Source organism: Sorghum bicolor, chromosome 6 (assembly GCF_000003195.3).
Source record: "Sorghum bicolor cultivar BTx623 chromosome 6, Sorghum_bicolor_NCBIv3, whole genome shotgun sequence".
In the NCBI taxonomy this organism is placed as follows: domain Eukaryota; kingdom Viridiplantae; phylum Streptophyta; class Magnoliopsida; order Poales; family Poaceae; genus Sorghum; species Sorghum bicolor.
The window spans coordinates 58,721,949-58,854,718 of NC_012875.2; the positions used below are offsets into that span (position 1 = coordinate 58,721,949).

A 132,770-nucleotide genomic window follows, 5' to 3' on the forward strand; every position below is an offset into this window, starting at 1 on the left:
TTCATGGAACCCTAGACGAAAAGTACCCTTGCTCTCCATCTCCCTCTCGTTCTCCCCACCCCCACGGCCGGCCGGCCCCGGCCCGCTAGCAGCAAAAGAGATCCCGTCCGAGAAGGGCGCTGCCGGCCGGCGCTAGCGCATATATCTGTGTCATCGCCATCACCCACACCATGGCCAGGGCAACACCACCATACTAGTGTCTGTCGTCGCGCGTCCACCTGCGACGACTGTGAGCTATAGCAGCCATCGATCTCGGCGAGCTGTGTGCCTGTCCTTGCCGCCGTCCTCCCCTCCCCCTCCGTCCCCTACGAATCCATTTCCGTGTGTGCTTGTGCTTGTGCTCCTGCTCCCTCCCCTCCCAGCTAGCTAGCCGCGACCTGCACCTGCACCACAGATCGGCCGGCCGATCGATCGATCGATCATAAATTAAGCAGCTAGCTAGCAGCGAGAGGAGAAGATGATGAACTTATCGGCTGCCGCCAACGCCGCCTGCGATGAGTTCCCCTACGTGCCGTCCAACGCGGGCGCCGCTCCCCCTTCTCTGCTCCCAATCATGGACCAGGAGAACAGCATCCAGAGGGAGCATCATCATCAGCTGGGCTACAACCTCGAGGCCAACTCCCTGGCTCTGCTCCCCCCGTCCAACGCCGCCGCCGCCCACCACCACCACCACCACGCCACCACCATCGCCGGCCACAGCCCCCACGACATCCTTCAGTTCTACCCTGCCTCCGCCTCGCACTACCTTGCTAGCGGCGGCGGCGGCGGCAACCCCTACAGCCACTTCGGCTCCGCCGGGACCGGGAGCACCTTCCACCAGTCGTCGTACTACCCGCCGGCAGCGCCCGAGTACTACTTCCCCACCCTCGTCAGCTCCGCCGAGGAGAACATGGCCAGCTTCGCCGCCACGCAGCTGGGGCTCAACCTCAACTACCGGACCTACTTCCCGCCGAGAGGCGGGTACACGTACGGCCACCACCCGCCGCGCTGCCAGGCCGAGGGATGCAAGGCCGATCTCTCCAGCGCCAAGCGCTACCACCGCCGACACAAGGTGTGCGAGCACCACTCCAAGGCGCCCGTCGTCGTCACCGCCGGTGGACTGCATCAGAGGTTCTGCCAGCAGTGCAGCAGGTCAGTCAGTCTGTGAGTGGATTTTCGATTCGGTTCAATTCAATTCATCGATGATAGATGCACTTCGATCTCTGGCCTGGTTCTCAACTTAATTCGAGGGGTAAAAAAGCTAAGCTACCTTTTACGGTCGGGTTGGGTAATTAATACTTCAGATATCTATATGTAGATCTTGTCTACACATACATCTCTGAAACCATCACGAGTTGCATTAAGTGATCTCAAAATCCCCTTCAGTTTATTGGCCAGCTTGATCGAAACTGATTTCATGCATGCTTGCTCTCACGCGTTTTGTTTGGCTCTCTTCCAAGCTAGAATTTTGTCAGAGAAATCTTTTGGGAAGATAGATTACCTTGTTTCGTCTTATGATATAGAGTTTTTGCGATAATTATTTTACCTTCTTTAATTTAGTTGTAAAAGTCAAATTGAACAAAGGGTGAAAGCTATTGCTTTTATTTTCCATGATATCATCCTTGCCCTTGTTTCTCTCTGACTTCGTCTCTTCAGCTGCATTTTAAGCAAATCCCAGTTAGACCTACACTTCGTTATATATGTTTCCATTTCATGAGCTTTCCCCCAAAAACTCATATTTCTTTAGATGAATATCACTAGCTTATCATCCCAAAATGGTTGTAGTCCTACTCATCAACTACTACTTCTCGATCTTAACACAAAATATGCAACAACAAAGCCAACATGCTTATTATTATTATTATATGAAAATTAAATCCAACAACAAAGCCAACATGCTGAATTGACAAAATCCAGTTAACACAAAATGCAAAATACTTACTGGCTGCAAAGCTAAAGATCTGTAAGCTAGCCATGTTCTCTCTTCAGCATATTCCCCTTTGCCCTTGAAATTAGTCTTCAATAACAAGGCATTTTTCTGTTCGCCATTTGCAGAAGTTTGTCCTTGATCTTTTGTCTCTTCTCCTCTTCCAGTAGTTTATTTCTTCCTTGGCAATATTTACTCCTTTCCACTTATTTCTTCCTTGGCATTACTCGTTTCCATTTATTTCCTTGACTTCTCCTTCGCATTTTCGATCGAGTAGTTATTGCTTGAAACAGTGAGCTGGCTGTACAAGTATTGGCCTCTCAAAAGTCAGAAGCAAGGCTCTACTTTCTTCCAAGTATCGCAAGACTTTGTACAGCCAGCGTACGTACGTACGAGCAAAAATTGCAAATGCAAGCAACAACGTACGCCTTAATTCTCTCTACCCTCTCGCGCTCTCTCTCGCTCGCTCGTATACTGTTTCTCCTCCAGCAACTGGCTGGTATATAGTAGCAATCCGTTGGCCAGAGAGAAGACATATACAGACGTCTCTTACCGGCCCATCCATATGGACCGGCCGGACCTGCAAATAGATCTCGTCTGAAGAGCATGCACGTGTGAAGTAATTACCGGCAATGCATTTAAGGGTAAACAGGATCTCTCCCAGAATGATTCACCACATTGAGACACATCATATGAGTCAGTTGCAAAACTCCAAGCTGTCTGCAGGGAAGAACAGTGTACATATATGTTTTCTCATGTTCTGGACCATCATTAGTAACATGCCATTGGTCCCCGGAACGAATGTTCCTTTTTTTCTTCAGTTCTGGATGTTTTTACTTGAGGAAATGGACTCCTGGACTGAAATCTCCCATCATGTACGAGGCATCGATCATCAGCTCATCATGCATTGGTATTGCTATATATATATGTAGGTGGTACTAGTTAGCCACATATATATAGTCCTACTACAATATATGAATGATATATATACTGCATATATGACTTTGCTGTGGTTCGTTGGTATTTCATGTGTATGCATGTTTTCATATTGCCCTTGCTTCAATTCTTTTTCTCTTTTTCATCGTCCATCTTTGTCACTCAGATTCCATCTCCTGGATGAGTTCGATGATGCCAAGAAGAGCTGCAGGAAACGCCTAGCGGACCACAACCGTCGTCGCCGCAAGTCAAAGCCATCGGATGCTGATGCCGGGGACAAGAAAAGGGCACATGGGAACAAAGCAGCTGCTGCTAAAGACAGTACGTGATATATCTCGATCTCTACACTAATTTTTCTTTTGTTATCACTGCTGTGTCTCCAAAATGTTTTCTCTTTTATTGAGAGACTGAACACACACAAGGGGCTCAGTTGTGCACTACACACATGCAGATGCTTATAATTGAACTATAGACATACTTTTTAGTAACATCGACACCATCTCCTTTGGAATCAAAATCTCAACAGAAGCAGGAAGCAGCAGCAAGAACATGGACATTGGAGATGGGTTGGGTACACAGATACTGGGAAGTGCACTCTTGTCCAAAGAACAAGATCAAGCCATGGATCTTGGAGAGGTGGTGAAAGAAGCAGTGGATCCCAAGGGGAAGGCATCAATGCAACAGCATCACGGCATCCATCAACAGCATCACGGCTTCCCCTTCCATTCATCATCAGCAGGCTCTTGCTTCCCCCAGACCCAAGCCGTCTCGAGTGATACCACATCAAATATAGCTCAAGTGCAAGAGCCAAGCTTAGGGTTCCACCATCAGCACCACCACCAACACAGCAACATCTTGCAGCTCGGCCAGGCTATGTTTGATCTCGACTTCGATCACTAGTCAATATGTGTGATGCACTCTCTCGTTCTCACCCACCCACCCACCCTCTCGATCTTTCCCCTCTCTCTCTCTATCTCTCTCTCTCTCTCTCTCTCTCTCTCTCTCTCTCTCTCGGTCTCTTGTTTGTGCGCGTAATCCGAATATTTTTTTTCCTTTTTTTAAATTATCTGTGTTAATTTCTGTAATGTGGACATAATAATGATAGTCTATGCTTGCCATGCAATCATCTATATTATAATTAATCATTCCATTGCTCATTATATATAGTACTAGTACTTCTTGCTGCACATGTGTACTTGCAATCATGCATGATCTATTATATATAGCTAACCATTTTAGTGCTCATCTATGGGCCGGGTAAGAGTAAGCAGGTTAGTTACCGCATCAAAATATTAACTTGTTTGTGATGAAACAAACATGTCTACTATGTTTCCTGTTTAAGCTGTAATACAGACCTGTGGACACATTTTTGTTAAATAACTATTCATGCAAAGGACAGATATGAGTCTCCATCTTATGAGTGAGTGGTTAAGTCTTACTTTCAAAGTACAGTTAATAAGGTAAATATCCTGCAATGACAAACAATATTAGTTGAGAGGAATTTAGGACAATACACATAAACATGACAAGCTATATCTTTTCGCGCTTTGTTATATATGCATGGTACGGGACCCTTTTTTTAATACTCGTGGATGCGTGCATGTGAAACTCAACTCAATTCATTACACAATGTGTACAATAAACATGTTTTTCATTCGTTCCAGTGGCATCAATGCTAACTAAATTCTGGAACAATTAAATGAACAAGAGTATATAGTAGAAGTTGCAGAGCAAATTTATGGTGCGATATCTGACTAGTAGAAAACTATACTCAACTTCCAACCAAACTGATTTAGTCTTCTCTGAACTTTACCTTTCAATGAGATCAGTTGAAATCTGTGCTTCAGCTAGCTATATATATGTTGCTATGCAACTTTTGGTTAAACAGCATCTAATTTGACCAGATGTTGTTTTTCATACTCCCTCCATACCCATAAAACAAGTCATTTCGGACAAGGTTTAGGTCAAACATTGGGAATATAAATCATGAATAACTTTTAAGTTCTTGAGTTTGAAAATATAAAAAACCATATGAATAGATTTGTCTTCAAAAATACTTTCATAAAAATATATCTATACCTCTTTTTGATAAATATTTTTATAAAAAACAAGAAGTCAAAGTTAGACTTTAGAGACCGTGTCATTGTTTAAAACGACTTATTTTATGGGTATGGAGGGAGTACATACTAGACTAGTATTATATGTTCAGCTAATACACTACCACAATATATCCAATAACTGGCCAGAAAAGCCAATATCTAATAACTTGTAAATGTATATCCAATAATAGTCTAGTATATAGACTAGTAGTATATATAGGTTGCTTGAATTTAATTTGATAGTTGGCCAGAAAAGCAATTATCCAATAACTTGTAAATATATGTCAACGCAGCATCATTATATATGGATACAATATTCCTTCTATGATTAGGATTTACCGGTCGTAAACGTCCAATTAGCTATCATTAGTTTCAAGTACATATATACAGTAACAAATAGGCATATAGGATGGAGATTGTCCTGGTCAATCACACTAGGCATGCATGCATGCACTCTTTGACGTACGTGTGGATATCCTGGCAAATTTTTAATGGTGTCCATCCTGATTGTAAACTGGAATTGTCACAAAGGATGGATGAACCCAATGCAAGAACAAGAACGGATAAGATCAAATGATCATTGAACATGCAATGCTTCTCACAATCCTATTAAATTGACAGGTAGCTTTGATATTGTTTTCTAGTTAGGAAAATTAACCCTGGATAGTTGGACAAAAGCTACAGTTTGGCACATCAACCTAATGGTGGAAATATATATCGGACCGGATCAATAAGAACTAAGAGCATAACAAGTTACGGCAGCGGTGGTTGAAAGTTGACTTGTGCATGCAACTAACCCCGGGCGTCTTAATGCTGATCGATCAGCTCGATCGATCGGACAGCTTGTTTCTCAAGTGACACATCATATCCATCAATGGTGGACAGCAATGCAATACCTCGCTCTCCGTTTGCATTGTGTACAACACTTGCTATATTCTCTAGTGGAATTGCATGCATATGCACCGCCACGCGCCACACATATAATAATTATATGGTACATATGCATGTATTAAAGAGTGTACGTGGTGTTACGGTTACATATGTGTATGTACAGGCCGGGGTACGGCGCCCTTGCAGGTAGCGAACGAAACATTGTGCGTGGTTAGCTCCAAACTAATGAGCACACGCATGTCTAAACCTGCATACTCGAGCACTTAATTGTTCTAGTTTGTTCAGTGGGAGACGTTACTGGACCTGCAAGCTAAGGAAGGTTTCCATCTTAACCTTGGAATGAAGCTATCCAATATCAAGGACATGCATGTCGGCGGTACGTACCACGTACGACGTAATTTGGCAACTACTGCCAGCATGTCACTGTTCAGTGGAAGTGCCACTCACTCCCTGGTACACATGCATGTCATATTAACCATATCATATAGTAATAAGATCCATCCACGGTGGACGCATCCCAGCTGTCCACTAGTGCCTTGCTGCCTTCATCCTAGCCATACATACATCCGTGTCTACCTCCAGAAACGTCCTTAACCAACCCACTTGGTTGGCCTTATCCCAGCCCTGGCACGCTAACCCTCTCCACACGTACGCTTCGCATGGACAGAGCGTTCTTGCCTTCGTGCCTTTCACATGGCTGGGCCAACATCAGCGCCAGGATACGCGATGTTGCCCCGATCGAGCAGTCCCCCACCGGTACGTGCCTGGCTCCTGGCATGGTCGTCCCCCTCTACAAGGTCGGTGCGTCTACCCACCTCTCGTCCTTGCCTTAGCGGCTAAGGTAGTAGTAGGAAATGGTCGAGGGCACCTCGTGGTGTGTGGTCAAGAGGTGGGAGAGGCGTGCGTATGGCTTAATTGGGGGGATGAGGAGGTCGAGGCGGGCCGTGTTTTAGCTAGCTATGCAGTTTTTTATTTGGGTCATCCCTGACGACTCTATATCCATATCTTGGGGTACCCTGCTTTCATACCCTGACAGCCTTGCCACCAGCTTTTTGGACGTGTTTGGTTCAACAAGTGAAAAATTGTCTGGCCCGGACAAACATTCCCAAGCGTTAGATGCCTGGACCAGAGTGCACCCTTCATGTATGATTCATCCACTATGCGTGGTATAATCTTTTGAGCATAGACGTGTGAAAAGACACGGGAACTCCATTCAAAATCAAAGTACCAATTTAAGTACGTAGGGTTTTAAATAATGAGCTTTGGACCCGGCCAAGTGCTGGAGTGCATATATAAGACGGTCATCGTTCACTTCGACAGCTGTAAGTGACATTAGAGAGTGGGTGAAAGGTAATGTTGGCATGCATGGATCGAGTTCGGAGAGGAATATCCAATCTGATATCACATACATTGCAAACTAGAAACTACTATCGTCTCCGTCAAGGAATACATATATTCCATATGAATGTAAAGAGAGGGAAGATAAGACAGACTAAGAGCATATGAAAGAGTCTTTTTGAACTCACTTTTTAAAGAGGGAGAATGGTCTTTTTTCCTTGCTCCAACGTTCTCCAATTGCTCTCTCTATTTTTTTTATCGTTTGGTTGCACATATATGGGTTTTTTAAAATATATTTAGTAAACCTTACCTCATGTTAATATTGGCCTTTGTTGCATCTTTTTTTTTCATATAATGAATCTATATTTTTTTGAACTTTTGACTTGTGGCAGAACCTCCTGAATTAAGTGGCCCACATGCACACATCATTGTCCCAAAGACTTCTGATCGACGTGCACGAGTTCCAAATGACTCAAGAAGTCTGTCGGGTGTCCTCGGGAAACCCGAATCATCCACGTAACAATCTTTTCAGGAATTCCCTCATCAAGCATCACAGTATTACAACATTTCATAGATAAGAGAAATCAGAGTAAAAGCGGAAAGGTTACATAACATAGATTGAAACTTAAGTTCATAGTTTACAAACCATAAGTATTTGATACATAAAAGCTTCGGAACTTTATATTACATAAACCATGGATCACACAACAAGTTTTACTTGCCCAAAGTCACTCATCAGATTCATCATCATCATTACTCTCCTCCACAAGAGTAAAGTAACCATGACCAACAAAAGGATTCTCAAGAGGTTCACCTGCAACAGGGGTTAATAAACCCTGAGTACAAAAGTACTCAACAAGACTTAACCGACTATAAAAGAGGTGAAGACTCAGGTATGCAGGCTATAGAGATTCAAGGTAAAGCTTTAGCAAGATCAAAGCATTTCTTTTGCATAAAAGCTTACTAAGAGTAAAGCCTACTTTCAAGTTTTAACTCAAAATTATCACTTATAACTAGCCAAGATCATTATCCAACTTTCATAAGCAAACCACCTCTTTCTTATACCAAAGATTCACTTATTACTACGATGATGGGGTGAGGATTGAGGCTCCATATCCGAGGAAACACGACGATTCGAATCGATTAAACCCAGCTGGGGATTCAGTACCACACGACATATGTAGAACTTAATCTTGCATATGTCAACCTGTTTCTATAGATCCTCCCATACAAGAACGGGTCCAGCGTCACCCGAGAGTACAGTACACCACCATCCTACAGCCAATCTAGATGTTTCCCGGTCATCTCAGATCCGTAAGGTGGGTACACGCTACTCTCGCCATCTTTCCACTCCCAGTACGCAGTTAGCCGTTCTCAAGTATCGGAATAGCTATAGGTAAGGCTTACCGCCGCATGTGGGTTGTACTCAAAGTTCTCAATCACAACAGGCCAACAACGGTACGGTCCTTAATCGACACAATTGGAGACACTACTTTAAGACTCCATTCTTAAAGCAAGTCCACCGACCGGTCTCAAGTTGAAACATTATTGACCATAAAAGTATTCCACAACAACCCTTCAAACTTTCTCATTTGAAAACCTATCTAATAAGCAGGACTAAGCATACTAAGCATTTTCATAAAGCAAGTATCAAGGTTAATATTGAAATCATCAAGGTAGATAATGCAGCAAATAGGATTCACTCAACTCCTATTCACCTAATGCATCATATTAACTCAAGTGATATAAATAACTTTATGAAAATACAAGGATAGGGTTTAATGTCTGGGGCTTGCCTTGACCGGAAGGGAAGTTCGGCAACTCAACAACACTCGAAGGATTCACAAACTCGGAAGCAACCCACTGAGGATCAGATTCTTCCGGAGCGTATTCTATACGTAAAAGTGCATATGCATGATTATGATATACTCATGGCATGATAAAGACAGGTTACATGTTCTTGGATGACAACCATAAGCATGACTATCTCGAGTACAATTTACCTTCATGGTAAAGAAACAAACTAATCTAGCTATCAAAGCATGGATTATTACTAAATCAATTTTATCATCTTTATTAAGCAATGTTGTGGACCTATCATATCACAAGGATCATTTACATGAATTAAACCATAACCAGGGAGCATATCATGCTAAGTAACCACTGGTTGCCAATCAATCCAAAATATCACACAAAGCCTAAAGGAATAATTATTTCTATTTCTTTTATAAACATTTTAAATAACTTTATTAAGAGACAGAGCATACTTTATCAAACAGAGCTGAAATTATTCTTGAAGCTAGATAACAGTAACATAAGATCACATATTAAATTTCATGATTTTTGGATATACCCATAAATTATTAATATTCATGGAAGATTTATTTATTATTAAATAGAGGCAATTTTTACATACATGCAAACTACCAGAAAATAAAGTCTAACATTTTTCCTGTGTTCTAACATATTTATGTAACTTACACAAAAATTTTCATCATTTTTGGACCAGCAAAAGATTTATTATACAAAATCAAACATATACATCATAAATTGCATAAAAGAAAAAGAAAACAACACTGCAGAGTGGACGACCCGGAAACTGGGCCGCAGGCCGGCCCATTCCAACTCGGCCCGCATCCACGCTGCGCGCGCCCGCGCCCTCTCTCACACAGCCGCTGACGGGGTAGCCCCACCCGTCAGATCTCTCTCTCTCACGCACGGCGGCTCTGCCGCGACTCCGGCCGCCGCTGGCAAGGGTTTCAGCCCACGCGCGCATGCGCATCGGCCTCGCCTTGACTACGCGACTCCGTTGACATCCCCTACTCACTCTCTTCCCTCTCTCTCCCACCTCGACCGCGCGAAAGGCGAGCGGCTGCCATGGCCGGCCGCGAACCGGCCGCTAGGGCTCGGTAGAGCGTAAACAAGTGTGACAGGGAGGTCCAAGGAGGTTTAGAGAACACGATGCTCACGTCACCACAGCGGGAGAAGCAGTAGAAAGCTCTGGCGACGGTGGCCGTGCGGTCGGGCGGGCGCTCCTGCTCCGGTGAGCTCGTTCCGGCGATTCTGTTCGTGCCCAAAGCGAAAGAGCGAGCGCATGAGCTACTAGAACACAAGTAGAACTTGAAACAGCTGTCGGAGAAGCATGATACCGATTAGAATACCGTGTCCACGGGAAAAGACCCAAGGCGGCAGTTTGGCCGGAGTTGGAGAGGATGGAGGTGTCCCGGTGATTGAGAAGGTTATGGAGTGAGCTTGGTGGTGCTCTAGGTTCTCAAGGAAGTGGCGGACATAGCGGACAGCTCAATTTGGTGTGAGAGGTGTTGAGCACGGCGAATTTGAGGGCGAGGCTCGTCGGAGTTGGGTGAGGAGAAGAAAACAAAACGGCCGCTCAGGGGAAACATCGAGGAGAAAGGATGAGTACGTCGGGGTCGTGTCCACTTCACGGCGGCTCCGCGCAGCCAAGCAGCTGCGTGGCCGGTGCGTGGCAGCGCGCGCGAGAGCGGCGCCTGCCCGCCCTGCAACCGCGGTGGACGAGCTCGTGATCCCCATTGGATCACTGTAGCTCTCCCTTATCTTCTCTCTTTTGTTTGTTTGCAAAATTTCGACCAAAAGATGAACTGAAGCCAAATTTTCACCAAAAAGAAACTTGTGCAAAATTTTGTGAGCTACAAAACATATTTAGGTGTCCCAAGCTGATTCTGAGTGGAAACTAGTGATTTTGCCAAAACAGTTTTGAAATTCAACTCAACTCAAAGAAATTCCAAATTTTTGAATTGGGGCAAATTAGAAATTCCAAAATTACTTTTGATTTTCCAAAACAACTTGAAAAACTTCCAACATGAAAGTTGTTCAACTTTTCAAGCCCTACAACTCTCATGTTGACCATTTTTCAAAATTCCAAACAGATTTTGAATTGGAGATTTAAGTTTGAAAAGGGGACACTTTCCGGAAATATGTAATTTCAAAATTACTTTGAATTTTGTACTGAAACTTTAAAAACTCAAAACACCAAAGTTGTACATCTTGACAAGATCTTCAACTTTGCTTTTGAACTTAACTTCAAATTTTGCTTGGTTTTTGAATTGCACAAAAGGGGACAAATCTAGGGTTTTGAAAACTAGGGTTTTCCCCCCCTTAAGCCTTTCGGAAAAAAAAACTTTCACCCAAGGTTTTTAAACTCCAAAATAAGCATCCATACATAAATTAAACACACTTTAAATTCTTAAGCACATTCAACCAAATTTAAACTTATTTTAAGTTAATGCATCAGGGTTTACTTAACAAATAAACTATGCAATGCTCATGATGACATGTCATGTTTTAATTCGCTTAACACCAGAGTGTTACATGACTTTATTATTTGTTACAACTTATTATTTATTACAACTTTTTACGTTTGATACAGCTACTTTTCTCCTAGAGAAGATAAAAAGTAAAGCGAGCCAAACAAATTTCAGCCTATATAGTGCTGTAGAATTAGGAGATATGTTTAGACAAGCATCTGCCCGACCTCCAATTTTTCTGCTAGACGCTTTGTTGGCCCACTTTACGCACTTCCTTTGCAGGCCCACGGAGCCTCATGCTTCAGTGAATTATTTTATATATTTCTCCTGGGCCGAAAAAAAAAAAGTATATTCTAGCTTTATGAACTATCGCCGAGTCCAGCTTAGGCGGAGGCAAGATTTAACCATAGAGGTGGCTATTTTGGTAATAACAACAATAACCACACATGATGAAAAATGAACACGTGCATATACATATATGTATATTATAAGTTTGCAAGAGTATAGATAATAACCAAATTAATATTTATTTTGTGATACAAAGAAAAGTTAGAAGTCTAAAATGGTACCGAAAATAATTATAGAGAAAGGAAAAAATAATTAGCTCTAAGTCTCTAATCTCCACTCAACTAACCAAATTCATAAGCAAAAAAAACACTGTAACAACAGGAATAAAAGAGAGGTGGAAGGTAAAGAAAGATAATCTGAAAGCATATAGCTAGATGCCATTAGAGATTAATAGGGAGAGAGAAATGACAAGACACGCACTAATTAACATCATAACTAGCTAACTGGAGGTGTACTATGTACTAGAATGCATATATAGATAAGTAGAAAGAAATATATCTAGAAAAGTTAGAGCGGATTATAATTTAAAACTTATGGAGTAATAGTAGATATACATATATGGTGGGTGGCTGTTGTGGGAAACACCATGTCCTGCGTGACGAGGGCGGGTTGTCGACGGTGACCATGAGGCGAGAGGACTAGCTTGAGAAGAGAGTGCAGCAGCCGGTGGTTTGAGGATGGGGAAGTGTCATACAATACGAAACAGCCTTGCACTGATTGATTTTGCCTGAGGTTGAGGAACAAGGGAATAGCAAGCTTCAGCGCGTACAGAGTTAAATCATGCGCCACGCTACTTCTGCTAGTCGTAAAAAAATGCTGCATTTGCTAGTGATGCCTGCTTCTGTTAGTGGATCACAACCAAGTATACTAGTGAAAGCACGTGTGTAATGTTCAGTTAATCCTGTTCCTAAGATGATTGGGGGGGGGGGGAATGAACGGGACTTAATTTCTTTTAATCCCACTCCAATAGTTTAATCCCATGAAACCGAACGAACTGATTCGATTGGAGTATCATAGAAAGGATTAGACTTAATTAGACATGCATCTGCGCGCGTAGGCATAACCATGTCAATGGAAACATCATCCATTGGAATCAGAATTTGGAACATCTGCATCAATTTCTATCATCCATCGGGCAGCTAGCTAGCTAGATCAGAAGAAGAATCTCATCTCATTGCTAACAAAATCCATCCCACAACGCCAAACGTACGTATATAAACAAAAGAAGGAATCAACCCCACGCACGCTTCTACGCCAACGAATGGAAGGAATTGGACCCCCAATGCAAGCTACAGTACCAGCAACCAGCCAGCCTACACTACTGATGATGATGATGATGATGATCAACTGATGTGATGACTGATGAGCGGCTAGTTGACGGCGGTGCAGACGCGGCGTATCTCGCCGTCGCCGCCGGTCTTGACCCCGATCCTGCCGAGCTTGGCCATGGCGGCGATGAAGGCCTCGTAGAAGGCGGTGCTGTTGGCGGCGAAGACGTTGACGGTGGGTCTGGATCGGCGGTCGGTGAAGAGCACCTGGTCGGACGCCAGCAGGCCCTTGTTGTAGCGGAGGTTGTTGAAGTAGGCGTTGTCGAAGACCTTGGGCGTGGTCACGTCCAGCATGGCGAACGCCGTGGGGCTGTAGTTGATGGGACACACCCGCCGCAGCGACCGCAGGAAGTCGAGGTTCATCGGCGGGTTCCACGCCAGCCGCTGCTTGAACGTGTAGATCCGCCGAACGAACTTGTCGCAGTGCGTCACCCCGATCGTGTGCGCGCCTGCAGTGTGTAGTGCATTGCTAGCTTGGGTTAGATTAACATGCCTCACAATGCATGGGTGGGTGGCAAAAACAGACTATCACAGTTCACAGTTCTGAATTTCTGATCCGTATTTTGTGTTCAAAAATGAAAGCCTGTGAAATTGAAGTCCTGAGCTAGCTCTTTTGTTAGTCATCCATTCTTTCTAGTCTAGCAGTACTACTCCAACTTTGCATGGACAAAATTGGGTGGTTCAGTCAAAAGTAACTGCTGCTTGTTTGGATGGGAAAAGGCTTCATGTGTTCAAATCTGGATCAAGAGGTTATTTTACTACTGCTAACTAGTGGGATCTGACAGGAACCAAGAACATTCAGACAAAGGTAAAGGTGTCCCCTGTTCTCATGTACTATAAACGTCGTTTTTTATCATTCCCAACACCGAATCAAAGATAAAAACAAAACAAAACATGAGAGCCTAAATAATGTAAACCCCAACGGTCAGTAAACAACACACCTAAAACCCCTCAAAAGTTCACCAGGAATAATCTTTGTTTATACGAACCAAATCAACCTCCCTAGAAATGAACCAGAAGCCAGCAGGGTTTAACCTTTTCGCAAAGCTGTAGGCCGGCGTCTGTTATTGCGTGATTACTTTACCACTTTATGTCGGTTTCTCACCTCTTTCTTTTAATCTTTCTTGCAACACAGAGTACTCTGCGCTCGTGTTTTTCTATTGTGTAGTACGTACGTGATGGTTTTCCCAAATCACACAAGACGGGAGAAGGTTTTCCGGCTTTTTTCGAAAAGAACAGAGGGGTTGCAGCATAGAACAGCGAACCACTTTGTCTTTGGCGCCGCAAACAGAGGATAAAGTCACGTGAGCCACAGAGAGCACGAGAAAGATGCTTTGTACTGCGATCAACCCTAGCTTGTCACAGTAGTTCTTGCTAAACAGTATCGAGGAGGCATTGTTTAATTCATTCCAACAATTAATCTAATATAGCTGTTATCTAATTGACAGGCTAGCTAGGTTGTCGTGTGACCTCATGATTCGTAGACGCCCAATAGTCTTGACAGTGCTGTGGAGAGGAATACCAGTTACAGGACAGGGTGAGCAGAGGAGAGGAGAGCACGGACGAACCTGAGAGGGCGATCATGTCCGTCTGCGTGAGGCCGTTCTGGGCGAAGAGGGAGTTGAGCTGGTCCAGGTTGAAGCCAGGGCCCGGGAGGACGTGCTTCACGATGGCCCTGTTGAACGTCTTGCCGTCCAGCCGCCCCAGCTCCACCGCGTAGTTCGGCCCGCCCAACTGCAGGGAAAAAAAAATGCATGTGAAATGCAGGGTGAAATTCTCTCGTTTGGCAGGAAAAAGGTAGCGTCTGTATTCCATGGCAGCTCTGTAGTGTGTGGTAGGAGTAGTGTGCATGCATGCATGGTCGACAGTACTTGGGCTCTTTTGACTGTAAAGTGGTAGAGGAGTAGTCGATCAGTAGTAGTAGTAGTAGCTTGTACTGCTACTACTAATAAGCTATACAATTGTCCGCACCCCGGCTACAGTCTACGGAGTGGAAACTTTGTCCCCTGCCGGCCTCTCACAGTCGAGACGCTTGCAAGAGCGGACATCGTCGCGTCTCGGCCGTGGTCAGTGCGTCACGGACACCTAGCTTAGCTACGTGACGGAAACTCACTATACGCTAGCTCGGCCACAGCACCGGGCGTCACGGGCAGGCAACACCCTACTACACCGGTGCTAGTGCTAGTGCTACCGTACTAGTAGGAGCACAGAGGTTTTGCTGTTACAACTCCAGTATGGTCCTTGATAGTATCCTACTGTGATGTCATGTCAGTGTCTCAACAACTCGCGCCCGCTGCTGGTCTGTCTCTGTCCGAACCGAGCCAGCCAAGCCGTTGCCCGTCGTCTCGACAGCAGGGGCCAAGCCCAAAGCCCCGGTCGGTGCCCGCGCATGCTAGCAACGGCGCCGTGCAAGGCGCGGCACCGGCAGCAGGCGGCACCACCGCGCAGGAACACGGCAGCGCGGGGCGCGGGTGCCTTTCGCCCTTTGGCGACGCGAGGCGTCCGCGGCCGCGCGGGCCAGCGGCGGCTGACACGCAGCACATGTCCCTCCGGGCGAATCCGGGTGGTGCCGTGCAGTGCAGCCGTGGTGCGCCGCGCTGTGCAGGGCAGGGCCCGGCCCCGCCCCGCGCGACTGGACCGCGAGTCCGCTGCGGCTGCAGCCGTCGAGGAAAAAAAAAGTCACTGGCACGCAGGCTTGGAACAGTACCGGTGCCCCGGGACCCGCCTGCCATCAGAGTGACGGAACGGCGTGGTGGGTCTGGGTGGGATACAAACAACATACTGTATGCTAGTACAAAACACGGGGACGGGGGATGGTGAACTTGAACCGACCGTGGTCCCGTGCGTGCCTGGCCGCTGACACTGACACCGGCGTGCCCTACGTGTACGTGACGCGGTGAAACCGGTAGGATGGCTGGCTTGGTGGAGGACAGGAGGAGCAACAAGAGAGAGAGAGAGAGCAGGAATGAAGGTTACCATACATACCAGGGAGACGACGTCACGTGCGGCCATGGCGAGGATGTCCGCGCACGAGACCTTGCCGGCGCACCCGGGGAGCGCCTCCACGGCCGCCTTCGCCTTGTTGATGGCGTCCACGGCGTCCGGCGACAGCGTCGCGTCCGCGCCGCTGTGGCTCTCGTCGTCCCCGTTGGGCGCCATCAGCATCACCGACGCGTCGCATCCCTGCAAATGCAATGCCCCCCAAAAGCTAGCTCCGTCAGGGCTGAGATCGAGGAGGAACGAACGAACAGGCACGGACGGCAATGCCCGCCCCCGAGCTGCCTTACTCTGACGAAGCAGTCGTGGAAGAAGAGGCGGAGCGTTCCGGGCCCGACGGCGAAGCTCTGCTGGAGGCGCTGCGAGATGACGGAGCGGACCGTGGACTCCGCGCTGGGGCACGAGCTGCCGTAGTAGTTCTGCCGCAGCTGCGCCGCCCTCGCCGCGCCCACCAGCAGCACGGCCGCCACCGTCACCAGCGCCGCGCCGCGCAGGAGGAAGACGAGGAGACCACCGCCGCCGGCTCTCGCCATTGCCGCCTGCCGCTGGGCCTAGAGCCTCGCTAGCTCGCCTGTCGCCTGGCCGGAGCCCTCGGTGCGCGCAGCTGCGTGACACTGACACTAGCTTGCGTTGCGTGGCTCTCTGGCGCGATCGAGGAGAAAAGTGCGGGAGGCTGTCGTGGATATATAGGCGAGGACGGTCACTGCTGGTGGTGGTGGTTACATTACAAACGACGCGCGCGCGCGCGCGCAGGTCAGGGGAAAGGGGGCCAAAAGAGAAAAGAAAAAAAGGAAGCAGGAGTGGCGCCGGGCGCGGCGCTATGGGCTGCGGCGGCGGCCTGCGGCAGTGCGTCGTGGGGGAGGGAGGGGGAGGGCCTCGTCACGGCGGAGATCGAGATACACAAACAATCTCGGCGCGGATGGGACGGAATGCCTTTTTTCCTTTTCCGGTTACCGATGCCCATTTTTATATATAGTGGTTCTTTATTTACGCAGGGATCCATCAGACCAGACATGGCACAAAGACGGTTCATCATCATCAGCTTAGCTCATGTACTACTACTACTAAACTCATGGTGATGGTCTGATGGAGGAGGTTTTCTCTGGGAGTTTTTAGCCTCGGTGTTGTGTCGAACAGAACAGGAGTGCACAGAACCAGGACCAGCTACTACAAGAACCTCAGAACCTCAGTGCGTGGATGGTGACATGGTGCGCATGCAACACACAGCGCCACGCACTGTGTCTGTGCGCGCAGCTAGCTAGCCGCGTCGTCCCCTCTGCGCAGAGCTCGGCATGCACGCATAGGCATAGCCGCCCACAGTCTCCAGTAGTGCCCAGCAGCTAGCCTAGCTAGTAGCTACCATCCAAAGCTCCTTCACATGGGCTCGTTGCGTCCAGCTCGTGGCCAGCGGCACCACCCATGGCCATGGGCATGGTGGCGACTGGCGACGCAGGCAGGCAGGCAGGCAGCGCTCCGCTTCCGTGTGTCCTCTACCCAAGGCCGCAAGGCGCCAGGGCCGACCCGGGGACACAACAAGATTCACGGACGGACATGGTGCAGAGGAACACTTGGGCGCTTTCCGTTGAGAGCCTGTCAGGATCAGGATCACCCCACCTGCGAGCGAGCCTGTGTGTGACCGAACCGAACCGAGGTGCATGCCTCGGCACGGCTGCGTGCCATCCATGCCATGGCATCCATGGTCCCTCTTGCGCTTCATTCCCTTTGGATCGAGCCTTTTCTTGTTGTCATGGTAAATGGATTGTACTACCATATACATACTACTACTAGCTGTTAGCCCATCCATCAATCATTTGTAGCCGATGATTGTTTCAGAGAGGCATGAGAATGAGACCGGCAAAAACACCAGTATCTTTGGTTGGGACCAGGACTAGCAAAGCACACCATTCAGGCATTCATTCATCAGACCGCCATGAACATCTATCATTTTCACCAAAACTTCTTCACTCTCCTGCAGCCTTCCTTCCTGGTCCAGATATATAGGTAGTTAAAAGCTTAAAATGTTGTGCTAAATCGATCTGCTGCTCTTTGTGCTGGAAATATTCTACCGCTCCAACCAATCTGTGTCAGCTGTGGCCATTGGCCCAAGAGCAGATTAGTTTGCTGCAGCTAATCTTATTCTAACAATGGAAGTACAGGGCAGTTACACTAACCCACTAGTGCATTCATACATGCTACTTTTACCAGGCCGGTCATGCATCGGACGCAGGAAACAACTCCCCTACTCGCTCCGACCTCCGAGTGTTTCAGGCGACCAACATGCAGCAGCGCTAGTGCCTTGTTTTCTCGGGGAAAACACGGGTGTTTTCTGCAGGTTGCGTTGCGCGCCTACGTTGGATTGGCGAATGCTAAACCATGGAAGCAACTTGACAGCGTAGATTAATAATCCTGTGTTAACCCTGCTTCCAGAGCCGCATAGGGCGCTGTGTTTTGTAATGTCGTCCAGGGCAGGCGCATCTGCCTGCCGTTCTGATCGATCGTGACGAAAAGCGAAACAAATGCTTTTGTTTATTTCGGCCCATCAGAATTCAGAATACGAGGGATCTTGGCCATTTCTGCCTCAACTGTCTCGCGGCAGCTGGTGTGTGGTGTGGTGTCCATGCGCACCATGCGTCCATGCCCCCTGTGGTCAGTGCTATCCAGTATTTTACTGAAACTGTCGAGTTTTTGTTCACTCTTTGTTTGAAGCAAAATTACTGCAGCTGTGGAACCATTCGGTTTCAGTGTAGGATGCCAGAAGTAATACTCATCATCAGTATTGTAAGGCCCCGTTTGACACGGCTTCTCCAGCGGCTTTAGGAGCCGTTTGGAGCCATTTTCTACTAAACGGGGTAAAATAGAATGGCTCCACCAATAAAGCTTCTAATAACATGCTCTCACAAAGCTTTAGGGCATGAAGGAGTAAAAATAGTGGCTTCTCCGGGCTTCCTATCATCCTACAAGGCGTTCTATGAGAGCACATTTTAAAGAAGGGCTGTTTTGCCAAACGATTTATTGGCTCCAGCTCCACCGATATAGTTGTTCATGAAGCTGAAGCAAAAAAAAAACAGTTTCACTGATAAAGTGGAGCCGTGCTAAACGGGGCCTAATTTGTCTCACCAGCATACCAGTTTAACCAGCCATGCAAATGCAAGCAGAAGTAATGCTCGGTAATTTCCCTTAGACCGAGATTGTGCAAAATAGAGATTGTACCGGAGCCATACGTAACGGCCGCCCTATGCAGCCATGCAACTGCTCGGGTAACTGTGAAGTGTACCCAGAGCTGGATGCCTCTGTTTTGGCCTTGTATTAAAGATAAAAACATAATTAATTATACAAAAATTACGATACTAATATTTTGATCTTAGTTAGTTTATAATTAGAAAATAATTATGAAATACAAATGAAAGTACTATAATAGTCAAATCTAAAAATTCTACTGAATTAAACAAGGCCTTTATGTAAAAATTCTACTGAATTAAACAAGGCCTTTATGTAAAGGGTGCAAAGATTCAGCAAAAAGGAAGGAACATTCTTTGAATAGCTGTAGCTCTTCCCCGTATCGATGCCTTGAAACCAGGCGAAGATTGGCCCCTTCAATCACGGAGAAAATGTAGCACCTAGTTGGTCAGGAATTTGCAGGAACCATAGAGTGAGTTCTGAGAGAAAACAAGAAATGACTTCATACGGAAAGGAGACGTAGCTAGCACGGCCATTTCCAAAGATCAATAATTGTGGCACCCAACTCTATGCTACAGTCGCGCTCAGATGTTAGGACCCGTGATAGAGCTCAACCAAAACTATTTTCAGATGTGGTTTCTTTTTTTTCTCCTGTTTCTCTAATTAGAAAAACGTTTGATAAACGTTTTTTCTAATCTAATTGTTAAAACAGTGAAATGATTATAATATATTTTTTTAGTTTTTTATTTTGCTGAGTTAATAGTAGTTCATATGTCTGCCATGTTAATGAAAAACTACCTCCAACAGCTTTTATAAATGGTCATCCAAATATAGTCATTTTTATTTTAGATTTTTCTCTAACAAAAAATAGGAGACAAAAATGGCTCTCTAGAGTGTGCATGATATATATTGAAGAATGAAAAGATATAGAAAATAATTTTTATATAAATAATTCTCCAAATAATGATTTAGAAAGTAAGATTTAGAAAAACTCTAGAAGATGCTCTAAGGCTCTTTTATTTCTCTTTCTTTTCTTTTTTCTTCTTTTATCTCTTACATGTCTTCCCTTCTTTCACTCTTATTTAGTTCACCAAGCAATCCTTCACCTCGCTTGGCCTCTAGCTCTATCTTCGATCATTGGCCCTCTCCTTCACCACAACTCCTCTTCCATTACAACTCCTTCTCTGTCGCCCCATCTCCTACCATAGCACTGACTCCCATCGCTGCTCCTCCCTTCGTGTTGTACCTTCTCTGCCACCATCCCTACCACTAGCCTCGCGCTTGCGCGCCTATGTGGTCTGTGTCGCCGATGTTGCTGGCACATGAGGAAAGAGAACATAAGCATATATGTGGAGCTAGGGACATCGATGTCTGATCGAGCATCACAAGAGGAGACGGTAGAAGCTATATCTTTTCAGCTCCTCCAACTCCTGAGATAGCCTCTCTCAACATATGCTATTTTGTCATGTCTCCTTTCATAGCCCTGTGCGTTCAAGTACTCCGGAAGCCGCTGAATAAGCACAACTAAATGGTCCCTTGATATTTTTCTTTAATATAGATTGGTAAAGACCAATAAGGCAACAACTATACAATAGCTCCAACTTAGGCAAGGACATGTTCAGCATCGGCAACACTCTCGCCGCCTCCAATGTTGTCATCAACCTCTTCAGTGCTCTCGTCGCTGTCGCTGCCGCTGCCGTGGTAGTTTTTTTAAGCCAGTTTTAGTGGAAGTTTCATATCTTTGTTTTCAATTTATTTAATGCCCATAAAAACCCATAAATCTATACTATCAGTTTATTTAATGCCCATAAAACCCCAAAGAGATTGGCCATAACAAAAATCTAGGGCACCTTCGCGTTGATCTACAGAAAAATTGTAACACGTGTTATTCTATTGCCTGTGCTTACTAATGCTAATCCGTTGACGAAGGTGTCAAAAGAGGAGTTAGAGTTTTGTAATAATGCGATCCAAACTCTAAGGTCCAAGGACAAGCCTAATCATAGGCAAAGAATGGAGCACAGCACTACAACAGTAATCAATTGTGTAGATGTCAAAGATAAGGAACAGCCAGAAAATCCATCCATTTGGGGCGAGTGCTTGCCTTCATTCACGGAGGAAAATATGGACAAGCATACATCAGACAAGCTGTGAACCAACCATGGATGTCTGTATACAAGCTAGCTTTGTAACAAGCTGTATTGATTCTTAAGCGTGCCATCAGACAAGCAATCCGTAGAGAAGCACCTTGCAGCATCTTTGAAATAGGATGCCCCTTATTCGTCAAGTAGACCCAGCCTCGCCAGCCACCAAGCACAGGGTTCTTTTGAACTGTTAGACACATGGAATAGTGAAACGCTAGTGGAGTAATATGAGACCCCAAGAATTTGCCACAGCACCAGAAAAATTATCTCAACTGAGTCCAAACTTACTCATCATCAGGCAGATAGCACAAAAACTTAAACATCGCATAAGCATTTAATTCGGGTAACACATCAAGCATTCTGTGTGTTACTTGGGAAATTCACTGATGTGAGATGACAGTTATTATATCTTTGGCAACCATCAGCAAGACAGAGAGTCAGATCAGGCGTCCTGACAGGCTATGCGACAACCAGGCAGTTTTCCATTTTTAAATTTTCAAACTTGAAACTCAATATCAGCTATTGGATAACGCACTGCTGGTCAAACACTTATTCCGCAAAAAAGGGGGTCATCGAATGAGAACAACCATCCATACTCGTAACAGCCAGTACCCCGGCGATGATCACATTGCTGAATCCAGACACTGCCCTGCAAAATCATATAGCCCAACTAGTAGAGTAAGCACAATAAGGCAAGCTGCACCAAACTGAGAACAACTATTAAGCATAACATGGCAAGCTGCACCAAACAGAGCACGGAAACGAACAAGAAAGCTCAAATTTCAGCTGCAACATAAAATTTCAATAACCAAGCATGTATCATGTATGGGTGTATGTTGTAAGGGTTCTTGCTCCTTTTTCTTCTTAATGTAAAGATACACAGCTCTCCTACGTGTTTGAGGAAAGAAAAGACACAAAATTCCGTAGAACATAAAGAGAATAAAGTGCTCAGCAACTTTATAGATCATACACAAAGTGGCAGATAAAGTTTTGTGTTCACAGAGACTCTGGAATTTTCAAATCTATTAGGTAATTCGGAGTTTTGAACTGATCGATTGTCTTGCTAACTTGTGACTGTCTGACAGCTAGGCTAACTGGGGCATCAAATCTATTTGAAGAATTCCAACAGACCAACACATGGCTTCTCTATGTATCCAAAAGTTCAATCAGTGTACTTTTTTAAAAAGAATAAGGTTCTAATTTGACAGAAAGCTGGCAGGAGAGAATAAGGTTCTATGAAATGAAACTTAATAACATGTTAATAGCATTCTCAGTCCTAACCATTGGTTCTAAGGAAAAGTAACGGTGCACAGGAGGTTAAAGGTTCTACTAAAATTGATTTCATAGTGCCATAAACAGAAGCAGAAAGCAGTTAATTCGAGCAATACTAATTTACCTGCACTATGAACACCATTCCCTAGCATTCTGGAACATCCGCAGCCAAGGGCTGGGGCCACTCTTCTCAACCTGCCATTCCTTGGGATACCATGGGTATTGCCACATCATGAAGCAACGCTCTGGATGCGGCATCATAGCAAGGTGCCTCCCATCAGGGGAGCAAAGTGCTCCAATACCTAGTGGAGAACCATTAGGATTGAAGGGATAGGTCTCGGTTATGTTGTTAAAATCATCGCAATATCTCACAGGTGCCAGATTAGACTTCACAACAGTAGATAGAACATTTTCATCTGGGAAGAAAGCTCTTCCCTCGCCATGAGCACTCCAAACACCCAAGGTAGAACCTTCCATCCCTTTGAACATGATAGCAGGAGAATCCCCAATGGACACACTCGTAAACCGGCACTCGAAACGGCCGGATTCATTGTGAATAAACCTGGGCTGGGACATATCTCCACCTTTACCAAGAGAACCTCCAACATCAGATCCTGGCACCCAGCCAAGAAGAGCCATAAGCTGACAACCATTACATACTCCAAGGCTGAACGTATCTGGCCTGTGATAGAAATCCTGAAATTGCTGAATGAGGGGTTTGTTAAACCTGATTGATGCAGCCCAACCTTTCGCTGAATCTAGCACATCTGCATAGCTAAAACCACCAACAAACGCAATCCCACGGAACTCTGTTAGAGAAGACTTCCCAGCCAAGAGGTCTGACATTGTGATATCCCATGGTTCAAACCCAGCAGCATGGAATGCAGCAGCCATTTCCCTGTCCCCATTGCTCCCTTCTTCACGAATGATAGCGACCTTTGGTTTTGAGGAAGCAATCAACAGTTTCTCATCTGTAAATTTGGGAGTAAAAGACAGAGACCATGACGGCGATGTTCTGCATTTTAATCCTTCTTTCTCAAGTTTAACACAAGATTTCAGACGTTGTAACTCCTCAAGCTGGAAGCTCGTTTCCTCCCAGAGATCCCTGAGATCTGAAGTTTTTTCCTTGAGATGCAGATTGCCATCAACAAAAACTTCTATTTCTGGTGAGCAAGTAACTTCTCCAATTACATTAGCAGAAATGCCTGTTGCTTCAAGCTTTTGCTTCACGATATTGAGACATTTCGAGTGCACTTCAATAACAAGGCCGAGTTCCTCTGCAAAAAGTCCTTCAAGGAGGCTCCTATCTTCCAAGTCTATGTCAAGCTTAAAACCACAATTACCAGCAAATGCCATCTCAAGAACACTCACAATAAGGCCACCATCACTTATGTCATGGCCTGCTGAAATAAGACGTTGACTGAGCAATTCCTGAATGGCCTCAAATACCTTCTTCAGGTACAGAACATCATCAATGTCTGGGCAATCATTTCCAATTTGATCAAATGCTTGTGCAAGAGCAGAACCACCAAGACGGCGATTTCCTTTAGAGAGGTCAATATGCAGAAGGATTCCATCATTACCAAGCTTCAAATCAGGGGTTACTGTCAATGTTATATCAGGACATGTCACATAAGTACTGATGACAAGATTTCCAGGAGCCTTGACGACTTCACCATCACATTGGGCTGCCATGGAAAGGCTGTCTTTTCCCCCATCTATTGCAATACCAAGTTCAATCATGCAGTCAGCCAATGCGACAGCTGCATCATACATATCTGCACCTTCGCCATCAAGCTTTGCAGCATACATCCAATTCCCACTTGCTTTGACATCAGAAAGTGATGTAACCTTAGCCCAGACAAGATTAGTCAAGGCCTCCCCAACAGCAAGTCTGGCCATGGCCTTAGGATTAAGCAAACCCTTTATTGGTTGTTCTCCAATGCTGCAAGCACCACCTGTTAGGTCTGTGTATGTCTGTGCAATCACAGCCACATCAGCAAGAGGAAGTTGGAGAGGCCCAACTGTCTGCTGTTGTGCAACAAGGCCTGTCACACACCTATCAACCTTTGTGGTCAAGAAACGCTTTGAACACACAGATGGGAGCCTTAATACTCGCTTCAGAGCATCCAAAAGTGTTACCTCAGGAGCAATGTCTAAAGGCTCTGTGGCATGAGAAACACGCTTGAACTCAAAGGTCTTCTGAGGCATGTCTCCTAAAACTTTTTCAAGCTCAAGTTCTTCAACAGGGGGTGGAGGAGGGAGGCCATTCAACTTGGCATGCTCTACAGCAGCGCTATCAATCAACACAATTTTCCCACAGCCATCAATTTTCCCAATGACAGCCATTGGAACTCTTTCCCTATCACAAAGCGACTCTAACAGGCTTCTGCTCCCAGGTTGCACAAGTAGCGCATCCTGTTCCTGGTACTCAGCACCCCATATCTCCAAGACCGACAATGTATGATCACCAACAACAATTGAACGGATATCAATTTCAGCACCCTTTGGATATATTATTTCCTTAACGACATTACAGTTTCCTCCTGCGCCCTGATCATGGATGCTAATGATAGGGTTATTCTCTCCCATTTCTGCACATGCCCTGACCACACGATACAATTTCTGTGCCATCTCAGCATCTCCACGCTGTACAGCATTGAAATCAAGCTCTGCGTCGTTCTGGCCACTAACCATACTCGAGGCAGCACCACCGCCCATACCAATTCTGTATGCTGGACCACCAATCTTCACAACTAGCATGCCAATTTCTGGATCACACTTCGATATGTGTGCATGGTCAATTTGCCCAATAGCTCCACTGAACATTATAGGCTTCAACCATTCACGCCGCTCCCCATTTGGCAACCTCATCCCAAATGTTCTGGTATATCCCTGAATTAGAGGCTCACCAAACTTGTTACCATAGTCAGAGGCACCATCACTAGCATCGACAAGAATTTGCAATGGAGAGGCCAGATTCACTGGGTAAGAAAATGAAGGGTCCTCCCAGGGTGCATTTGAATTGTCAATTCGAAGATTACCAACACAGTAACCAGCAGTGGAAGCAACAACAAAAGAACCCTTTCCAGTGGCATGTGTGTCTCTTATACGGCCACCTGCACCTGTCTCGGCTCCCGGGTATGGTGCAACAGCACATGGAAAATTATGGGTTTCTGCTGTGAATAAAATATCAAGCTCACGCATCATGATGGATAATGGTGAAGTGGAACCTGGAATTGTTGGGCGTAGATGGTTTACTGGGAATCCTTTTATTGCACTTGAGTTATCCTTGAATCCGATGACAGAGTTATTGGGGTTGGCTTTCAGAGGCCTCTTCACTAACTGGAACAAAGTGGCAGGCATGGTCTGTCCATCTATAACAAGTTTTCCATTGAAAAACCAATGTCTACTATGTTCGCTATTGGATTGTGCAATATCAAAAAGTTCCACTGTAGTCGGATTGCGTTTAATATCATCTCTGAACAGGTGTGTATAATAGTCAATATCTTGTTTATCAAAAGCAAGCCCCATCTTCACATTTATTTCTTCCAATGCTTCTTCTCCTCTTTCAATGACTGGAACAACACGGACAGGTTCAGGAACTATATCTGACTGAAATGATGTGAGCTTTTTGGGATAAATGCACTCTGTCATTCTATCGTGAACCAATGCAGCAAATTCTTTGAGCTGACTTTCATCAAGTGGATCACTACCAGGCTCAAGGCGCAAAAGGTATCTTCTTGACCTCTCCAGTCTGCTCACTTCTACTAATGAGAGAGATTTACAAATTGAGACAGCATTGGTTGAGAATGCCGTTGAAAATGTCATCCGGGGACCAACCTCAACAATGACAGCATAGGAACTACTAGATTCTTCCTCCTCCAGAAAGCTCCTACTTTGCAACTTATCTGGTTCATAAGTTTCTGCTAAGAGCCAATGAAGCGTTGAAAGTTTCTCAGGGGTGAGTGGATTATCCAATTGAATATTGAAGCACTGCTCGGTCAGTATATCAACAATATTAGCAGAAACCTTCGCCTTCACTTTCTTGAGCAGCTCCATGGTTTCACTTTCTTGAAGAAATGGTACGCGGTACAAGTGAATAATTCCAACATCCAATGAAGTATCAGGTTTCTCAACTAATGGGCTGTCAAACCCCTTGGATACAACAGCCCCAGGAGATGATGATGATCGGATATTATGAACCACACCACTTTGTACATGTCGCCAACAAAGATGTTGTTGATGGAAGCAATGTTGAGTCATTCGCAACCTTCTTAATCCAAGACTTCTTGCAGCAATTAAACCATATCTTTGTCCCTATGTAGAGAAAAATAATAATAAACTAATGACAGCCAAAAAAAAAGTTATATTACTTCATAGATGATAGATTGCATACCATATTTCCAGAAAAGCCTTCTGTGCGTAATAGATTGCTTGCCATCATTTGGACAGGTGATGCCATCCCAAACCCACGGGTTTTTTATTTAAAAAAAAATGAATGGGAGATCTGCACATCAATCAGGAATCAGTGCTCTGTTAGGTCTACACTGGAATTTCAGAAGTGGTGCAATGGTATAATATAAATGTACAGAGAGATTGAGCATGGCGAAGCAAAGAAGATCAAACTATCGTGATAGAAGAGCATTTCTTTTCAATATTTCATCTATTTTATTTGTAATCTCATAATGGTGCCATTATAAAATGTAAGGAAGATAGTACTACTAATAAAATTATGCAAAACAGTTCTCAAGTGAAGTACAAACATGTTTTTTAAAGTGACTTTATCTACAAGTTCACTGTGTTAGTATGCTTTATAGCCTTATAGGTAAGATCAAACTTAAGAAAACGGAGGGGGAACATTGAGCACAAACATTGAAATTTCAAAATCCTTCTCCTGTTAGCTAAATATTGAACGCACAGTAAGTGCTACCAACGCAGCTACAAAGTTGATTGTTACTGCAATGACAATACAAACTATGCCTACTCAATCAAGACACTTGCCGCCCAGTAGTCCAATATTCATGTGATGTTAAAACTTGTCTTATAGACTTCTAAATCGCTGAAACACAGAACTGTTGTAGTAAACAGTGCTGTTAAGCCCAGAATCAGATTATAACTACGCTGTCTAAACACATGCTGCCAACCAATAGCTGTTCCAAGATATACTGCATATACTATTGACTTAGTAGCTAGCTGAACAGCACACGCAAATGACGAGTCTTGGTCTCACGACAGGAGCGGAACCAGTAGAGGACATGGGAGTATACGAGACATGTACACCCGATTTTTTTTTTTTTTTTTTTTTTGCAAAAGAAACTCGAAGTTAGTAGGAAGAATACATGTATACACTTGCGATTAGATCAGATCCGACTGCAAATAGACAAATAGCTTAAGTTATGGTTTGGGTGCTCGGTTTCGCACAGCAGCAGTGAGGGAAGCTGGGAAGGGGAGCGGCAGACATACCAGGTGGGAGCTCGCTGCTAGCGAAGAGCCGGATGAAGACCTGGGCCTCTGGCGTACGGCGGCGGCAGCTGCGGCGGTAGCGCAGTCGTCGGCTCGTCGCCGCGCGAGAGAGAGACCGGGAGAGAAAGAGAGCGCACGCGGCGGCGGCGGCGGCGGCGGCGGCACTACCGCAATAGCTGTTCGGCCGAGGGGGAGCGCAGCCGTACGGGCTTTTCTAGTGCGACATGGGCCGTTCCTTTTTCAAACAACAATTCTTTTGCAGTTTTTTTTTTGTTTCTTTCTTTCTCCTTTTGCACTTTTTTATATTCTTCCTGATTTGTGCTTATTCTTTTCGTGGAACACTGCCACTAACTTTCAAAAAGTACGGCTAAAATAATTCCAGGTAGTTTTATCGAAAACCAATTTCTAATTAAAGACGGTTTTTGTTTATGTAAATATTTCTAAGGTATTTTTTTTAAAGGGAACGGTTGTAAGTTTTCATGATATGTTGGTTTCAAGGCTCATCAATTTTAGGCAAGACAACTTGTCCAAATATAGTTTGAAAATAATATTGGTTTAGAGTAAGTGTTGATTCAAACAAATATCGGTTTATCGGCTGGCTGAAAATTTGGATGCTACTAATGTTAATTTGTTATGAGAAAAAAATTATTTTATGGTTGCAAAGTAGTGCTCATAAGTTCGAGCGAATAGAAAAAGTCCTTCTAGAGGTTTTGGTTTTGTCTACCCATTCTCGAAATTTGAAAATAAAACCTTGAGGTGGGTTTTTGAATTAAGGTAAGACAAGATGTTTGACTTGATCTACATGTAAACACATACAAGTAATACATAAAAAATGCTATCCAATAACTTTTACACAAAAATTTATATGTTACACATTGGACGATACTAAGCCCCAAGGAAGGTTCGCTACTATAGTGTCAATTTCATTCTGATGACGTTGTGGGGTAGTATTTGTGGGCCTTGTTTAGTTGGTGAAAAACTTTGTGTGCTACTGTAACACTTTTGTTTTTATTTTGGACTAACTAGTCTTAAAAGATTCGTTTCGTAAATTAGAGATAAATTATACAATTAGTTATATTTTTATCTATATTTAAATGCATGTGTCTAAAGTTTTGATGTGACGGAGAATCTGAAAAAAAAAATAAACTAAAAAAGACCTTAGTAGGCAAAGCTTAGTGTACAAAGTAGGGCATCAATGCAATGAACATCATTGCGGATCTGTAGTCGGTGGATGGGTTAGTCCATGTTATGTCTATTTGAGGTTGTTTAGGTTGAAGGCATATTTTTAAGGGACTTGTCTACCTGGCGTAAGGCTTTTCCACCTAATATATAAATTAAAAAAGGGCCAGTACCAAATAAAATGAAACCCTCAACAAAATATACTAATATGTTTTTTTACTTTCTCCTCATGTTCACCCTACTTTTCTAATTTCAATTGTGCTTTATCTGCTGATCTTCGACAATCAAAACCTAGGTTCGCTTCTGATATATGACAAACTAAAGTCGCTCATGCTCTAATGTGGTCCCTCTTATATATACATATTTTTTTATTTTTTTGCGAGACCTATATACAGATGCTCACAAACACGAGCCCACATTCACCCTTATGGACGCACACACGCATATTTTACCCCTATGAGCATCTTCAAAGAACTGAGTTGGACCAGCAAATCTCGAGATTGACGAAGTCACTACACTGCAGGCATCTCGCTGTCGACGAACACGTCGCCTACTACTAAAAGCATAGCGCCGTTAAATTCTGAAATAAATTCCAAAAAATGTAAGCACCCGTCAAGTCAAGGATTTGAACCCGGATGAGCAGGTTCCACTACCTAACCAACTGATCTATAATCAGTTCGCTTATATATGTACATTTTAACAGCCCTCACTAGCATGTTTGGACCTTGGAGATTATCATCCATTGCTACAGAAGCTAGTTTGTTAGGCAATTAGTCCTTTACCACAAAATCATAACGATTGCCATTTCGTCACATTCTATGCTACTGTGCATGTAGCTATGGGATGGCACTGTCGGTTGACACTGAAACTTCGGAGTTCTAGTTGGAACTCCCAATCTAGCGTCACACGCAAAGCCATAGGCGAAGCTAGCTAGGTGGATAGGTGGTCCATGGACCACCCTAAAAATTTATTTAAGATTAAACTATAGTAGATAAACTCTCTATAATTATGAAAATTACACATAGATCATCTATAGTTTGATTTTACATCTAAAATATGGACCACCCTTGCTTTAGATCTTAGCTACGCCACTGACAAAGCACACAGTGTTTGGTGCGTGGCACATAAGCTGCACTTGTTTGACATCAACCACAAGCTAGCTAATCAATCTGCTCTGAACATAGCGTGAATATAATTTTAGTAAATGGAAAAGGAAAATCACGCTGATAACATAGGTGCATGCAGTGGTGTTCCTAGTAGGTCCCTGGGAACTAGGCAATCTCCGTCATCTTCATCTACTTCTTCCGGCGGTGGATTTTCTTTAGGAAGGATTTGAGGATCTCCTGCACCGCGTGGTCATGTTGATCTTCAATAGAAGTGACCAAGTGTTTGTAAGCTCGATCTTCGAACTCAGAGAAGATGTCCTAAGACACGACAAAAGAGTCATGTTGAGGCAAATAAATGAGGTGACTCACATTAACATCGTTTCACATTGTTCCCAAACAAACATCACATTGCCTCACTACAAAAAATCTCAGAAAGGGAAACACGGGCGTTCCAAACCCGTTCGCGAAAAAAAAATCTCAGAAAGGCAAACGGTAGGAAATCATGTCAAATGTCAAGTGAACATGCTATAATAGAAATGTTGTATGAAAGTAATTTCAATATACGCCCCCCTCCCCCCCTCTCATGTCCTTTTTGTAGAGCATGCGGACGACCAATTTCTTACTAAAAGTTCAAACTTCAAATATCATAGCATGCTCATTATGACTTATAACTTATAAGCATAAAGTAAGTTGGACAACAACATCATGTGTTGAGGTGTGCAGGATCCTCAATCCAGTTACCTTCAAATCAAGAGTTGAATAAGTGTTTTTCACTTTGGAAACTGAAGTTGAATCCTTCTTTCCGTAGTTTTTCTGGAAATTAATGTATGATGTCATTTTTCACTATACTATCAGCTAAATGGTTATTAATAAATTACTTATCTATTATCTAGAAAACAAATTACCTACCAGCAATACTTCTATCTCGTTACTGTTGGCATGGCTAAGAGCTTGCACAATTAGCCAGGAACACTTGTGATCTTCAATATCAGTTCCAATCTACAATGAAGAGCACAACATGAACATACATGTCCCATAAAAAATGTCTTTCTGGTAAAACGTCTATTTTACCTTCCCTATTGTATTAGGATCTGCAAAGCAATCCAAGTAATCATCCTGAAAACGTTGGGAACTGTCAAGGGAAATGTAAACTAGTAGCAGTTGTAAAATGTACAGAAATTGACATACCTGTGCCTGAAAATATATGCCCATTTCAATAAGCACATCCCTTAGCCCACTGATGTTTTCAAGTTTTGTGCCACACAACAGCAATGCGCAAGCTACCTAAAGCCATTTTAGATGACAGAATGTGAGTATCTTAATTCAGAAGAGAATATGTAACGTAGTACTTAAATTTAATTCATAATAGAATATGTAACATAGTACTTAAAATTATATTATCAAGTAGTATCATCATTGTAAAAGGATTGGTGTAGAAACTGGGAATTGGTATGAAATTCAGAATGCAAAAGGTAAATCAGTTGAGCAATTGGTAGGTGTGCCAACGATGTTTAATTGGGCATGCCTTGGACAAGGGGGTTTGTGTTCAAATCATTAGGATTCAGTCCACACTCAAATTTCATATTAAAAATGTCCCAATAAATCCAACTGATGAAAACGTCTTTTTATTGGCAAGTCTACTAATAATATGTACTGACATAGCTTTTAGACAACATTTATATAGCTTAGCACATGACTTTTGATTAGAGTATAAAAGATAATGTTTTCATATGCATGAGCTGGCTGAGAATAGGTAATTATTCTAAACTTCAGACTCACGGGAAGATAAAAAGAGTAGTAAGATGTCTTGTACTTGACAATACGACGGTACCTATGTAGCAAAAGAAAATTGCATTAGCGCAATGGAATATTTAATTTAATTAGTCAAATGAATCACATACCCTTCAATATTGTATTTTGCGACGTCATTCGCCACATTATGTGTGCTGATAAGATCAAGCATCTGTCCGAGAGAAGTCTGCAAAGCTATCTAAACAAGAGACCCAAATAGTAGCATTGACTTGTGTTGTTACAAAATTTGCCAATTTCAGTATTGGTTTTATCCGAAGGAGACTGACCTCGTTCCATAATTCACAGATGTCTATGTAGTAAGGCTTTTCTCTAAAGTATTTTTTTATCAAACGTGCGATGTGACATTTTAGTAGAATACCGTCGTTTATGCCGTGAAGACCAACCTATATAAAAAAAAGAAGAACATGAATATACTTTGTAGCTTAACTGAATAGAAAAATTCTGGACTCAAATGATAAAGATTGATACATAGAGAAGAGAAAGTGAGATGTCATTTGAAGGACCTCAGGCCGTCGGTACCAACAAATCTGATCTCTCCTTGTATGAGAATCATCCATGATATCGTCAAGTAGCAGTGCACATGCTTGAAACTGCATGTATTTCATTGCAACAAAATAATCAAATATATCGTTCTTTTAAGCAGAACAATCATAGTGAGAAGGGTCATTAGCAACATTACCCACTCGACACACCAACCAAGAACACAGGCAAGGAAGAATTCATCTTCAGCAACCTCGCTTCCTTGTTTCAACAGCAAGTAACTATCGATCACTGACAGACCTCGATTCAGTTTCCCTTCAAAAGAAAAGGTTAGCATGTTAGAAGATCTTTTATGTCTGCTGCAGATTCACTCTGAATTTTTCTTGACCTTTTGTTTTGAACTATATTTTATCATCTGTTTCTGCTTTGAATATGTCCAAATATGAACTGAAAAGCTTTGCTCTGTTATGTTACAATACAAAACGAGGTTCTCCTGCTAGGTATTGGTCTGATGGATCATGCCTCCTCACCTCCAGGCACGTTGTAGTCGATCATCTGAAAGAATACAACAGAGAATGGATATATGAGACTCGGAATGGTGCATGTACAACGACTTAACTCATCTCAAGTCCATGGAGCAAACAAATTCTATTTATACCGCATCAAACGTTCGGTTTCTGCAGGTTTTACAAACACTGTGTGGTGTGTACGTATGCTACTCTTTTCTAAAAAGAAGAAGAAGAGATGAACACATCAGCGATTAATGTTTTTTTTTTGAGATATAAGTGATCAATGGTGGTTAAACATGGTTTGCCACTCTTTGTCCTAGCCTCCTAGGGCGTTGTTTGTACATAGAGGCCTAAATGGAACGAAAACGTGACAGGGTCACTGGGTCAGGCTCTTAAATGGGGCCAAATTTGCCGTGCGCGCCAAAATGGTAGAAGGCTCCAGAAGTGTGTGCGCTTCTTAAGTGGGCCAAAACGTCAAAGAGTTGAGAACTTATGTGTGTGGTTTAAACTTTAAAGCAAGTTCCGATTGATCTTTCGATTTGTGGTTTAAACTTTTAAAGCATGCATGTTCCGGTTGATCTAATGATCTTTCGATTTGTGCTAAAATAAATACGTTAACGCGTGACGCTGCAATGCATGCACGTGCAAGGCGGTACGTCCATATGCATGCATGCACCGAGGAACATTTTGGAGACGTATATGATCGAATACCTGCGCGACCCAGCGCGTGGCCTCATCGGTGAGCTCGCACGAGTCGTCGTCGAGGAGCTCGTCCCGGAGGCGATCGTATGCGCGGAGGAACCTCTCGCGGTGGTCACCGACGACGTCGGCGGCGCTGCCCTCACGACGAGGCTGCAGGCGCCGCTCCCCTCGCTTGATCTGTGGCGGTGCTGCCGGTGGCGGCGCGTTGTCGTCGTCGTCGTACAGGACGAGCTTCTCCTCGACCTCGGCTTCGAGGGCGGCAGGAGCTCCACCGGATGACGAGGACACAGCGTGCAGCAGCGACGACATCGCCGCTGCCGTACGTCTACGTCGCGCCTATCTCTCTTGCTGCTTCGATCGTTCGCGTGCTGCCAGGAGACTGGGGAGGCGCGTGGTACGTATAAATATGCGTGTGTGCAGCGCCGCGCGCGCGGTTAGAGGTCGGCGGGGTCCCGGCGGCGCGGCCACACGGTCCTGAAGCTGATTGACACGTCAGCCGTTGCGTTTCTATTTAAGTGCAGTGCAGGGAAGCTGTTCGTTGGTTGTTAGACAGAATTAAATTGATACCCAAAAAAAATTAAAGACAGAATTGAATCGGTGTTTTCGGTGTCTATATATATATATATATATATATATATCTTCAGCCCTTGACACCACAACTCCCAAGGCGTCCTCCTGCATCATCGATTATTCAGGCACTGAAGACTAGTGCAATGTGTAGAATACACTACTGAATGTACTCTTATTATATCCACTGACATCAGTCCAGTGACATGCGCGTAAAATATACTACTACTACTGCAACATATATGTAAAAAAAGAGGAAAATAATTGAAAATGGAACTCTCTCTCAGTTTGTCTGATGACGTGGTAGTACTAGTTTGCGCGCAGAACGTGCATCATGCATGACTGCCCTCCCTTAGCAAGCATGCATGCTTGTTTGTACAGTGAGAGCCACAACCACTGAAGGTCTAAAGCTAGCCCGGCCTGACCGATCCGCGTCGCCGCAAACTCGCAATGCAATCGCATATATAGCGAGCACTTGTCGATCGAACCCGCTTTCCGATGCTTCAGCAAAGATGAAATCGATCGCGGAAAAGGATCGATGTCAATCGATCGATCTAACCCCTGCACATTATGAGCGAGAACATGTGCGTGCGTGCACGCGCGCACCGGCCGGCCAATTCTTCTCGCTCGACGACGCATGCAGGCCAAGCACAGCAGGCGTGCATGGGGGCATCAGGGCATGGGCACATGGCGGTCAGCTGTGGACTGCAGTGGGGCAGCGCCGAGTTTGCCACGCCACGGTCATGAAAAGGAGACGAATGATCTAATTCTCTTGTTCCATATCTAGAAAGTAAAAAATGAAAGAATCAGAGATAGTCAGATGCCGTAATAAGCTAGCTAAAATTATTTTAGCTACTCTTGGATGACTAATAGTTTAATAAAACTAAACTATTTTAACTCCTTTTAGTCAATATATGTTTAGAAGTTTAACTACTAAAGTGATTAAAGTTTAGCTAGCTAAAATTTAGTTGGTGGAACCCAAACAGAGCCTATGTGTGTGCCCGTGAGAAGAAATGAAGCCGAATGCACCGAAGAAAAGTTTCAGTTGGCCTGCGCTAGCCGGCCAAGTTTTGCTTGTACCTGGGCTGCACCTTAGTAGGTCAGCATGCTGGCCCATCAGGCGCAGCGTAAATTTTATTTCATTTTCTATTTTTATATGGCCAAAATAATTCCAATCCCTTTTGAATTCGTGCAAGGTTCTTTTCCTGGTCGGTTCCTGTTCCTCTTCCTCGTCGAACTATAACATATACACATGCACGGATCGCTAAGGTATCGCTGCTGGACCAGTGAGTGTCTACTGTTTTTCTTCTAATTTTAAACATAAATGTATAAGATAAAGTAGAATATGATATATTTTATAAGTTTCATTCTTAATTGATGTTTTTAATATAAAATTATTTTAAACTATTATATTTTTTATTTTGAAGAGTTATAGTAGAAATAAGTGGATATAGCATTTTTGTTCAGCTCATCTTCATTTGTTTTCTGACTTCGTCCCTACATACGGAGTATACACTAACCCTCTCTGCCCCCCCCCCCCCCCCACACACACAAGTGCATTTGCCTGCGGTCTGCCACAAGCCCACAAGGACACGTCGTGGTCACAGCTAGCCACCAGTGCATTGCGCAGCATGAGCAAGCTCGATTACTGCTTCAGCAATGACTACATGGTGCTGCGGCCGGACAGGGCGGGCCCCGTGGAGCTCCTGCACCTCCTCTTCTCGCCCAAGGTCGGCCGGAACAGGGCCGTCGACTGCTTCACCAGCACCGAGGTCCGCAGCTTCGCGCGCCGGCTCGCCATCTTCCTCAACCTCATCCTGCAGGTCCTCCTCCTCTCGCTCGCCGGCCCGCTGGCCGCGCTCGGCGCCGCCGTCGAGCTCGTGCTCAACCTCGCCGACAGTGTCCTCCATGGTCAGTGCATGCATGTATAACTCGTTGCCAGCGTGGTTGCTCGCGACACGCGCGTGCACGCACTGCGTGCCATCAGAATCAGAGCAGGCAGTGCAAAGTACAGTAGAAGAGAACTCGGTGTGTGTTTGACGCAGTTCCCCGTTGTTCTACCGTGGCCGGCCGCGCATGCAGGGCGGATGGAGTATCCTGACAGGTCGTCGCCGGCGTACCGGTCGGTGACGGGGCTCATCGACCGGAGGGTCGATCTGGACCGGAGCATCAAACCGACGGACAGCCGGTTCGACGCCGCGCTCTGCGTCATGGCGTCCAAACTGGCGTACGAGAACGAGGCGTTCATCCGCGACGTGGTCACGAGGCACTGGCAGGTAACGTGCACTTAAGGGCATGCTCCCACCCTCTCCACCACTGGATTCGCATTGAGAAGTGTGCAAACACTGTCTCTTATACACATCTCAACCTGAAGTGCAAACACACATCTCAAAGCAGATTCGCATTGAGATGTGTGTTTGCACACTTCTCAATGCGAATCCAGTGGTAGAGAGAGTGGGAGCACATGCCTTAAGGGCAAAATTAACTTTCCCAAGCCCTCCTTTTTCATCCGGTCGAGTTTGAAAGAAGATCTGATCGAAACGGCCGCACGCACTGTGGCGCGTGCAGATGGAGTTCGTGCGTTTCTACAACTGCTGGAACGGTAAGATCGACGACGTTGCTGCTGCTGCTGTGTGTGTGTGTGTGTTCGCACTTGCATTGCAACAAGCCGACATTCTTGATTCTTCTCGGTGCCTTGCAGAGTTCCGGAACGCGTACACGGTGCAGGCGTTCGTGTTCTGCGACAAGCCGGCGCCGGACGCGGAGCTGCTGGTGGTGGCGTTCCGCGGGACGAGGCCGTTCGACGCGGCCGGGTGGTGCGCCGACCTGGACCCGTCGTGGTACAAGATCCCCCGCCTCGGCCGCGCGCACGCCGCCTACACCCACGCGCTCGGCGCGCAGCGCAACATCGGCTGGCCCAAGCCCAAGTGGGTCGAGCACATCAAGGGCAAGCCACAGAAGGTACTGGTCTTGGATCGCTTCGTCGTCGTCGTCGTCGTCATCACGCCGGCGACGCTGATCGATGAGCATGCACTGATTTCCGCATGCATGCCGGCCCGCAGGTGTACGCGTACTACACGATCCGGGACACGGTGAAGGAGCTGCTGGAGGCGAACACGAAGGCGCGGCTGCTGGTGACGGGGCACGGGTCGGGCGGCGCGCTGGCGGTGCTGTTCCCGGCGATCCTGGCATACCACAAGGAGAAGGCGGTGCTGGACCGGGTGGCGGGGGTGTACACGTTCGCGCAGCCGCGCGTCGGCGACGCCATGCTCGGCATGTTCGTGGAGAGGAACCTGGACCGCCCCCGGAAGCGCCACTTCCGGATCGCCTACGGCGACGACTCGCTGCCGCGGCTGCCCAACGAGAGCTCCGCCGTCCATTTCCTGCATTTCGGGCTTGGCCTCCACTTCGACAAATCTTACAAGCTCAAGGTGTGATTGGTTTGCCAATTTCTATTACTTTTTTTTTTCACTTTTTTCTCATTATCGAAGTTTTTTTTCAACAATATATATAATTTGCATGAAACCAGACCACTGACTGAGCTGCTAGCCTGCTACTGCTAGTTCCATTTGCATTCATTTTCATGTCCTTGCAATTGCAAATTTGCAATGCATGCATGCAGGTGTTGAGGGAGATCCCGGGAGAGGAGGCCTCCTCGTCGGTGGTGGACGCGGTGACGAGCCGCGTGAGCTCGGCGTGGGAGCTGGGCCGCTGCGTGTACCTGGGCTACCAGCACGGCGCCTACTTCCGGGAGGGGTGGTTGCTGCTGCTGATGCGGGTGCTGGCGGTGGCGCTGCCGGGCCTGCCGTTCCACAGGGTGCAGGACTACGTCAACGCCATGGTTCTGGGAGACTACATTCCCAAGGATAACTGATGGACGTCTCTGATGACTGATGAGTCGTCACACGTCAGTGCATGCATTTCAATCAACCTGAATCTGATCGCCCGTCCATGAATGAACAGTATGCAGTATGCAGAACTGCAACGACTACAGTGACATCACCTCCATCAGACCGATCACCGAAGCTATGGGATGTACAGTAATGTTTTAACGTACTATTAGTAGTAATTAAGTAAGCGGACTGCTACCGTATGCATGTGAGCATTTGCTATGTATCGAACTATGAACAAAGTAAGTGTAGAAGCCAATAAATAAATAAAGTATGTGCACAGTTAAGCGTAAATGAACTAAAGAGTTGTACGCTGTCTTTACAACAAACGTCACACAAACCTTTTGGGATGTTTTACAGCCTTATTACAGGTATAGTATATTGGATAACCCTTAGGGCCTGTTCAGTTATCAGAGATATTGGACACTGGAAACAAAAACTTGAAATGTTGTGCTAATTTCTACTAACTTTGATCACAGGGAATGATTCCCCGGAAGGAATTATGCCTAAACGAACGAGGCCTTAATGTGCCAGCCTTCAGGATTCTGGAACTGAGAGAATAAATGAACTGTGGTTGAAACGAACTGAAAGGTGGTACCGGAGTCTACCAGAGAGCCACCAAATCTCCCCCCTATAATAACATTGTTCTTTGATAAAGAAAAAGATTACTTACTACCAAAACAAATCTTCTGGGATACTTTTGTTTGTCATGGCGCATGAAACAGATCAATGACAATGCATAATATGATCGATTACCTCTGAATTTTAGCAATCTCCATGAAATCAGACCACTGTTCTGCAACCTCGACCTGCGTTCGCATGCAGGACAGTACTGTGACGACTGACGAGGCGCATCTGATCGATCAACTCGGCGCCACCGTCAGAGACCCCTGCTTTCAGTCTCAGTCATCAGCTGAGTGCTGGTCGTCGACGTCGATGCCTATACAATATGCAGAAAACAGTCGCAGTCTTACATGCTGAGGTCGTGCAGTGCAGGGGCCTTGCAACTGCGACTACATTGACGTTACCTTCATCGACCGATGCTACGCGAAATTGTTTACTACTGTACTGGTACGTAGTACGTAATTACGTAAGGCATGAGCATTATAGATACACATAACACTGCTTCCGTGTGATCATTTCCTGTGTGAGCAAGCAAGTGCACAAGGCCAGAAGCTAAATAAAAGTATGTGCTCATTAAGCATAAGTAAACCATTGTTATCTAAAAAAACTAAGCATAAGTAGACTAGAATCTCTAGTGTTTTATACTGCCATTGCCTGCCGGTATAGATTATGCAGTGGCGCTTTCCTTCTGTGACAAAAACTGTTCTATTGTGATCTGTCCACTGGCCTGGGGCTACATGGGCTTTCGAAAGCCCATCACCTGCCACGAGAAAGGCCGCACAAGAGGTACTGGGCTGTCCAGGCCAGTCCGTGCCTGCGTACGTCTGGGCCGGACCGCATGTGCTCCTGATCAATACGCAAATCTCCTGTTCTTAAAGGGGGCGAGTGCAAACCCACATAAAGCGAGATGGGTATCTGGATAGAGGCTTTGCCGCTCACAGTCACAGCCTCACAGGAGGTCGCTGCGGTGGTTCAGTACTTCAGTTCGCCATGGAAGGTGCAGTCGGCCAAATGGTCGTCCCGGTCCTCGGCATCGTTGCCGCGGCCGCCGTGACCTTCTACACCGTCAGCTTCATGGAGATGCGAGACGTACGCTTTGCTGTTCCCTCTCTCTATATCTCTGTCTGATGTGTTGGTTTCCCATTCCATTTCAACGCTGCGATTACGGTCACCATGCAACTTACGATTTGCAGAAATCTTTCGAGGAGCTCGACGAGAAGTACTCGGAGCTCGACGAGTCAGGCGGACGGCAGCGCCGGTCTCGCCGGAGGGCCGAGCGCGACAGGAAGAGAGCGAAATGATTGACCACCACACACACCGCCGATCTTATGAATTTGTTGATTTGGAGATATGCCGGTTAATTCATAGGGGTGAGTGTGCATGTACCTACTGAAGCAGCTAAAACGATGGATTTGTTTAAACGACTCCATATATAATGTACCCTCTGCTGTTCTTCGGTTCTATCAGGACTTGTAAAACAAATTTCCCCTAAATTGCTTCGATTCTAGATTGAGTGTTCTCAACGCCAAATTTCCATTAGCATACATGCGTTCGATATATTTCGGAAAAGTTGAAAACTAAAAAGCACTTCCGTGTAGATGGAGTTCGTGCGTTTCAATTAATAATACATGGAATAGTAAAACCCAAGAACACTACGCAAGAGAGCACATATTAATAAGGCCCCTTTTAGGTTGCAGGACTTCTACATGTTAGTGCTACGTTTTCCCTATAAAAATAAATTGATTCATGTGAAAATCTTACATGTAAAAAGTCGTCCTGCCTTCCAAATTAAAGGGGATACGAACGAACGAAGAAGAATGCTGAAGATGAAGAGACCCGCAGGATACCAAAGATGGCGTGAGGCATTTCAAGGAGGCTTTGGGATGAATATATATACGTACTCGCGAAGAGCTGGGGGCCATCGAGACCGAAGCGAGCGCATTTCCAAAAATCATCACCAGGATTCAGAATAGGGATGTAGTAGCAACAGAACGTCACTATGCCCTTTTTGTTTTGTAGAAATACCATGATATCGATAAAATTGTTTTTTCATAGACACCCAATCATTCCATCTGTTGGCACGGTGTCCTAAATTATAATTTGACCATTTTACATCTATATATGTATAATATTATTTATATTTATAAACTTAATTATAATAAATATATATGTTCAATTATATAAATTCAATTGTCTCAAGTCTATATTTTAATAAGGCAGAATAGCCATTTTAGTCTCTCAACTATTACTCAAGGCTCAATTTCGTTCCTCAACTTTCAAAACGTCCGTTTTAGTCCTCAAACTCTACTATTAGACTCAATTTCATCCTAGAACTATGAACATGATCGTTTTAATCCACAAACTTAGTATTTTGAGCTCAATTTCATTTAAAAACTATCAAAGTGTATTTTATTCTGTAAACTTTTATTTTTAACTCAACTTTGTCTATGCCGTACATAGAACGCTGCACTATTGCACATGATTAGCTTCAACACCACCAGCGATTGAAGATAGAAAAATAATATTTATCTAAAAACTCTTTCGTGGCCATTCATAATTCCAAGTTGTTATTTTTAGTATTACCTTATAATTGTACCATTTATATATATCCAACTAAATTGATATTTGTGGGAGCAACTATAGTTGCATCGAACACTATTTATTTTTCAAGAATACATGGATATATTGAAATAATAGCAGATCTATAATTTTGAAATTATGGATGAAATTGTGCCAAAATATAATGTTTTATTTTCGAACAGACAAAACTGAGTTCAAAATAGAGGTTAAATGCACTTTGATAGTTTATGGATGAAATTGAGCTTCAAATTCAAAATTTAAGGACTGAAACAATCATCTTCATAGTTGTAGGGTGAAATTGAGCCTAAAATTAAAGTTTGAGGAACTAAATGGCCGTTTTAAAAGTTTAGGGATGAAATTGAGTCCCGAGTAATAGTTGAGGGACTTATTGTGCCTTTTAATAATTAAAAATATTATCTAGATTATAAGTCAAAGATTTTAAAACGTCTCACACTCAACCATTTCTCGTATTTATTTATTTTGTGTGGTGGAGAATTTCACGCAAGCTAGCGCCGGTCTACAAACGCCAACTATTACGGCCAGTAGTCCACCTTATTATTCCGACGATGATACTCCACGAGTCCACATATCGTACACAGTTGGCTACGGCGGCGCTCCGCTCAAACGGTGATGCTGTTGGGTATGCCACGGAGCACCGGTCCAGGCTGTGCCGTCGGCTTGAGCAGCGTATAGGGCACCTCCACGGGCCCCGTCCGGTTCTTCAACGCAGGGTCAGCGTTCCGCCTCTCGATGTTCCCCGCGACCTCCTCCAACCTCGCCCGGAACACCGCCAGCGCCTCGGCCGCGCTCCGCTCGCTCGTCCACTGCTCCGTGTCCGGCCGCTGCCCCAGGTACACCTCCGTCCCCACCAGCCCCAGCGGGCCCGAGGAGATGGACATGAACCCGAGCGCCTCGGCCACCGGCGTGACGCTCTCCAGGAAGTCCGACTCCGCCACCGTCACCGTCACCTCCGGATCCGGCACCGGCCGCGTGGTGAGTGAGGGCCCGTTCGGGATGAAGCCCTGGTAGTCGTACTGCCCGAAGCTGATGGCCGCGTGGTACGCCGAGCCCAGCCAGACGATGGTGGTGCAGGTCTCCACGAGGTCCGCGAGGCAGTCCATCGCCGGCCACCACGGCGCGTCCGACAGGTCGCCGTGCCCCACGTTCCTCACCTCGCTCCACCACCCCTGCAGCTCGCTGTCCCTCGCCACGGCGCCGTCGTCGCCGTAGTAGATGGCGCAGTAGTCCGCCACCCAGTCCTTGATCGCCGCCCACATTTCGAGCCCGTCCGCCGCGTATGGGTAGTCGTCCTTTATCACCAGCTCCAGCGTCTCTGGCTTCTTCGCGTCCCCTTTTGCCACACCTCTGTACGTAGAGAATTCAGAGCAGCCATCGTGATGAACTGATGACATGCTGTTGCTATGACATGGACGAATTAATGCCTGTCATTTCGTATGGAGTACTAGTATTACTATTACCTGTTGATGAGATCATTGGGGAGAGCAAGGCCTGTGAAGTTCCAGGCCCTGTATGCCATGGAGGACATCTCCATGTTGTACCTGCTGGGGAAGTAGGTGACCTCGTGTATGCCACGGAAGACGCTGCCGTCCTTTCTTTGGTCGCCCGAGCCGACGACGATCTGGCGCGCGACGGCGTTGATGTGGAGCGTCTTCCGGAAGTGCGGCTTGAGGAGCCTGTGGATCGGGTGCAGCACGCTCAGCTGCCGGTTCGCCGCGATCACGATCGGCTCCATGGACGCGTGCGTGTTGAGCCTAAAGCACATGGACACACATTGTCACATTGACCTCGTCGATCTTGTTTGTGCCAGCGTCGTGTAGGAATCGATCGAGCCGTGGACATACCAGTGAGTGACGAAGTTGTTCTCGACGGTGTCGTTGGCGGCGGCGTGGGCCTTGGCCAGCTCCCAAACCGAGAACCTCCCGGCCGTGATGCCGTCGTCGTCGTCGTCCCTGCTGTCCGGTGGAGTGTACACCGTGCTCACCGCGCCGAGCTGCTCCTTCTCCGGGTGCGGCGAGCTGAGCTCGATCGCGAGCGGTTTGAGCGTCGAGTCCTCGCGATTCAGGAACAGAAGCGTTCTGGCGGCGTACACCTTCCTCTGCGACACCTCGGCCTTCTCCTCCTCGCCTGGGAGCTCGTTGATGCGCTTCAGGTATGGCATCACCCAGTCGTGGTGGTCCACGACGTACAGCCTTCCCTCCTCTACGGCCTGGCCATACAAACACGCATAACCCGACTATCTTTCAGACAAGAAAGAAAACAAAAACTGCATATTTTCCCCCAAAAAACATTTGTCTGAAAGATCTCCTAGGTCCTAGCTAGAAAAGTGCCAATTGTGCAGCACACCTGCTGCAGCGTCATGCCACCCATGTTCTTCTCAACATGGTCCTCGGTTATCTTGCTGTCCTGGTCGCCGAACACTCCGCGGTCAAGCTCGCTCGTCAGCGGGAACTTGGTGACGCGCTTGATGCACACCGGGTTCGCCCCGGCGATCATTTGCCGAGCGAACTCCTCGTCCTTCCGCCAGTGTGTCGGGTTCACTGCACCAAACAGAAGAAAAAAAACAGTTTTTCCTTCCCTTTGAGCATGCACATTCACCATGACACCTTGCATTGTTAGTTGCAACCGACGGTCGCAGTACCTGAGATGACCTGGGGAACAACGGGGAACGGCGCGCCGCTGTTGATGACCCCCTTGGCCTCCGGGAGCCGGCCGACGTCGTCGAGGCCGAAGAGACGGTAGACGTCCGCGAGCGAGCTGAAGTGCCCGCCCAGCGGCGGAAGCGTCGGCGCGGGGACGCTGCCGAAGCCGACGCGCTCGTCGCAGGGGACGTAGATCTCTTCGTCCAGCGGCGCTCTGCTCTCCGACTGAGGATCTGATGATGCACGTACGATGAGGTAGCAAAACAAAATTAATGAGAGCAAGCGAGATTGTCTTCTCCTATACTAGTGCTACAAGTACAATAGTTCCAGCATATTTCGGCTCATTTTTGGGAAACTGAGATCGTGAACACGGGCACGGGCCTGTTTTGGCGGCTGGCCGGCCGGTCTTGGTACGCCGAGGGTAGGGGTACTCTCGAGATCCTCCCAGCACGGGGCGCGCCAAGTCCCTTCGAAGGTCTGGGTTCCCCAGGTCGTTGTACAGCGCGTAGTCGTACACGCGGTCCCACGGCTGGAACGGCCGGTCTGCCGTCTCGCCGTCTCCCCGGAGCACGGCGAGCTCGTCCTCCCTGTACTTGAGCAGGGAGCTTGGCGTTTCTTCCTTGACACACGCCTGCAGAAGAAATATGTGATGGAAGTTTCGAGCGTGTGCATGCACTTGTTGTCAGGTTCGTTCGCTCGTCGGTGAGCAAGGGTTAGCAAGCTGCACTGCACGCACGTACATCGTTGGTGAAGAAGAGGCGGTACGGGTGCTTGTCGACGGGATAGACCCATCCGTTGCACGCGAAGTGGACGGCGGCGGTGGTGGCGGCCTTGTCGTCGGCGCCGAGGACTCTGGTCGGCATGCTCAGCAGCCTCAGGTACACGGGGAAGTCGGAGTGGTTCTTCACCACCACGGCGCCGGGCGCGCCCAGCGCCTCGTCCCAGGTCAGGTCCACGTCGAGCTCGGTGTCCCCGCTGCCAACGACGGCGTCCAGCACCGACGCCTCCGCCTTCACCCCGCGCCCATCGGGACCTGCACGTACGTACACATGCATAGATCCATGGCACAATGTTAGTTTCCGAACATGTGTGTGTGTACGTGGCCCACGTACTGGCAATAACCTCCCGAAACAGAGAGTTGTCTTGTGCTGTGCATGCATGGCCGGGTAGGCTCGGTCGCGTACCGGCGACGGTGGCGCTGACAAGCTGGATGGAGAGCCTGAGCTGCCGCTGGCTGTCGGAGCCGTCGTCGGCGAAGAAGTTCTGCAGCAGCAGCTTGCCTCTAACCTGCACGCTCGTCGACGAGGCTCCCAGCGCCGAGTCGGCGACGGCACGGGGACGGGGCTGGGCCGACGCGGCCGCGGCGTGGCAGGCGCTCAGTTGCACGGTTTCGGGCCGCGAACGGCGAGCTGCTGCCGCGCCGAGAGCGAGCATCGGGCGTGCCGGCAGCCCCGCGCCCGTGAAGCGCGAGCCGCGGAGATGACACGGGCTCGGCTGGCTGCGACGGAGCTGCTGCATCATCGTGGATCGACAGGGGAAATGTGTCGTCCGGCACGAGGTTGCTGCCGTGGTGGGTTAGAGGATGGAGGTCACGGGAGACTGATCGTCACTGATATATGCATGCGTGTCCAGAAATCATCCAGTGCATTGCACGTTAGTAGTCGCATGTGAAACACGAGCTCGCGAACGGGGCCCGATGGACCGACCGACCAACTGGGGTGATGAAGGACAAAGAGAGGAACAATATTGTCCACCACGCGCCCCACACCTAACAAGCTTTGCTTGGGACCCCGCGCGCGGACAGCCAGGCGTGGCGCGAGCCTGCAAGGATAAGAGAGCACACAATAATGAGCTTAGTTAGTTAGCATTTTTAATGATATAGAGGAGAGAAGACAAGACGGGAGAGAGAAAAGAGTTTGGCTTGTATTCTAGCATCAAGCTGGACACGAAAACATAAATATATGTAGACTCAAACAATAGTGTACGTGAGAAATTATAGTCAAATAGAAGACTATTGTATGACTTAGCTGACTCTATTATTAACCTTGCTCGGACGGTGAAACGTTTCATAACCCGATTGATAATAAAAAAAAACTTTTTATAGTCAAATAGGAGATAACTATCGTATGACTTAACTCTTATAGTTTGGTTTATAGTCAAACATTTAACTATATTATTAATCTTGCTAGGATAGGAAACCTTTCGTACCCCGATTGCGATTGGCTGCTTCAGCCTGCACAGAGCACAGCACTTTGCATTTGCACCTCCTAGCTAGCTAGCTAGCTATAGTGAGCCCAGTGTGTGCCTGATGGGAAAGGTGTGGTACGATGATAGAGCGAGTGGAAATCGCATTCGCATGATTCAGTGATCAGTAGCAGTACGTGTGCATTATAAAGTGCACGCAGCAAAGGTGGGTAAAAGTAAATCTAACTGTTCCTAAAGCCTGTGCTCTTGTGGTGGTTGGAGAGTCACTATTTTGCGGTCAGTCTGGAGGACATGCAATGTTGTATTATACTAGGTAGCGTGCCCGTGCGTTGCTACAGGATAGCTAACGTTATGTACTAAAAACTCACAAATCGCACGATAAAATAACAATATTATAAAAATTAAATATCAACATTAAAGTAATATTTAATCTAAAAAATAAAATTTGTGAAATCAACAGTCATAGAGAGCGTGATGTTATAGGCTCACAAACCTACTTTCTAAAACATGCTCGAAACTCTCCATGCCTAATTGGTTTGAGCATTGATTAGGAACTTTGCAAAAAAAGAAGAATGACACCAATAACATAACGCTTGAGATCACAATGGACTGATTAATATTAAAAAACAATGGGCTGATTGTGTTTTAGAAAATTACATACGTACCCATATCTGCTACTATATATAGCTTATATCACAGATAATACACAATTACCCATATGTCCTACTATATATAGCCTATATCACAGACAATACACAAATGAAGCAACACTCATAATCCATAATCCGGTAACACCAAAGTCAAGGGACTCCTTCATCATGCCGACCGACAACTATGGTGACTTCATCTGCGTAGTACGGCAAAACATGATCAAACCGTCCCTAGGTTGTGGTTCCACGTCGTCCTCCACAACCCGGCCAGCTCCCTCAAGCTCGCCGTGCACGTCGACAACCTGTATCTCATCGGCTTCAAGACCATGGCTAGGGTGTGTGATGGGAGTTCAACAAAGAGCACAACACACACCTCATCGACGGCTCCAGGTGGCTCGGCTTTAGCAGCCGGTACCAGGACCTCGTTGGCCAAAAAGGGGCTGTCAGGTAAAAACTCAGACTAAAACAACCAAAAGATGGTTTCCCCTGAACATATCACAATGCAAACCAATTGTATGATTTGCGGGAAATCCTTTTTAGTGACATTGATTTATAAGTATCTTAAAAACAAAAAAGAAGAATGTTATGCCTCGCTACAGAAAAAATGTATTTCACAAATGATACTCTCTCAAATTATATTATGATATTTCCCTTTTTGAGCAAAGTGCATGGTTGGCCTATCTATTTTATATTCAAGTTTTGGACTGTTGAACCATAGTTACTTCCTAACTAACAAACCAAAAGGGCATAATTCTTTCTTCAAAAATTGATTGCTGAACCGTAGTTCTTCCTAGATAGTTTCCTTTACTATTTAGTAGCCATGCACAAATATCATCTCCTAACTATAACAAACCAAAAAGGCAAATTTCTTTCTTCAAAATTTAGATTGTATACATGACGTCATACAAGAAGTCTATATATGAGCTTGTCAGGACATACAAACATGGAAACAACTCATAAGCACCAATTCAATTCAAAACAACCCAAGACCAAGTACTTGTGATGAACTTGCTCTAGAAGTTCATAATCTACCAAGGTTGAGAAATTTATTGGATCTGGTGAGTAAAAGCAAATGTATACATAGCTACAGCTAGCAGTCATGATGAAAATTAAAATCAGAAACCGGAAAGAGAGACCGAAAGAACATTATAAAAACAATTGCCTTCTTACTTTGTCAAAATCTTTTACAAGATTGGCTTTAATAGAAGAATTGTTTTCATAGTCTTCCCACAGCTCTTTAATCTCATCAGCTGCAAAACAAAAATGTTATATAGATAAATAGTTAGTCTTTTGGTGCAGTGACATTTGTACATTGATGTGACATTTAACATAAAAATTATGCACCCACCAATGGGCCTACCACCAAGAACTTCACACATTCATCTAGAGCTGCTTGTTCACGTCGGATTTTTTCAGCCTTGGGTCTACCATAGGATGGGGATAATGTCACAAAAAATAGTTGTTAAACAAAGAATTTTGAATATCTGAGTAAGTAATTTACTGAAGGTGGGTTTTGTGTATGAATTAGGTATTTAAGCTAATACAAAGTGCATTGGACAGGCAGGTGAAGTGTAGTTTTCGCGATCAGATAAGTGCATTGGACATACAACACACCAACAATTTGTGTTCTGCACGGCGGACATGATCTACCTTCAGCAATTTCGTGCCCAATAGCAATGTCATGACCTACATTCTCTGGTATGATCTTATGCATTACAGAGAAACCCAATATTATGCTCAAGCTCTTAAATGTGCCTCATCCCCTGTGCTCTTTTGACGTTACCACTGAATGCCAATGTGCAAGAAACCATGAGAAAACACAAATCAGAATTCTTAGTTCTAGGTAAGCGCTCCAACTTTACTCTTGTGTTTTCTATTTCAAAAGGTTTCCCTTTACAATTCTATTTTGCTGCTCTTGACCTTGCTGTACTAAACCTATAGATTAGAAAAACAAATGAATTTAATTTAGCACACTACTAAGTGCAACAAGATGTGCAATTCTCGGAGCAACTGATATTCATTTGTCGAACTAACTGCATATTTGTTAATGTCCAGTTGTCAGAGCAAGATTGCTAGTGGCTATTCCAAATAAGGCATAGGAACAAGATGAAGCAATAATAAAGCAGAGATTTGCTGAACAAATATGCAGAGACACAGGAAATTAGAGGGGACCAAGGGAATGACATTGACCAGTTCCAGAGGCCGTTGCGTACAGCTTGGAGAGGTCGTTCGGCAGTTCCTTAGCCTACATGAATTTATCAACATAGGCCATCACAAATTATAAAAGACCAAAAACCTTTTAATCAAAAATTTGGACACACAGAAATTTGAAGCAACAGTGGCGCAGCCTCCGGACAGAATAATTTCACAAATTTATTCAGTAAAAACATGTTATGAGGACTGAGAACCTAGCCAAGCTGCAGGCTACGGACACACAAATTTATTCAGTGCCATTCAGTTCATATTCTGATATTCAGTAAAAGTGTCATTCACACCAACATCACTGCTACTTTGCAAACTGAACTGCAATCAAACTAAGAAAAACTAAGCACACTGCACATTTATATGGAGATGCCAGGGCTGATTGTACCTTGATATTCAGGTTCCAGGTGGTCGTGACCGGCGCGACGGTGCTTGTTGCGGCCAAGAACAAAGCAGTCACGGGCGGCGCTCTAGGACGGGGCTCGCGCGGACGGTAACGAACGAGGACGACTCTGCCGCGGAGGGCGCTCAAGGACGGAGCTGTCGCGGTTGGAGATCGAGGACGACGCTCTCGAGGACAGTCTCGTGGCGGACGGCGCTCTCGCCGAGGCGTGGATCGACTGCGCTCGGGGCTCGTGGCGGACGACGACCTGCGCGAAGCGGCCGGTCTCGCGGCGGACGGCGCTCTCGCCTCACGGCGGACGTCGCTAGGCGGCCGGTCTCGAGGCGGCGGCGGGCGAGGCTCGCGGGGGCGGGATGCGAGGCGGCGCTCAGCGGGCGAGGTGGCGCTCGGTGGGCGAGGCGAGAGAGCGGCGGATGGCGGGCAAGGCAGCGCTCGGCGGGCGAGGCGAGGCGAGAGCGGCGGATGGCGCTCGGCGAGCAAGGTGAGGAGGAGAGGTGCGTGCGTTCGCAGGAAGAAGGAGGGGATCGAGGAGGGGATGACGGTCTCTGTCTGTTTCCAAGTACGGTCTCTGTTTGCGGACGCACGGCGGGGGTGGGAGGCAGGACGAAAGAAAATGTCGCACCAAAATAATGTCCATCTTTTAGTCTTTTTAGTTGTAGGATAGGATGTAGGATTATATTCTTCAAAACACAAGAACAAATGATGATGCCAATTGAACCCTAGTGATCGACGTGTTGGAGGCAATCAAAGGGTGAAACCGCCGTCACAAAAATGGATATAATTCTAGCATTAAAATTTTATCATAAATTCTCAGCTATGACTTTTTAGTCCAGCAATCAGACTCATTTAAAGATTTGTTAAGAGTGTTGTTTTTATGGTGATGACTGCGTTTATGGATTTTTTTGCATCTTCCATATCTAATCAGGATACCTCTAGTGTGAAACGATTTTTATCAGTACAAAACACTGGTGGGCTCACTATTTTTGTTTCTCTCTCTCCACCTGTCAGCTTTAGGTAGGCATGTGGATCTATCGCTCTCGGTTTGAGAAGTACTTTTCAACAAACTTATATATTTTTTTCATAAAAAATCAGTATAAGCCAAATTTCGACGAAGCGAACATAATTGATCTAGCTTGGTTCAACTTGTATGTAAGATCTGATTTCACGTATGACACTTCATGGTTTGGTGTGCTCGGGTCGATTTTCTACCGCCGTACCACCATGCATGTTTTGATTCTCACTATGCTGGAGCTGTCCGAGAAGATCTACCAAAGTTTATACGGTTCCACTCAGCGTACATCTCCACAGCTGGATATACAATGCAACTCTCGTCTGGCAAACGAACAGGAGTCCTCCGGCATGAGGTACGGTGTCTCGTTTTGGTTCTTGAGATATCAGGCTATGCAACTTAGGCCTCGTTTAGTTCACCTTAAAAACCTAAAACTTTTCAAGATTTTCCGTCACATCGAATCTTGCGGTATATACATGAAGCATTAAATATAGATGAAAACAAAAACTAATTGTACAGTTTGTCTGTAAATTACGAGACGAATTTTAGATAAAAACAAAAACTAATTGCACAGTTTATCTGTAAATCGCGAGACGAATCTTTTAAGCATAGTTACTTCTATGATTGGATAATATTTATCAAATAAAAATAAAATGCTACAGTGTAAGATTCAAAAACTTTTTGATCGAAATAATGCCTCAGCAAGAGTCTCACCGGTTCCGATATCCCCGTCCAAAATCAAAGGAAAAAAGCCTCACTGTTCGGCTAGAATTACTGTACACATCATGATATCGATGGGGACGTTCCATGAACTGCTTCGATGTGCATACTATCCACACGCCATGTGAGTCGACAGCTGAACACACAGGAAGAGAGAGAAGATCGATACTCTCCAAGTCTATTGGGTTCAATAAGTGAGGACGCACGATATGATTGATGAGTTTGCAAGTTGCAGCAATCGTAATGGATTGGAACACGACGAGAGTTCAGTTGTCGTATCTCACTTACTAATACTTAGGCCCTGTTTAGTTACACACTAAAATTTTTTTATCCATCCCATCGAATCTTTGGACACATGCATAGAATATTAAATATAGATAAAAAATAAACTAATTACATAGTTTGGTTGAAAATCACGAGACGAATCTTTTAAGCCTAGTTAGTCCATGATTAGCCTTAAATGCTACAGTAAACCACATGTGTTAATGACAGATTAATTATGCTTAATAGATTTGTCTTGCAGTTTCCAGACAAACTATGTAATTTATTATTTTTATTAGTTTCTAAAAATCCCTCCCGACATTCTTCCGACACATCCGATGTAACACCTAAAAAATTTTCATCTGCAATCTAAACAAGCCCTTATACCTATACTTATATCTAATATATAAAAAAAATCTCTCCTCTAAATTTGGAGCTCTCTTTTTTAGGCCTACTTTGTCTCCTTTTTCTAATTAGTAATTTCCTAACACTTTTTAAATATATTTTCCAGTAGTAAACGCCTTCTAAATTCTAAGCCTTTTAAAAAAAATCTTATCTCTCTCTCTCGCGTGCTCTCTCCCCTAGTCTGCCTATCATCTGCTCCTCTCAGAAGAAGCGAACGAGACCTTTGATTTTAAGTTTTGTTGGAACAGACAGCATAATCTATACGTTTCATTGTAACTCGAACGTCTTAAGATTTATTAGAATAGATTGCATAATTATACATTTCATTGCAACCCGGACATCATGATACGTGTATAACAAACAGGTTAATTCCCTTTCGATGTCATTTTCGTCCTACAAGTTGGCAGATGACACGATTAAGGCATTGTTTAAATCCATTTTTTTAGATTTTGGCACTATAGCATTTGTATTTGTTAATTATTATTTAACTATAAATTAACTAGACTTAAAAGATTTGTCTCGTAAATTATAAATAAATTATGTAATTAGTTATTTTTATCTATATTTAATATTTAAGTTTTTGGATTTCAGGAGCCTATAAGCAGCGCCCTGGTATCTATGGGCCGAGCTGAAATCTCTGCGGGCCTTGTGTTCCGTACTGTCAGCTATTACCTTTTCTCTCTGCTCGTGGGCTTGTCATCCATGCACAACTTTTTTTATTATTCTTTTGGCCCGTTTTCTCTTGGGCTGCTTCCTCATTTTTCGTTTTTATTATATTATTAAAATCATAAAGAATTTCCTCAAGGGAGTATATTATAGAATAAATAAGTAACCAGATTATAATTTGAGAGAGCATGACATATCTGACTGCGTTTTATAAACCGGATCAAAGGGAAATAAATAAGTATAATATAGAATTTCCTCAATGCACTTTTATGTGTGTGGTTGGGTGGGGTGGGGTGTCTATATTTGTGAAGATATTTTTCCCATGAAGCCATCCACAAAGTAAAAAAAAAAGTTATGTATGCGAAGTGATTATACATCAGCTGGTTGGGTTCTTTGTGGTGGAGCCTGTCTATTCGGATTTAAGTCCTCGACTTAGCACACGTGCTCGTATTTTTCTAGATTTATTTTATGATTTAACGACGCTATGCTTTCAGTGGTAGGCGACGTCCTGTCGATAGCGAGGTGCCTGTGGCGACTTCATGACTCTCGTGGTCTGTCGGCTTAGTCCTTCGGATGTACACACCAGGGATAAGGTTTACATATATATGTTTACTAGGTTAATGCCCGTACGTTGTTACGGGTTTTAAAATCCACATACTCTATGTTTCTTTATAGTTATTTTATTTTTTCTGTCTATATTCTTCCTTTTTCATATTTTTTCAGTTTTTGTTTTTCGATTTTATTTTATTTTATATTCTTTTCTTATTCTTTTCTTGTTTTAATTTTACCTTTTTATTTTCTTTTTCTTTTGGTTTTATTTTTATTGTTCTTCCTTGCTTCTATTTGGTTTTCTTTTTTCTTTTCAGATTTTCTATGTTTCTTCATTCTTATTTTATATTTTATTTCTTTGTAATCTTATTTTTATCCTTATTTAAATTATTCATTAATTTTATTTGCTCTATGCACTTTTTATCATTTGTTAATTATGTCTGTTTTTATATTCTTTTAGTAAATTTATTTTTTATTTTTATTTTCTATATATATGTAATATTTATGTAGTATATATTTAGTATTCTATATTGTGTTATGTCATGTTTACATAATATATATGTGATGTTCTATGATGTTTCTTACGGTGTTCACTTAGTATACATGTAATCTATAATAGATTTGATGCTCTATAATATATTTAATGATGTTCTATGATGTATTTAGTGATGTTAATGTTCTATAAATATATTTACGATATTTAAAAGTAACCCTTTGACATTATTTGAATTTTTTCTCCATTTTGTGTTTTTATTTTTTTTCTTATGCTTTTTACTCTAGATTTTTTTTATTTTTATCTATGTCATGTATTTATGTATTTTTATGTATATTGTAATATCAGTTTCATAAACCTAAAACCAAAATACTATTCTTCTAAATCGATAACATTTTTTTACAAAGACAGAACATTGTCTGTTGAACCTAGAACATTGTTTCTACTTAATAAAAGAAAATATTTTATCTTTAGAAGATAAATATTCATTAATAAAATTTTATCTAAATATATCCATGTATGATCTTGTTTTGAAGGATTTGTTATAAGAAATTTAATAGTAATATCAGAATTTAATTTATATCTCTAGTTTAGGAGTTATGACTTTTTTTAATTCGCTAAAACAATTTTGCATGCATAGGTGAGTGGGCCTAGGTTGATGGGATAGCGTGTCATCGCGCAGTAAAAAAGACCACCAAAGGGATGAAAATTGTGGATGAGTCCTCTCCATAATTTTTAGTCGTAGATATAAATATTAATTAATAAAATTGTATCTAAATATATCCATGTGTGATCTTGTTTTGAAGAATTTATTATAAGAAATTTAATGGTGGAATCGAAATTTAATTTATATCTTCGGTTTAAAAGTTATGACTTTTTTAAATTTGCTAAAACAATTTTGCATGCATGGGTGAGTGGGGCCTAGGTTGATGGGATAGCCTATCATGGCTAAAAATGATGGGAGTTGTTGCTTCACCATGGGTGTGGTAGATGGGTCCTTTTCATAATTTTTAGTTGTAGAGATAGGGGTGAGCGTCTATATTGTACTGTGTATTTTTTTTAAAAATATTCATGTATATTTGTATTGGGAAGGAATTAGGCTAGTTTATACTACTACCTCCGTTCAAAAAAGACTAGCATTTTATTTGTTTTAAGTCAAACTGTCTTGAATTTCATAGAGTTTACATAGAATAATATCTACATTTTGGCACTAGATATTGATATCTTAGCTTTGTTTTGAGTCAAATTGTCTCAGTTCATTCAAGATAGAGAAGAATATTAATGTTTATGGCACTAAATAGGTATAATATGAAAAGTTATTTCATGATAAATCTAATCATACTTATTTGATACTATAAGAGGAAAAAAGTCTTTATGTACCCCTATAACAACAACAATTGTGAGATGCACGGAAATGGCGGCAAAGGCAATGAAAATTTTAGGGACGATGAACAATGAGGAGCTAAATCGCTAAAACCTTTTTAATTGTTGTCTTAGGGTTTGTTTGGATTCTCAAGTCTCAAGTTTAATTTAGTTGACTAAAGTTGAGGACTAAAACTTGAGATCACCTTAGCCCGCTTATGTGGTCTCAAGTTTTGTAAGTTGGTCTAAACTTTAGTCAACACTAACTAGATCTTCTGTTTCGAACATCATGAGTTAAAAGTGATCTCAAGTTTAGTCAATAACCTTGTTAGACCATATGACCAAAACAGGATGTTAGTTTTCTCCCATGTCAAGTACCAAATTTTACCACTGGTACCACGATTGGTAACGAATTCGTGGATAATAATTCAAGGAGGTGAGAGTTTTTTTCCCCCTCCCAGTCCGCGGAGCATCTATGAGCTTTGGTGGGCTAGGGAAGTGCGACCATGCGTGTAACAGCCGGAGAGAATCAGAGCTTGGTCAACGTCGCCGCATATATATTTTTTTCTCCGTTTCATTAACGTCACGTAGGCTTCACGCTCACACAAAGGTGGGCGGCGGCGGGTGGGGAAGAGGCATCGGCGAGTGCCGATCGATCCATTGACACGGCTCTGAGCCTCTGACCGCGCACCAACGACGCGACGCGAGTCACCGGGCACCACACACCTCTGCAGATGCAGGCACCTGCGGCAAGCCAATCTCGACTCGAGTGCAGTGGGTGGGTCGGCGTCGCGCCGATCGGAATCTGATCCGGGGCGAGGGTGAGCACGGTTTCGGTCTCTCGGAGCATCCGGTCCGACGGCGTGATGCGTCTGAGGGCTACGTCAGCCAGCGCACACCTTGGCCGATGGCCGTCGCGTCGGCCTGGATCCTCTGATGGGACTCGAGATCTCAGCCCAAGCTCCCATCTTTAGGGTCTGTTTAGATTGGGAACGAAATTTTTTTGGGTGTCACATCGGATGTGTCGGAAGGATGTCGGGAGAGATTTTTAGAAACTAATAAAAAAAACAAATTACATAGCTCGTCAGAAAACTGCAAGACAAATTTATTAAGCATAATTAATATGTCATTAGCATATGTGGGTTACTGTAGCACTTAAGGCTAATCATGGAGTAACTAGGCTTAAAAGATTCGTCTCGCGATTCTCAACTAAACTGTGTAATTAATTTATTTTTTATCTACATTTAATGTTCCATGTATGTGTTCAAAAATTCGATGGGATGGATGAAAATTTTTTAAGTGGGGAACTAAACAGGGCCTTATCCAATAATTATCCAATTTTAGTATCCTGCTGCTTGATCGACTCGTCTGGAAACTGGAAAATACTAAGGCCCTGTTTAGTTTCCCATCTAAAAATTTTTCGTCCATCACATCGAATCTTTGGACACATGCATGAAACATTAAATATAGATAAAAAAAATAAACTAATTACACAGTTTGGTTGAAAATCACGAGACGAATCTTTTAAACCTAGTTAGTCCATGATTAGCCTTAAGTGCTACAGTAACCCACATGTGCTAATGATAGATTAATTATACTTAATAGATTTGTCTTGTAGTTTTTAGACGAGTTATGTAATTTGTTTTTTTATTAGTTTCTAAAAACCCCTCCCGACATTCTTCTTCTGACATATATGATGTGACACCCAAAAAATTTTTATCTCCAATCTAAACAGGGCTTAATGCTACAAAGGACCATCGGCTAACAATTAGCACAAGCCAGCTAGTAGGGGTACTGATTTGCTGGCGCGAGCTGACAGATTTGGGACTATAGTCGACAGTTTCCTCAGGATCATCGCCATCGACGGAGCAAGTCGGCGTCTGCAAGCGTACGTACACTTTTGTGGGTCAAAACTAGTGGCCTATTCAGTCTCTTTATCTATCCACTAGTATTCATTTATTTACAAAAGACACAGGAAAAATCAGTGGTCTTTGTCTTTCTTAGGCCTTGTTTAGTTTGTAAAAATTTTACTTTTTGGCTATTGTAGCACTTTCGTTTTTATTTGACAAACATTGTCCAATCATGGAGTAACTAGGCTCAGAAGATTTATCTCACAAATTACAGGTAAACTATGCAACTAGTTTTTATTTTTATCTTTATTTAATGCTCCATGCATGCGACCAAAGATTCGATATGATAGGGAATCTTGAAAAATTTTGCGAACTAAACAAGACCTTATAGTGGTACTTCCTTTCACAAGGTAACGGATGAGAAAGAGAGTTGCTGTTTGTATTTACCTTGTTTCTATCTGTCTTGTTCTCTTGTCAAAGCAAATCCAGTCCACATAGTGTGGCATCTTTTGTCACAGTCCAGGTCCATTATCTACTTTTTTCAGCATCCAATGGCGCTGCTCCCGTCCGTTAAAAACAATACAAAACTATCTCCAAATAGGTCTACGAAAACTCATTTTGTAATCAATCTAATGTTATGTATCTAGTAGTATCGTAGATATTTGTACTATATATAATTGAATAGAAATTTATTGACTACTAGTAGAAAGCAAGATGTGCATTTTTTTTGGATGAACACCTCCATGTAACTTTTTTTTAATACTCAGCGTCAACGAGTTCCTCACACTGACAAAACAGTGGAGTGTTTCCATTCCAATCCCAACGTTGGCGTGTCTCCACGTATATATGCCGGTACCTCAGAATATGCCCCTTAAGTAAGGCCTTGTTTAGTCCTAAAAAATTTGCAAATTTTTTAGATTTCTAGTCATATTGAATCTTTAAACGTATACATGGAGTATTAAATATATACAAAAATAAAAACTAATTGTATAGTTTGGTCGGAATTGACGAGACGAATCTTTTGAGCCTAGTTAGTCCATGATTGGACAATATTTGTCAAATACAAATGAAAGTGATACAGTGTCAATTTTTCAAAAAATTTTAAAAACAAAGCCTAAGAGTATAATCAAAAGTGTACAAACACCGAAGCAAGTGGAACGCTACCTTTTGGTTTTGGAATTTGGATGGAGCGCAATGACCTTTTTCACCAGTGATGAAAGCGAAGCACATCAGAACAGAACGTACCAGCAAAGGCATATCCACCATATTCCATGGGCTCATCCAGCCATCCGCCCGCCCGAGCTGAACGAAGCAGGGCCTTGTTTAGTTCCCTCAAAATTTTGCAAAATTTTTTACATTCTCCGTCACATCGAATCTTTAGACGCATGTATGGAGTATTAAATATAGACGAAAATAAAAACTAATTGCACAGTTTACTCGGAATTGACGAGACGAATCTTTTGAATCTAGTTAGTCTATGATTAGATAATATTTGTCAAATACAAACGAAAGTGCTACAGTGTCCATTTTTCAAAATTTTTCCGAACTTAACAAGGCCAAAGCAAAAGCAACGGGCAAGAACACGCACGCTGCCAGTGCCAGGAGCGCAGGACGCTCCGCCAGCAGCAGATCGCGATCGGAAAAAGGCGCCGCGAGATCGATGATTATGGCCTGTTTACTTCCAAAAAATTTTACAAAATAGGAATAGTAGCACTTTCGTTTGTATTTGACAAATATTATCTAATTATAGACTAACTAGGCTTAAAAGATTCGTCTCGTCAATTCCGACCAAACTGTGTAATTAGTTTTTATTTTCATCTATATTTAATACTTCATGCATACATGTAAAGATTCGATATGACAGGAAAATTGTTGTGAACTAAACAAGGCCTATTTAGGACCCCGCACACGCACACACGCACGCACAGGGGGGCGCTGTCCGGAAATTCCCCAAATCGACCTCGACCCAGCCCATCTACCTCTCTCCACTTGCGCTTCCTCTGCCTCTCCCTCCAGCTCCTCTGCTCCGCTCCGCTCCGCTCGGCCTCGGCGTGCGGTGCTCGGCTCGCTGCGGCTCGGTCCGGCGCGAAGGACACCATGTCGGCCTCGGCGTCGTCGCCGCCGGCGGGAGAGGAGAACAAGCAGGAGGCGGCGCCAGTCAGGCACTGCAAGGGCGTCAACGACCTCGACAAGGTCGTGCTCCGCGAGGTCCGGGGCAGCTCCGCAGAGGTACCCGTCTGCCACTCCTGGTCAGTTGATTGCGGTCGTGTTACTGTTGCGGCTGCCGGATCCCGGCGCAGATCCGTGGCGCTTGCCATGGTGCTGTTCGAAGCCGGATTTCTCGGTTGCTGCTCCTGTCGCGTACAGTCGGTAGTTGGTGCTTTGGTGCTAGTAAGTATACTCCGTCCGTCAGCGGGTTTACCATGCTAGATCAGATTGGCTTCGTCGTAGCAAGCTCTGCGGCTCCTGTGAGTGACAGGGTGTACCAGACTAGTGTACTGAATACTGATCCGGGTCCAAGTACGTCCCATGGATTCAGTTTTCATCCTTTGTCTTCCCACAAACAGTTGCTCAACAATGACGATCCGAGATTCACACAACAAGGGAAGCAGTGGCTAATGTGATCCGTCATGGTGTTTCTATAATTCCTGAACACGGGGGCCAGATTCCCTTGTACTGCAAGTAGCCAAGGACTCTGAATTACAGGGAGTCAGTCAGGGAGTGTTCTCCACTCAGGCTAAAAAGCCACTCTGAGTCTCTGACCAGTGACCCACCATTACCCGGCAATTGTTTCCACACAAATATACTACTACAAGGACAAACAAGGCATCCAGTCGTCCACAGCCTGAGATATTTTTCTGTTGCTCTATACTTGGGAGCTGGGGACGTGGCAGACATGGTTTTATTGATGATTGGATTAGGAGGCAGGCTCTAGGCTGTGTGACCTGTAAAGGATAAGAGGGTTGTTGATCTTTCGTCTAAGTGAGCTATGAAACATTTGTATTGGAGGGAATGTTGAAATGTGTCGTGCAATAGTGAGCAGCCATCACAGATGCCATTCCTTTATATGCTTGGGCTCATAGGAGTGGAGTGGTTTTCACAGTGACATAAAGTTTGGATATATCAAGGCAATTCCATGGAAAATTAAATTTGATTATTCGGGCAACTTACATATCATTTGAAATGTCAAGCTTCATGCTTCTTTTTTCTTGCTTTGGTATCTTTAGCTTGGCGTTGGTGAATAGCTGGGTGTTCATTTGGGCACTCTCTGCTGTGGCCTGTGACACAGTTTCTGCTTAAGCATATTGATGATTGTGGAATCAACGTGCAGAGCATTGGTGATGCCATAAGATAATTCAAACTGATGGGTAGAAGACAAGCTTGTTCAGGGTTCACTACGGCACTACCTATCTGTGATATTTGGTCTAAGAGCACCTCCAAGAGTCCTCCTAAACTTAATTCCCTATATCCTCATATAGGGTGCATCCTAACAAAAAATCCCGCCTCTCAGACAGTTCCCGAACTCAAATAACATAGAGGGTGGACAACAGTCACCCAAATTTAATTTGAGGGAGAGGGAGCGCAATTTAGGATACTACTAAATATAGGATGTTGGATAGGGGGACTATTGGAAGGTGATTTTTGTTGCATGAACCTTAGTTTTGACTCTAAGAGGTCGGGCAGGGGAGATTGCAGAGATGCTTGCCTATTTCAATTGTTGTCCAGCCACCCAGCCTTGCTGAAAATTGTCCTTAATTATTTCCATGCCAATTGTTGCACTTTTAATTACAAAGCTCACATAACTAGCTTTTACTCGCACCATCTGGTTGACTATATTAGCTTAAGCACATCCATTCTATATTTGGTGAGTTGAAATTTCAAATGAATAACAAGAAGGTATAGGGGCTAAGTAACCATAGGCTTATAATGTTATTGCATAAGGTTTTGCTATTAGAAACTCAATGCTAAGTCGATCATAATAATCTCATATGTTCCCTCAGAATTTGACACAGAGATTATATTGTACTCATATTTGAACTTGGGCTATCAAAAAAGTTGTTACCGTGGGCTCTATTATTTGTCTAAACAATTAGCAACATGGTTTTCAGTACATAGTCATGAGAAAGAACAGCACTGAAACAGAATTATACAAAGTTCACATGACATTATTTGTTTTTTTTGGGTATCCTATATATGCTCTTCTGCTCTATTTTATGAATTTTTTTCTTGAAACCTACTACAAACAGTTGATCTTTCAATAATAATATTATTCATTGCTTGTAGGTGTACTTGTACGGTGGGCATGTGACATCATGGAAAGATGAGCATGGAGACGAGTTACTTTTTGTTAGCAATAAGGTGCTAATATTTTTTTTTGCCTTTATAATCTTTCAGCTGTATATCAATTGTAGTGAACACTTTTTGAGGGGTTTGATTTATTGAACTGTTAGAATTAAAGTCTCATCTCTGCGTGACTGTATATGTCCTTCATTTGCTTGATTTGATCCGGTCTACAATCTGTCCTTTGCCTGAAATTCTTGCTCTGCAGCTGTTTTGTCCATCCAAAAGCAGTACAGTATCTTCCTTGTAATGAACTTTTTAGGATTGTTGCATGCATGCTAACAAAAACATAGACATTGTGAATGTAGTCTACCACATGTTTAGTTCATTTCTTGGTGAAATAAGTTCTGTAGCCATCAAGTTCTATCTTGAGTACACCTTTCTCTCTTTGTCATATTGGCAGATGTTGTGAAAATAATGTGAATGTTACTGGTGCTTCTCTGGTGCTCTTTTGTGCTTCTTGACATGCAATAATATTTGAATCTGGGAAAAAGCAGCTGGAGTATGAGTTGCATTTTGTCTTGATCGATTGATGTTGAGTGCTACTATTGCTATATCAGGCTATTTTCAAGCCTCCAAAAGCTATACGTGGAGGAATACCGATCTGCTTTCCACAGGTATGCCATTATCCTTCCAACAGTTTTTGGCTTCTCTATATCTTCTTCTATGGGAATCTTAATTCCACTTATGTAGTTTTCCAACTTTGGGAATCTGGAACAACATGGATTTGCAAGGAATAGAACATGGTGTGTTGATGATGATCCTCCACCATTTCCAGTGCCAACCTCCAATACAGCTTTTGTGGACTTGATCCTCAAACCTACTGAAGAGGATTTGAAGATCTGGCCTCATAGGTGAGCTTATTGTCACTTGCTCGTAATGATTTAATACTAAATTTTGTTGCATTAGAAGGCAAGCATGTCCATCTGTATATTTACAGATATATTATATTGCAGTTTTGAGTACCGCCTGAGGGTTGCACTTAGTCCTGGTGGTGATTTGATGCTAACTTCACGTATAAGAAACACTAATGCAGATGGGAAGTCATTCTCTTTCACTTTTGCATACCACACATACTTCAAGATTTCTGATATCAGGTACATTGGTTCAAATCATGGTCATCATCTTTGAAATATTCAATTTGCCAGCATAGGTTTTGAAGTAATATTGTAGCAGCATGTTTATCCCCAGTCCCAATTCGTTTGACTGAACTAATTTTGTAATTAAGTACAGAAGTGTTTACATGACTCCATGCTAATATTTCAGTGAGGTGCGAGTAGAAGGTTTGGAAACTCTGGATTACCTAGATAACTTACAAGATAGAGCCCGTTTCACTGAACAAGGCGATGCAATTGTTTTTGAATCCGAAGTGCGTCAATCAAGCATTTCATTTACCCTTTATCAACTCTCTTTCTCATTATTACTCAAGAAAGCATATGCAATTTTGCAGCTGGACAGAATATATCTGGGCACTCCGTCAAAAATTGCGATTATTGACCATGAGAAGAAAAGAACATTTGTTGTGAGGAAAGGAGGCCTTCCTGATGCTGGTCTTGTGAATGCTCATCTTTACTTTACTTGCTACTGCAATAGATTATTATCATTGAAACAATTCAAGAATAAAGTTCATGAGGTTTCATATATTCTTTGTTACAGTTGTTTGGAACCCCTGGGATAAAAAAGCGAAGGCTATGTCAGATTTTGGGGATGATGAATATAAACGAATGGTATGCGTGGAGGCGGCGGCTATAGAGAAGCCTGTCACTCTGAAGCCTGGTGAGGAGTGGACTGGAAAGTTGGAACTTTCTGCTGTGCCATCTAGTTATTACAGTGGTCAGCTAGATCCTGACCGTGTGATTCAGGATTCTACTGTCCCGGAGGACTCAATCAGCTAGTCCTTAAGTCTATTTTGCGCAGGTAACATTTCTAGAACTAGTGTATGCACTATATAAAGTACGAATTGAATCAAGTAAACATCAACCGTAGTACTATGCACACTTCATATTCTATTGGAGTCTTTTTTGTTAAAATATGATAGGTCAAATACATTTCTTGTACATGTACTGTGTCAAACATGTGTGAGCAACACAAATATGATCATTCTCAGTCACGTCCTAATATTTAAGGAAACCAAAATTTTCATATTTGTTGATCAACATATGAAGTAGATTGCCAAGAATTATAGTAGATAACGAGGTCATGGCATAAGGTCACTGTCGTGGGCCTAAATAGTCCTGTAGGCCACTGCCCAAGATGGGCCAACAGGACTGGGTTGAACAGTACCCGGTACTGTAGAGCAGTGCGCAACCTAGACAGTCAGGTCGAGTTAGGTTGGTTCCTCCCTATATATAATATAAAGGGAGATGTATCTATTGACATTAAACAAGAATAATCTAGGGAAAACCCTAATCCTCTCTCCCCTCTCCTCGCTTCCGGCCCCTGACAGCCATGCTGCCCACCCTGTGCCTAGATGGCCGCAGCACCTTGCTGTCGTCGCACCCTCCCTCAGCCATGCTGCCCACTCTGCACCTAGACGGCCGCAGCACCCTGCTGTTGCCTCCCCTTCCCTCTCTCTAGGTGCGACAGCCCTAGGGCAGCCGTTCCTCCCCTCTAATCCATCCCCTAATCCCTCAATTCTACCCCAAATCAAAGACCATCAATTCTACCCCAGATTCAAGGATCATCGCGGACACTTTACTTGCCATCATAGATGGTTAAAGTGTCAATCACATCGAGGAAGATTATCTAATGCGCAAATTATTCGGTTTATCTACAACTATCGATATCAAATATCATGAACCATATTTGTTGTAAAATATTAATTACTGTATTTGATTTACATGGATATATTTCCAACGATGCAGGTAGAGCATTACATCATATGCATAAGAGATGCTGGCAACAAGGATTGTCCACATGTTTCTTCCATTCTATTCAAATCTTTGGTGTTTTCTATTCGGAGTACATATCCGAACCAAGGAATGTGAAATTGGTTTTCATTTTTTAGGATCTATGCCGCATAATATTGGCATAGTGGACAAGTCGGTGTTCATACCCTGTATAGGGATGTTTAAAGGATGTTTCCATGTGTTGTAAAATAAAAGAAAATTCCTCTTTATATTTGATCGATTCTTTTTTCTTAATACATATAATAAGTTTTATACTGGATCTAGAAAATAGAGCTGGTGTAGAAATGGTGGACATATGTGGTTTCTGAATATTCCGGCTCTATAACTTCTTATAGATGCATTAAAAAAAATTATTCTAAAGGCTTCGCATACAAGTGCATTTACCTTCATATGGTTGTTAAAATTCCCAAGGTTTTCTCGTTGTTAATGTAACATATCATCAGAACACGTGTATTTACTTTCCTATGATTGTCAAGTAACTACATATCAAAGACTTGCTCGTTATTGATGTAACATATTATCTTTGATTCTGATGCTCCATGACTGTTTTGTGTACTGGACTGGGTGATGAGGTGCCGTTCATTTCAATCTTGGTGCTCCATGGTCGTTTTGTGTATCAGACTGGTGATGAGGTGCCGTTTGTTGGTCCTCCCGCTTATCGGACTGGTTTCTTCAAGTAACTACAATTTGTGCTGTTTGTTGGTCCTCCCCCGCTTATCGGACTGGTTTTTTCAACTATAATTTGTCACTGTAGTATCTAGCTATCAAAAGGTTAATTGTCTGACAACATATAGGGAGTATGTCAATTAGTTGGACAGATGGGGTTGTATGAGGTTAATTGTCTGACAACATATAGGGAGTATGTCAATTAGTTGGACAGATGGGGTTGTATGCAGAGCTTGTCTAAAAAATTAGCTAAAGTGGTTAATAATTTGCGAGTTCTTTGCTTAATGTGTGGCTAGCAATTTGCCGATTAGACATCGTTGGAAAAATATCAACTCAATGACAAGTGAGGTTTAGTGCAGAAAAATGTGACAATTTACGGGCTATGCTATAGGCAAATTTAGCAAAAAAATCAAACCTATGACAAGTGGAGGTTATAGCCAAAAAGTTGTGGCATGCCATAAGTACGGCATAAACCAAATAGTTGCGACAAAATGTGTACTAAGGTTTTAAAAAATGCTGGCAGCTAACTGAACATACCATACTAGTGAGCTTGTTCCACACTGAGTGAGAATGACTTAGAGCCCGTTCGGATTGAAACCAATCAGAGCGGGACAATATTAGCCATTGACCATCGGCGAGGCATCATTTTTATGGCTATCGCAATTTGTTAGGACACAATACAAGTAAGCCGATGTGTAGATCCTTTTTAGCTGATGGTTGGCCAATACGGCGGCTAATTATGTGTCAAAGTTTGTCCAACCAAACCTGTTTCGGCAAGATACGTATAGGCACCAATCAAACTTTCCTTTGATCTTGTTGGTTGATTCGTAAAATGGTTTATAAATTTTAAGATTAGACTTTTTTTTACATAAATTCGTAGGTAAATATAGAGTGATGGCATGACAAAGTCCATTCAGGCACGACACATATCAGTGAAGGTTCACACAGTTTAGGGGGTCGTTTAGATGACCACCTAGCTCGAGGGCACCCGCCCAGGCAGGCCAATCTAGTCCCAGGCGCTAGAAATCGATGGGCTAGGTGAGTTACTGAGGTGCCTGGGCTAGGAAGAATTTCCAGTTTTCAAAGCAAACAGTCCCTATATCTCTGCCTATAGATTTTACATGAACTGATAGTTAAATCCTAAAGTGGATATAATTGGTCACTCCTAAAGTGAACTTTTTTAAACCTAAGTTTGATCACTCGTTTTTTTCAAAAATAATTTGGGCAAATATAGTCAAATTGTACAAACTTGTGAATAAGACGAGTGATAAAATTTAGTGTTAAAAAGTCAAAGGTCTTATAAAGGATGGATTGAGTATTTGCTAGCAAGTATAGAGCCCGTTCTCTTATCTTATAAACTATACTTTTTCTGGTAATCAACAGTGTTTTTTTATAATAAATCAGCGAATAATATTTTCAACCCATAATTTTTCGTAGCCGGTTGACGCCGAGCAGATCCTCCAGCTTGCTTGGGTGCTGGCGCCTCCTCTCTCCTCTTCTGGGCACTCCTGCGCGATCAAATCCGATTCAACGGCCGAGAAAAAAAAAACCCTCGAAGAGGAAAACAAAAAAGAAAAAAGGAAAAAAAAAAGACAGGGAGAGCCCAAGCCTGAGACGAACACGAAGAAGCAAGGAGCAAAGTAGACACGAGAGAGCCCATCCCAACCCACGAAGCAGCAGCAGCAGGCAGCCGCCTCGCCACGCGCCCGAGCAACGCCGCCGAGAGAGCAGCCCGCCCGCCCGCCCGCCCGCCCGCCGGTGAGCAGCGAGGGCAATTCGTCTTCGGCTGGTCCCCGTCCCGCTCCCGCCCGCCAACCCCAATTACTCCCCTCCCGGAGGTCAGCTCAATTCCTGCTGTTTCTCGGATTCGATTCGGTTCCGCCGGGCGCGTCGTCTCCCTCGCCGGAGATCCAGCAGGTACGAGCTCGCCGGAGCTCGGCGGGGCCGAGGATCATGCCTCCATTGCTCTAGGGTTTGGGCGGGTAATCCAATTGGCTCGCCAGGCCCGCGGCCTCTATGCTTGATTCGGGCCTGCCGCGCCGCTCCCTGGGCGGCTCCTTGATCTTGCGGCGGTTGGTGCGGCGCCAGCGGAGATGAGATCCCCTCCATGGCCGGCGGCGAGCTGGGAATTGGGGTACGGGCTCGCGCTCTGCAGGAAGCGGCGCAAGCCCTAATGGTTTGATCCTAGCTGGGTGCGGCGTGCTATCCCCAATTCGTTGGTTTCTCTACTCCGGGTCTGATATTGGGGTTTGCTGGGGTGGTAACTGCATGGACACAGTAAGGGAGGAGGCATGGCCAGTGGCTGCACCGCAGCAGCGGCAGCAGCCATCAGCTCCCCAACCGCAGCAGCAGAATGGCCGTATCGATCTCAGGGAGCTCAAGGCTCAGATGGAGAAGCGGCTTGGTCCGGATCGCTCTAGGCGATATTTTGGCTACTTGAATGGCTACTTATCGGAGAGGCTCGGCAGGCAGGACTTTGAAAAGCTGTGCCTGCAGACCCTAGGTCGGGAGAACCTCCAGCTGCACAACCGGCTAATCCGTGCAATTCTCTACAATGCCTACCAGGGAAAGTGCCCACCTCCTCCTCCATTAGATGCAGGGAGGAGACCTGTAGGAGCATCAGTAAAGAAGGCTTCTCAGGCTGCTGAAGTGTTGAATGCTTGCAATGGTGATGCCAGGTTGTTACAGGTTCAGGGATTGAGGCCTGTGGCTACAGCACAGGATCATACTTTGAAAGACAGTATGAATAACATGGGCCCAAATTGTAGGGTGACGGCTGCTGTCAATCACAACCAAGTTACTCATGGTGCTTCTGGATCTCTGGAGAATGGTACTCTAAATCCACTTGAGTTGAAGAGATTGCATTTTCAACAATGTGAACCTGTAGAGCCACTGGCAAAGCATCCACGCGTGGAACAGTTGCCACCCAATAATATTGTTTTGCAGAGAAGAAGTATGAGCACCACTGCAGACCGGTCTGCAGAAATATTGAGAAGTCCTGTACGAGCTCCACTAGGAATTCCATTTTGTTCAGCAAGTGTGGGTGGTGCAAGGAAATTTCCACCACCACCAATTGTTGCAGGTGAGGATCACTTTAACAGCTGTCTTGAGCATGGTGGGCTGTTCAACACTGAGCTGCTGCACAGACGGATGGAGAAAACAGCAGAAACGCTGGGTTTAGCTGGTGTCACAATGGATAGTGCCGAGCTTCTGAATATTGCTCTGGATAAGTACATGAAAAACCTGATTAGGTCATCTGTTGAGTTAGTAGGAGGTAGTGTTCAGAGGGAGGCAAGGAAAGGGACACCACCATACAAACAGCAAGCTTATGGGAAGCAGATTAATAGTGTCTGGCTGCCAAACCATGTTCACATGCAATCAGGCAGCGGGCCATCAGGAGCCACAAATGAGATCAACCAATTGATCTCCATCAATGATTTTAAGGTAGCCATGCAGCTAAACCCTCAACTTCTCGGGGAGAACTGGCCAGTCCTTCTGGAGAAGATATGTCTATGTTCTTCAGAGGAAAATGACTGACAGATGGTGCCTTTTTACATCACATTGAAGTTTTGTACCAATGTGCTTCTTGGTGCCCATCCGATGTACATTTGAACTGGAAGTGGCAAGATTGCAGGCACAACACAGAATATGCACATGTGGGGTCAAGGCAGAATTCTGATTTCACGTTGAGCCGTCAGAGTTGTAGTGAAAGAAAGACATTCTTTTTTCCTGATAAATCATGCCCAAATAAAGGAAAACATCTTCTGGCCATGCAGCTTAGGCCTCATTAGCACTTACCAGGTGGATAGTGTTACATCCAAAAGTCCCAACTTCTATGTAACATCTTGCATAAGGGACTGGGGGCAGCAAAATACAAGTGCTGTCTTGTAACTTATAGGAAAATGTTCTGTAAGTTTCTAGGTCAGGATGTACATTATTGATTGCAAAATTTTTCTAGGTATCTTCAGTACTAATTTCAGGGATCTCGAATGTTAATTTCATTTAATTCTTTTGTAACTGTGCTATGAGAATTATATGTTAGATCTCTACCTTTGTACTTTGATGTGCATGAGTGTCTGTCTTCGGGATTAGGTTGTTTCCCCCATACACTTTTTGGTGTTTATTATACTCAAGACAAGGAAAAAAAAAGTAGATGCATTTGTGATCATACTGTGTTATGTGATCTCTTGTTGTCTGAAACAGATGGATCCCTGTTCGCAAATTTTGTTACTTTGGTTCTTTCTGTTGTCCAGCTTTTATTTTTCATTTTTGAACAATTTCAATATTTTGTTTCAGAGATAAGAAAAGATATCTGGTCTCGGGTGTCATTTTAAGGCTGTCAAAAGCATTTTCAGTTATTGATATACTGTTATATATCGTAAGTATGTTATATCTGAACTAGTGCACTTATTGATGTTGGAGAGGATCAGAGAACCCTGGATGCTGTCTGTCTGAATTGTTGGAGTATGACATGAATTCTGAATGTTCTCTGGATTTTATGTCTGCAGCAAAGAGGCTCGCTGGCAGTCCAATACATCCTGGTTCAGCAAGACAAACAGGATACTTTGATACTTTAAATATCTACTAATGCAAATCCATAGGTGTTTAAGATTGCTTTGCAAAATACTTTGTTTGCTGCTGGGACATTATTGGCTAATTTTTACCTGGAAGACCCTTCTTTTCTTTTTTTTTTCTCTCTGAGAAGTACCTGCCTTTGATGTACTTCTGTTACAGTACTGTATTAACTTTCTGCAGGATACTTGTGGCGTTTTCTTTCTTTTGAAACACCCTACATACAATTTCAAACTAAAAATAAACACTTCTTATTTACTAGCAGTGTTGTCTTTTCAGACAGGTAGCAGTTAGCCTCAAAGCTAAGGAACACACCTTGCTCATGTTAATGTCTGCCTTCAGCTACATATCTATATGATCATCAATTGTGGGAGTAGGGTATGTATGCCATGACCACCAAACCTAGTCATAAATCCATGGTGTGCAAAACCAGTAAGTTGGCCACTGTGTACTGTATTGTCATCAGGAGCTAGATAGAACTACAGGTGATTTGCTTGCAATTCTCTGTTGTCTATGGACGACTTTTTTTGAATGTGTAACTGTGTCATATGAGTAAACTTTACATGAGCCAAATTTGCTGGAATTTCTAGTGGTTTCAGTAAACTAACATCAGTAGAAAACATGCACCGAGCTGTTCCTTCCCACCACTAATGCAGTCAGGCACCCAGGCTCAGTCCAAGTTTGAACCAAAATTCAGATCATCTGCCTGAACTTGTGGTAGCAAGGACTTTTGTGTGTCAGTCAGGCACCCAGGCTAGCAGTCCAACTGTCCAAGTTTGAACCAAAAATTCAGATCTGGCTGACCTTCTAGTGGTAACACCTTGTTCATCCCTAAAATTCCTTGTTGTTTCATTAATGTGTAGCAGTTATGTGAATCATATTTGATTACTAAAGTTTGGCTTGTGCTTTGCAGGTTGAATGGCAGGTTCTTGTATGAAAGATGAGATGGGTTGTCAAGTGTCGCCCTGAACAAGGACATATTTTGGTATCGATGTTTCTCCGCTCTTGGGTCTGCTTGCTGGGATAGTTGGTTCTCTTGTAAGGCCCTGCTTGGTGCTTGGACATGAGAAGCTCTCAGCCTAAGGCCTCGTTTAGTTGGCAAAATTTTTCGTTTTTGGATACTGTAGCATTTTGTTTTTATTTGACAAACATTATCCAATCACGGAGTAACTAGGCTCAAAAGATTCATCTCACAAATTACAAGTAAACTGTGCAATTAGTTTTTATTTTCGTTTATATTTAATGCTCCATGCATGCGACCAAAGATTCGATGTGACGGGGAATCTTGAAAATTTTTGCGAACTAAACAAGGCCTAATTCCTTGAGAAATCGAACTGTTTCCCACAAGGTGATTGGCTGCGGCACCGAGCAAAGTACAAAACTGGTACTATGATCTCTCTCTTCTCCTTTTTTTCTTGAAAGATGAAACTGTGAATATTTACATCCGAGCAAAGCAAACGAAAGGCACAGCAGGGCTGTAGCCTGTATGTAATATATACACAGCAGCCAGAGTGACCCTCGCACACAGATCCATCACAGAGCAAGGCTGCACAGGAGGGGGTAGGGGCAGGCAAGCGAATGAAGCCGAAGGAAGGAGGAAGCATCAGGGTAGTCGGTCGTCCTCAGCAGCGCCCGCGCGGGTCCATCTTGTGGTGGCGGTGCAGCCAGACGAGCGCGCGGGCGCCCTTGGGCGAGGGCTCGCGCGCCAGTCTGCCCGTCTCGGCCCGCTGCAGCATCTCCCACATCACCTGCACGTCCTCGTACGCGCACGTCTGGACGTCGTCGTGGAGCTTCACCAGCACGCTGTGGCCGCCGCCGCCGCCGTCTGAATGCATGGCAAGCATAAGGGTTAGTTTCGTCAGCACAAAGCACATATCATCAGCTGTTTTCTTCCGAAGAGGAAAAATAGAAATAAGAAAAGTGTGTTACTCCTACTTCTTAAGAAAAAAAAATTATTTTCTTTAACAACTGAAGCTATGTTGTACACTAGCTAATCCTCGTTTGTGTGAGCGTGACAGGGGAACGAAAGATGCGATTCTTCTGGCAGTGGCAGGGAGGCAGGGCAGCCCATGCCCATGCGTTCCTGCGACCGCCTGAGAGATGGATGCCATGGCGCGGCTGCTGGGGCACGTGTTGTTCTTGGTTGCCTCCCGCTGTTTCGCTTCAGCCACTGCTCGTAGCATCACCAGCAACAGCAACAGCCTCGATGGGAGTCAGGGATAGGACTGGTCACTAGTCACGGGGGTGGGGGACAACAAGCGTTCAGAGTACTGGTCAGATTCTCTGTTTCAGTTTTCCGTTCCCCTGTTGCTGGCTTGTTGCTCGCTCTTTGTAAAAGCCATTGTTAGCTTGAGTTTATCAGAACTGCCAGTCATTTAGTAATGTTTTTTTCTCACGATAAATTAGCTAATAGTGCTTTCTATCATGGCTTATCAGCTAAACAAATAAGACGTACATGGCTTATCCTGTCAAAATAGTTAGGCTCTGTCGAGCAGGAAGATGGGTTGATGATGGAGTGCCATATACAATACACACCTGATGACCTGAATGTGTGTACATTATTTGGCGTAGGCGCCACGCAGCTCCACATGAGAAAGTGACCCACGTAGTGATTAAACTGTGCAAGACATGGGTGTGACGTTGATGCCAACTGATTGGGGGCTAATAGATGATCAATTGAATCAGTCGAGACCATCAGTCACTAAACTGCAGTGCCCAACATTGACATCTGTACGGTGTGTACAGCATCGTGACAAGTGCATGTGTCCACGTACCCCTGGTGTGTCATGAGCACGTACAAGAGTTGCTGACGAAGCCAGATTTGCTGTGATCTTAGTTACTGGAGAAATCCAGCCATCGATGCATGAATTAATAATGAATTGGTTATGCGTGGTTCAGTGAGTCAAATAAAAGATGCTAGTGTGATGCTACATCATGCCACGGCGGCATCGCTTCCAGAAGCTCTCTCTATGGGGGAGTGAGTTCGTCGGTCAGGAGCAGCCGGATGTCACCCTGCTCATCTCCTCTCCTCCCCCCCCCCCCCCCCCCCCCCCCCCCCCCCCCAAGGGCCGGCTCTAAGGGAGGGGCAGCCGGTGCGACCGCCGGGGGCCCATGAACCTTGGGGGCCCTTGATAATATAGGTAACTAGTACATATAATTTTTTATTTGGCATAATAAGCATTTGAAGATCTAAGACAAATTAGTCAAAGCCGTAAATTACCCTTCCTTCTGGTTCTATTCTACACAATGGTAGGAAAACATCAGATAGTACACATGCCATCACAGTAAGCAATACACCAACAACCTTGATGGATTAGTTTTTTTATATTTTTTTAAATTGTTTTGTGTATTTGCTATGCTCGTATAGTGCTAGGGCCTAGCATTATAAATTTATAATTCAATGTAGTTATCTGAATATATTAGATGTTGCCTAAGAAGCATTTGTCGGATACTCAAAAAAGAAAAGAAAAACAAAAAGAACAAAGTATTGTTATATTTTATGAATTATATATATATTGCAAAGTACTCCCTCCGTCCCAAAATAAATATCGTTTGCGCTTTCCGAGAAATAATTTTAATTAAATATATAGTAAAAAATATTTATATTTATAGTACATAATTAGTATCATTAGAAAGACATTTAAGTCTAGTTTTTTAACAAATTTATTTACAAATATAAATATTGCACATATTTTCTACAAATCGAGTCAAACTTGTGGCATTAAAATCTAAAACGACATTCTTTTTGGGACGGAGGGAGTAATTTTTATTATACGTACTATATACAGTAATTTTGATATAAAAGTTAGCTGAACGAGCCCTTATCTCTTTACCTGCCCAAAGGCCCTTAAAACTATAGAGCCGGCCCTGCCCCCCCTCTCCCCTCCCTCCTTTCCTACTGTACATGATGCATGCGCGGCTCTATATTTACTTGTATAATCGTTTCGAAAAGACGTTGTTGTTAACTTTCAGACATATTATTTAACCATCTATCTTATTATAACTTTTTATATAAATATCGTCTATTTTAATATGACTTATTTGATCATTAGAGATACTTTAATAATGATTTATCTATTTTAGAATTTACACAAAAATTATGGCACACTGTAAGAAAAGCTACGTTGGTCGTCAAACATGATTGGTCAAAGTTAAAAACATCGGTCTTTTTAAGACAGAGGGAGTATATATTATGGCAGAATGTAAGAAAAGCTCGGTTGGTCGTCTTAAATACTCACAATCTGTCACAATCAGATTTTCAAATTTCTTCTAGTGACGTAGGTTTCTCCTAGTGTTTTAGCATTTAAAATTTAGAATAAATTTTTCTAGTAAATGTCTTCTAGTGAGGCGGTGTTTTGGCTAGTGGTAGTGTTTTATTACTAATTAAAAACACTAGAAGAACTCTATCATTTTGGTGGTGTGCCATATATACACGCGTCAACAGTCTCATCTACACATACTCCCTCCATATACAAAAAGAAGGTCGTTTAGGACATGATTTAGCATACCAAGGAGTGATTAATTATGGTGAAGTTTTCCCTGTTTGCCCCTAATAAATACAGCTTCACGTGCAACTTTTTCGAAAAAGTTTCACAGACCAACTGGCTAGCACCTTGAGGTGGGAAGCTGGTGAGCAATGTTCGACTCCTCTGGACCCCAAATTTTTTGGCTGAATATTGCATGGCGACTTTTTGCATGGCACTGTTTCGCTGTGGAGCCTGAGCGCGTATACTTCGCGCGTATAGTTGGCGCCTTTTTTTTCGGCTGTAAGGTTCTGGCGCTTTTTTTTTTCTTTTTTTTCGGCTGGCAGTGCAGACGTTTGGGCTACCAAAGGAGTATTTATGCGCTTGCATACTGCTCCCGTCCGTGCATTTGCTTCTTGCATGCTCACCTTGCTGCTTTTCTTCTAATCCTTCCACTCCGCTAAACACAATGGCAACGGCGGCGTTTGATCTCAACGAAGAACCTCCGTTGGAGCATGACAACGGTACTACTATCTGTTCTTTTCTTGTCCATTTATTTGCTATACGGTGCTATCTCTTTCTCTCAATCGTTTCTCATATCAGAAGGACTATTGTCACAGGATTTGATTTAAACCTGCCGTTAGATGAATTTGGTGCAGTCGACTTTGATTATCTACAAAACCATGCTGGTACGCCGTTATTTATTCCATGTCTGTTTGTTTATCCATGATATTTCTTCTATGTTATTTAATTTTTTCCATGTATTTTGCTATATATAGAACATGCCTTGAGTAATAGAAGATTTATGTTTGTTTTTTTCACTATAAATAGATCCTGCTCCCGTGCAACCAAACCAACGAAGGAAAGACATGTCCGAAGAAGTCAGAAAGCAAGTTTATCAAACTTTGTTGTTAAGAAGCAAGAATGGGAAGCTAGGCAAGTCAGATACAAAAGTTGTGGCTGCTCAGTTTGGTGTACATCTTCGTCAAGTTCAGCGCCTGTGGAAGCAAGGTAAAACAGCACTTGCAAATAACATTCCGGTTGATGTTGGTAGTCGTAAGAAGGGAACAGTTGGCCGTAAGCCATCTATGTCTACTGCTGATTTGGAAGTTTTGCGTAGCATTCCTTACAAAGAAAGAATGACCATTGAAGATGTGTGTGCTAAACTTAACATGAGCAAATGGGCTATTCAAAGGTATTTGAAAAAAGGATTTCTTAGGCGCCACTCTAGTAGCATCAAACCGTATCTCACGCAAGCTAACAAGAAGGCTAGATTAAAGTGGTGTGTTGAAATGGTGAAGAGGGATTTGCTAGCCGACCCAAGGTTCAAAGATTTGTATGACTTTGTGTTCATTGATGAAAAGTGGTTCTATCTCTATCAAAAATCTGAAAAATATTATTTACTACCCGATGAAGATGAGCCCCATCGGACTTGTAAGAACAAGAACTACATCCCTAGGCTTATGTTCTTGTGTGTTGTTGCTCGGCCAAGGTTTAGGGATGGGAATTGTACATTTGATGGTAGGATTGGTTGTTTTCCACTTGTTCGGTCTGAACCGGCTATGAGAGGTAATGGGAGAACCGGACGTGTCCGTGGAGACTTGGTTATGAAGCCCATAACTTCGATCACAAGAGATGTGATTAGAGATTTCATGATCAACAAAGTGTTACCTGCCATCCGAGCCAAATGGCCAAGAGAAGATGTGGGCAAACCAATCTTCATTCAACAAGATAATGCACCTACGCATTTGAAATTGGATGACCCGGATTTTTGTGAGGCCGCTAAGCAAGAAGGATTTGATATTCGCCTAATTTGTCAACCACCAAATTCTCCAGATTTCAACATTCTTGACTTGGGTTTTTTTCGAGCTATTCAAGCAATTCAATACAAGAAGAATGCAAAATCAATAGAAGCTCTAGTTCCAACGGTGCAACAGGTAATTTGATCAAATCGTTCACACATGTTTCATTGTCTCATCAACTACAAAAGTGCTCATTCATTCATTTGTTCCACATTTGTTTTGTAGGCATTCATAGAGTACTCGGCACACAAAACTAATCGAATATTTGTAACACTGCAAAGTGTTTACATTGAAGCTATGAAGGTGAAAGGATGCAACAAGTTCAAAATTCCTCACATGAGTAAAAATACACTAGAAAGAGAAGACCGACTGCCAGATTCTCTCCCTTGTGAACCATCTTCACTTCATGAAGCCGAAGCTACTCTTGCTGCACCAAATAATTAGAGTAATGCTAGTTAGCTTAATTAGTAGAGATATCCTTGTAAAAGTTAATGAGAACTCAAGCTTTTTATCTTACTATTGGTTTGGCGTCGTCCTCCTTCGCGATGGCTGCGGCTTTGGCGTTGTCCTCCTTCACGGCTGCTGCAGCTTTGGCGTCGGCCTTCGCGGCTGCTAGCTCGTTGAGCATGTTGATCACGTGTTCAGGTAACACGATAGAATTTCCACGCATCACGAGATTGTTCAGATCGGGAATGAAAAGCTCGCAGTCGAACTCGTCTTGGTCGTACAGCCAGGCACCGATTCTATACTCTCTGTGGACGAGACCGCAGCGAGCACATGGCCAAAACAGCGAGTGCGCACGATCCCATGATTCGCGGTTCTCATGAACGCGATGACAGCGAGGGCATAGAAAAGCTCCCGGCGGCAAGGTTTCCGGCACCATCTCAGAGTCCGTCGCGACGAAGTCCGGCACCATCTCCGAGTCCAGCACGATGGAGTCCGGCACCTCTTGCGATGCGATGGAGTCTGGCACAGACTCGAACAGTGAATCTGGGGCGATCTCCCTGTCCGGCGAGCGGCGCGGCGAGCGTGAGCGTGAGCGGCTCGAGCGAGATGAAGCCATGCACGCGACGGACCGGCGAGCGCGAGTGGCGGCGCGGCGAGCACGCCGGCGAGCACGCGAGGTGGGAGCCTGGCGAGTTAGCGGCGAGTACTATCGATCGAGAGCGAGGACTGGTGAGTGGAGCTGTGATGCGAGCAGCGCTTCGAGCTGCGAGGCGAGCGGTACAACGGCATAGATGTCGAGTCCTTTTAACAAAGCCAACAGGCAACGACTGGGCAAGTGGGCGGCGTAGATGACAATCGAGGCCAGTAATTAACTGCGCATGCGATAATCGAAGAGGCCGAGGCAAAGAAGTCCAAATCACCAGCTATGGCTCCACGACGTCGTTTTTTCCGCAAACTGCCGAAGTGGCTAGAACGACGTTTATTTAGTATATGGAGGGAGTACAAATAGTCACGCGTCCACAGTCCACACAGTCTATGCAATGCACGAGCGCACGCGACGTATTCCCTCCGTCCTCAAAAAAATATGTATATACATAATTAATAAACTCTACAAATTCAAAGAGTACAAAACATAGGAGACCGCACGCACGCACGCACGCACCGATGTGGTGTGGACAATCCAATCCAACCGAGTTTGAGACAGCGGCAAGACACCGCATGCACCCTACATGCAGCCACGTGCCGCTCCAACGAAACAAAAATATCCTACGTGTACTGCTGTGCTCCTACTTGGTGCACGGAAAAACAAGGAGGAAAAAAAAAAGCTGCAAACTTCCATGCATGCCTTGTCCACTGCACTGAGAAAAGCTCGCGCTGCTTTAATTTGTCCTCTTGCATGGGAGCAAAACGACACGGCCACGCATGCATGCAGCATGCCATGATGGATGTGCATGCATATCCATCACCATTAATTCTATGCGGTGCGTGCACGCATGATAAGCGTCATCTGCTGCTAATGCAAATTGCACGCGCGACACGTGTTTAATCTGACAAATATCGATAAGCAGACCGGTGGCTAGCTAGCAGTTAGAACTGAGAAAACCGGTTACGACGATAGATGTATTTGTTCTAGATTGTTCCACATTGCAATGGTATATACGGTTACTCTAATCTTAGCTTATTGTTTTACTGAAAGTCTGAAACGATTCACCAGCTCTAAACTAAACGATGCTACTAGAAATCAAATGGGAAATATCTATGTCAGGGAGGGATTGTTCAGGACCAGGGACTGACTGTTCGCCAGACAAAAGAAATCGATCAGTAAACCAATCAAGGCATGCATCAGTAGATGGCCATATGCAGATTGAGAGATTATTACATTTACACACACACACACACACACACACACACACACAGAAAAAAAGCATTATTTGGATCCTTGCTGGGATGAACGAGTGAATGAATGAACGGATAATATATATAAACGGCAGCGGCGATGATGATCTTACCGTCTTTCTTACGGCGCGTCGTCAGCCGGGCGGCGACGACGATCCACGCGCGCTTCACCGGCACCACCACCGCCTTCTGCCACCACTCCATCGACACCGCCGCTGCCGTCCGCCGGTGATGAGCGACGCCGCCGACAACCCGTCGTCGTCGTCGTCGGCCGTCCGTGTTTGCCAGAGAGAGGGGACGGGGGGACAAGAAGGAATCGAAGGAGGAGGAGGAAAACAACACACATGGACTGTGAACAGAAGAAGCGGCGAGCTTAAGTACAAGGCCTTGTTTAGTTCTGAAAAGTGAAAACTTTTCGGAACTGTAGCAATTTCGTTTATTTGTGACAAATATTATCCAATTATGGACTAACTAGAATCAAAAGATTCATCTTGTAATTTACAGCTAAACTACGTAATTAGTTTTTGTTTTCGTTTATATTTAATATTTCATGCATGTGTCACAAGATTCGATGTGACGGAGAATCTTGAAAACTTTTTGATTTTCAGAGTGAACTAAACAAGGCCCAAGGCAGAAAGCAGGCGAGGAGACGCCGCAAGGCAGAAAGCAGGCGAGGAGACGCCGCCTGCCACCTAACCCCTGTTGGAAACCCTACACGTTGCCTCGGGCCCTGCGCCAGGCGCCCATTCCTAATACGCCCCTCGGGCTCGGCCATTGCGTTTGCATGCCCATGACTCATCGTCTCTGCCACGGAAGTATAAAAGGCTTCATCATTAAGCTAATTAAGCAAGCAATCCCGCGTGGTGGATAAACTAGATTAGTCGTCATGTATTTGTTGGATTGGTTTCCCACAAGCAAAGAAAAGCTTTTAATTCGGATCAAGGTCTCGTCTCATTTGCTATAACTAACCATATCCATCTTCACCAGATTAGTAGCAATTTAGTTTCCATGTATACATCTCTTAGAATTTGTTCGTTCCTGAATGTGGCAAAAAAAGAAAATCAGGTAGTATACGATTTCTGCGACTTTCTTATTGCAGTATACTACTATTAAAATGTGAACCTGCACACGTGTAGCAGCATGGCATGTTAAGAAATAATAATAGCAAGATATTATAGTCAGATATTATAGTCGTGTGAAATGGCATTGTATGACTCTTCCAATTCCATCAGATATTATAGTCAGAAGAAGAAGGATTGAATTGATGATGCTCTTTGGACGCTTCGGGCCACTTTGTGCCACAGCTCACAAGTCTTCCAAGTCAAACCGAAGACTTTTGACAATGCATGATGAGAATAAGGACAATGCCGATATCGATATGCATCCATCCTTTCAGCAGTTCATATCTCAACCCACGATTTCTGGGAGATTTTTGAAATCGAAGCAGCAGATCGACTCTGGTGGTTGGATGTTGGATCGGACACAAATTAAACAGTATAAGAGCGAGAACATGCATCTTTGGTTTCGATTTCAGATAGACTATTATGCACTTATCTGCATCTAAGATACATATACATACATAGAAAAAAATAGATATATCTTTCAGATGCTCTGTACACTGCTATTTATACATGCACATGCAACTAGAACAAACTGGATGGTGTATTGTTCCAAATAAACTGAAAACAAGAAGTTACCCTCTCGTGTATCAAACTATTCTAAGTTCTTCATATACTCTTTTGATAGTTTTGAGTTCATTATTAGTTCTTGCTCCTTCACCAGCGAGTACCCTGACTCAATCAATGCCTCCAGTGATGGCTGGTTGGGAGTAAAATAAAATGATATCAGGTTTCAGTTACGGTACTGGTTTCTCAAAATGGATGAAAAAAATAGAAGTCTAATCAGTTAACTCATCTACTCCCTCCAGTCAAAAAAGCATGACGTTTCAGACATGAGACATGCGACATGCTGGTCAAAAAAGCATGACGTTTCAGACATGAGACATGCTGGTCAGTTTGTTTTGTGAATGTCTGAACGTCTTGTTATCCTGACTGGAGTCTGGAGGTAGTAGTCTATATGCTTCAATACTGAATATACCTTTGGGGCTATAAATGTTGGAAGCTCCTCTCCTTTCTTTCGCTTAAGAAGCTTTGCCCTTAGCTGTTCATGTCCACCAATTTCTTCGACCCACTGCAGTGCAAGGGAAACAGTGATATGTTACTTCGGCAATGTCTGAATTTGAACAGCATTTTCAGAAGCTGCGCTGAAGGGAAAAAAACACCACTTTTCCACACTGAATACCCTGACACAGGCCCACATCTATATTTTCAGAATTTAGCTCTAATTATTACTGTAGTTATTACACGCCAAATATGACCCCAGATGCTATATATACTTCCATGGCAAACAATTTATCTGACAAACAGAAGTGCACAAGCATATATGTTACTCATCTGCAGAAACTAATAGGCATGGCCTAGATTGTTGCACAAGCACAGCCTAAAGCTACTTTTTCTACAACCAACCATATAAATTTTAAATAATATCTTTATAAAATTGAAAATTTACCTCCAAGATAGCCCGATCATATGTCCTGGATCTCAAAGCTCCATAGAAGTCCAGAGCTGCAGAATGTTCATTTAGTTCTTAAATAATTTTTTTTCGAACAATGAAGTGGACTGCTTATGAACTTGGCTATTATTTATATGCCCAATTCTTCAGCAGTACCAATATTTTATCTGGCTCTTAGATAACTAAATTATTATTGAACAGAAACAAAGCATTTGCTGATGAATAGACATTAATTCACTCAAATGTAAAGCTGAACCTAATAATTGTGGACACCAAATGATAGGGAATGCTAATGATTAATTGTATTCTAACAGCATAATACACAAGCGAAAAAACTGAAATCCAATTATGTTGTGCAAAAGGTACCTTGGTTTGGAAATGTGTCTACAACTCTTGCTACTTCTTCAGCAGATAATCCATCCTTTCTATACATGCCATGAACAATACTAATTATATCTTCACGGGTGGGCTGCCTGTTAAGCACAAAATGGTTGTAACTAGCTGTTGCAAGCAAGAAAAACAAAATTGTAGAATATTAAAGGAATAGAAAAAAAAAATGCCTCACGAAATCAACACCTATCTTCAGCTATCACATTTTGTTAAAATGCCAATGCCAAGAAGGCAAGCAAACACCTAATTATACACAAAGCTAAATGGAAATTAAAATACTCCAGTCCAGAAGTTTCAGTTGGTGATCCATCATTGTACAGAACTGCTCCAGATAGGACAACATACCAGTAGAATTTTTCCATTCTCCCATCACGAATTAAGGGTGCATATAGAGTTGAAAAATCATTTCCAGTAACTATTATTGGCACTCTGTGTGTAACATCAGATTCTCTCCATTTCTGGCCGATGCTCACCCTGTTAGGATTATCTGCCAAGTTCATCAAAGTTCCGACAGCTATTTGATTATTGACTGTCATCTGCGTGTTTCCTGGCAACAAGAGAAACACATAGCACTAAGCTGCTTTCTAATAATTATATTCTGGAACAACAAACTCAAAGAAGATTCAAGAACTGTATACATTCTTGACCCAAAATGAAATTATTCAAAAATATACAGATGAGAGGTTTCATCCTTGCAAACAATGCTTGCCAAATAGCATCTAACTGGTAAAATGGAACAACAAACTCAAAGAAGATTCAAGAACTGTATACATTCATGACCCAAAAGGAAATTATTCAAAAATATACAGAAGAGAGGTTTCATCCTTGCAAACAATGCTTGCCAAATAGCATCTAACTGGTAAAATGGACAAACCATTTTTCAAAGTCGTGAATCCCTTCACCACCAAGTACAGGAGATAAAGAGATGTTGATGGATGGAGTCAACGCTATGCTCAAGATTGCTGCAAAGATCCTTGCCAAGCCAAGTCAGGCAGCTAAAGACTTCAACTTGATTCAAGACGCGGAGCAGGAAGGAGGAGATGACCAAGAGCTACCAGGTGAAGCTGTTGCTAAACTGGATCCTGTGAAGTTCGGCCTTTTGTTCTGTGTTGGGTTCGCATGGTTACGTGGCTGGTTGTATGCTGGTTGTTAGTGTAAAGGCGGTAGGCGGTCTGGCTTTGGTAGTTAAGAAAGGACTGTTCTAGCATTGTCTGGCTTCTCTCTGTTTCTGCTTTCTGAAATGCTGGCTTCTCTGTTCTCTCTAAACTGGTGTATTTCTGTTGCTCTGGTAATGGAAATGGGGAAAGCCTCGGTTCGAAACAAACAAGTCACAATTGCATTAAAAAATAAACATGTACAGAAAATAACCCACCAAATCTTCCAACACCAGCATCTAGATCGTTGATCATCAAGCAACTCAGTTTCCCCTGTATTACCCAAAACCTTGTGAAAATCAAGTAGTTTCTTATGAAAAAGGTAAATGAAAAAAATTCACAGCATGTTTAGTCTGGTACAATCTCCAGACGCAAAAATGCTATGAATTAGCTGTCGTATTCAGAACACAATCCCTGAATATGGATTATGAAGACTAAAATAGCACCAACTTTTGGTAATTCGGGAACACTTTTACCATGTCAAAAGTTTGCTACAAATTCATATGGAAGTAAATAATAAACTAACATCCTGAAGCAACCAAAATGATAAGACAACTATACTTCTGTGATTAAACTTTGCAAGTTCGTAGAATATTAATATTCTTTCAAGCTCACTATTTAGAAAGAGAAACCTAAACACGAAATGCTCATATCTAAGATCGAGTAGCTGGAAACACCTCTTACTTGGTTTTGGATTACTTGGGAGGCAGTTCTGTATCGATCACGTATTAGCCTCCCTGGTTCACCTGCAAACAAAGCACGCTAATACCTGAGCCAGACCATGCAACTGATACAAAAAATGTGAAGAAAAAAAATTAATTTCTTCTAATCGCTGCATATTTTTGATCTGGTGAAACATAATGATTATTGATGACTGATTTTCATTCATAACTAATATGGAGAGTTTCTCCCTCATATTCCTAAAATTTATAGTTCTGAACAATACCAAATTTTGAAGCTGACGGTTCACTCTTAACCAGCTAATCAAAGACTAAACAAAGTATAATTTCTGAAGGAAAAGAAGACATGAAGCAAGTTTTTCAATGATTGGAATGAAGTTCATATTAGCATGGAAAAGTAACAAAGTGAGTAGCATCTAAACAGCAGTTTGGCAAATTATGACAAAGTGATAAGGCACATAGGGATATATAGTTCAAGTGATTCTTGACCTGCTTTTTCTGATTCTAGTTCCCCAGCAGACATAATAACAGGTTCAACACCCATTGCTTTAAATATAAGTTCAGTCTGAAATGTTTTCCCTTGACCTTTTCCACCCCAAACCCCTGCATAGTGCACTCAATTAGGGTCAATTACATTTATTGATATTAAGAATACACTGCTGAAACAAAGAACTAGACTCTACCAAGTATTAAGGGAATCTTGATATTATTTAGAAGATGTCCAATGTAGTTCTTTACAATGTGGCATGCTGCAAACAACAAACAGTTCTTTAGACTTTGGTATGTGTACCTGGGAAGAAGATCAAGAAATATGTTAAGCACACCAGAGATATCCATGTTCCTGAAGAATTAAGGTGTGTGTATGTACTATGCAACAGTTCACTCTCCAAATTCAGAAACATTATTAAAGGTGAGTTTAGCAGAAAAATCTTCCTTTTATATATGCATTATAGTCACTAACGTTTCATCTGCAGGCTGCCCTCACATTGTTTAAGTATCTTTTGACTAAAACATATCCAGTCTAATGATTTGGTTGTCTTATATTATTTTTTTGAGAATGGTGTCCTCATGCTAACCACTCCCATTTACAACATTTCTCAGCCACTCCCATTTAAAACCTTTCTTGACTATCTCCAACAATCGTCACCCAAAATACAAGACTCATTTGTCTTTTGGGTAGCGCTACAGTTAAAAGGTTTCATACCTATTTTTAGTCTTCTCCAACCACAAGACCTAAAAGGCAACACTCTCTGCAAATGGGTCTCGAAGAGAGAGGATACCTAAATTTGAGTTATGGCTCTCCTGATACCCAAAGTGGGTCTTCTGTATGGGTACTCTGTTGGAGGCTATGGGTATTGTGTTGGAGACCCATTTTAGGTTTGGGTTCCCAAATGGGTGTGGTGTTGGAGACAGCCTTATAGAAGCACATCCAATAATTACTGCACCAAGTGCAAGAGCAAAAGTAAAAGGCTGCAAATTGACCAATGCAAATCGAAAGAAGCCCTTATATATCAAGTTATTGACTGTTCAAATTTGATACCTTAATACAAGAATATCGGCCAAGTTCCTTTTACATTAATGTGCTTACCAACTTTATCCTGCAACCAAATGAATCTGCACTGTCAAATCTTAGCCACTCGGGTACTAAAAAGCAGCGTAATTGCACGTGATCCAAAAGTAACTCACGAGGAAGGCAGGTGCGATATAGTAATCCCCCTGCAGGTACTCGAATGTTCTTGTTGCCTTCTGCCGGTAATCGAACACAATATCAGCTGCAACCACATTGCACCCAGGCTATCAAAATCTTTTAACTCGTCCCTTTCATTTTTTCCAAGCACTCAGTATGTTTACCCAGCAGTCCAGCACACTGAACAAGCTGAGCAAGCATTGTTCTTATCAAATGTAAGGTATGTCAATTTAGTATAATTTGCTATTCACGGTGCTTCATTGAATCAGTGGACTGTAGAGCACGTACAGTCTTTCCCGAGGAAGTTTCCAACGAAGAGGTCGTCGACGATGCCGGCCCGTGCGCCGACGGTGACGTTCAGGTTGTCCGCCTCCTTCCCGAGGCGGTAGAGGTAGTCGTCCCCCTCCGCGTCCTTCGACTCCCACGACGACTGCTTTGACAGCCGCCGGGACCCCGACTCCCCTTCCTCGCCGCCGGTGGCCGGCGGCGGCGGCGAGGAGGCGGACGAGCACCGGATGGGCGGAAGCCGGCCCCGAATCGAGGCTCTGGAGGTGGAGGTGGTGCTGGGGTTCTGGCGGCGGGGGTGGGAGAGGTGGGGGTGGGGGGAGCGAGCGGCGACGGAGGTGGTGGCCATGGTGGGGAGTCGCGCGCCGCGCCGCGGGGTGCGCGTGGCTGTGTCTGTCAGCAGAGTGTGTGTGATCGGCGGCCGTTGGGAGGCTCGTACGGCACTTTCTGGCCTTATCTGTAACGGTCGTTCAGGAACACAGAAGAACCCAAAAAACATCAATTTTTAAATTGACAGTTCATAAATCAGGTGATTCTTTTTCGTACAGAAAAATGCCAGATTACAAGAATTACAGGACTGCTAATTTCTCCAAGTGCCCGAAATGTTTTCAACGGAGGAGTCACATTTGCAGAGGGTTTTTTTTCCTTAAATTCAATTCATCTTATCATCTACTAGTATATAAGATTATTCAGCGTGTCTGCTTGTTCCGAGAATGGATAAACCCCGGTGTTCCATCGCAAACCGTAACACTAGAGATTTCGTGGCCACAAAAAAACAAAAGAAAAAGGTTTGCAACTTTCTGATGTGGAACTTGATCATCCATAGCCCTGTTTGATTAACACCTGTTACATTGAATGTTTAGACACATATATGGAGTACTAAATATAAACTATTTACGATGTAAAATGATTTTTTAAGTTTAATTAGTTTATAATTAAACAATAATTGCTATAGTTATAAATATGTTATAGTATCTGTTAAACTTTAGCACTTTCAACCAAATACGTCTTTAGCACCTCCAACCACATACCTCCAAGTTGTCTACATTACTGGCTCACTGGCACATTGAGATTACTGTTTACAAGCATCTTCCAGTCTTCAGTTCAACCTACCATGCTATCACTGTACTACCGACGTGTCGCCAACTATGTACATGCACGCGATCGATTGATCGATCGGTGAACGAGCGTCAGCTACCTAGGATTCAGAAGCTCCATAGATCTCGGAGCAGCAGACGAGCGCAGCCAGCTAGCAGGACCGCGGCGTGACGGCGGCGCTGCGAGAGCTTCGGGACCCTTCGGCGGTGATCACCAGGACGCCGAGGTCGTCCCTCCGATGCCTGCCGGCCTCGAGGTACGCGACCCGGCCCACCAAGCCGTCGGTGGACCACCGCTGGTCCCACGCGCGGTGCACCACCACCTCCACCTGCACCTCTGCGTCGCCCGCCGATCGCCGGCCGGGCACCGTCGTCCTCGCCCCCGCCGCCGGGTCATCCGGTTCGGTGTCGTCCACGTGCCCCCTGGTGACGCGGCGGCGGCAGACGGGGCACGTGGAGTGCGCCAGCAGCCAGGTGTCGACGCACTCGGTGTGGAAGGCGTGGCGGCAGGCGGGAAGAACGCGGAGCAGCTCGGCGGCGTCGAAGTTGCCCAAGCACACCGCGCACTCGGTGGCGCGGCCGCTGTCGCCGTCGCCGAACCGGACCGCCGGGAGCGCGCCCACCGCGGAGCTGCTGAGCCCCGAGTGGCAGCGGTCGCACGAGGAGGGCGCGAACCCGAGGCCCAGGCCGCCGGCGCCCTCGCCGGGGCCGCGCTCCTTGCAGTGCTTGGCGTAGATGAGGAAGAGGAAGAGCGCCAGGAGCACGGCCGTGAGCATGCCCATGATGACGGCCACGTCGACGGCAAGTGGCGGCGGCGGCGGCAGCAGCGGTGGCGCCACCTTCGTCGTCGGAGACGGCGACTGCATGCCCTGACGTGCACGTGCCGGCAGCGGCGTCGGCGGGGACGTCATCCTGTCTCGATCATGGACGGCGCTCCGATGAATCGCTCGCGGTCGCGGGAGAGGAATTGCATGGCATGGGGTTGGAAGTGGCAATGGAAAGCAGGCGGCGTGCCGGGCTTCCCTCTGAGATCATTTGCACGGCTTAAAAATAGCGCAACTATCTTTGATGGGGCAGTTCTTGCTCAAGCTTCCAGTGAACCCAGTGATCCGTCAAACTCATAATGACGGTCAATTCCATCACGACCGTAGTAATTCACTGCTGATGTACGAGTGTATCACACTGAGTCAGCCACGCTTGTAACTCCGTGCCGTGGTGTTAGATGGAGGTGCTGGTGCCCATTACCCAACCACAAAAATTTCCAAAACGTGTCGCTCCAGGAAACTAAGAGCTACTATGCTACCAATCACAACATGCTTATGAATTAAAAAAATCACAGCATGCTTATCGTAAAGCACAGTACAGCACAAATCATTAACCAATCGATGAAATATGGATCAGCATTCAAACAGGGCAAGAATTAAAAAGTGATAAACCAGAGAATAAAAAAAGGTACAAACATATGACCATCATGCAGTGCAGGGCCTGACGTGTTTAGAGAAGTGGAGGACACAAAAGAAATAGTAACTAGTTTACTCTACTCAAACTGTTGAGTGTTGACGATTCTGAACAAAATTCTGGCTGCTTTGACATTCAGATACAGGCAGCACATGACCACGATGATCAGCAAACAGCATCACAAGTAAATTAACAATTAGCACAAAGCAACAGTTGTCAACATGATGCTGTTGTTAAATTGCACGGCAGATATAAATTCAGGAGCAATGGTAACCCAAAGCTTATTTACTGAAACTGAACAGCTTGGATATTGGCGCATCATGGGCTAGAAGAGCAGAACAAAATAACAGGTTTGAATGAACTTATAAATTGCCGTAAGTACTTTTGTCTACTAAACATTTCCAGAGCATAGATCAGAACAAGTTAAAAAAAAGCCTGCATCTTACTGAAAGTTTCTGAATTACAGGATGAAGTCAAATTTAATTTACCACAAATTGGACGCTTAAAAACATAATCAACATCATTAGAAATTTTACAGATTGTCTCTGTCCACAGTTCAGCAAATTTCATAAATAACCACAAAATCTAGAATAGCCATATCAAAACAGAACAATCTAAATAGAAACCACAATGGCTCAGCTGGCTGCATGCCTGAATTGATCTTCAACTTAAACAGAGTACCAACAGTAATATAACATGTCAAACATTATTCTAACCTGCAACCGTGGCTTCAAGATGGGCAGTTCAGAAAAGAAAGAGGCCTATCAGGAAACCAAGTACTGCCGGAAACATAAGAGGTACTACTACAGCATTACTGATGCAATCACCACATGATTATCATAAAAGCACAGTGACAACGCAAATCATTAGGCAATCCATCGAATATGACTGACAGCGAAGTTAACACAGTATAAAACTAACCTACAAAAAGGATAAGAATAAAGTAATGATAAACCAAAACAAAAAAGATACAAAGATATGACCATCATGGCGTCATATACCAAAAAACTCATGCTGAGAAACTCTGCAATTTGCGCAAGCGCTTCACAGCAGATGAAGGCTGCTTCTTCAAGACCTTCTTTGCAGATTTTGCCTTTGGCTTAGCCTTCTTCAATGGTGTCGGTGTTATGGGCCCTGGCAGAACGCCCTTTTTTAGTGCGCTTCCCCTTGGAGTAGCCGAAGGTGGCAGCCTCAAACACTGCGGTGGCAAAGGATTGTGAGGTTTCCAAACTAAATTATTCTTCATCGAGAACCTCACCCTCTTACCACTCTTCTCTCCATCCTGGGCAAGAATATTACCTTCGCTGCCATCATGCCCATCAGAAGCTTCAGACATCTTATCAGCAGATTTTGAGCGCTTCCTCTTTGTTGCCATTTTCCCACTAACTGGTGTCACTGGTAAAGCGCTTGAGCTGCTGCCCTCTTTGGCCATACCAGCTTCTACTGCCGCCATCTCAAACTGCTTCTGAAGATTGGACTTCAATGTCTCATCAAATGTAATGCCATCAGTACCATCACCCATCTGTTGGTCATCTACAGGAGCATCGGTACTCTTCTCAGTGGTGTTCCCTTCATCAACAACCTCCACCTTCCTCTTTTTCTTCTTCTCTTTCTTCTCCTTCTTGTCTTTCTTTACCTTCTTCTCACGCTTCAAATCCTTGGCCTCCTCCATCTCACCTGCAGCCAATGCAGCCTTCTTGGCCTTTTTCTTCTTCTTTTGTGCCTTTTCCTCACCTGCATTTGGCGGCACTGGCACCTCAGTAGCCTCAAACTTTGGCACAGTGATCCCAAGACCAGATAGCTGCAAACCCTTCTCAATCTTCACAAATGCATCCCTCAGCCCAAAGACCACCTTCCGGTTCGATTGCACCGTCTCTGCCTTTGCACCAATATCCAGGAACCTCTTGCTGAGTCCAAATAGCAATCCAATTTTCCCGAGCTTCTCCTCAGCGCTACCCTTCTCCACCTCCTCCCCTTTCTTCACCATCTCAAGCAACCGACTGCCGCTCTCCAGTAACCTCTCAAACACGCCAGCCTTCACCTTACTCACCATCACCCGATCCGTCGACTTCTCCAACACAGTGAAGAACGGAGCCAGCAGTGCGTCCACCGTCTCCAGGCTCACGGGGAGCACGGGCAAGAGCTCGTCAAGGAACGCCTCGGCGACATGGTATCCGAGGCCCCTGGAGGTGCCGGCAGCCACGTTATCGGCTTCCGGGAGCAGGGCCTTATCCGACAGGACGGACACGACCTGGGAGGTGACGTCGGGGGCGAAGGAATTGGCGCTGAGGAGCAGGAAGGCGTGGTGGAGGAACCGGCGGTTGAGGAGGTAGAACTTATCGAGGCGGTGGACGTCGATGTGGGCCCACTCGCGGCGGAGCGTGGTGAGGCAGGCGGCGAGGAAGGCGGCGCCGTCGGCGGGGGACGGCGGCGCGGAGACGGCGGACGCGAGGCGCGTGGCGACGGAGTTCTGGTAGAGCGGCTTGTCGGCGTGCCAGAAGCAGAAGAAGAGGCCCTTCCAGAGCTTGAGGAGGTCGGTGGCGGAGAGGCGCGCCGCGGAGGCGGGCAGGAAGTCGGAGAGGAGGTAGCGGACCGCGCGCTCCCGGGTGCCGGTGTTGCAGGACGCCAGGCGCCGCGCGATGGCGGTGGCCTCGGCGGCCGCGTCTGCGGTGGCGGCGGCGGCCATGGGTGGGCGGCGCGGGGGGGGGGGGGAGGAGGGGAAAGGCGGAGGTAACCCTAGGCAGAGCGTTCGATTCGATTTGATCCGTGGCGAGAGATTCGTTCGTTCGGGTGTTTGAAATGCGCTGGCGATTTTTTTGCGGGTTCTCCGGGCGGGCGGACCGGGCGTTTCGGTCTGGCGTGTGGGACCGTGTGGTGTCTCTAGACTTGTGTGGGGTGGCTATGGCCCATGGGAAAGGCGAGGCAGAGGCACCGTGCAGGGAGACGTTGCGTCCCGCCATGCGCCAGCGCCGCACAGCCGCACGCTGGTTTGGTTCGTGTTGGACTCCGGCGTGGGGAACTGGGCCGAATTCTACTGCGGCCTGCGGTGGTGACTGGTGTGTACTTTCACGAGCCCAACTGCCTTCCTCACACATCCGCCGGTGGCGGCTGCTGCTGCACGGTGCCGTGGCAAAAGCAGCCCATGACGGCCCCTGCTTTTTCGTCCATCCGCATGCGCGGCCGTCCCGTCCTTCCCGCGCACGGGCGCACGCCGGTCAACGGAACAGCCGCCGCCCGCCGGGCGCCGACTCCAGCGGAAGCGGCCTCTTCGCCGCCCGCTCCAGCTGCAAAATCCATCCATCCACACGGCTCCTGCTGATGTGTCCAGCGCCAAAATCCAGGGTTTTAGAAACGAGGCCGACCACGTCGCAGTCGCCAGGAATTGCCCGCCCGATTATTATCTATCTATTCGCAGCAAGGCTGGTTCCGGTTTGCGCTCATTTGGCTCTCTCTCGCGCTCGCGGCCGGCAGTGCCGCGTTGGCGGATCGGGCCGCACGCGAGCGGGGCTACAGCCTACGTTACAGCTCCCTCGGAGAAACCGATAACTATGCCGTCGTCTCGGCATTGGAAGCCTCCCCCTAGTCCCTGGCCCCCCGCGCTCTGTCCCCGTCGCTTGCTCTTGCTCGCTCACGACTCACGCCACACGGGTCGTCGGGCCGCGAGTTGCCCATCGACGCGACGCACGCCGGCGGATGCGCGCGCGGTAGTGGTCGCGAGTCCGGTGATCGTCGCCGCCGACGCTGACTGACCAGGTCGCCCTTCCGGTGGCCACTGCAATGTAAGCTAACACAGTTTTTGTTTGGTTTACGTCATTAATGAAACTTGAGTACGCATTAGCCATGGAGCTACGGAAACCCATAACCCCTTCATGGTGATAAGGTGATTCGATTTCATTCTCCCCTTTTTGCCGTATCACCATGAAAAAGGGGTTTCCGTAGCTCCATGGCTGTATAAGTTACTATATTTATACGGAACAGTTGAGAGGAATTTCGTTCATTCAGAAGGTAGATTTTCTTTTTTTTTTTCCCGGGTGGTTGAGAAACATATACTACATAAATACTGGTACGAAGTGTTAGTTATTTGATTACATCGTTGATTAAGTCTGAAGTGAAAAGGGAGATCAATTAAGTTTGTATCAGACGAAGAGTGGCCACAATGCATGACAAGGTCGTGCCGGCAAGCGCGTTGTAACAACTTTGGAGGGTTTTTTGTATCCTTCGATGATGCCTAACAAACTCTGCTTTGCAACTCGGTTTCCCATGTGTGTTGTGTGTTGTGTGTCATGTGTTCTATAAACAAATCTTCTCTCATTGGATTTGGTTAGATTCAATATTTCATTCAGTTCGGTATAGCTGGGTATCATTTGTGCCTGCCTATTTGTGTATTGTCACCAGTTGGCTTAGCCAAAAGAAAAGATATTTTGAACATGCATGTTGCTGCCGAAATTCTGAGCCTGCTGATTCCTGCATGTAATTTCGCTTTGGCAGAAGTAAGGAGGAGCAGCAATGGCATCTCCAGACCCTCGGACGGTCTTCCTCGTCTTCATCGTCATTCTCGCCATTGTCGTTATAATCCTGCTTGGTATCTGCTGGAAATTCCTCAAACCAGACATCATGAGGAAGCTGCTGCGGCCAAGAAGCCCTGGTTCAGGTGAACGAAATCATCGCCTTTCACTGTGGAACAACAACTTCTGCTTTTTCATAGCATCTTTGCTGGAGTAAGTACTAATACAGATGGGCAATTTCGATTGGTATATGAACCAGATGTTCCTGAGTACTTCAGCAGCAACATGAGCGGAAACCTCCGGACGATCACCTACTTCGACTATGCCACCCTGAAGAAGGCCACCAGGGATTTCAACCAGAAAAACCAGCTTGGCAGAGGAGGCTTTGGGCCTGTATATCTAGTAAGTTTCTTTGGCGAAAACATGAAACACAATACTGCATCTATACTGCTCGGCGACTTGTGATTCTATTTCTACATGGTTTCCTTATGTAATTCTGCTGTTGATCAGGGAAAACTAGACGACGGCAGGAAAGTTGCAGTGAAGCAGCTCAGCGTCGGCAAGTCTGGACAGGGCGAGTCAGAGTTCTTCGTCGAAGTTAACATGATCACAAGCATCCAGCACAAGAACCTCGTGCGCCTGGTGGGGTGCTGCTCCGAGGGGTCGCAGCGGCTGCTGGTGTACGAGTTCATGAAGAACAAGAGCTTGGACAAGATACTGTTTGGTAAGCATGGAGTCCATAGGGGAAGAAAAGACTGGTGCTTTGGCTTAGCTGCTCATGGACTCCTGACTGTCAACAACTTTGCAGGGGGTGATGACTCGCCGTTTCTGAACTGGAAAACCAGGCACCAGATCATCATCGGCATCGCTCGAGGCATGCAGTACCTTCACGAGGAGTCAAACCTGAGGATCGTTCACCGCGACATCAAGGCCAGCAACATCCTCCTGGACGACAAGTTCCAGCCCAAGATCGGCGACTTTGGCTTGGCCAGGTTCTTCCCCGAGGACCAGACATACCTCAGCACTGCGTTTGCCGGCACTTTGTAAGTCATCTGAAGTTCTGGACTCGTTTCACTTCTTCTTCTTTTTTTTATATTCACAGTAATGTGAACGATGCGGTAATGTATGATCTACTTTCATTCAGGGGTTACACTGCGCCTGAATACGCCATCAGAGGGGAGCTCACGGTAAAAGCCGATACCTACAGCTTCGGCGTGCTGGTGCTCGAGATCGTCAGCAGCAGGAAGAACACGGACCTAAATCTTCCAAACGAGATGCAGTACCTCCCAGAACACGTACTACGCTGCTCTCTGAATCCAGTTCTAGCCTAGTGCTAGTATGAGAGATTGGCATTCTGATGAGCCAACCATTCTGGGTCTCTGAAACACATTTCAGGCATGGCGGCTCTACGAGCAGTCCAAGATCCTGGAGCTCGTGGACCCGAAGGTGCAGGCCGAGGGGCTCGACGAGAAGGAGGTCCAGCAGGTGTGCCAGATCGCGCTGCTGTGCGTGCAGCCGTACCCGAACCTCCGGCCGGCCATGTCGGACGTCGTGCTGATGCTGACGATGAAGGGCGACCAGTCCATCCCGGCGCCCATGAAGCCGGCGTTCCTCGACCGGAAGAACCTCAAGGACAAGAACGTCGCGTCGGACACGGCGATGGAGATGAGGTCGGCGTCCTACTGGATGAACACGCCGTCGCCCATGGTGGACAAGCCGTACGACATGAGCTGTGGCATCTAGCAGGCGTTCGTTCTCGTGGATGCCCTACGAGCAGGACACTGCTGCGCATTCAAAGTCGCGTTGTGAGTGTAGTGTGTGATGTCCGGTAAGAACTGTTTCCATGCGATCCAGGGCTCTGGGAGCTCATGTTTCAGTAACAGATTAAGTGAGTGCTGTGAATCGGACACAGCACTGTAGGACACCTTTTTTTTGGGTACAAACTCGTGCAGCGCTATTGTAAAAAGAATAATGAGTGCTGTGTAGCAGCAGGAACAGCATGGGGCCGAGCCGACAGAATTGCAGTTTTCGTTAGTTGACACTCTTCATGGCTATAGACTGAATTTACAGTGACAATATCCACCGCTGTATTATGCAGGGGATCACTTGTCACAAGATCATCAGACTAAAGTGTGTGGTGTGTTTTTGTTTTCCACAGGCCACAGCCATCCAAAGTTTGGTGGGGATTTCATGTAATAATTCGATTGCACTAGTACTGTTTTATCTTGTGTTTACTCTAGTTGACAGTTGTGATTTGTGAACTAGTTATGCGTTAACTCTGAAATAAATAAGTTGATGAGCGCCTTCAGATTTTGTCGTAAATGTAAATCTGGCATGACCTGACATTCTTTTTACCAAAACTAGGTAGCGTGCCCGTGCGTTGCTACGGGATAACTAAACTTTTATACTTAAAAACACACGGATCGCATGATAAGATAATAGTAATCGCATGATAAGATAATAGTACCGTGAAAATAAATATCAATGTTAAAGTGACATTTAATCAAAAAAATCAAAGTTCGTGAAATTAATATAATCATGGAGAGCGCAGCATTGTAGGATCTCAAACTCTACTGTATAAACCTTTTCGGGATACGGCTAAAATAATGTTTTATAACGGCAGAAAGAAATCACCAATATCTATTTTTTTAGTGCGCCAATAAATCTATGAATAAGTGAAGTGATATCTCCAAATTTCTGCAAGAACAATTGGACAATCATTGTGTCATTGCATATAGTCCAGATGAACAAAATTTGTCATTCCAAATCATTACAGTGACACATTTTCAATGAACAAAATTTGTCATTCCAAATCATTACAGTGACACATTTTCAATGAACAAAATTTATCATCCCAAAATTGGCCAATCACAGTATTTTCAATTTGCTCTTACTCAACCTCTTAGCTTCCCAGATGTATGTATTTCCTTGAAGAGATCATCTAAGAATTCCTTACAATGTGTTGCTTAAATCAGGAGTGGTGAAAGGCAAATTATATCACAATAAAAAGCATGTAGCTTTACAGCATCTGAGAATCCATGACAATATAGGCCACACTGCTTGTCGTAGACCTTTCGACTTGTGAGGTCTCGCACACTGTCTCCATAGATGGCAGTCAACCACAAATCAGGGGCCCTGAACACTACGACCGAGTCGTCGTCTGCATCACCCTCCACATGGGACTGATCCCCTTCTGAAGTTCTGAGGCCACACATTACCAATCAATACTTGCTTGAATTTAAAAATAATAAACATAGATTATATATATCTAGAATAATGAACCATAAGAGTTGAATACGAAGCTCTTCAAACCATGCATTGCATTGAAGCAAGTAGGATAGGCAGAACTCAGAAACATACAAGATAATTCACATCATGAGTTATCTATATTTAATTGCAGCCATGTGAAATGCACTTAAATAGTAAGCTCAGAAATTAAAAGAAATGCAAATATTTCAACTGGTCGAGTCGACTGCAGGATTTAGCTTTTAGTAAATAGCAAGACTCATACCAACTATTAAATATGTCTAGAGATTCATGAAGTTTTTAGGCCAGTCTCAATGCATATTTCATGGGAATATCATGCACATTAAATAGGGTGCCACATAAGCAAAATTGCTGACTTGGCAGGGTCATTAAATGAAAGAGATTCATCAGATGAGAGAGGAGTTTCATCCCCATAAAACTTATGTGGCTCGGTTAGCTAGTTTATAGTCTTGGTAACTGTGTCATGAAACTATGCATTGAGAATGACCTTATTCACCTCATTAACATGACTTAAGATACATCCCCAAGGCGTAATTCGCCTAACCAAAGGATGGTTAATTCTCTATCAATAATCAAGATAAATAAATAGACACAATATTACTCATGCAATAAATGGACCATAAGTAGCATCAAGGGCAAGCCCACGGTTGTGTTGCGTACCTTTTAGTTGCTCCTATATAGGTGCAGCATCCATCCTTTTAATCTGCACAATATAGGCAGACACACAACGCTCGACCCCTTTCTCAATCATTTCATCAAACAGCTTCTGAGCCTTCTCTGGCTTCACAACAATAGCCAACCCAGAGATCAGGATGGCGTAAGTTTTCGCTAAGACATCAAACTGAATTGGTGATTTTCTAAAGAATGCAACGGCGTGCTCTAGCTGGCATGGAGGAGAAAGCTCTTTCTCCTGCAACTATAAAGAATTAGTGGTAGAGATGAACATTTAAGAACCCACGAAATATTCATCTACAATTAAAATTTGTAGAAAGAGAAAAAGCAAGCAAAAAGAATCACATCTCACCACTACCGTCTACACCAGATCCAAACCAGAGAAAAAATAGAGAGCAGTTGGATTCGCTCAGGCGGAGATCTTCGGACAGACAGCCGCATCCGTGCCTCCATCGCAGCCCCAGGGCCATGCCGCATGTCCATGGCCTGCAGTTCACTCGTAGCTGTCCTCCTTGTGGTCGAAGGAAGGGCAACGACACCGGATGAGGAATGTGCGACGGTACCTGGAAGGAAGGGGAGTGATGGAATGTAATTGACGTGCATGATTGACTATCAGGAATAGGATGGAAGGTTGCATAAAAAACGAATCCCAAAAAACAGGAGGCTGACGTAGTGTTTTAATTCACACGAGCGTGGGCAGGACGTCGATTGCGGCACGCGGGATCGCAAGTGGGGAGGGCCCGGCGACACCGAACGAATGTCGCACGAAACAATTGTCTTTCTTTCTTTCTTTTTAGTTGTAGGAGAAAATGTGATATTGTCGTATGGAGCGCATCGTTGCACAATGACTAGCATACTCATTTTTCTAAAACAACTACCGATAAAAGGAGGAGATGTACCTTTCTGAACCAATAAAAACGAAAGCAACATTTATTTGCAGACGGAATAAATTAAGTCTCCTAAAATGACATGACATTCCATTCGTGTATAAATGAATGATGTTTTTATATAAACACAGCAGCCTCCAATATAACTTTCAACATTTATTGGCAGAGGGAAGGAAATAGATATCCTAAAATGACACTCCTTGCCCTGATAAATGTAATGAAGTTTATAGATCAACGCTCTCCGGTATGCTTATCCTTTCGGGAGGGCTGGATAGGAAAAGATCCATTTTTCTTATCATCAAATAATGTTTAAGATTGATTTTGACCGTTGAACTTAAAAAAAACTTTATTTTTTTTACTACCTTTCTATCTATGAAACTGAACAAATGTGACCCTCTAGCTAGTTCGAATTTATATATGTATTTGTAAATCAATAAAAAAATATAATAAAATTACATCTACTGACACTTTATTTACAATTATTTGGATTTTTTCTATATTTGTAGTTTTTTTGGCTCCTAGTCATGAGCGTTATTTATCGCTACGTTAGACCAAGAGCTCAACCAAATGGATGAAGGCGACACAAACCTCCATAGATGTCATGCTCAACTAGATAAAATAAGTTTAAAACAAGATAGGTCTAAAATATCATGCCATCAACTAATCCGTCTGATCAACGTAGAGTAAACCACAAAACAATAGTTTAAATAAAGTGATCATGGCTATGAGTAATAAAACATTAGGAATAGTAACAAATAAGATCCAAATAATTATAAATAGAGCAACAACTGATGGATTATGTTTAAAAATGGTATTGGCCTCTTATTTTTCTGATTTAAAATAGATTGCATATGAATTTTAGATAGTAAGCCATATTTTATTATTTTTATAAAATGATACAAATATAGGCCAGCCCACCTTTGAAACAAAGAAGATACTATTTTTTGTTCAGTGGCTAAAATGGGACTGCAACAATATTTTGATGGTCAAAAAATAGTATCTTAATTTAGAGGAGGGACTATGGATTTCAATTCTATTTTCTTTCATTTTTTTTCCAAAAGATTTCTTGCTGTTAAGTTTCACATTCATGCCTGTGCTCTAGTCCTGGGATCTGACTGCTCATGATGTGAAAGTGAAGCCGTCAACACTTGCATCAAGCTCCCAAATGATGGCTGAAATTCCCGAGGATTTGAGTAGGCTACAAGGAAGCAAAGGAGAGATGACGCTGAGACAGCTTTGTAAAAATGCAATCACTCGCATTGCATCGATCGACTCAACAACCATCAAATGAATCGTTTCCAAAAAAAAATGAACGGAATCATGGTAAAAATCATTCTGCTTCTCATTGCTGCTCTCTCTGCCGGGCCTCACCTACACTCTGGCAAATTAACCAACCTAAGAGCATCCCCAACCGTATTGCATAATTGGTTTGGCAAATGAGGGAGTTTGCCAAATCTCAAAAAAATATGGCAAAGGTGAAAAGAGACAATCTCCAATGGTTTGACATTAATCACTTCGCGCCAATTTCCCAATGCCAAGTGTGAACAGGTTTGGCATATATGCCAATCCTTCCTATCTTTTTACCAAGTTAACAAAATTACAAAGTCTAAATGCCAAACCGTTGGGTAAGTGTTTTTAAGACTTTTTTGCAAATACATGAATGCAAAGCTTATTTGCAAAACGGCTGGGGATGCTCTAAGAGCAGCTCCAACGGAGTTTGCAAATAGGTTTTGCATTTTAGAATTTGCCAAAAAAAACTGAAAAAGGGGTCCAATGGTTTGGCATTTGAGTTTGGCATTTTAGGCAAGTTGGCATTTGGAGGAGGAGAATTGGCAAAAATGCCAAACTTTCCTTGGCTTGGCAAACGGCGTATCCGCGGGTTTCTCGTGGCCGCGACGTACTCCCGCGCGGTGGCACTTTTCTTCGCGCCACAAATAGGTTGTCGCGGTCCCTTTGCTTTTCCAAATCGCGCCGCCACCTTGCATCGTCCCCTCCCACGCTGCCGCCGCCAAACAGATCGCTTCGACCGTCGCCATGAACTCAAGGCAGCCCGCCGTCCCTCCCACGCCGGCCTTTGTCCGTTCAAGGCCACCCTCCTTCCCTCCTTCATTGGCCTCTGCACAGATGGACAACCAAGCAGCCGGGGAGGACGATCGACGAACCTTGGCAATCCGCACAACAATCCTGTTTGATGGAGTTGTCGGCGGCATCGTGGGCACCAAGTACGGGGAGGACGACGAACAGGCACCTTCGGCACCTAGCTGCCCTCGGTCCCCCAATGACGATCTTCGGCGGAGAAGGACTGGAGATCGGCGGCGAAGGACTGGAGATCGGCGCGGGAAAACAAAATCGAAGGAAAAAAGAAGACCGCGCGCGGCGCGAGGAACTCGTTCGCGCTAAAAAAATTTGTGTGCCGGGTCCACCTAGATAAATGCCAAATTTGATTTGTAAAGTCCCTTGGAGTACTCCTATTTTTAGACTTTACATTTGTATTTGGGACTTTGCAAAAAACCACAAATACCAACTCTAAATGCCAACTCCCTACAATAATATATAGCTTGGAGACATATTTATTTAATAATCATAATAGAAATTAGTCAAACTTTATCTTACTCTAATATTACCTCTTAATATACCTTAGTATTATATTAAAACATGAGAAGTTTGTTGGTAGCTTTTTTTTATTTAGATTCGGATTCCTATGAAATATGATATATCAGTTAAATGTATATAAATTATGAATACAAGGGCTTTATGAAGTGTCCGTATGATATAATAACACATTGTGCAAAGGTAGTGTAAGCATCCTCAAGCATAAATTTAGATAAATTAGTAAATTAGTGAGATATACAGGAATGATGCTAAACCTTTTACCACAAATCAAGCATCACATTAGATAGACTACCATAAAATTTTCATAATAATTGGAGCATGATAACTACAATTTCAATTTTACACTAAAAAAACATAGGCAAGCATCTTCAGCAAAAAAATAAATATACTAAAATTTATGATATTTTTTATTTAGTGTATGGATCTACATATATGGAGCTGAACAAAATTTATTCTGTAATTTTTAAATTTTTCTATGATTTACTACGCGTTTATAAATTTTCAGCCGATCAATTTTACACTAAAAAACATAGACACGCATCTCCAGCAAAAATATATAATAAAATTTATGATATTTTTTGTTTACCGCATGGATCTACATATGTGAAGCTGAACAAAATTTGTTTTGTAATTTTTAGATTTTTTTATGAATTACTATGTATTTATCAATTTTCAGCCGATTTAAATAATAAAATAAAATTAAACTAATAGGATAAACACTTTGCATCTAGCCCTTAAAATTTCTTTATTCTCAATATGTTGTAATGTATAAAGAAGATTTTGCATTGGGAACCTTAGAAAAGCTTTTATTTTTTTTTCCTGTGCGAGCATCGAAGCCAATGATTCCTATGGAGATTGGTACAGACGCGTGGGTAGACTCGATACCGACGGCAGAAAATTTTGGGACTGAATTTTTCACAATTTAGTAGTAGGAAATAAATTTAGTAATTATTATCTAATTATGAAATAATTAAATTCAAAATATTCATCTCACAATACATCTAAAGATTGATAAGAAATCTTTAAAAAAATTAGAAACTAAACAAGGCCCTCATCTGCTTCGCAGGCGGCAGGCCTTAGTTCTCAAAATTTGATTCTCCCTTACATCAAATATGTAGACATATGTATGGAGTATTAAATATAAATATAAATAAAAACTAATTACACAGTTCGTCTATAAATTACAAGATGAATTTTTTAAGTCTAGTTAATTTATGATTGAATAATAATAATTAAATATAAACAAAAATGCTACCGTACTTGAAGCCAAAAAAATTTCACGAACTAAACAAGGCCAAAGTCCAGAGGCGCTTGTAATATTTAATGAGCATGCATTCTATACCAGCTTGCAATTGAGGCCTTGTTTAGTTCCAAAAATAATCATTCTTTATCACATCGAACTTTATGAGGTATACATAGAGCATTGAATATAGATAAAAATAATAACTGATTTTTTAGGATTGTACAGTAATATTATGTAATGAGCATTCATATATCTAATTGACAACTATATGTTGTGGCAAGCACTCGTCATATCTTATCTCGGCCGTGACGTTGTCCACGCGACCACGCCGGCTGTGGCCAGGCACAGAATCACGCTGGAGGACCGGATCCACAGAGCGGGAGAGTCTTTGTCCGATTTCTACCAATCTTGATCCACGCCACTTCGTTTCTATGATGATTTTTCAATCTCTCCTTGCATTAATTCTATTATTATCACCTCAGCAGGGCACGTACAACGGGTCGCTTTGCACCGTCTTCATCATCTGATACTTGCAAAAAAAAAAAACACCTTCACGAGGGCAAGAGTGGTGCCCCCGTCGATCTCGCAAGATGACGGCAAAGGCCCGTGCTCCCAGGCAGACTCGGATCAGGCCGTGGGCGCCGGGATAGGTGGAGCAGTTTCTTCGGTGCACGCTTTCTTCTCCCTCTGCATCCTGTCTCTTTCCCCAGCAAGTGTCGAACACAGGAGCGCAAGAGCACAGGGACACAAAGGCCGCTACGCAAGGGCGCGGCGACGACAGCAATGGTCCTAATCTCCAGTGGCCAAGGGAGGAGCAGGAGACGAGAAGGGCACCAACGGACACTCGCTGGAGCTGCAGGCCGTGCCGGCCAAGAGGAAGGACCTGCACATGCTTGTTTGGACCTCCAGCGCCTTGCCGGTGTTCGAGCACGTCGCCGCCGTCGGTGCACGTCTTGGCGTCGATTTCGATATGCAGGACAGTAATGTGGTGCTTCTGTTGTTTGTATCGCTGTGCCGAATTCTGAATCTTAAGTGCTGCTCTAGTTTCAGGCTTGTTCATGGTGTGCTGCAAAAAACATTGATTAGAACAAAATTAACTTTGAGCATTCAGACACTAATGTGTGTAGACTGAAAAAATAGTGATCCATTATTTAGCAAATAGCCACACATGGGAATACAAAATAATGTTTATGACTAATCTTAGATACGTAGAAAATATTAAAAAGCATTCGTGGGTTGTATGATTTGTCTTTTAAGTTATCTATATGTCTCAGATTCGAGAGTCTTAGAGGCAACCCTTATCTATTGATTATACATGCCCTTACTTAAATATAAAAATAATTAAAGATAGATAGAAATTAACATAAATACTTTACTGGAGTGCCCTGGTACTTGAATCCAGTGCACAATTAGATAGTAACTACCATACTCTTTTTATATCTATAAAAAATTCGTTTTAGACAAGGTTTTGATTAAATATTGAGAATATAAATCATGAATAACTTTTAAATTGTTGAATTTAAAAATGTAAAAAATATATAAATAGATTTATTTTGAAAAATATTTTTATAAATATATATATATACTGTTTTTTGATAAATGTTTTTATAAAAATAAAAAGTTAATGTTAGGATTTGAAATTCGTGTCTATATGGGTACACTACAGAGAGAGTACGTTTATTTTTTACCGGACAGAGGGATTTGAAAAGGCTAATTTCTGCAGATTTCTCAAAAAAAAAAAGTCTAATTTCTGCATGAGGACAGACACAGGCACACAGGTCGAAGCCTGGCCTGCTTGCTTCGGGCACCGAGCACATTGTAATGTGGGCATGTGGCGCGGCAAAAGAGGAGGAGCATTTACTACTCACACTCATTAATTCCATTTTTTTTCTTCCCTTTCGTGTTTATTAATTTTCGATGGAACGTAAAATACAAAATATATTTAGTTTCATCTTAAATGTCAAAATTTTTAAGGTTTGAAATATATCGGTGTGTTTGGTTAATTTCCTGCGCAAGCCTGACTAGCAAAACTAAGGGGGTGTTTGAGACTCCTCTGCTTCATGTTTTTCAGCTCTCCTCCACGTTTTTTTAGCCAAATGGTTTTAGCTCCACGCACTCAGTTCGAGGAAAAATGGTGAAGTTGTGAGAGCAGCAAAAGAATGACTCCACAAACTCTAGTTTTTTTTAGATCTGCTCCACGGTGGAGTTTGTGGAGCAGTCCCAAACACCCCTAAACCAGGCTAGTTTTAGCCTGCACCAACTAAGCTAATTCACACTTGTTTGTGTCTGGATTGTATTAGCCTGGCTATAACACATATTTGTTTGGTTAGTTGGTTTGCTTTGTATAGAGTCAGCTTTTCTTTAGGACGATGAGTTCACTCTCTCTGAGACATTGTGTCGAACAGCTGCTGGGCACACTCCTCACCACCATCCTCCTCCTATAGACCCATAGCAGCACCGACGCGAGGGAGGAGGAAGCAATGGACGACGACATCTTCTTTGCGTCGTGCCTGCTCCTGCGACTGCCGCTACCTGCTGCTGCTGGTCTCGTTCTTAGAGCCATCGAAGCTGGCGGAAGGGGGCGACCGCTCTGCTGCTGTTGCTCCTTGAGGTGTCGGAGAGGAGGGTGGAGGAGCGGAACTTGTTGGCTAAGTGGAAGGAAGAGGGAGCGAGGCATGGACGAATTACACAGGACGATGACGTAGTGGAAGCAAGCCTCGATTTCGACGTTCATATTGCGGCGGGCCTCGACACCCAGGTCTCGTTGTCCTCCGACTCTAGGGGCAGGTATGCGAGCACCACCTCTGCGAGGAGCGGTGATGCCAGTAGGCCGGGAGTCGGCGACAACCTTGTGCGCATGCAGCTAGCCGCCCGACGGTGGAGGAGGGGCGGACGGTGTGGCCCGTGTGAAAGATGAGCAGTACAGAGCGAAACCAGGCAGTGACGAGAAGGAGCATCGGAGCTGGCTCTGCCCTGGCTCCAGAAGAAACACCAACCTCGTGTTTCTTTCTAAGCCTAACTCCAGGCGTACGGATGGCCAGACGGAGCCTGACTCCAGGAGCTGGTTAGGGAACCAAACAACGTAATTTTGGCTCAACCAAGCCAAAAGACAACTTGGGAGTCCAACCAAACACACCCTATAAAACTACTCTTTGAAGCGTTTTCTTGGCTCTTGAGGCTAAAATTCACAATGCAAAATGATAAAGATGGGGCCGAAACTTAAAACAAATTTGGCCCAAATGAAGAACTAAGGTCTTGTTTAGTTACTTGTGTGATTTTTTTTGTTACTGTAACAGTTTTATTTGTATTTGGTAATATTGTCCAATTATGAACTAATTAGACTCAAAAGATTCATTTCGCAAATTATATTCAAATTTATAATTAGTTATTTTATATCTACATTTTATGTTTTATTCATATGCCGTAAGATTTGATATTACAAGAAATCTTAAAAAAAATAGCTTTTAGGCGAAACTAAACAAGACCTAAACATACCTAGAAAGAGAAGCTAACCGCATTGATGGCGAATTGGCGAGAGTGAGGTGAAGGCAGGGCGTCTCGTCGTCAAGGACAGTCTGTAACCCTGAAAAAGAGCCCTGGGTTGGGGCACACCGCGCACACACACCCCTGACCCTCTGGGCGGCAGGCTGTGCCCTACTTCTATCAGGCTTAACGGCCCGGCCCCCGTACGTACGGACCCCCCGTTAATCGCCGTCTGATTCCGATAAGATACACTAATCATCAGATATCCAGATTCAGCTCTGCTGCTGCTGCTGCTGGAGGTGGATGCTCATTCGGTCACTCCTGCTCGTACTGCTCATCAGCCAGCCCTTGCCACGCACCTGCCATGCGATGCAAATGCAAATGCAGATATGGTATTGCTCTTGTTATCTCCTTTGCTACCTGTTCGCTTGAACTTATTAGCCTGAATTTTACAATTAGCTGACAGTATTTTTATCTCGCAACAAATCAAATCAATATGAACCGCTTTTAGGGTCGGCCGAACATGTGGTACCCGCGGAGATAGTGTAAGACGACTTTAATTTGCGTGCTAGCAGTAGTAGAGTAATAACACTACTGTCACAAAGCTCTCTCTGCCACGGGGACACGGTTGGAGTTGGAGTTGGGACAGCGGCAGGGGCAGGGACAAGGGCCGCACCGGCACCGCATTGACTCGCTCCACGTCCAAGCACGGCAGGGCGACGCCGACGCAGAGAGTTTTTATATGCGCATCACGTCACGTGCCGCTGCTCCCGGTGCCGGCCTTCCACTTCCACTGCAACCAGCGGCAGCTCGCGCGCGCTCGACGCGGCCCTCGCCGAAAGCCGCTTTCCGCCCCGCCCTTCTCCGCCCCGCCCTTCCCCGCAGCGGCAGCGCAGAGGACCCCCCTGGCCCTGATGAAATGAAACGGCAGCGGCGCGGGCGGGGGAACGCAGGCCAAAGTTTCCGTTTCTGCATCATGGTGTCGTCCGAAATAAAAATTCCCTGCGCCGTGTAGCTGTGCTCTGTACTGTATATGCTCTATACTGACGTACGCGTACCTTGTCGAACGGCACTTGCCTGGCCCGGCCGGGCTGCCACGCACTACCAACCAACGCGGCGTGTATGTATATACCTGCTGCTAGCTGCAATTTTTAGAATTGCCACAAACATTGACTAATCGTCACTTTGTCTAGTCACGATTGGTCAGTATTTTTGTAAGACGTGGGGGTTAAGAATTCTGTAGTCAGATAAATTAACTATTTGTCACCTTTTATTAAAAAAAAAGGACTATTAATATAGCCTCATACCGGCGGTACGAATCTTTCTAGCTTTCAACCCATTTATATAATAATAGTTATTAGCTCTTCATAATTAATATATGGTCTATTTGAATCTCTTAAAAATTTTCTTGGTTTCTATGTCTAACTGAAAATTTTTAAGATGAAACCTATCTCTTCTCGGTTAATGTGAAAATTTTACTGTACCTCCTCTTAAGCCAGTCTAGTTTTATCTGAGTTTCATTCACATTAAATATGTTGCCACATAGGGATTTTGGATGATATGACAATGTATTTAAAAAAAAGAGAGAAGAGATAGGTTTCATCTAGATAAAACTCTCTTAGCACGATTACTAACTCTCTATGAGTCTTGAAATTAAATACCTATGAAATCATAAAATAAAACTCTCTATTGAGAGTGAGTGTTTCATCTAAATTTTATTTCATAAAACTCTCCACTTGTACTGACCCGTAGCCACCTTTGCGCCCATCTTGATCCGCCATCGCAAGCAACGGTGTGGTACTTGTACTGTTGTACTACGTGTGGTGACGATTCATTGCCAAACAGCCAACAGTATTCAGCCGGCCGGGAAGACCGGTCTTCTCCCAAGCCTCAGCAACGTCATTCACATTCAATTATCCAACGTGTCAACCGGGCAGCTGTAAACACCAATTGATCCTTTCCTGAATCCCTGATTGATTTGGATCCTGCACAAGAACAGCGATCACACACGCATGTGCTACGTGGAGAGTGATATATATAGCACATAGAAGCCGAGCAGCTCCACTGCCACCTGACCCCATATAACACCGCGACGGCAACAGCAATAAACCAACCGGCCGGAGCCGGACGGTGGTCCGCGGCGAGCGGTTGTACGTGGAGACGGCGACGGCGACGGCCGGCTGGCAAATAATTGCGGGAGCTAGCATCTGATCGGTGATCGACCCCCCGGCCGGACCGGGCCGCCCCGCCAGTCCATGGCGAAATGAAGTCCGGCAATGGTGGCAGGCGGGGACAGATCTCGACGGGAAAGATTGCGTCTTTTGTCCAGCGTCGTCAACACTGACAGCGAATCGACGCAAGATGCTAGCTGCTTCTGCTGTTGCTGCTGGATGGATCGGATGATCTGCTCAGCTCGCTCGCAGGTGATGATATTGATATCATCGTTGATCCATCCATCCGGGGCAATTACTGAGCTTCACTAGTACTGCTATTCAGTGGCTAATTACGCCACTGGATGTGTTGTCATTGATAAATCACACCCCCATATTTATTAATTGGACCCAGTCGTTGCTGCAAGAAAATAATATGTCTTTTTCTTTTTTATCAGTGCACCGAATCTGATCCAGTGGTAGTACCTTTTTTATTTACTCGTATGTTTCCTTAATTTTCTCTTTTCATTGGGCTCCCAAATATTGGCATACTTCTGGCTTTTTTTTTTGCATATACATTGTGAACTCTGCACATGGTAGCTTTGTTTTTTCTCATATAGTCATATGTACGAGAATGTAGTATGCTTATCACTTTATCCACATTATTATTGGTAAACAAAAGTTGCAAGTCATGTTGCAAATAGAATGTTGCTGGATCACACTACGTCTCTCTACGCAATCATACGTCCCTTTCGGAAGAATTGACCTATATTCATGCTGCCTTTATTTTTTTTCCTTTTTCCATGCACCTGAGTGAAGCTACCACTCACCTACGCACCAATAGGCACTAGCTTCGTCACCCTTTAGGTTGGTGCTGGCCTCCCCCACCAAATCTCTTCAACGATCAACGTACACGAGGTATAGTGCTATCGACATGGACTAATTGTTGGACAGATGTACCCCAAATCTCCTCGGTGAATTATTTGAGGAGTTGGGAGATTAATGGTCATTTTAGAATTTTAACGGAATTGTGTAGGAATTTCAAAGGAATCATTTCATTTCACATAAAACGCAGAAAAAACATGAGAAAAAAACTTTCATTCCAAAGGGTCCTAGGTAAACTTGATTTGGGTTTCTTTTTCAAATGTGCGCCTTTAACGTTACACAATTCCGCGGCCCAAATGAGCTGAAAGTCAAAATAATGCATGATCGCTGTTAATATTAGCATCAAATTAGCCAAGGAGGTAGATGTTGAGTTGTAGATTTCCAGTAGGGAGAAAAGTTCTAGCCCTGCCTAGCTCACGATAAGCAGCGAGTAGTCAGTTGTTTTCTTTCGCCACTGCATTAGGTTGTGCCTCTCGCGCATGTAATTATTGTTGCTATTGCTTCTTCCTGCTTATTAATATAATTTAAAGCCAGGTGACCAAATCTTTCAAAAAAAAAGTTTACTTCTTCTCTCCTGAAATATAAGTACTTCCAAATTACTTCTAAGTTTACTTCCAAAATATGAATCATTCTAACAAATTTGAAGAGTTAAAGCATCTAAAGTTTAACGAAAACTATTTATAAAAGAAATTACAAAGGTTTATAATATCAAATAGATATAATATAAAAATATAACTGATAAAAACCCAAATGATATTTAGTTGATATCATAAATATTATTATCTTATTATATAAATTTGACTCATCAAGATTATTAAAATAACTTATAATTTGGAACAGATGGAGTATTATACATCATGTCAATGCCTATATTTGGAAAAAGTTAAAATAAAAACCATAATTTAAAGAAGAAATTTCTTAATTGGGTTTAATCTATGGATACATAGATCATTTGAGAACGTAGGGACATATCTGAATTGCAATTCACGTAAATGCATATTTCCCCAATTGTTGCTCATCTCAACATCGTAATTAAGGCGTTTAGCTGTGCGCGGGTTGAGTAAGCGCCAATGCTGCTTAAAGGAGTAAAAAAAACTTGCTTTTATATAGTAGAATTATTTCATGGACCATTGAAATTATTAGATCCCCACACAAATTAATGTCCTTGAAGTTAATAGTAAATCGATAGAAATCTTTCGTAGCTACTAGATGCATGCCACCACAATTCGGCATGCCACCACAAATCTTTATAAAAGAATGTGAAGCTCCATTCCAGAATTTGAATCTTTCGTAGCTTGGGAGTGAAAAAAAAGATTCAATTTTTTTTCTTTTAGAGCTTCACATTCCCATATGTTTGGGACGTCGTCAAGCACATCAGAGAAAAGAGAGAAAGAACTTTCCATGGATTTTTATTTGTACTCCTAGAATGGAATATCCGATCATGAGGAGGCAGCTAGATATTAACCTGAAAAGGAGTAGCTAGGGAAGTTCGACTCAATTGCTTAAAATAAAATCATGTGATCGAGCAAGGAAATAGAGGCCTTGTTTATACACCCAAAAACCCAAAACTTTACAAGATTCCTCGTCACATCGAATCTTGCGGCACATGCATAGAGCATTAAATATAGATAAAAATAAAAACTAATTACACAGTTTGTCTGTAAATCGCGAGACGAATCTTTTAAACCTAGTTACTATATGATTGGACAATGTTTGTCAAATAAAAACGAAAGTGGTATAGTGTCAAAATCCAAAAAGTTTTTGGATCTAAACAAGCCCAGAGTATAGGAAAAAGGAAAACACAGGGAAATTGTTGGTGAAAACCAGGAAGTGCATTAAGTGGCGTCGGAGGTGTCGATCAATGTGTTCACCACTTCACCTGCACCTTTTCAAAAGGTCGAGAAAAAAGATGACTTTTCTCTTGATCTCTTATTGGAGAAGTCTCCCTTCACTCCATTCCGGCATTCCCTACCTTCTTGATCGATGTCAGTACGTACGTACTCACGATATCGTATACCTCAATCCACAATTTTGTCTAGCTCATTTGTTTTTTTTAGCCAAAATTTTGACTTTTCCTCACAGATATATATATTTGCATCCCAACAGAGTCCACTATTTTCATGTAGGAATATACTAGTGGAAACTTAATGGAATACCAGAAATTTAATAGGAGTACTACAAAAAGGATGCCCATACGAACATTTTTACACTGGCCTTGGTCTAGGAGATGCAAACATGATATAGAATCGATAATAATATATACAAATACAAGCAAATTGAAATTCAAACAAGAAACACTATACTCATATATCTATCTCTTTCAATCAACAGAATAGCCTTGCTGTTCGCTTGGCAAGCCAATCAATACAAGAGGGTAAAAAACAGCCACGAGAACAGACGAGAGAAGAAGGGGGGGAAAAATACTAGCAGGGGAAAAAGAGAAGAAAGGGAAGCAGAAGGGAATAGTAGTAAAAAAATTACTAACACGCTCCTCTCTTCTCCTTCGCATTCTTCTCCTCCACCTCGCCATGCACGGGCGCGCGAGCGAGAGCGAGACCTGACCAGCGCGCGCGCCCCCGCCGGTGATGGCAACAACGGACGCACCACCGGCCGGAGTGCCGGCGGCCAAGCGACGCAGCGCAGTCGCCGCAGTAATGACCGCACCTCGATCATAAAGGTAGTAGCTAGCTAGCTATGGCGCCTAGGCAGGCAGGCGCGGTGCGGTGCTATGGCGCTCATCGGTTGTGCAGCGGGTTGGGCCCCGTGGGCACGCGGCGCTTGTCCTCGTCGACCATCTCGCCGCCGCCGGCGCGCCACCGGCGGCCGAGCCCGATGCTGACGAGTCCGACGACAACGACGTCGAACGCGGCCCGCTGCCTCCCGCCGCCGCCCGCCGCGGTCGCGTTTCCGGTCCCGGTCCCGTCGGCGGGCACCGCGCGCGACTCGGCGACGCACGCGGCGGCCGCGAGGAGCAGTAAGCACGCGAGCACCGTGGCGCGGGACCACCGCCTCCTCATGCTTCGGGCACGCGCCGACGCGCCGCCAGGCCCAGCGCGCGAGCTCGCAGCAGCGGACGGTGCCCGGTGTGTGACGCCCGATGAATGAGGACGCCGGGCGCCGGGCGGCCGGCAAGCTTAACGAACAAGCTGAGGCGCGTGGGCACGGCGGTGACGTGTGGATCGAGCTAGCTATAGCACTAGCAGAGGCGTTGGGAGGAGCAGGAGGAGGGGGACTGGAGGTGGTAGCCGGCCGGCCGGATTCTTGCAGTGGGAGACAACAGGGGGCTGTGCTGGGCTGGAGTGCGGTAGAGTGGAGTCAAAGCGGGGTAAAAGATCGGAGCTGCAGGGTAGCTGTGAGGTTCTCGCGATCGATCTCGCTGCTGCAATGCAAGGGGGGGGGGGGGGGGGGGGGTTTATGTAGGAGGTGGTGGTGGGGTGGCCTGGTGGTGGGGGTGCTCGACCATGGACGACCCATGCCATGCCATGCCATGCCGCGCCGTGGAGAGGGAGGCTGGGAGGGGGAGGCAAGGTGTGCAGAGTAGGGGCAGAGGGCAGCTAGGGGGCCAGTGCGGGGATGCCACCAAACCGCATTGAAGGATCTTCAATTCTCTGGGCCTCCCTGCCACTGTCTCAGCCGCGGACCGGACCGGACCGTAGCGGTAGCCAGCCGTGGGCAAGAGAGAGAGAGAAGGAAACGCCCACACCCCTGACACCCAGGGCCCAGGCGCCCCCCCCCCCCCAGGCCACTTTGCGCAGAGCCGAAAAGGTGCGGAGGAGATGGAAAGTTTGGTGAGCAGGGGGACCCAACGCGCAGTCCCCCTTCCCCTTCCCCTTCGACCGATCTCACCCTCCATCTCTCTCTCTTCGCCCACACGGCCGGCACCGGACGAGGATGATTTGGTTTGAAAAGGCGGCCACGTTTTCCTTTAGCTTGACACCATGGTGAAACTGGAGTGCAACAACCACGATGTCAGCCAGTCAGGACAACAAGTTACCCTAGTTTGAAGTTTCGATCTCCAACTAGTCACTGTTAAGAGCATATGTTTACTCATCACCCATAGTAGGTTGGCCGTTTGGGATGGAACGTGCAAGAACGAAAACGCCATGCATGCTTCCAGGCCACCAGCAGGTGCGTGTGCATGCATGCCTGCACACACACACGTACGGTCGTTCTTTGCATGCACCGGTGCACGTACTACTGATGAATCCGGCTAGCAATATATGCGCCAATGCATGCAATAGAGGCATGGAGCCGATCGAGCCCTGCACTGTGCTGGGCCATGCATGCTGTGTATTTCTAGGACTAGTCAATGCGGCAACTGTAGTTCCATTTGGTCAGGCAGAGGGCTCGAGCGACCAATTCACGACTGTCGCCGCCGGCCGTAAGCACCCATAACTTTTGACGATGTTCCCCGTTGTATATACCTATTGTTTGTTGAAAAAAAAATGAATTGCTGCCCACATCGATCGTCTCCTCCTTCAACCAGACGCACGCCAAGCCAATGAATACCCCGGCCATGCAGGCAATATCATGGCTCATAAATGGGGACAAGGAGAGAGAGCGAGCCAACTGTACGTGAGAGCGGATTCGATCGATGAAACAGGTTTATCACCACAGCCGAACCAGCAGTCTAGTACTTAGGAGGCTAGGAACGGAAACACGATCTACCTTGCAGAACGTCTACGTTCCGGTAATGTGAATGTTTCTATTTCCACGTTATAAGGCCTCGTTTAGTTCCTCAAAAATTTTGCAAAATTTTTCAGATTCTCCGTCACATCGAATCTTTAGACGTATGCATGGAGTATTAAATATAGATAAAAATAAAAACTAATTACACAGTTTGGTCGGAATTGACGAGACGAATCTTTTGAGCCTAGTTAGTCTTTGATTTGACAATATTTGTCAAATACAAACGAAATTGCTACAGTGCTCATTTTGCCAAAAATTTTGGAACTAAACAAGGCCTAAAATGATATCGTTCCCGTTACCGTTCTGAAAAAGGGGACGGAAATACGGCTGCTATGAGCTAGTGCGCATGCATTACGGTAGAGAGCGTATGTATTTTTATTGTAGACTGTAGAGCACGAGAGCTCCAAACAAAACAAAAGGCAGCTCCATACAAAAGGAGTACTGGACGGAGATTTCTACCAACAACCACCTCCAAACATGAAGGGACAAAAGACGACGGTCAGCGGAACGGCGCCGCCGGCCGGGGCCGAGGAAGGAGAGATTGCACGGCGCGATGGAGAGAGACAGGAACAGGAGATCGAGAGTAAGGCCTCGTTTAGTTTACCTCAAAAACCATTTTTTTTTTCAAAATTTCTCGTGACATCGAATCTTGCGGCACGTGCATAAATCACTAATAAACGAAAATAAAAATTAATTACATAGTTTACTTGTAAATCACGAGATAAATCTTTTAAGTCTAGTTACTCCATAATTAGATAATGTTCCTCAAATAAAAATGAAAGTGTGTTACGGTTTCAAATAACAAAAAAAAATCGTAACTAAACAATGCCTAAGAGATGGTCGGATCGCGGCCTCCTTCGATCGCTACCCTCTCCTCCGTCCTTCTACAGGTTGTTTCTGCACCGTACACCCCCTCCTCTCTCTTCTCACACACATCTATCGCTGTCGAGCAGCTAGCTTTGCCTATGCATGCTGCCAAAGTGCCAAGTCTGGGACGCTGTGCAGAGCTGTATACGCCTGTACTGTACGTGACGCGCTCGATCGCTAGTCGATGAGAGCGAAAGCCGAAAGGAGCCAAGGACATGTCGTCGCCAACCACCACCGTTCAGAGCGGGCAGACCCACAGACTCGATCATGGTGCGGCGGCCCTACTCTACGCAGGCACGGACACGGACGCGCTCGATCCGCGACTCGCGATCGAGTGCCCTCTCATGGATGGATGGCCTACGTGCGAAGACTCTTGTGCAATGGTCTCCTCCTGTACTTGACGTACACTTGAAAGATCGAGATGAAAAATTGTAGGATCGCACCGTCGTCCGGTGTCGTCTCTTCTCTCGCGCAAGTACTACACGAGCGAGCACACACAGTGCTATAGCAGCTTCATCGTCTAGCTAAGCTAGCTGCGCGGTCTCATGCATGTCAGTGGATCGATGCGGATCGAGATCGATCGATTGGAATTGAGCTTATGTAGGTCAGAGCTAGCTAGCAGCATCGATCGATCTCTAGGCGTGCTTAGCTTGTTTGCCACCAGATCCATAGTGGACCGGTGTAGTGGAGCAATATATCGCATAGTATGGGGATGGAGGAATCCGGTGGCTTCAATTCGTTGACTCTGTCTGATCCATCAGTAGTACACTAGTACAGTGTACTAGTAGTGGTTCAACAATATCACTTGCAATCACGTCCTCCTCCTTAAGATGTGTACGTATGTGTCATCAGCTAATCCACCATATGACCGTACCACTTAATTAAGATGAACCAACGTAAGTTTCATCAGCTAATCCACCATATATATGGGTACATATATGGGGTCTCAAAATAGCTAATCATGTGTGCACTGGATAACAAGCATAGGCCATGACTGTGGCCGCCACACTCTGGCAATCCTTTTGAAGGACATCGAGGCCCCATATACACACGACCACTAGAGTTTTCAGCCATGACCATAAATATGTTAGGGGAAAAACCGTGGTCCATGATAGTTTCGTCGGCCGTTGGTTGTCAAAATCATGCATGGTAGGTCTTGTATCCCAAAATTAAAAGAAAAGTCATTATAGATTTTGTAATTTAAAGTCATATTGTTTTAAGTTTGACCAATTTTTTTTTATAGAAAAGAGAACTAATATTTGCGACACCAAATAAGACTTCATCGGCATGTAATATGTCTTCATATTACAAGTATTTGATGTCAAAAATGTTGAAGCTCTCCTCTATAAACATTATCAAGCATAAAAGATAGTTTAGCTAGGAGAAACACTACTACAGAATGAGGCATTGGTCGATGCCCAAAATGGCCAAAAACCTCGGCCATTTTGCGGCCCGAGGTTAAAGACCCCTTTAACACCGGTTCGTAACACGAACCGGTGCTAAAGGGTCCTGCCCAACGGCTACTGACAGGTGCTGTCGGGGCAGAGACCCTTTAGCACCGGTTCGTATTACAAACCGGTGCTAAAGGGGTCCCTTTAGCACCGGCCATAGCCACGGTCCGAGGCAAACCCTTTAGCACCGGTTTTTTTTTACAAACCGGTGCTAAAGGGTAACCCTTTAGCACCGGTTTTTGCCCTGAACCGGTGCTAAAGTTCCGGTTTATAGGCCGGCTCCCTCCTCCCCTCTGCCCATTTGAAACCGAGAGCACCATTGTTGTTCTTGAAGCTTCTTCTTGCTTGTTCTTCATTTGTTCTTCATCTCCAACGCCCATCGTTGATCTTCTTCGACTCCGTCATCGTCTCTTCGTGCTTGGAGGTGACTAACTTTTGTCTTTCTTGTCTTTTCATGTTGTTTTTGGCATGTGATGTTCGCATTATTTTTAGCTCAAATCCACGTTGTTATTTTGAATCATTCACATGAATTAGTATCCATATATATATATATATATATCGTATTTTATGGTTGACCTAGTATTAATGTAGTTTGCAAGAATGAATTATAGTATATTTTTATGATCTTAGAAAGTAGGATAGTTCAAATTAATTGGTTTGTTAATATCACTTGATTTATTTTTATTACTACATATAATGTCCATTGTATCATACATGTTTACTAGTAAATGTGGAATTTATAATTGTTTAAAAATTGAGTATGGATAGTAGATGGCAACCGTGTCCAGATCGTAATGTGAGTTATTTCCAAACATTTGCTTATATATGTGCATATTTTTTTAAATGATATTAATTAAACTTTTGATTCTCTCTTTTAATTTCAGTGGGACGGTACCGGCGGATGTACAGGTTGGTACTGGGAGGAAGAATACATTGAACACATTAAGAAATCTTTTGCACAGGTGGTTGAGGCTGAAGGTGGTGTGGCAGTGAGCCGACGAAAGGAGTTCAATGATGTTGATCAAGCGAATGATCTATCTATTATAGTTGGGATCGGACGCGAACTAATTATGTTGCTTAAGTGCATTTTAGTTTTGGTTTTTTTAGTGCTAGTTGCGATTGTATTTGTTGTAGCCAAGCTTTCCTAAATTAATCAACTATATATCTTAGACATGTTGTGCAATAAGATGAGAAACTATATGTGTGCATTTTTTTCATAATATATATGTTATATTTAATGCAGATGGTAACACGTAATTGGATGTATAATGCCGATCGGCGCTCCGAAGAGTTCATTAATGGCGTGCACTATTTCTTAAGTGTGGCCGAGTCAAATAAGAGGGACGGTTTCATGTGTTGTCCATGTGCCGTGTGCAAGAATTTGATGGAATATTCTAACTCAAGAACTCTTCATTCACACTTATTAAAGTCAGGTTTCGTACCAAACTACATTTGTTGGACCAAACATAGAGAAAGCGGGATTATAATGGATGAAGGTGAAGAAGAAGAAGAAGAATTGGACCATGCCAATATTATTGCTCAGTACGCTGGCTTCAATGATGTTGCAATGGGGGAGATAATGAAGAAGAGGTAGCGGCAGAAGATGATCGGGGCGATGATGCTTTTGGTGATGCCATCCGTGATGCACAAAGAGAATGTGAAAGTGATAAAGAGAAAGCCAAGTTCGAGCGCATGCTAGAGGACCACAGGAAATCGTTATATCCCACCGCTGAAGAGGGGCAAAAAAAGCTGGGTACCACACTAGAATTGCTGCAATGGAAGGCAAAGAATGGTACATCTGACAAGGCATTTGGACAGTTATTGAAGATCATAAAAAAGATGCTTCCGAAAGGCAACGAATTGCCCACCACTACGTATGAAGCAAAACAGGTTGTCTGTCCTTTGGGATTAGAAATCCAGAAGATACACGCATGTCCTAATGACTGCATCCTCTACCGTGGGGAGGAATACGAGAATTTGGATGCATGTCCAGTATGTAAGGCATCACGGTATAACATTAGACGAGATGATCCTGGCGATGTTGAGGGTGAAGAACGTCATAGGAAGAAAATTCCAGCCAAGGTTATGTGGTATGCTCCTATAATACCACGATTAAAACGTCTGTTCAGAAATAAGGAAAATACAAAGTTGTTGCGGTGGCATAAAGAAGACCGTAAGATAGACAATATGCTGAGACACCCTACCGATGGATCCCAGTGGAGAGCGATAGACAAAGAATTCCCAGATTTTGCAGATGATGCTAGAAACTTGCGGTTCGCCTTAAGTACAGATGGTATGAATCCTTTCGGTGAGCAGAGCAGTAGTCACAGCACTTGGCCAGTTACTCTATGTATCTACAACCTTCCTCCATGGCTATGTATGAAGCGGAAGTTTATTATGATGCCGGTGCTTATCCAAGGACCGAAGCAACCTGGCAATGACATAGATGTCTACCTAAGGCCATTAGTTGAGGAACTTCAACTTTTATGGAGCAAACCAGGAGTTCGCGTGTGGGATGAGTACAAACAAGAGCACTTTGACCTGCGAGCATTGCTGTTTGTAACAATCAATGATTGGCCAGCTCTGAGTAATCTTTCAGGCCAGTCAAACAAGGGATATAATGCATGCACACATTGTTATGAAGACCTTGACTGTGTATTTTTGAAAAAATGTCGAAAGGTCGTGTACCTTGGCCACCGTCGGTTTCTTCCTGTGAACCACCCAGTACGAAAGAAAGGCAAGCATTTTAAAGGCAAGGCAGACCACCGGACCAAACCTCTCAATCGAACTAGGGATGATGTACTCGAAATGGTCAGGGATATAAAAGTGGTATTTGGAAAGGGACGAGGCAGCGAACCTATTCCCAAGGATGCTAAGGGACACGTACCCATGTGGAAGAAGAAATCCATATTTTGGGAGCTACCTTACTGGAATGTCCTAGAGGTCCGCAACGCGATCGACGTGATGCACCTGACAAAGAATCTTTGTGTGAACTTGCTCGGATTCATGGGTGTCTACGGGAAGTCTAAGGATTCACTTGAAGCACGACAAGACTTGCAGCACATGAAAGAACGAGACAACCTGCATCCAGAAAAGACAGATGATGGACGTCATTACTTAAGCCCTGCTAGCTACACTCTAAGCAAAGAAGAGAATGAAAGCATGTTTGAATGTCTTAGCAGCATCAAGGTCCCATCTGGATTCTCCTCCAATATCAAGGGAATAATTAATGTACCAGAGAAGAAATTCCTGAACTTGAAGTCCCATGACTGTCACGTTCTAATGACGCAATTGCTGCCGGTCGTTTTAAGAGGAATTCTACCTCCACACGTACGTCTAGCCACCGTAAAGCTATGTGCATTCCTCAATGCAATTTCTCAGAAGGCAATCAATCCAGAGCAACTAGCTACTCTGCAGAATGATGTCGTTCAATGTCTCGTCAGCTTTGAGTTGGTGTTCCCTCCATCCTTCTTTGATATCATGACACACCTCCTAGTTCATCTGGTCAAAGAGATTCATATTCTCGGTCCTGTGTTCCTACACAACATGTTCCCCTTCGAGAGATTCATGGGTGTCCTAAACAAATATGTCCATAGTCGTTCCCGGCCAGAAGGAAGCATTGCCAAGGGCTACGGAACAGAGGAGGTCATAGGGTTCTGTGTTGACTTTATTCCAGACCTTGACCCAATTGGCATTCCTGAATCTCGACACGAGGGCAGACTCAGCGGAAAGGGAACACTTGGGAAGAAAACATATATTGGTACGGGAGACGATTACTTCAATAAAGCACACTACACAGTTCTCCAGAACTCCTCATTGGTGGAACCATATGTTGAGGTACACAAAGATTTCCTACGGTCCCAGTGGCCCGGGAAGAATGAAGCTTGGATAATGCGTCAGCACATGGAAATTTTTGGCGATTGGTTGCGCAAAAAATGTCAAGGTGATGAAAACATTGATGAGCAACTTTATTTGTTGGCCAGGCAACCATCATGGCATGTCCTCACATACAAAGGGTACGAGATAAATGGTAACACATTTTACACAGTTGGCCAAGATAAAAGGAGCACCAACCAAAATAGTGGTGTACGCGTGGATGCCACGGATCCAAATGGGAACAGACAAACATATTATGGACGCATAGAAGACATATGGGAACTAGTCTATGCAGCTAATTTTAAAGTTCCTTTGTTCCGGTGCCAATGGGTGAAGATGACCGGAGGTGGGGTAACAGTCGACAAGGAGTATGGGATGACAACCGTGGACCTTAACAATAGTGGGTTCAAAGACGAACCATTCGTCCTTGCTGCAGACGTGAGTCAGGTGTTCTATGTCAAAGATATGTCTACGAAACCAAAGAGAGGAAAAAATGATGACCACTCAATCATCAATGAGCCAAAGCGCCACATTGTCCTTTCTGGGAAAAGAAACATTGTCGGAATTGAGGACAAGTCAGACATGTCAGGCGATTACGAAAGGGATGATCGAATTCCGCCCTTCCTAGTCAACAAAGACCCAAGCATTCTGTTAAACAATGAGGATACTCCATGGTTACGGCAGGATCATAACCAAGGGTCATACGTCAAGAAGAAGTTCACTGTTGTGTCGGCTTGACTTTGTATGAAACTATATTTGAGAATTGTGAATTTTGATGTGTGTAACAAACTTTGTATTCATGACTTTGTATTCATGACTTTTCCAATTGTTAGAGATCATCAAATGCAAAAACTTTTGAATACCAAGTTGTTAGATATCATCAAGATCTAAACTTTTTATATACACACCTTTTCCATTTGAGAAAGTCTAAGTTAACAATACCCACCAATTCTTGAATCTCACACAAACTATATGAAACTATATGTGTCAATTGTGGATTTTCAACTACACCTTCCCAAAACTTTGTCAAATGCAAAAATGGTCTATATATGAAATGTAGATTTTGATGAGAGGAACAATATTGGTATTTATGACTTTTCCATTCGAGACAATCTAGGGTTCCGAAACCGCTGCGTGGCTATGAGTTCTATGAAAATTCAAAATTCAGTGGTTCAAACTTTTCCAAATGAAAAGTTGACCATTAGACAAAATGTAGAACTTGATGAGTGTAGCAATCTTTGTATTCATGACTTTTCTATTTGAGACAATCTAGGGTTCGGTCAAAGGGTGTGTTTGTAAAAACCAATGCTTTGACTTTGGTCAAACTTGGTCAAATGGCCCATTTGATGACTTCAAATGAAAAAAAGTTTGAATACAAAGTTGTTAGAGATCATCAAGATCTATATTTTATATATTGTCCATTTTTCTATTTGGATAATTTTGAGCCAATCCTAATTACATTTCTATAAAATCCAAGACGGGTTTTGGTCAAACTTGGTCAAATGACAAACTAAATTACTTCAAATGAAAAACTTTTGAATACCAAGTTGTTAGATATCATCAAGATCTAAACTTTTTATATACACACCTCTTCCATTTGAGAAAGTCTAAGTTAACAATACCCACCAATTCTTGAATCTCACACAAACTATATGAAACTATATGTGTCAACTGTGGATTTTCAACTACACCTTCCCAAAACTTTATCAAATGCAAAAATGGTCTATATATGAAATGTAGATTTTGATGAGTGGAACAATATTGGTATTCATGACTTTTCCATTCGAGACCATCTAGGGTTCCGAAACCGCTGTGTGGCTATGAGTTCTATGAAAATTCAAACTTCAGTGGTTCAAACTTTTCCAAATGAAAAGTTGACCATTAGACAAAATGTAGAACTTGATGAGTGTAGCAATCTTTGTATTCATGACTTTTCCATTTGGGACAATCTAGGGTTCGGTCAAAGGGTGTGTTTGTAAAAACCAATGCTTTGACTTTGGTCAAACTTGGTCAAATGGCCCATTTGATGACTTGAAATGAAAAAAGTTTGAATACAAAGTTGTTAGAGATCATCAAGATCTATATTTTATATATTGTCCATTTTTCCATTTGGATAATTTTGAGCCAATCCTAATTACATTTCTATAAAATCCAAGACGAGTTTTGGTCAAACTTGGTCAAATGACAAACTAAATTACTTCAAATGAAAAACTTTTGAATACCAAGTTGTTAGATATCATCAAGATCTAAACTTTTTATATACACACCATTTCCATTTGAGAAAGTCTAAGTTAACAATACCCACCAATTCTTGAATCTCACATAAACTATATGAAACTATGTGTGTCAATTGTGGATTTTCAACTACACCTTCCCAAAACTTTGTCAAATGCAAAAATGATCTATATATGAAATGTAGATTTTGATGAGTGGAACAATATTGGTATTCATGACTTTTCCATTCGAGACCATCTAGGGTTCCGAAACCGCTGCGTGGCTATGAGTTCTATGAAAATTCAAAATTCAGTGGTTCAAACTTTTCCAAATGAAAAGTTGACCATTAGACAAAATGTAGAACTTGATGAGTGTAGCAATCTTTGTATTCATGACTTTTCTATTTGGGACAATCTAGGGTTCGGTCAAAGGGTGTGCTCATCAAGATATATATTTTTATATGATTTTTTATTTGATGAAAATTATACCCAACTAGCATTCCTAGTAATAAATAACAAAAATAAAAAGTTTTACGTCAATATGATGTGAAAATAAATTTCCAGTTCATTGAATATAGTTTTTATAAATTTATTGGAATAATATATTTTTGTATTAACAAAATACTAAACATTTCTTACAAAATCATTGCAAATTATAAAAATACAATAACATATTTAAGTTTAAAAATTTTCATGTGTACATTAAAACAAATTACAATATATGTCACTGTTTAAAGGGTCCTAAAAGTTTCAGGAGCCCGCCCTAGCGCGCGCTGGACCCTTTAGCACCGGTCCGTGGCTGGAACCGGTGCTAAAGGGACCCTTTAACACCGGCGCGTAACACCAGCCGGTGTTAAAGGCCCTTTAGCACCGGTTCCAGCCACAGACCGGTGCTAAAGGGTCGCCTCTATTTAAGTCATGGGCGCTCTGGATCTGAGCAGTTCATCTTCGTCTTCGTCGAGTTCGTCGTATCCAGTGCCGCCGCCTGTTTATCTGCCCGCACGCGACCTCGCCGATCTCCAGCGCCGCCGTCTCCAGCGCCGCCGCGGCCAGCTCCGGCCACCAGCGCCGCCGCCGCGACCACCATCTCCACCAGCGCCGCCATCTACACCTCGATCTCCACGCCCGGCCCCGCGCGTCCACTGCACACACGCCATGTATAATCCAAAACCGAGATCGATATATACATATATATATATAATAAATACTCCACTACAGTTTATATATATAAAATAAATAAATGTTATGAATTATATGCCAATCACTTTGCAATTTTAGTGATTTCTATATATTTTTACACAAAAATAATAATTATTGAATGCTAGCTAGTATATATATTAAGTATATATATATATACACTAAAAAATAATGCATGATGTTAGTATATTATTCTAGTAATAGTTTTTAGTACATTAGTATAAGTGTAGTATATATTATTCTTGTATTATTTTGTAGTATTATTTTTTTAGTATATTATTTTTAGTATTATTATTCTTGTATTATTCTTGTATTATATTTATTTTCTAGTGTTTTGTATATATTATTGTTTGTACTATTATTCTAGTATTATTTTTTTAGTATATTATTCTAGTGTATTACTAGGCTTAAGATTCTAGTATTATTTTTGAGAACTCCAGCACTTTCATTTGTAGTAGTACTAGTAGTATATAAGTCTCTAATATCTATTTTATTTTCTAGTGTTTTGTATATATTATTGTTTGTACTATTATTCTAGTATTATTCTTTTAGTATATTATTCTAGTGTATTACTAGGCTTAAGATTCTAGTATTTTTTTTGGAGCACTCCAACACTTTCATTATTTTTGTAGTATTCTTGTAATATATATTTGTCGACGAAAGCTAGTCGGCAGTCTACCTTGGGGTATACCCACGGTAGTAGTTTATCGGTAGACGGTGCGCAAACTACGAACTCGATGGTGACGCAAGACACGGACAAGCTTTTTATCCAGGTTCGGCCGCCGAGTTGGCGTAATACCTACGTCCTGCGTCTGGTTGTATTGATTTGAGCTAAGAGAATATGATGTCCTAGGGGGGTCCCTTGCCCCTCCTTATATAGTCTGGAGGGCAGGGTTACAGATCTAGAAACTAACCCTAGTCGGTTACAATTGCCATAGATAATTCGATATCAATTCCTATTCTAACCGACTAGAATCCTGCTTGATCCCCACGTCTTGTTTCCTTGTGCGAAACTCCGAGCTGTCGGATCAAGCCTTGAACTCGTCTCGTAGTGGGCCAAGCTTCCTGGCTAAAGTCTAACCGTAAGGGTATAGGGGTTTATACCCCCACAATATTCTTGTAGTATTTTTAGTATATATTTGTAGTATATTATTCTTGTATCATATTTTATTTTCTAGTGTGTTGTATATATTATGGTTTGTACTATTATTCTTGTATTATATTTTATTTTCTAGTGTTTTGTATATATTATTGTTTGTACTATTATTCTAGTATTATTCTTTTAGTATATTATTCTAGTGTATTACTAGGCGTAAGATTCTAGTATTATTTTTGGAGAACTCCAGCACTTTCATTTGTACTATTATTCTAGTATTGTTTTTTAGTATATTATTCTAGTGTATTTCTTATCTTATATAGAATATATATATATATATATATATATATATATATATGGTTGCAGACATAGAAATGGGTGACCGTCCTCATGATGATCCTGATTATATGGAAGATGCCATTCAAAATATGATCGACGACTGTAGTCAGTACTTTGTTGATTACCACGAGATCATTTAAGGCAATCGTACTGAGCAACAAGAGGGCAATGCCCCTGAGCAACAAGAGGGCAATGCCCCTGAGCAACAAGAGGGTAATGCCCCTGAGCAACAACTTGTCGTGCAACAAGAAGAAAATACTGGCGAGGTATGTAAATGTAAACATATATAATTAATGCATCTCTTACATTAGGTTTTAGACTTATTACTTGGTTATTAATTTAGTATTTTTGTTTCTATATCTACGTGTAGCCTTCTGGATCGACCTCTACAGGGAGAAGCGTACCTCCACGAGGGCCAAAGAAGCCGTTGGAGGGCCGCTATGTAATCTCTGAGTTTGAGATAGCTACAGACAGACCACTTGGTGAGCATGCAAATAAATATGTTAGTCACTGTGGATATCTTGTGAGAGATCAAATACCGATCAGTGCTCGTGAATGGAGAGAGAAGCGAGGTGCTCCTGAGATCAGTTTTGTCTCTCATCGTGACAACGAGTTAGTTTGGAAAGCCGTCACAGACGTTTTCACCTTCGACACCAATGATGAAGAGTTGAAGGTGTGAATTTATGACTGGACTATGAAGAAGATGGCAGTACTCTTCCAGAATTGGAAGAAGTCTTTGTACAATAAATATGTCAAGAAAAACGAGACTCTAAATTTCAACATCAAGCATTATGTAAAGCTGAGGGCCTTCTGGGATGACTTTGTGCAGTACAAAACATCAGAAGAGGGCGAGGAACGAGCCAATAGAAACAAAGAGAATGCCAGTAAAAAGACATACCACCATCATATGGGATCAGGTGGTTATAAGAGTGCTGTTTCCAAGTGGGACCGAATGGAACAGGAGATGCTTGCTAGAGGGGTCACACCCGAGACAATAGCAAAGAATTGGAGCGAGTGCTCCAAGCATTGGTTCTACGGTCATGGGGGAAGCGTAGACCCAGACACCGGGGCGCTAGTTTGGGGCCAAGAAATCTCTAGAGCAGCAGAGAGACTAGTCCGTGCACGAGAGGCGGTTCAGTCTGGTGAGTTCAGGCCTAACAGGGAGAAGGATGAACTCACCTATGCGCTTGAAAATCCTGAGCACCGTGGGCGTACGAGAGGCTATGGGGCAGTTCCGTGGCTGCAATCATTCCAAGCCGATCAAGATACCTACAGAAGCCGCCAGAGAAAGAAGGATGAGGAGGCAGAGCGGATCCGCCGCCTGGAAGCTTTTGTTCTGCAGTCACAAGATCGCGAGAAAGCTCGTGAAGAATGGATGCAGGCAGAGATTCAAAGGCAAGTGCAAGCAGCACTTAGTCAAATGACGAAAGGGCAACGTACATCACAGCCTGAGGTCAATGTTAGCCCCCCAGGCCAGTTGAAAAGCAGCTGCGCATCCACGAAAGTACCAACCATTCAGGATGACACGAAGCTACACTTCCCCGTGGATGATGTCACAGAGGCTTTTACTACCTGTGAGCTGCATGTACCAGATGGGAATGCCACCAAAAATGTGGCTATCGTTGTTGTCAACCCTATCGACCGAACGAGAACTCCAAGAATCCATAATCGACCAGTACCTGGTGGATATGCTAGCGTCTTGGTTGATAGGGTTGAGAAAGGTTGTGGCAATGTGCTCACAAAACTTGTAATTGTTTTTTTTGCAGGGACTCCTCCAACCTAAGTCCAGTTCTCTCCCCAGCGCATCATAGTGCTGCGGGCGGTGACAATACTGGATCTCCTCCAACACCTGCGGTGGCCACACCGACCCTGCCACCGCCTCCACCACGGTCTCCACCTCCTCCACCGAGGTCTCCAACTCCTCCACCGCGTTCTCCAATGCCAAAAAGATCGGCCCCACCACCTCCACCGCCTGCACCGCCCTCTCCAAAGAGTGCACGGTCGGTCCCCTCGCCTCCAAAGCGAGGTAGTAAGAAGCGGTCCATCCAAGAAGGACCGAAGTCATCGGTCCCACCTCCAAAGAAGGCTGCCTCAGCAAAGAGAGCTAAGACGCCAGAAAAATTACCTTACGAAAAGAGTGAAGAGGAGGTAATTGCTACATCCAAAGCTGAGGTCCAACAATTTTTTGATAAAATAAAGGAGGAAAGGAAAAAACGGCTTAACCCAGAAAAGCCGTACTTTTATGTGAAGCCATCGGAACTGAGGCAGAAGGTGGCGGACCATCAAAAGAAGCAACACGAAGCTCAGAAAAAGCCAGCACTTTCGGACTATGAGCGGTCTCTGGTCAAGTCTTCACAGCCTACTAAGAAGAGAGTAGGAAAGGGGGTCCCACAGCTCGGAGAAGTATCAAAACCGGTGCCCCCTTTGATTGTGCCATATCAATACGGCTCAAATGAAGACTTGATGCCAAAGAAATCCTTAGCGTTGTCTGAGCTAGACTCGCTTGAGCGTTACTTTGGACAGAGCGGTTTAAATATGGAAGAAATTGCCGCCATTCTTGGATGCCAAACATTTGAAAAAGCCGAGGTAGTTGATCAATGGAGGGCAAGATATGAACCGGGCAGGAGTCTATTCGACCCTAAGCGTTTACACGAGCTCGGCACACAAATGTTTGCAATAAACAAATGGTGCATTGAGGCGTCTAAAAGGGGAGATAATTGGATTTCTGTTCGTATTAGACAACATCACTACTTCCGTGGAGATGACCTCATATACGTGCAGTTCGAAGAATTGCACCAATTATGCCACCTCGACGCTCTTGACAAATCTCTTGTCAGCTGCTTTTGTCTGTAAGTATTTTTTTCTTTTTATTATACTTCTAACTTCTTTAATTACATGTATATAATCCTTACACACTTAGGATTTGTATGTATATATGCAGGCACCAAATGAGAGAGCTCAGAATGAAAAATGACAATAGTATTGGGTTCGTTGACCCTTATATTGTTTTCAAAGCTCCGCAGGCAGTGTGGACAGCAGATCATGAGACAGAAGTCTGCACCAATCTTATGAGGTTCTTTGTGAACCAAAAAGAAAAACAAAAAATACTCTTCCCCTTCAACTTCGAGTGAGTTATATAGTTATTAAGTGCATGCATATTTTATTTTACATTATAGGACTGACTATATATATGTGTGTGTAAACAGCTTTCAGTGGATACTCATGGTCATTGAAATTTCCAAGAACCGGTTGTATAATCTTTGACTCAATGAGAAAACCACAAGAAAATTATCAACAAATGGTAAACATTATTTAAAGGTACGTAATGTCGATCTCAGCTACAAAAATATCATAATATGACTCTGTAATTATTAGCTCACGATCCACAATGGTTGTGTATAGGGTTTGGGAAAGATTCATTGACCGTGAACATCTCATTGGATGTAAAGCGCCGCTTAACATAATACATCCACAAGTAAGTTCTACTAGCTAACAAACTTTCGCTAACTTTTAGTCTTCTTATTGTCGTGGTCGTGAATATTTTTATATATATATCGTACAGTGGTGTTTAAGACAAGAAGGGGGGAACAATCTATGTGCATATTACGTGTGCAAATTCATGATGGCACAAGTCAATCAAACACCCAGAGAGACGCTCAGAGTACGTTACATGTCTCTTTTCATTATCTCCTGAATTATATTGAATAACTTAGATAACTAATACCTTTTTTATTTATTTCAAAATAAAGACGGAATGGCTGAGGGAAAAGGTCCTACAACAAGACCGAATCAAAGCTATCCAAGAGACGATAGCAGGATTTCTCCGCGACCAAGTGATCAATCCAAACGGCGAGTTTCACTTCAACGGCAACGAAACTCTTATTCCAAACAACGATGATCATTTGTATCATTTGTAGACATTGGGAGAAAAAACTCTATGTATATATGTGTTACGAATTTTGTACATATAAAACTATATATATATAAAGCTTTTTACATATCTATTTAATTTTTGATGTGGTCTATTCATTTTATTATAGGCAAAGCTTAATTATTAAGCTAAGCCTATAATTTTGATTTATATATGCTTAATATGCGTGTAATATAAATATATTATTGTATCAGAAAAACATGTATTGAAAAACCTATTATTATATATTATATATAAACAATAAACAGAACCGAAGAAGTGAACCAAAAAAAAGAAACCCTTTAACACCGGTTGGTAATACCAACCGGTGTTAAAGGGTCCTGCAACGTGGCAGCCCTGGCAGGACCCTTTAACACCGGTTGGTATTACCAACCGGTGTTAAAGGGGGGGCTTTAGCCCCGGTTGCCCGAACCGGGACTAAAGGGTGGGCCTTTAGTCCCGGAAGGACAGCACCGGCTCGGGAACCGGGGCAACAGACCCTTCCCGACCGGTGCTAATGCCTAAACGTGTGGCAGTGAAAGCTAGTTTTGCTAAGGGAGTAATACGTAAGACTTGTTTTGGATCTCCTAATAAGAAAAAGAATGAAAATGTAGTATGGAAAAAGAGAATAAGATGCAAACATTTTGACTCTACTAGAATAAGATTCTATATTCTAACAGCCTACCTAAACCCTGCTATTTGGATATTCTCACAATACAGACTGCAGACACAAAATAACCACTATAAGAATAGCATATAAACATATCTCTTTTATTTTGTCTAGAGTCCAATTTCTACTCTCTCTCCGTCTTGGAATAAGTCTCCCTGTTTCATTTTAAGTAAACATTTTTTAACTTCTTCAATAAAATATATAAAAATACTAATGTTTGTGATACCAAATGGCATTATTATTAGATTAAGCGCGCCATATATTTTTATGCCAAACCCATTCAAAGATACAAATTTTGAGGGCGTACGACACTAATTAGAATCACTGCGAGATCGACGAGACGTCCAAAACAGGACTTATGTACAACGACTCGTTCCAGTTGCTTTAATTTTGGTCTGCGCCCGGCTGGGCCTAAATAAAGCTGCTAGCAAATCTTGTGGTTAAATTAGAACAAGGCTAATAATACAACCGACTACTAGTTATAGGTTTTTTTTGGCAGATTTCTCTTAACCTATTTATAGTTAGCTCATCACTATTAATATATGGTTCACTTGTCTCTCTCACAAATTTTTCTGGTTCTTTTGGTTCTAAGATTGCAGCTTGCTTTTGCTCTCTCTCTTTTCCTCTCCTCTCTTCTTCACCTCAATATGTACCCAGCTTACAACCTGCTGTTATTACACACTTGCTCTTAAAGTTGGCTCTGCGTCCGGACCTTGCTTCATGATTGATGATTATTATGGGCATGCAAACCTTATTAACTCCAACGAGCAGAGAAGATTTCAATCCCCGATCCTGCTCAGGAACGCAATCAATATGTAAATCTGAAGCTAATCTATCCGCTTGTCTTTTACCCGCTTGTCTTTTGCTGTCCCTGTGGAGCGCGATCGCGAGGTCAGAAAAAGGCTTTGGATACGCTCGCGTAGTAACGATCGATGCGGAGAGTCGTACAAAATCTAAGAGTTTCAGGTGAGGTGAGCAGAGGAGCAGGGAGCGGCGTCTTTTACTCCGGCACGCAGGTACAACAGGCCCACGAGACCGTTTGCCAGCCAGAACTACTACTGTTCATGGAATCATGGTACGTGGTAAAAATTAAAGAAAGAACACGTTGACACGCAATTGGCCCTGGTCAACTGAACGTCCCATGCACGCTGGGCCTGGACACGAACCCCGGCCCGCGGATCGTGTCATCTTCATCTTCCTCGTCGGTTGTTGCGGACGACCGGTACGGTACTGCAGAACGGGAACGGGAACGGGAACGGAAGCGAGCGCACGCACGCAGCCGTACGTGCTCCCTTGGATTGGATGGGATGGCGATTGGCAATGGCATGCCGGCGGCCCGGCCGCGCCGCGCCAATGATGGGGACGGGGACGGGGACTGTCGCCGAGCGCGGAAAGGCAGGCCACGCCATACGCACCGCACCGGCCGACCGAGCAAAGGGACCGGCCGGTATGCATGGAGGGCGGTAGCCCGGCATACACGTAACGGCAGCAACAGTAGTGATGCTACATGTTTGCATGGAGGCTGGTGCTGGCTACCTGTGTGGTTTTGCAACTGTTTGCATTGCTAGCTGTGGAAGATGTTTCATCTAACGTGTGCGCGCTCCACATTCCTTGGTTGGCAGCCGGCGCCATCGGATCTCTGACGGCCGCCCCACGTTTCGATGGCCATCGCGAAAGAGACGGACAGACTCCTCCTTTGACTTGTTTGCGCAGGCCGGCAGGCGCCCTTCCCGTTCGGTCCCGTCCCGTCCGTGTGCATGCCGCGCCGTTCACTTTGACCTTTTTTTTTTCCACACCAAAACTCAAAACTTTTTCAAAATTTTTCATCAAATCAAATTTTAACGTATATATATAATATTAAATATAAATAAAAATTAAAACTAATTATATAATTTATCTATAATTTATGAAACAAATATTTTAAATTTAATTAATATATAATTAAATATTTTTTAATTAAATACAAATAGAAAAAATATAGTAGTAAAATTTAAAAACTTTTCGAAATTAAACAAGTCTTTAGACGCAGGAACAGCAGTAGAGCCACCACTCACTCTGGCTAGTGCCGTTCCTCCCAGCGACGACGTGACGAGCGCCAAGCCAGCGAGCGGCACAACGCAGGATGACGTGTCATGCGCGCCAGCTGCCGGCGCGGAGCGGATGGCCGGATGCGGACGACGATCTCGCTGGATGCGCGCGGCGGAATCGAACCGGTCGTCCTGGGCCGGACGGCACGAGCCACGAGCGGAACGGCGACGCGCGCGCTGTATGATTCCCGCTGCCCCGACTGGGTCCGGGTTCGTGCTGCGCCGCGCGTTGCGCGCTATGGCCTGTGGGCTAAGTTCAGCTATTATGGCTGGATCTGGCATGGGCCAAGGGCCGAGGGCCAAGGCCCAACTGACCTGGGCACACAACATACTATTGGGACTTGGGACTAGGCGCAAATGCCGGCAGACCTGCGATGCGTCCATGGGAGGAGAGAGAGAGAGACAAGTTTTCGCTTGAGACTATGTACCGAATCTCCTAACTATTTAATAATATTTTTTTATAATAAATTTATAAAATTAATACTTTTAGCTCTAACTTATCAGCCAAGCGCACTTGCAACAAAAAAAAAATCAGCCAATTGAACAGGACTGGAATCTGCTCGCTGGAAAGTATTTTCCTCTATTTCCTAAAAATAGTAGTATTATAGAGCTATATAAATGTACTGTCAAACTAAAATACGTATGCCAGTACTCATCTTAACTTCCTATTCGACTCTTATGAAATCCAGTACCGGTATTTTCCTGGAATCCATACATAAACCGTATTCGTTTATTGTTATAGACGAATACATAATCCTCTTTTTGACTCTTACTCCCCCACTCCAGTCGTTGCTTTTCTTTCGTGTGCAGCTGAATATGTTTTCTACAAAACTGCAAACTTGGTACCATATTTTGGGCAAAGGGAATAATAAATGAAGTTGAATTTACATTAGGATACTGTAATCGCGCTATCACTACTAGTTTGGTAGTCCACTACTTCCTAGGCAAGCCTTTTCCAAAGTGCTCGTGCTAGGGGATTTCAAAATAATTTAGGGGTGCAAAATTATTTGCTAGCTTTTAATTTTTTTTAATTATCAAATCAACTCAAAATTATAAAATGCATAATAATAAAATCACACAAGTATTAGACAATGAAACAAACTTTATCTTTTCTATAAACTAGATCTATATGATATACGCGGCAAATATCATAAAATGAGGGCTTTATATTTTCTATGTAATTATATTTCTAGATTCCATAATATGTTTGTCTAATCCGCAAGCCACGTAAGTGGTCATATACCTAGAAAAAAATTATGACACACGAGCATATATCTAGTATAGCCAAATATCTTTGTAAAAAGTTTTTTTTGCCATATCTAATTTTAGTATAATTTCATTTGGTACTTTATAATATAGAGCAACTTCAATAGTTTGCCAAAGGGCTTTGGCATCCCTATTTTTTTGGTGAAAAGAGAAAAAAAAACTCCACAGTTGGGCAAAGAGGTTGATATCTTTGGCAATTGGTAAAAATCAGCCCTCCATGCGCATATATTGCCTTGTTTAGTTCACGCTGAAAACCAAAAAGTTTTCAAGATTCTCCGTCACATCGAATCTTGTAGCACATGCATGAAACATTAAATATAAATGAAAATAAAAACTAATTACACAAATTAGCTGTAAATCATAAGATGAATTTTTTGATCCTAGTTAGTCCATAATTAGATAATATTTGTCATAAATAAATAAAAGTGTTACAGTACCGAAAACTTTGCACCTTTCGAAACTAAACGAGGCCTAGGTGTGTGACTCATCCGCGCGTATCCATGATTTTTGCCGCCGGCTTCTCCCTGGCTCGACGCGACTCCTCATCTGCTCCTGTACTGAATACTGCTGTTCCTCTGCTCTTTGTACGGATCCTGAATGTCTGCTTGCGAGAAAATACCGGTTGCAGGTCTAATTTTAATTTTGCCATATGAATTATGTCCAACAATTGAAGATTAACTTTTTTTCTTTGACATAACATTTGGGGAGTTGCCAAACTTCAATGTTTGGGAAACAAAAAATTCCAAACTAATAATAATAGTAGCAACATGAGAAAAACATCAAATGACCATATAAAATGATGACATGATGTTACATATCTATTTATATTTATCCTTTTTACAAAATTTAAAGTCCAAAATTTATTTATTGATAACCATGACATCTATAGTAATAGATAGTTAATATTTACAATAGTATGTAGCTTGCAGTCATATTTATTTAATAATAAAAATAGAAATTAGTCAAACCTTATCTTACTCTAATCTTACCTCTTAATATACTTTACTATTATATTAAAACATGAAAAGTTTGTTGGTATCTTTATTTTTTTTATTTAGATCAGGATTCCTATGAAATATGATATATTAGTTAAATGTATGTAGATTATGAACATATGGGCTTACGAAGTGTTCGTATGACATAACAACACCCTCAAACATAAATTTAGTTAAATTAGTAAATCAGTGAGATATGCAGAAATAGTGCTAAAACTTTTACCACAAATCAAGCATCACATTAAACAGGCTACTATAAATTTTTATAATAATTGGAGCAAGATAACTACAATTTTAATTTTACACAAAAAGTATAGGCAAGCATCTCTAGAAAAAATATACTAAAATTTATGATGTTTTTTGTTTACTCATGGATCTATATATGTGGAGCTGAACAAAATTTGTTCTGTAATTTTTAGATATTTCTATAAATTACTACGCATTTATCAATTTTCAGCCGATCAATTTTACACTAAAAAAGACAAGCAAGCATTTTCAGAAAAAAATACTAAAATCTGTGATATTTTGTGTTAGCATCACATTAAATAGGCTACCATAAAACTTTCATAATAATTGGAGCAAGATTACTACAATTTTATATTTACACTAAAAAGCATAGGCAAGCATCTCCAGCAAAAAAATATACTAAAATTTGTGATATTTTTTGTTTACTACATGGATCTATATATGTGGAGCTAAACAAAATTTATTTTATATTTTTTAGATTTTTCTATGAATTAATACACATTTATCAATTTTCAGCTGATCAATTTTACACTAAAAAGCGTAGGCAAGCATCTTTAGCAAAAAAAAACTAAAATTTATGATATTTTTTGTTTACTACATGGATCTATATATGTGGAGCTGAACAAAATTTGTTTTGTAATTTTTATATTTTTTCTATGAATTAATATGTATTTATCAA

General features: G+C 43.7%; 16 protein-coding genes and 1 long non-coding RNA gene across 26 annotated transcripts in view; 6 read left to right on the forward strand and 11 right to left on the reverse strand.

The window, feature by feature from the left end:
- LOC8079612 (protein LIGULELESS 1) overlaps positions 1-3,794 on the forward strand; it is a 3,932-nt gene extending 138 nt beyond the window's left edge. The window contains exons 1-3 of the mRNA XM_002447206.2: positions 1-1,131; positions 3,009-3,163; positions 3,369-3,794. The exon at positions 1-1,131 is cut by the window's left edge and continues 138 nt beyond it. Of these exons, the coding sequence (XP_002447251.1) occupies positions 458-1,131; positions 3,009-3,163; positions 3,369-3,742 (1,203 nt within the window). The 5' untranslated portion in view covers positions 1-457 and the 3' untranslated portion in view covers positions 3,743-3,794. The remainder of the gene's footprint in view (positions 1,132-3,008; positions 3,164-3,368) is intronic.
- LOC8070254 (peroxidase 16) lies at positions 12,901-17,063 on the reverse strand. The gene is made up of 4 exons (XM_002448630.2): positions 16,417-17,063; positions 16,115-16,312; positions 14,698-14,863; positions 12,901-13,578 (listed from the first exon to the last, which is right to left on the reverse strand). Exons 1-4 carry the CDS (start codon positions 16,657-16,659, stop codon positions 13,172-13,174), a joined length of 1,014 nt encoding a protein of 337 aa, XP_002448675.1. The 5' UTR covers positions 16,660-17,063; the 3' UTR covers positions 12,901-13,171.
- LOC8079613 (probable phosphoribosylformylglycinamidine synthase, chloroplastic/mitochondrial) lies at positions 21,317-28,386 on the reverse strand. Of its 2 annotated transcripts, XR_002454013.1 has the most exons (5): positions 28,183-28,386; positions 27,116-27,226; positions 22,841-27,036; positions 21,733-22,093; positions 21,317-21,631 (listed from the first exon to the last, which is right to left on the reverse strand). XR_002454013.1 is itself a non-coding variant. In XM_021462662.1 (4 exons), exons 2-3 carry the CDS (start codon positions 27,179-27,181, stop codon positions 22,846-22,848), a joined length of 4,257 nt encoding a protein of 1,418 aa, XP_021318337.1. In that variant the 5' UTR covers positions 27,182-27,226; positions 28,183-28,386; the 3' UTR covers positions 21,324-22,093; positions 22,841-22,845. The 2 variants fall into 2 exon arrangements, 1 of the variants encoding a protein (XP_021318337.1); XM_021462662.1 differs by having other exon boundaries at positions 21,324-22,093.
- LOC8080492 (farnesyl pyrophosphate synthase 1) lies at positions 30,403-34,309 on the reverse strand. The gene is made up of 12 exons (XM_021464037.1): positions 33,980-34,309; positions 33,290-33,314; positions 32,959-33,074; positions 32,783-32,869; positions 32,546-32,662; positions 32,369-32,457; positions 32,247-32,298; positions 31,656-31,751; positions 31,539-31,583; positions 31,377-31,466; positions 31,209-31,280; positions 30,403-30,785 (listed from the first exon to the last, which is right to left on the reverse strand). The coding sequence occupies exons 1-12, from the start codon at positions 34,277-34,279 to the stop codon at positions 30,657-30,659; spliced, it is 1,218 nt and encodes a 405-aa protein (XP_021319712.1). The 5' UTR covers positions 34,280-34,309; the 3' UTR covers positions 30,403-30,656.
- LOC8082524 lies at positions 36,110-38,679 on the forward strand. Its single transcript, XM_021464176.1, has 6 exons — positions 36,110-36,448; positions 36,620-36,813; positions 37,106-37,139; positions 37,239-37,498; positions 37,600-37,968; positions 38,160-38,679. Exons 1-6 carry the CDS (start codon positions 36,169-36,171, stop codon positions 38,409-38,411), a joined length of 1,389 nt encoding a protein of 462 aa, XP_021319851.1. The 5' UTR covers positions 36,110-36,168; the 3' UTR covers positions 38,412-38,679.
- On the forward strand, positions 39,968-40,544 carry LOC8070255. Its single transcript, XM_002447208.2, has 2 exons — positions 39,968-40,140; positions 40,245-40,544. Exons 1-2 carry the CDS (start codon positions 40,042-40,044, stop codon positions 40,350-40,352), a joined length of 207 nt encoding a protein of 68 aa, XP_002447253.1. The 5' UTR covers positions 39,968-40,041; the 3' UTR covers positions 40,353-40,544.
- Positions 42,068-50,335, reverse strand: LOC8070256 (linoleate 9S-lipoxygenase). 5 transcript variants are annotated; one of them, XM_021463310.1, is made up of 12 exons: positions 49,737-50,335; positions 49,337-49,391; positions 48,495-48,570; positions 48,317-48,396; positions 45,476-46,112; positions 45,032-45,324; positions 44,673-44,922; positions 44,291-44,524; positions 43,996-44,189; positions 43,494-43,858; positions 43,110-43,403; positions 42,068-42,996 (listed from the first exon to the last, which is right to left on the reverse strand). In XM_021463310.1, the coding sequence occupies exons 5-12, from the start codon at positions 45,810-45,812 to the stop codon at positions 42,252-42,254; spliced, it is 2,712 nt and encodes a 903-aa protein (XP_021318985.1). In that variant the 5' UTR covers positions 45,813-46,112; positions 48,317-48,396; positions 48,495-48,570; positions 49,337-49,391; positions 49,737-50,335; the 3' UTR covers positions 42,068-42,251. The 5 variants fall into 5 exon arrangements, with proteins under 5 accessions (XP_021318985.1, XP_021318986.1, XP_021318987.1 ...); XM_021463311.1 differs by having other exon boundaries at positions 49,331-49,391; XM_021463312.1 differs by lacking the exon at positions 49,337-49,391.
- LOC8082527 (putative glucose-6-phosphate 1-epimerase) lies at positions 58,984-64,570 on the forward strand. 2 transcript variants are annotated; one of them, XM_002447209.2, is made up of 9 exons: positions 58,986-59,295; positions 61,351-61,425; positions 61,968-62,024; positions 62,101-62,261; positions 62,364-62,504; positions 62,674-62,776; positions 62,858-62,957; positions 63,064-63,324; positions 64,272-64,570. In XM_002447209.2, the coding sequence occupies exons 1-8, from the start codon at positions 59,164-59,166 to the stop codon at positions 63,300-63,302; spliced, it is 1,008 nt and encodes a 335-aa protein (XP_002447254.1). In that variant the 5' UTR covers positions 58,986-59,163; the 3' UTR covers positions 63,303-63,324; positions 64,272-64,570. The 2 variants fall into 2 exon arrangements, with proteins under 2 accessions (XP_021319504.1, XP_002447254.1); XM_021463829.1 differs by lacking the exon at positions 64,272-64,570 and having other exon boundaries at positions 58,984-59,295; positions 62,858-62,962; positions 63,064-63,235.
- LOC8070257 lies at positions 66,447-69,204 on the forward strand. Its single transcript, XM_002447210.2, has one exon. It carries the CDS (start codon positions 67,251-67,253, stop codon positions 68,517-68,519), a length of 1,269 nt encoding a protein of 422 aa, XP_002447255.1. The 5' UTR covers positions 66,447-67,250; the 3' UTR covers positions 68,520-69,204.
- On the reverse strand, positions 70,937-78,540 carry LOC110436236. The gene is made up of 2 exons (XM_021462726.1): positions 78,276-78,540; positions 70,937-71,379 (listed from the first exon to the last, which is right to left on the reverse strand). Exons 1-2 carry the CDS (start codon positions 78,364-78,366, stop codon positions 71,177-71,179), a joined length of 294 nt encoding a protein of 97 aa, XP_021318401.1. The 5' UTR covers positions 78,367-78,540; the 3' UTR covers positions 70,937-71,176.
- On the reverse strand, positions 75,959-78,258 carry LOC8070259. The gene is made up of 2 exons (XM_021462725.1): positions 76,337-78,258; positions 75,959-76,246 (listed from the first exon to the last, which is right to left on the reverse strand). Exons 1-2 carry the CDS (start codon positions 76,880-76,882, stop codon positions 76,238-76,240), a joined length of 555 nt encoding a protein of 184 aa, XP_021318400.1. The 5' UTR covers positions 76,883-78,258; the 3' UTR covers positions 75,959-76,237.
- Positions 79,650-85,346, reverse strand: LOC8082528 (ribulose bisphosphate carboxylase/oxygenase activase, chloroplastic). 2 transcript variants are annotated; one of them, XM_002448637.2, is made up of 12 exons: positions 84,933-85,344; positions 84,644-84,729; positions 84,546-84,555; positions 83,641-83,706; positions 83,447-83,560; positions 82,962-83,023; positions 82,496-82,550; positions 81,469-81,670; positions 81,100-81,206; positions 80,731-80,786; positions 80,260-80,352; positions 79,650-79,980 (listed from the first exon to the last, which is right to left on the reverse strand). In XM_002448637.2, the coding sequence occupies exons 1-12, from the start codon at positions 85,276-85,278 to the stop codon at positions 79,876-79,878; spliced, it is 1,302 nt and encodes a 433-aa protein (XP_002448682.1). In that variant the 5' UTR covers positions 85,279-85,344; the 3' UTR covers positions 79,650-79,875. The 2 variants fall into 2 exon arrangements, with proteins under 2 accessions (XP_002448682.1, XP_021318136.1); XM_021462461.1 differs by lacking the exon at positions 82,496-82,550 and having other exon boundaries at positions 82,955-83,023; positions 84,933-85,346.
- Positions 85,896-88,003, reverse strand: LOC8082529 (RING-H2 finger protein ATL43). The gene has a single exon (XM_021463823.1). The coding sequence runs from the start codon at positions 86,935-86,937 to the stop codon at positions 86,179-86,181; it is 759 nt and encodes a 252-aa protein (XP_021319498.1). The 5' UTR covers positions 86,938-88,003; the 3' UTR covers positions 85,896-86,178.
- Positions 88,296-90,194, reverse strand: LOC110436547 (ribosomal RNA processing protein 1 homolog). 2 transcript variants are annotated; one of them, XM_021463822.1, is made up of 2 exons: positions 88,784-90,194; positions 88,319-88,682 (listed from the first exon to the last, which is right to left on the reverse strand). In XM_021463822.1, the coding sequence occupies exons 1-2, from the start codon at positions 90,168-90,170 to the stop codon at positions 88,585-88,587; spliced, it is 1,485 nt and encodes a 494-aa protein (XP_021319497.1). In that variant the 5' UTR covers positions 90,171-90,194; the 3' UTR covers positions 88,319-88,584. The 2 variants fall into 2 exon arrangements, with proteins under 2 accessions (XP_021319496.1, XP_021319497.1); XM_021463821.1 differs by having other exon boundaries at positions 88,296-90,192.
- Positions 91,057-94,223, forward strand: LOC8082530 (putative receptor-like protein kinase At4g00960). Its single transcript, XM_002447212.2, has 7 exons — positions 91,057-91,263; positions 91,973-92,135; positions 92,249-92,391; positions 92,500-92,713; positions 92,798-93,032; positions 93,134-93,284; positions 93,385-94,223. Exons 2-7 carry the CDS (start codon positions 91,991-91,993, stop codon positions 93,730-93,732), a joined length of 1,236 nt encoding a protein of 411 aa, XP_002447257.1. The 5' UTR covers positions 91,057-91,263; positions 91,973-91,990; the 3' UTR covers positions 93,733-94,223.
- Positions 94,826-96,734, reverse strand: LOC110436253. 2 transcript variants are annotated; one of them, XR_002454057.1, is made up of 3 exons: positions 96,598-96,734; positions 95,917-96,491; positions 94,826-95,190 (listed from the first exon to the last, which is right to left on the reverse strand). It is a non-coding gene; the product is annotated as an uncharacterized LOC110436253 (long non-coding RNA). The 2 variants fall into 2 exon arrangements; XR_002454056.1 differs by lacking the exon at positions 96,598-96,734 and having other exon boundaries at positions 95,917-96,580.
- On the reverse strand, positions 109,324-110,580 carry LOC8070260. Its single transcript, XM_021463846.1, has one exon. It carries the CDS (start codon positions 110,204-110,206, stop codon positions 109,925-109,927), a length of 282 nt encoding a protein of 93 aa, XP_021319521.1. The 5' UTR covers positions 110,207-110,580; the 3' UTR covers positions 109,324-109,924.

Coding starts and splice junctions, on each gene's coding strand:
- LOC8082527 (XM_002447209.2), top strand. CDS start 59,164: ATGTCGGCCTCGGCGTCGTCGCCGCCGGCGGGAGAGGAGAACAAGCAG. Junction 62,025..62,100: donor TACCGATCTGCTTTCCACAG/GTATGCCATTAT, acceptor CCACTTATGTAG/TTTTCCAACTTTGGGAATCT. Junction 62,262..62,363: donor TTGAAGATCTGGCCTCATAG/GTGAGCTTATTG, acceptor ATTATATTGCAG/TTTTGAGTACCGCCTGAGGG.
- LOC8070260 (XM_021463846.1), bottom strand. CDS start 110,206: ATGAGGAGGCGGTGGTCCCGCGCCACGGTGCTCGCGTGCTTACTGCTC.
- LOC8082528 (XM_002448637.2), bottom strand. CDS start 85,278: ATGGCCACCACCTCCGTCGCCGCTCGCTCCCCCCACCCCCACCTCTCC. Junction 84,730..84,932: donor AAACTTCCTCGGGAAAGACT/GTACGTGCTCTA, acceptor ATGTGGTTGCAG/CTGATATTGTGTTCGATTAC. Junction 83,561..83,640: donor CAAGATTCCCTTAATACTTG/GTAGAGTCTAGT, acceptor TGCACTATGCAG/GGGTTTGGGGTGGAAAAGGT.
- LOC8079613 (XM_021462662.1), bottom strand. CDS start 27,181: ATGGCATCACCTGTCCAAATGATGGCAAGCAATCTATTACGCACAGAA. Junction 27,037..27,115: donor AAGGCTTTTCTGGAAATATG/GTATGCAATCTA, acceptor TTCTCTACATAG/GGACAAAGATATGGTTTAAT.
- LOC8070255 (XM_002447208.2), top strand. CDS start 40,042: ATGGAAGGTGCAGTCGGCCAAATGGTCGTCCCGGTCCTCGGCATCGTT. Junction 40,141..40,244: donor GCTTCATGGAGATGCGAGAC/GTACGCTTTGCT, acceptor TACGATTTGCAG/AAATCTTTCGAGGAGCTCGA.
- LOC8082524 (XM_021464176.1), top strand. CDS start 36,169: ATGAGCAAGCTCGATTACTGCTTCAGCAATGACTACATGGTGCTGCGG. Junction 36,449..36,619: donor CGCCGACAGTGTCCTCCATG/GTCAGTGCATGC, acceptor CCGCGCATGCAG/GGCGGATGGAGTATCCTGAC. Junction 37,499..37,599: donor TCAAGGGCAAGCCACAGAAG/GTACTGGTCTTG, acceptor GCCGGCCCGCAG/GTGTACGCGTACTACACGAT.
- LOC8070254 (XM_002448630.2), bottom strand. CDS start 16,659: ATGGCGAGAGCCGGCGGCGGTGGTCTCCTCGTCTTCCTCCTGCGCGGC. Junction 14,864..16,114: donor CACGTGACGTCGTCTCCCTG/GTATGTATGGTA, acceptor TTTTCCCTGCAG/TTGGGCGGGCCGAACTACGC. Junction 13,579..14,697: donor GGACATGATCGCCCTCTCAG/GTTCGTCCGTGC, acceptor TACACACTGCAG/GCGCGCACACGATCGGGGTG.
- LOC8070257 (XM_002447210.2), top strand. CDS start 67,251: ATGGACACAGTAAGGGAGGAGGCATGGCCAGTGGCTGCACCGCAGCAG.
- LOC8070256 (XM_002448633.2), bottom strand. CDS start 45,812: ATGATGCAGCAGCTCCGTCGCAGCCAGCCGAGCCCGTGTCATCTCCGC. Junction 43,859..43,995: donor GTGGCATGACGCTGCAGCAG/GTGTGCTGCACA, acceptor TTGTATGGCCAG/GCCGTAGAGGAGGGAAGGCT. Junction 42,997..43,109: donor CCCAATGATCTCATCAACAG/GTAATAGTAATA, acceptor CTCTACGTACAG/AGGTGTGGCAAAAGGGGACG.
- LOC8082530 (XM_002447212.2), top strand. CDS start 91,991: ATGGCATCTCCAGACCCTCGGACGGTCTTCCTCGTCTTCATCGTCATT. Junction 92,392..92,499: donor GCTTTGGGCCTGTATATCTA/GTAAGTTTCTTT, acceptor GCTGTTGATCAG/GGAAAACTAGACGACGGCAG. Junction 93,285..93,384: donor TGCAGTACCTCCCAGAACAC/GTACTACGCTGC, acceptor AACACATTTCAG/GCATGGCGGCTCTACGAGCA.
- LOC110436547 (XM_021463821.1), bottom strand. CDS start 90,170: ATGGCCGCCGCCGCCACCGCAGACGCGGCCGCCGAGGCCACCGCCATC.
- LOC8082529 (XM_021463823.1), bottom strand. CDS start 86,937: ATGACGTCCCCGCCGACGCCGCTGCCGGCACGTGCACGTCAGGGCATG.
- LOC8070259 (XM_021462725.1), bottom strand. CDS start 76,882: ATGGCTTCATCTCGCTCGAGCCGCTCACGCTCACGCTCGCCGCGCCGC.
- LOC8080492 (XM_021464037.1), bottom strand. CDS start 34,279: ATGTCGTCGCTGCTGCACGCTGTGTCCTCGTCATCCGGTGGAGCTCCT. Junction 32,458..32,545: donor TCTGTGAATTATGGAACGAG/GTCAGTCTCCTT, acceptor TCTCTTGTTTAG/ATAGCTTTGCAGACTTCTCT. Junction 31,281..31,376: donor ACGAGATAGAAGTATTGCTG/GTAGGTAATTTG, acceptor ATTAATTTCCAG/AAAAACTACGGAAAGAAGGA.
- LOC110436236 (XM_021462726.1), bottom strand. CDS start 78,366: ATGGAGTGGTGGCAGAAGGCGGTGGTGGTGCCGGTGAAGCGCGCGTGG. Junction 71,380..78,275: donor GACGCGCCGTAAGAAAGACG/GTAAGATCATCA, acceptor CCATGCATTCAG/ACGGCGGCGGCGGCGGCCAC.